This window comes from Crinia signifera, chromosome 19 (assembly GCF_055691185.1).
Source record: "Crinia signifera chromosome 19, ASM5569118v1, whole genome shotgun sequence".
Lineage (NCBI taxonomy): Eukaryota > Metazoa > Chordata > Amphibia > Anura > Myobatrachidae > Crinia > Crinia signifera.
Genome location: NC_139226.1, coordinates 28,853,449 through 28,997,627, shown reverse-complemented (window position 1 = coordinate 28,997,627; position 144,179 = coordinate 28,853,449). Strand labels below are relative to the sequence as shown.

At 47.2% G+C, this 144,179-nt stretch overlaps 2 protein-coding genes across 2 annotated transcripts; one reads left to right on the top strand and one right to left on the bottom strand.

Moving 5' to 3' along the window:
• Nucleotides 1-31,213: 31,213 nt before the first annotated feature.
• On the bottom strand, nucleotides 31,214-34,370 carry LOC146041764 (uncharacterized). Its single transcript, XM_083161665.1, has 3 exons — nucleotides 32,925-34,370; nucleotides 32,718-32,786; nucleotides 31,214-32,422 (listed from the first exon to the last, which is right to left on the bottom strand). The coding sequence occupies exons 1-3, from the start codon at nucleotides 33,085-33,087 to the stop codon at nucleotides 31,731-31,733; spliced, it is 924 nt and encodes a 307-aa protein (XP_083017791.1). The 5' UTR covers nucleotides 33,088-34,370; the 3' UTR covers nucleotides 31,214-31,730.
• A 1,769-nt stretch (nucleotides 34,371-36,139) lies between these two features.
• POLD1 (DNA polymerase delta 1, catalytic subunit) lies at nucleotides 36,140-107,777 on the top strand. The gene is made up of 27 exons (XM_083162254.1): nucleotides 36,140-36,293; nucleotides 38,062-38,265; nucleotides 39,186-39,296; nucleotides 49,208-49,348; nucleotides 50,240-50,365; nucleotides 52,655-52,823; nucleotides 55,423-55,537; nucleotides 55,615-55,744; nucleotides 57,344-57,510; nucleotides 59,663-59,767; nucleotides 63,658-63,798; nucleotides 64,512-64,622; nucleotides 68,443-68,634; nucleotides 69,709-69,797; nucleotides 70,135-70,251; nucleotides 70,878-70,991; nucleotides 72,573-72,720; nucleotides 78,108-78,203; nucleotides 78,290-78,427; nucleotides 79,639-79,814; nucleotides 80,363-80,515; nucleotides 87,876-87,978; nucleotides 90,773-90,905; nucleotides 92,281-92,394; nucleotides 101,908-101,960; nucleotides 102,551-102,648; nucleotides 107,373-107,777. The coding sequence occupies exons 2-27, from the start codon at nucleotides 38,073-38,075 to the stop codon at nucleotides 107,467-107,469; spliced, it is 3,330 nt and encodes a 1,109-aa protein (XP_083018380.1). The 5' UTR covers nucleotides 36,140-36,293; nucleotides 38,062-38,072; the 3' UTR covers nucleotides 107,470-107,777.
• The last annotated feature ends 36,402 nt before the right edge of the window (nucleotides 107,778-144,179 follow it).

The following is a 144,179-nucleotide window of genomic DNA, read 5'->3' as shown; positions in this document are numbered from 1 at the left end:
CCCTATGCATACGCCCCGCGTTTCATGGGCGTTCCCATGCAAACGCGGGGCGTATGCATGCTAATGAGGGTATGACGCCAGTGATGGGGGCGGAAAGCTGACGTCGCCGGATGTCAGCTCTCAGCCCCCATACAAGCTATCACACGGACGATTGTCCGTGTGGTCTCAGCTTGCGGGACCTGGTGGGGCGTGCGGCCCTGCCTTCGATGGTCGCCGACCATCGAATGCAGGGGGCAGCTCCCACCATGGTGGAGGCGTACGCCCCACCATTTTCTTGCGGATCGCCAGCCGTCCGTGTACGGACGGCCGTGGCGATCCGTATAGTAGGCGGGGATTGGTTGGTGCGGCCGGAGCCCCGTATGCGGCTCTGGCCGCACCGACCAGAATAAGGGCCATTGTGTGAAATAAAACAATGACACCAATATGATTGCAACATTTACTGTCTGACATACTCATACAGGTGATTCGCATATAGTAACGTACATGTAATCCAGCAGTACAGCAGCCACCATAGAAAGCTATTAGGGCTGCTTGTTGGTTGGAATTGGAGGGCCATGGCAGATTTTGCGTACACCCCTTGCCTTTGGCACGGGGGGCCTAATTCGGCAAGGATCGCTAATCAAAGAATTAGCAAATCAAGATTTTAACCAATGGGACCAAATTAGGGATCATCAACATTGCCTTTGCCATTGATGGTTGCCATCGATGGCAAAAGTGCAACTGACTATCGATGGTATATAACTGTTCAATGGACGACCAGTTTTTACATATCGATGGTCATCCATTTTCTTCGATTGATTGATCAATCAATCAAAATATGGGGGTGGGGCTTCGCAGGTGTCGGGCGTGGAGCTATGCTCCGTGCCCCGGGCCCTTGGGGAAAAAGCAAAAAACAAACTATTCATTTAAACTTGATATCGATGGTGTGAAACCATCTGGTTCTCCCCCATCGATGGCAAAACTATTCAACATCGGCCATAAACCAAATGGCCATACATAGACCAAATAGCACAAAAATATCCATATGCATAGATGTTGCAGACAGTGGCGTAACTATAAATGTTGCTCCCCCCTGCCAAAAAGTTTGTGGTGACCCCTTCTCCGGGTACTCTGATTTCCTCCCACAAACCAAAAATATACTGGTAGGCTAATTGGCTTCAAACAAAATTAACCCTAGAATGACTGTGTGTGCGTGTATAAGTGGTACGGAACATAGATTGTAAGCTTAACTGGGGCAGGGACTGATGTGAATGTTCTCTGTACAGCGCTGCGGAATATGTATGCGCTATATAAGAAACTGGTAATAAATAAATAATACATTATTTGCCTGGAATATTCTTAAAAACAACTCACAAAAATGGCCGCCACCTTGGGTGAGACAGATGCTAGAGGTGCTACTGGACCTCTAGTGTCTGTAGGCATAGCACACGCACATACAGCGCTACCTGGAAGTGTCCGGGAGCGCTGGCATGCTGTGACCACAGAACCTCCTTGCTATGACCAAGAAACCACCTGGCAATGAGAATATAACCCCTTGCAATGAGCATGTAGGTAAAAAAAGATTATAATTAAAATGATAATCACTGCCCCATCCATGATGTATTACTGCAATCCTCAATTTTGTGCCATTTCTGGCTTATCTGTGATGACGCAGTATATATCGGAACACATCATCGTGTCCCTTGCCCCGCCCACTTTAACCAAGAAGTAGTGGCAGTTGAGGTGTTGCGGGAAAGTTGTCCATTTTTCCAGGAGCTGGGAGACTCTCCAATTTGAAGAGTCTTCTGAAAGAGTGGGCAAGTGTATCCCTGAACTGGCAACCAGATTATACTATGAAGCCATGTGAATATGTGGAAGTCTACGAACCTTTGACGCTAATATTCAGAAAACACAACATACTATCACAGCTACAAATGCCACAATGCTCTAAAACAAATTATTCACAGGGGACAGAGCAGGAGGTGGCGGGGTACAAAGTTACTGGTTCCGTACCTTGCTTGGCTAGATATCAGGATCTGTAATCTAGAAAGATTCTGGGTGACAAGGTTTTCATTGGACCCAAAACCGATTGTTGGAAGATGAATCTAAGAGCAGTGGTGTAACTACTGTAAGTCAGACCCAGCTGCTGCTTGGGGGAGCGAGCGGCAGTGGGGTCTGTGTGGGCGCCAGCCACTCGCCCGGCGCACTGACATGCTGCTACTGCCTGCTGGCTGAGCACCGGAGGATGAGTCAGCCGCAGAACGGGCTGCTGTGACACAGAGCACAGACAAATCCCCACTCACATGAATTGTACAGAGTGGGGCTATTGGCTACTGTGTACAGGATTTGACTCTCCTGCAGATCACCACCACTGCCAAGGGCGCATAGTTAGCCTACGCAACTGTCACTGGGGACCATCGCTGCTTCCAGGTGCCTCTTCTCCCTCCACAGCTGCCAGAGATCTGCTGCCATCAGTTCAGGTACATGGGATCACTGGCTGCTGCGCACAGTGCAGGAGTCTCCTCTCAGCGCTGCTCCACCTCACCCGACACCTCAGGCTCAGCCTAACTCCTAACGGCCCTTGGGTTCTCCTATTTATCACCTCTCAAGAGGTCCCCATATGTAACCCGTCCAGCGCAGCACATATGTCTGTTGAAGGGGAAAATGAAGATCTCACTTATGGGGATAGCACAATGTGTGTGAGGGGTATATCATGGGGGTGGGGGGTGTATACTGTGTGTGCAGAAGTTAGATATTGAGGGTGTTGTATACTGTGTGCGTGGTGTATATAATGACATCATCAGGAACTGAAAATGTACTTTTTATAAGATAAGTTTTATTTTAAAGTCACCTGTGAGTGCCTTTGTTTCTAAATACAATATATACATCTATCTCTCTCTTCCTCTCTCTATTATATATGTTTTTTTTTATTTAATTGATCCACCCCCATACCTGGAGTTCCTGAACCTATTTTTCCAGAAAAATAGTACTGGTGTGAGGGGTATATGGCATTACAGTTTGGGGCGTATAATGTAAGTGCCATTATAGTGTGTGGTATATAGAGTGAGTGGCATTATAGTGTGGGGCATACTGTGTAAGGGGCTTTACAGTGTGTGTCATATTACAGAAGGGGCAATTTTTGTTGGTGGGGCAGAGCAAAATTTATAGTTACGCCACTGTCTAAGACATGGGTCCTCAAACTGCGGGCCTCCAGATGTTGTGAAACTACAATTCCCAGCATGCCTTGCCACAGTTTTAACACTCCCTTATAGGAAAACTGTGGCAAGGCATGCTGGGATTTGTAGTTTCACCACATCTGGAGGGCCGCAGTTTGAGGACCCATGGTCTAAGAGCACCTAGACCCAGAACATATTTAAGCATATATTGGCTGTGAATTGAGTCTCTGTCATTGTATAATCCCTCTATTCCCGTTTAGAATTTATTGCAATGACAAATGGAGGGGGAGACTGTTATCTGCTCTGACACCTGTGCAAACCTAATAAATTTTCGACACCATTCATTGCACGTTTGCAAACAGAGCTGATTTAGTGTGTAAGTGTGTGCGAGCCCTCCCGCCTCGTTGCTATGTTACGCACATACGTGGCCCATAACTACCTGTTTATAACTTCTTCACACGTCAAAGAATTTATAGCAATATCACGCACATAACTCACGTGTGAGGAGAAATATCAGAACGTATCAATGCTTTCTATTTTTGATACAAGATAATGTTGGGTTACAACAATCTCAGTCAATGGCTCGAGGCTCCGCCTTTAGAAGAACAGTGAGCAGCCTCTTTTGAACATTTGGCGGTAGGGAGGTGGAGGTGGGGGGTGCAGCAATACTGTATCACTGTTCTGTGGCCCCTGTTCAGATCTTGGGAAAGAAGTAATGAGGAGACTCTACTAGTCATGTAGGGGTCCAGAGATGAGGGTCCCAGCAATACCGGGTCAACAATCTGAGGCTTCTGCTGAGTTCTCCGAAGAGCAGACTGAGGAACTGGACTCAAAACAGGGATGTACTGGCCCACAGGGAAAATCCCTGGTGGGCCCCACTGCATGAGGGCCCCTCACCTTTAATGTCAGGTTCCAGAGAGTGCATTTAAATTATTCTTTGTTACTCTGTTACAAGGTCAGTTCCTTGGTCTTTAATGGCAATACAAGCCTCTGTGTGGGCTGGTCTCACCCCATGGAAACTGGGTAATTCCCTGCGGGAAATGGGCCTGTGCCACTGTATTTCCCAGTCTGCCATTCATGCCCCAGTCCGAGACAGACTCAAAGGGTGACATTTAATAGGATGCCATTTTATAGCATTTTCCGAAATCACACCATATCGCACTTTTTTAAAATCGCTATTGTTTGCCTACATTTGCATATTTAATGAGATGTGAATTTGCGGCCAAAAAATGCTATATGGTGCGATAAGGTGCGATTTTTAGTCATGAAAATGTGCGATTTGGGAGACACGATAATGATTTTTTTTTTTTATTAAATGGCATTGGGGTCCCCCCTCCTGAGCATAACCAGCCCCGGGGTCATTGAGCCACCTGGTTCCAAAAAAAGGGGGATAAAAAGCATAAGGGTCCCCCTGTATTTCTGAAACCAGCCACGGACTCTTTGACCGGTCCTGGTTCCAAAAATATGGGGGACAAAAAAACTGGGGGTTCCCGGTGTTTTGGAACCAATTTTGGTTCACACCCCCAGGCTGCACCCATCCAGGACTGAAGCCCGGGGCTGTCCACTGCATCCGTAGGTTGTGGACGCTGTGCTAAAACACGTAAAAGTGTTAAAAAAAAACGACAAGTCCCCGCAGGCGAACCACAAGTCCGAGCATGTGGGGCATTAACATACCTCCCAACTTTCGTGCTGAAGAAATAGGGACACTCGCGCGGCGAGCGCCCGAAAAGGGGGCGGACGTATGCAAATGAGGGCACGGCTTATGCTAATTAGCCGCAACCTCGTTTTCATACGAGAATAGACGCTGTGCGCATGCGCACAGCGTCTATTCTATTAGATTGGGGGGTCTCCCAACTGCCACCCCCCGCAGCGGGACAATGCCTGCCGCGGGTGGGACAGCGGGACAGGACCCGAAAATCGGGACTGTCCCGCTGTAATCGTGACAGTTGGGAGGTATGCATTAATGGTTCCCCTTGGACTTGTAGTCCACCTGTAGAAAGCAAGTCATCACTCCATTAAATATAAAGAAGTTGGTTCGGAATGAATACTATGCCAGATTGTGTGGCGTAACTTACACAAAATGCCTGGCGTAAACCATATGCTACTGGCACACGCCACTTACATGTATGTGCAGCTTGTTTCTTAGCGAATGCATTTTACATCTGTGATTTGCACAATCCTTCGAGTTTCCATTTCAGAAAAATGTATATTTATTTTTCCCACTGGTGGAATGTTGAACCTCCTGATCTATGTCATTCATCAGCGTATGGATTTCCCCTCTGTAACGGTCACATTAGAGCCTCATTTGCATAGATAATGGCGGTACATTTGTAAAGATTGACCACAGCTTTATTTTTTGTATCAGTTGTACTTATGACACTGCTTAGATATATGACCCTGAATATCACATATTTGTACAGCCCACTCATTGTCATAGTAACAAAAAACAGGAACTTTCTTCAGTTTCCGAATTTCTTTACTGCTCTTTAAAAAAATGTGTCGACCATATCTGCCTGTAGTTCCCTGTCCGAGATCCTGTCTAGGTCAGTATAGTATAGTATTTATTACCATTGTGCGACATAATAAGACATAGCATACATATAATAGACTGCAGGGCTGGACTGGGACCAGAAATCGGCCCTGGCATTTTGAGCACACAGGCCCACCTGCAGCAGGCACCGCGAAAGGGGTGTGTGGCCTCATGGAAAGGAGGCGTGGCATCACAAAAAGGAGTTACACATGATGGAACACACCGTTATGAATATTATACATTATGTAACACACCGTTATGCCCATTACACATTATGGAACACACCGTTATGCCCATTACACATTATGGAACACACCGTTATGCCCATTACACATTATGGAACACACCGTTATGCCCATTACACATTATGGAACACACCGTTATGCCCATTACACATTATGGAACACACCGTTATGCCATTACACATTATGGAACACACCGTTATGCCCATTACACATTATGGAACACACCGTTATGCCCATTACACATTATGGAACACACCATAATTCCCATTACACATTATGGAACACACCATAATGCCCATTGCACATTATGGAACACACCGTTATGCCCATTACACATTATGGAACACAACATTATGCCCAGTACACATTATGGAACACACCGTTATGCCCATTACACATTATGGAACACACCGTTATGCCCAATACACATTATGGAACACACCGTTATGTCCATTACACATTATGGAACACACCGTTATGCCCATTACACATTATGGAACACACCGTTATGCCCATTACCCATTATAAAACAAACCGTTATGCCCATTACCCATTATGGAACACACCGTTATGCCCATTACACATTATGGAACACACCGTTATGCCCATTACACATTATGGAACACACCTTTATGACATTACACATTATGGAACACACCGTTATGCCCATTACACATTATGAAACACACCGTTATGCCCAGTACCCATTATGGAACACACCGTTATGCCCATTATCCATTATGGAACACACCGTTATGCCCATTACACATTATGGAACACACCGTTATGCCCAATACACATTATGGAACACACCGTTATGCCCATTACACATTATGGAACACACCGTTATGCCCATTACCCATTATGGAACACACCGTCATGCCCATTACCCATTATGGAACACACTGTCATGCCATTACACATTATGGAACACACCGTTATGCCCAATACACATTATGGAACACACCGTTATGCCATTACACATTGCCGCACGCTGTATTGCCCATTACACATTGCTGCACACTGTATTGCCCATTACATATTTCAGCATAAAAGGACCCCATATAAAGTATACAGTATAAAGGGTATCCTTATTACTTAAATTAGGACCTGAAACTTAAAATGGAGAAATAGAATGCTTAGCACAGCACCAGGCACTCTTGTCCTTGTCACCTCCCTCTGTTTCCAGGGCAGCAGGAGCAGTACTGTGTACTGTGCAAAGGCTGCTGTCTCTGCACCAACAGGCCAGCCAGACACAGACAGTGATCACAACACACTGACAGCTCTTCCCCCCTCCATGGTCTGTTAAGCCCCGCTCCCTTACAGAGCAGCCCACTGTGTCCAGCAGCAGCTGTACTACACAGGACAGGGCAGAGTGACTGACACTGACAGCCGACACTGACAGCAATGACCTGCGGGCACATGGCACCCTGCCCAGCCCGCCACTCTATGGAGGTGATGGGCGGAGGGGGGAAGGAGCTCATCGTGTGGCTGGGCAGAGGAGGGACAATGTTGTAGCTGCCACTGAGGGCGGAAGGAGGTGCCGGGCCAGCATCCGGCAAGTGTAGGGCAGGGGGCAACGGCATGTTATCAGGGGGTGCCTGTGCACCCCCGAGTGCACGCCTATGATGGCGTCAATATGCTAATGACGTGCATGCAGGGGGGGGCGTCATGCAGCGCAGCGCACAATGAAGCCCAGGAGGCTATTGTTTGGGTAGGTATGTTTGCCCAATCTTCATGTCGGCCTCCCAGTATCCGGCGCAAGTGATCTCCAGGCCGTTGCTAGCAACCAGTTGCAACTGCGTGGGGGGGCGGTGTGATCAGTGTTTCTCTTCCCCAGTATCTTTGAAGAGTGGTTAATTGTATTGTGGATACTTGCGACCCGGTATCTATCAGGGCCAGCATCTCTATTCCATTGATCAGCACTTTCATCTTCGGGCATTGTCCTACATATTGGGTCCGCTATTTCTCCGGGTCTGGATCTACTCCCGGTGTTCCCCCCCCCCTGCCCCCGAGGTTCGGGCCCTGACCTTGGGGTGTTGAAGTTTAAAGGCTCCGGACGGTAACAGTCGCTCTCTATGTGTCTCACCTCCTGACACTGCCGGCAGATGGGACGTCCCTGCCCATCAAACTGATCTGTCAGTCGCCCGTCTGACCACCTCGGGTGGTTCCATTGGCTTCCCGCTTCTCTATGCCGTTCGGTTCTCCAGTCCGACTCTCTATCATCGCCAGTCGGTAATCTGTTCTTCTGATGCATCTCCCTTTTCATGTCTGCCATTCCTGCCATCAGCTGTTCTATTTGTCTGCTCAGCGTCTGAAGTTTGTCTTCCTGGAGGTTCTGTCCGCCTTGTACAGCCATGTCTTTGCTTGTTCTGCTCCCGTCCTGGCTCGTGGCGGTGGGCCCATGCCGTTCCTTTAAACCCAATAACTCGGGTTATTCATCTTCTCACTTGACCTCGGTGCCAACTACTGTGATGGCGGCTTCTTTGAAGTCCCTGAACGATTTCCCAGGCATCTGTCGACGGAGGAACCTCAGGTGCGCACGCATACTTTCCTTCACCACCCCTTCTGTAAGTTGGACGGTCAGTGTCTCGTCTAAGTTTTTAGCTTCTTCTGGGTCAATAGCTTGTATTGCCCTCAAAGAGGAGTATTCAATATTTTTTGAGAGTCTGGCTCACCGCTCACTGTTCTGTGTCCCTGTGATCTCGCTGAAGCGCTCAGCACTTTTTCTCATCTCCTCATTTCTGACTTCCTCAGTATTCAACGTGTGGCCAGCTCGCCGGCCCCTTTTGTGAACTTAGCATAATTATGCAAGTTCAAATGGGAGTGCTGTAACTGGAGAGATCTGTTTTCTCCTGCTCTCCACATGAGCTGGTCAGACTGGGATATTCCTGACCAGGGTGTTCATCTCAGCAGCGTGTTCCTCGCATTTGTGGACTTGTATTTTTTTTACAAAGGTTTAGAAAGGTTAATGTTTTGTTCAGTATTTATTTTACAACAAATGGCTGTGTGACTATTTTAATTGGGTTTGTGCAGACGGGTGTATTTTGTTCTGTTTGGCCTTTATCCTTGTGTTGTGCTTTTGGCATTGTTTCTTTGCCCTGTGTTTTTATTTAATTTATTTTATAATTGTTAGCGTGTTTAAAAGCCTGTTTGGGGTTAGGTGAGGAAGAAAAGAGGAAGCATGGGAAATTACTAGGAGCATTCCAAAATGATTTCTTATTGGTTACCATTAAAATAACCTATTAAATTCCAAATCAATTAATAGAGTAGTACAGCATTATGGCACTTGCAATAAATACATTACAGTACATATTTTTAATTTTTTTAAAACAAACAAACAAAAAAAAAGGACAAATTTAACAAAGATAAGCATATAGTTCACCTAAAAAAGATGCCGAGGGAAAAACGGAGAACCTCTCCAAAAAAAAAAAACTTACAGGACTCGCTATTTGTGCATTGAATAGACTTTTTGAGAGACACACTGAAATCCCCATTGAACAAACACAGCGAACAACAGGGAGAAGCGCTGGGCGAACACAGTTTGCTTCGCAAGATATTTTCTGTGAAGTAACAGAGTTGTCACACGCAGCCGCGGCGGTGCGCGGCGGGCTTACTACTCACCCGTTCGCGCCCGCCGTCGGCTAGCGTGTAGTGGTCTCCAGGTCAGCGGCAGCAGGCAGCGGCAGTCTGGTGGGCAGCAGGCAGCGTGGGACGCCAGCAAGTGTAGCGGTATGTGCTGTAGGGGCGCCGGGAGGCCGGCGTCGCCATCTTGATTAAGGGCAAATAGCAGATTGGTCCTTGTCTGAGGTTTCCGCCCATACTGACCTGACAGCCAATGGCAGCCGCCCTCTAGGGATATAGGGGATCTGCCTAGGCCTGTTCAGTGTCAGTACAAAGAGTCTCCAGAGGCGTTCACAGCTCCCAGCTGACTCCGGCTCTCTGACTCACCTCTCCTGACTTGGTGCCTTGCTTCAGTGCTCTGTGTTGGTCTCGATTCAGCTTAACCCCATCGCTGCCAGATCTCTCCACAGCCTGGTCTCTGCCTGCATCCCTGAGCTTCCTGGCCTAAGCTCTTCAAGGTGTCTGCTTCCAAGCAACTTCCCATTCTTCTGTCATCATCCATCTTCTTTCAGTCTTCAAGGATCCCTCATTACCATCAAGTACATTCTCTTTCCGGATTTCTTCATTTCCCAAGACCCCAACCTGCAGTCCGCAGTGCTTGAACTGTCATTGTTTAAATGAACTTTTTCTTCTTTAACAAAGTGCCGTGCCGGCTCAATTCTTATTACTGCTAAACTGCCACTTAACAAAGTATTCAAGCGTGTATTGTTCTATTTATGAATTCTATTATTAAACCTGCACGATTTAATCCTTCCTCCTCTGGTCCGTCTCCGGTTGCTACACACCACACGACTTCATCCAGCCCTTCAGTTGTGACAGTTTGTACTGACCCGATGGAGTCGGGTGAAGAACAGGCTTCCATGGCGGACGCACTTCACAGCATCATGGCTCGTCTGGAGCAAGTGGAGGCTACCCAACGTCAAGTGGCTCAATTCCTTCAGGTCTTGGCCCCGCCCCAGGCGGCTCCCTCAGTTTCTGTGGCTCCAGCTCCAGAGGTTCCAGTCCCTGGTCCTACACCTGGACCAATAGTTCCTCATCACATGCAATTACCAACCCCCAGCAAATATGATGGTTCTCCGAAAGGATGCCGTGGGTTTCTGAACCAATGCGATGTGCATTTCACCTTACAGTCTTCTCACTTCCCTACTTCCAAGGCAAAGGTGGCTTATATTGTGTCTCTCCTAGCAGGGTCAGCTTTGGACTGGGTGTCCCCTCTCTGGGAACGTGCTGATCCCCTGCTCAATGACTATGAAGCTTTTATTACCTCTTTCCGTCACATCTTCGACGAACCTGGCAGAGTGTCGTCTGCCGCTACTGAGATCCTGAGAATTCGCCAGGGTAGTCGCTCAGTGGGACAATATGCTGTGCAGTTCCAGACTCTGGCTTCGGAACTAAAGTGGAACGAAGAGGCTTTCGTCTCCGCCTTCTGGAATGGGCTGGCAGGTCGTATCAAGGACGAATTAACTACCCATGACTCTCCTGCTACTTTGGCTGAACTCATCTCCTTGTGCAACAAAGTAGATCTACGGATGCAGGAGCGTCAACTAGAGAGAAATCGCTCCGACCGTCTCCGCCCTCGTTTCACCACCAACGCTGTTCCTGTCCCTAGACCTGGGCTCTCCACAACCACACCACCGAACGAACCCATGCAGATCAACCGCTCTCGGCTTTCCTTTGAAGAAAAATCCCGTAGACGTCGTGAGAATCTTTGCATGTACTGCGGTTCTTCCGCTCATCTGTTGTCTTCCTGCCCACTGCGTCCGGGAAACGACCGCTCCTAACCTCCCCGAGGGAGGCCAGGTTAGGAGTTCTGCTTTCATCTCCCTCTTCAACTGTGCCCACCATTCCTGTTACTCTTGTGTGCCCTCAGGGAAAAATCAAGGTCCAGGCTCTACTAGATTCCGGAGCAGCCGGGAACTTCCTTTCTTCCTCTTTCGTTCTTCAACATTCCTTGACGGTGCAACCTTTGGCCCATCCGTTGGCTCTCACTGCAGTAGATGGGAGTCGCATCAGCAGCGGGCAAATCACCCTTCAAACCGATCCAGTGACAGTTCTCGTCGGTGCCTTACATCAAGAGACTCTAGAATTTTTTGTCCTTCCTCAGTCCTCACACCAGGTAGTCCTGGGCCTACCATGGCTTACTAAGCACAACCCTCATATTGATTGGACCAGTATGGAGATCACAGCCTGGGGTACGAACTGCCTAACTACGTGCATGCCTCGTGTCATTCCACTCCATCAAACTAATCCTCAAGAAGTAGGAAGTTCCAGTCTTTCGTCTTCACCAGTTCCACCCTTGTCGTTACCCACACCATATCTTTCTTTTTCTGACGTCTTCAGCAAAGGAGGTGCCGATACCCTGCCGCCTCATCGTTCCTGGGACTGTCCGATAGAGTTGATACCTGGGAAGTTCCCACCGCTGGGCCGCATCTACCCCTTGTCTCTGCCAGAGACCAAAGTCATGTCTGACTACATTCGAGAGAACTTGGATAAGGGGTTCATTCGCCCGTCCACTTCGCCAGCCGGAGCGGGGTTTTTCTTTGTGAAAAAAAAGGATGGAACCCTCCGCCCGTGTATCGACTACAGGGGTCTGAACGATATCACGATCAAGAACCGCTATCCTTTGCCTCTGATCACCGAATTATTCGACAAAATCCGAGGGGCTTCCATCTTTACTAAACTGGATTTAAGAGGGGCGTACAACTTGATCCGTATACGATCTGGAGATGAGTGGAAGACGGCGTTCAACACCCGAGACGGCCACTATGAATACCTGGTGATGCCCTTTGGTCTTTGCAACGCTCCAGCCGTCTTCCAACAATTTGTAAATGACATATTTCGAGACTTATTGTATCATTCCATTGTGGTGTATCTCGATGACATTCTCATCTTCTCATCGAACCTCCATCTCCATCGGCAAACAGTAGCTGAGGTCTTGCGGCGCCTTCGCCAAAATAAATTGTTCTGCAAGTTAGACAAGTGCGTCTTTGAGGTCACCTCCATTCCATTCCTTGGCCACATCCTCTCCAGCACTGGGATAGAGATGGATCCAGAGAAAGTAAGAGCCATCTTAGACTGGACAGCGCCCACCACGCTCAAAGGCATCCAGAGGTTCCTGGGCTTTTCAAATTACTATCGTCGTTTCATCCGAAACTTCTCCACCCTTGCTGCACCTCTTACTGCTCTAACCCGTAAGGGTTCTGATCCGAGTCGGTGGTCACCTGAAGCCTCTCAAGCCTTCCAACAACTAAAGGATGCTTTTGTCTCCGCCCCAATCCTTCTCCAGCCAAACCTCGACAAACCCTTTATTCTTGAGGTGGACGCATCCTCAGAGGGGGTAGGGGCAATCTTGTCGCAGAGAGGGGAGGACCAGGTGCTTCATCCCTGTGCCTTCTTTTCCAAGAAGTTTCTTCCAGCGGAGAAGAATTACCCCATTGGAGAGCAGGAGTTACTGGCAGTCAAATCAGCGTTGGAGGAGTGGCGGTACCTCCTGGAGGGGGCACGACATAAAATTGCGGTGTACTCCGACCATAAGAACCTTTCATTCCTCAAGCAGGCCCAATGTCTTACAGCTCGTCAAGCCCGCTGGGCCATGTTCTTCGAACGCTTCGATTTTCAAATCAAATTCAGACCCGGGACGATGAATGCCAAGGCCGATGCCCTTTCACGCTCTTTTGAGACTTCCGCTGATCTTGAGACTCCTCCTCGACCCATCCTCGATCCTCTGGTCTTTGCTCAAGTAACAGTCCAGCCTTCACCTCCACCAGGCAAGACCTTCGTTCCTCTCAATCTCCGAAAGAGAGTGCTGTCCTGGGCACACGCTTCCCGTTTCGCAGGGCATACCGGGGCACAGAAGACCTTAATGTTCCTGTTGCGGTCATACTGGTGGCCTACCATCCGTCGCGATGTAAACTCCTTTGTCGCTTCCTGTGTAAAGTGCGCTCAGCATAAGTCCTCCAGAACAGCTCCTGTCGGTCCTCTTCTACCTCTAGCCATACCAACAGAACCATGGTCCCACCTGTCTATGGACTTTATTTGCGAACTTCCTCCCTCCAAAGGGCATACAGTAATTTGGGTGGTGGTCAACCGCTTTTCAAAGATGGTGCACTTCTTCCCATTGAAAGGTCTTCCATCTGCTCCAGTGTTGGCTCAGCTCTTCATCTCCACCATCTTCAAACTCCATGGGTTGCCCAAAGAGATTATTTCTGACCGTGGCGTGCAGTTCGTCGCAAAGTTTTGGAGGGCCCTCTGTTCTGCTGTTCAAGTCAAGCTCAAGTTCTCCACTGCGTTCCACCCACAAACCAACGGGCAGACAGAACGAGTCAACCAAGACTTGGAGGCCTTTATTCGTTTGTTCGTCTCTTCCTCTCAAGACGACTGGGTAGACCTTCTGCCTTGGGCGGAATTTGCGCACAACAATTCTTATCATTCTTCCTCCAGCACCACTCCCTTTTTCACTGTCTTTGGCAAGCATCCCCGATCTCCGGAGTTCTTAGATCTATCATTGTCCGAAGTCCCTGCAGCTGCTTCTTCCCTACAACGGTTTGCAAAGATCTGGTCAGACGTCCATACAGCTCTCCTTAAAGCATCTGCTCGATATAAAAGGATGGCGGACAGGAAAAGAAGAGCAGCCCCTAAGTTGAAGGTCGGAGATCGAGTATGGCTGTCTACCCGCCATATACGCCTTCGGTTACCGTCCATGAAGCTGGCTCCTCGGTTCATCGGGCCGTACCCGATCACTCAGGTGATTAATCCGGTGGCCTACAGACTACAGCTCCCTCCTTCCTTAAAAATATCAAATTCGTTCCATGTGTCTCTTCTGAAACCTTTGCGTTTGAACTTATATCAGAAGAAGGTGCCTAAATCGCCCAAGATTGGCTCGGAAAGAGAAACAGAGTTCGAGGTGAGGCGCATTATCGACTCACGTTGCCGCAATACCCATCTTCAGTATCTGGTAGAGTGGCTTGGATTCGGTCCTGAAGAGAATTCCTGGGTTGATGCTGCAGATCTTCATGCTCCTCGTCTGGTGAGACAGTTCTTTCAAAGAAATCCACACAAGGTGCGTAGGTGCCCTGGGGTCACCCAGAAAGGGGGGGGTACTGTCACACGCAGCCGCGGCGGTGCGCGGCGGGCTTACTACTCACCCGTTCGCGCCCGCCGTCGGCTAGCGTGTAGTGGTCTCCAGGTCAGCGGCAGCAGGCAGCGGCAGTCTGGTGGGCAGCAGGCAGCGTGGGACGCCAGCAAGTGTAGCGGTATGTGCTGTAGGGGCGCCGGGAGGCCGGCGTCGCCATCTTGATTAAGGGCAAATAGCAGATTGGTCCTTGTCTGAGGTTTCCGCCCATACTGACCTGACAGCCAATGGCAGCCGCCCTCTAGGGATATAGGGGATCTGCCTAGGCCTGTTCAGTGTCAGTACAAAGAGTCTCCAGAGGCGTTCACAGCTCCCAGCTGACTCCGGCTCTCTGACTCACCTCTCCTGACTTGGTGCCTTGCTTCAGTGCTCTGTGTTGGTCTCGATTCAGCTTAACCCCATCGCTGCCAGATCTCTCCACAGCCTGGTCTCTGCCTGCATCCCTGAGCTTCCTGGCCTAAGCTCTTCAAGGTGTCTGCTTCCAAGCAACTTCCCATTCTTCTGTCATCATCCATCTTCTTTCAGTCTTCAAGGATCCCTCATTACCATCAAGTACATTCTCTTTCCGGATTTCTTCATTTCCCAAGACCCCAACCTGCAGTCCGCAGTGCTTGAACTGTCATTGTTTAAATGAACTTTTTCTTCTTTAACAAAGTGCCGTGCCGGCTCAATTCTTATTACTGCTAAACTGCCACTTAACAAAGTATTCAAGCGTGTATTGTTCTATTTATGAATTCTATTATTAAACCTGCACGATTTAATCCTTCCTCCTCTGGTCCGTCTCCGGTTGCTACACACCACACGACTTCATCCAGCCCTTCAGTTGTGACAAGAGTTGAATACAGTGAGGTACAAAATATGTGAGAAAAGTTCTCTACTCTCAAAAAAACCTGCATACTCGCCATTATAAACGGCGAAATAGGAGCATTGAATACATGCCAAAGTCTCCTGCAGACTGAGGGCATAGTCCCGTAGTGTTTCTCCAGGTTGCTGTTTCCTCCCATATAGTTTCATTTTCAGTTCCGAGAGACTTCTTGTTTCAAACATGGTAGATAATCTCTTTAGGGTCTGTTCCACTGTCTGTTTATGTTCTGGAGGCCATGACATCACTTCACGTAGGGCGGACCCAGTCAGCTGTCCTATCAATATTTCTATTGTCTGTTGCTCTTGAAGGACGTAGAGTCGGGATATCGATCCTATTTTGTTTTTAAACTGAGCGAACGTCGCCCCTGATGATTTGTTTGCATCCCCGCTGTAGGTCGGCATCCACGGGGCTCCGAAGTAATATGGCAGCGTGATGGTTGTGACCCCCGGTGGTGCGGGCTGTTCTTGTCGGGGTTCCCCTCCTGACGTTGCATTTGCATTCGGTGGCGCTGGCACCACTGGTTCTTCCATCCTTTATTGCTTCCCAATTGTACCCTGGATCCTGTTCGTATGACGCCAAGTGTGGTACCCGCACTTTTTAGGGACTTTCCATCCAGGGGGTTGGACAGCAATAGTGGACACAGAGTCGAGGGAGCTGGTACACTTGAACAGGTTGAAATGTTATTGTTCGCCCTCAGACAAGAGGGCATGTCAAAGCTCTCAGCTGCTCCTATTCCCTGCGGTGCCATTTCTAAAGTCCGGCAGGGCTCCAGCTGGGTCCCGTCGCTGCTGACGTCACCTCCTCCTTGACGGCACTGGTCACTGCCCGACGCCTCCTCTGGATCGTTCGCCGGTCTCTGGTGCCGCCGCGGGTCCACTCCCGGTCACTGTGCACCGTTTCTCCGGACCATGCCAGACTTTCTCTCCCCAGCACGTGATGGAGGCCCCTTCTCCTTCCTCCCTTCTGTCTCTCCTCCTCTTTGCCTGCTGGGTAAGTCACGCCCCCGACCTTCTGCTTCATCATTGTGAGGGGGATTAACCCCTTCCCCGCTGGGGGGTTATTCCTCACCAGATCTCTTAGTGGCACCCGCTGCAGGGTGCCACATATACAGTATAGGTAAGATTGTGTCCTGAGGAAGGGGATTGTACCTCCGAAAGCTTGTCAATACACGTCCTTTATTAACCTGATGACTTTTTGCCTCCTGAGTGCCATTCTGAGTGGATCTGTTATATACAGTATATATATATATATATATATATATATATATCTATATAGATAGACAGTAGTTTGGAGGTGCGGCACTCCCCGCAAATTAACAGGACATGAAGCAGTTTAAAGGCCTTTAAACTGCTTCATGTCCTGTTAATTTGCGGGGAGTGCCGCACCTCCAAACTACTGTCTATTCCATTATCATAGTGGGGGCACCCAGCACAACAGAATTTTAGCGTCTGAGCCAGTGAGTGTGCCGGTCTACAGATCTTTCTATCTATATAGATATATATATTAACATACCTCCCAACTGCCCCCATTGTCTCAGTACCACCGCAGGCCACAGTGTGGCATGGTGGGGTGAGGTGTGCCCGCTGCTGGTTGCCAAAATACAGGGGACCCCTACTTCTTTTATCCACTATATTTTGGGAACCAGGCCTGGGCCAAGAGCCTGGTGCTGGTTCTAGAAATACTGGGGGACCCAATTATTTCGGCAACCAGGACCTATTCAATAAGCCTGGGTCTGGTTATATTCGGGAGGGGGGACCTTTTTCTATATTTCACACAGAGAAACATTGCACGGATCTGACTGATCTGTGCAGGCTTCATCCAAATACGCCTGGAAAATTAAGTCTATTTTTACAGATGATTGTAAATTAACCAATCAGCCATATACGGCCATATACGGCCATACGTTCTAACGATGGTGTATTCATTTGTACAGGCTGAAGTTGCCATTTGTTAAATGGAAAATCAGACGTATTTGGCTGTTTGCCAGGTTGCAGGATCCCAGCCGTATATTACATCAAAAGGGTATGAATGAGTGCATTTAATGTGATATACGGACTACAGCGTTTTCTTGTAGTGCTGCAGAAATGCTGGCGCTCCCCAGCCGTTGGGAGGGAGCGCTGGGTGAGTCTACACTTACTCAGTGCTGCGAACAGAGGAGAATCCATTCGATGTCTTGAGAAAGTCTCCAGTTTCCGTGGAGACGAAACGCGTTGACGACTTCCGTTTTCTACGTCACATCCGAGTACTGACTGTTTCCATGCAAGTCCTCCTGTAGCGTTACCGCACGCTAAACTCCCTGCTGGCTGGACTCTCGCCATAAACAACAGCGGCGAATAAGAAGCTCTTATCACCATCACAGAGCTTCTAGGGAGAGGAATTCCAACACCTCCAACAACGTGTATTACCCACGTTACCCACCCGCCGCAGCGGACCAGCATCTGACGCCGGCTTACAAGTGAGTGAAAACTTTCCAACATATCACTCTCACGGTGAGGAGCCCTTTACCTTCCAACAGCGCTATCATCTACGCCAGCTACCTGCAGCTGTGGACTCCCACCCGAAGCCGGCTCACAAGTGAGGTGATTATTACATCATATTCCCTCAGCCTGCTTACTAACAAATCCACGCTTACATAGCTTGCTGCTTTTCTACCACATGAGCTGTCCTGCTTACTAATCGAATTTTCCAACTAATAAAGCGGATACACAGGATTATCACCCTGTTTGTGTTCTAAGTGGTGAACTAACAAAACCATAAGTGCTTATTAACCCCTTGTCTACTGGCTAACTGAACTGTGGTTCGTGCGTGTATGCTTACATGCTAATACAGCGGAGAAAGGGATGTTTACTGACTCACTTCTTTTTGCTCTAACAAGCTAATAATATTAGTATTGGAGGCAATACACATTATTGGAAACGTTGTACCGGATGTAATCTTTTATTGTCATTTTATTACATTTATTTCTTAATTGATTGCAATTTGTATACATATGTTTTTTTAAATTAAAGTGTTCTATCATATATCCATATCTTTTTGCATATATAAAATTTATTAGTAAAATCTGAACAGTGTGTCCGATCTCTTTGTGCACAGCAAATCGATACTATTACTTTGCAGCGCAACGTAACATCTTTAATTGAGAATCCATTCAATGGTGAGTGATTCCAAACGTTTTTCCCCCTCATGTGCAAGGCTGTGAACACATTCACAGTCCTGCGCATGGGCGGGAGTTTATCTCTTTGAGCCTCCAGGATGCTCCAAGCGCTGACATTACTGACAATACCATGAGAAGAGGGGTTGTGTGGTAGGAAAAAGTGGGCAGGAGAGGGTGCGAGAGGAAAAAGCTGGTGGGCAGCAGGGGGTGTGGGAGGAAAGGGCTGGTGGACAGAAAGGGGTGAGGGAGGAAACAGCTGGTGGGCAGCAGGGGGTGAGGGAGGGAACAGCTGTTGGGCAGCAGGGGGTGAGGGAGGGAACAGCTGTGGGGCAGCAGGGGGTGTGAGAAGAAACAGCTGGTGGGCAGCAGAGGGTGAGGGAGGGAAGAGCTGGTGGGCAGCAGGGGGTGTGGGAGGAAAGGGCTGGTGGACAGAAGGGGGTGAGGGAGGAAACAGCTGGTGGGCAGCAGAGGGTGAGGGAGAGAACAGCTGTTGGGCAGCAGGGGGTGTGAGAGGAAACAGCTGGTGGGCAGCAGGGGGTGTGGGAGGAAACAGCTGGTAGGCAGCAGGGGGTGTGGGAGGAAAGGGCTGGTGGGCAGGAGATGTGAAGTATGCAGGAATAGGTGATAAAAAAACATGGTGGACAGGGGAAATTAGCTAAAATATTAAACAAAAATGAAAGAGGTACGCACATGGCGCACCAAGGAACATCCTGCAGCCACCACTCCCCCTTCCCAAAGGAGGACAGTTTCCCCACCACCCAGCTACAGCTGGCATTCCAGACCTCCACTCGGGGCTGGCCCGACCATGACGGCAGGTACGCAGCTGCGTAGAGCGCATCACTGTTGGGGGTGTCATGGCTGCTGTATCCCAGGACCCTGCCAGGTGCCGGCAACCTGGCTCGCAGGATGCAGCTCCCAGGACACCGTTGGGTAGGCGCAACCCCACTTCTAGAACTCCGTCAAGTGTTGACAACCCTGCTCCCAGGGTGCCACATATACAGTATAGGTAAGATTGTGTCCTGAGGAAGGGGATTGTACCTCCGAAAGCTTGTCAATACACGTCCTTTATTAACCTGATGACTTTTTGCCTCCTGAGTGCCATTCTGAGTGGATCTGTTATATACAGTATATATATATATAGATCTATATAGATATATATATATTAACATACCTCCCAACTGCCCCCATTGTCTCAGTACCACCGCAGGCCACAGTGTGGCATGGTGGGGTGAGGTGTGCCCGCTGCTGGTTGCCAAAATACAGGGGACCCCTACTTATTTTATCCACCATATTTTGGGAACCAGGCCTGGGCCAAGAGCCTGGTGCTGGTTCTAGAAATACCGGGGGACCCAATTATTTCGGCAACCAGGACCTATTCAATAAGCCTGGGTCTGGTTATATTCGGGAGGGGGGACCTTTTTCTATATTTTACAAAGAGAAACATTGCACGGATCTGACTGATCTGTGCAGGCTTCATCCAAATACGCCTGGAAAATTAAGTCTATTTTTACAGATGATTGTAAATTAACCAATCAGCCATATACGGCCATAAGTTCTAACGATGGTATATTCATTTGTACAGGCTGAAGTTGCCATTTGTTAAATGGAAAATCAGACGTATTTGGCTGTTTGCCAGGTTGCAGGATCCCAGCCGTATATTACATTAAAAGGGTACGAATGAGTGCATTTAATGTGATATACGGACTACAGCGTTTTCTTGTAGTGCTGCAGAAATGCTGGAGCTCCCCAGCCGTTGGGAGGGAGCGCTGGGTGAGTCTACACTTACTCAGTGCTGCGAACAGAGGAGAATCCATTAGATGGTGAGTGATTCCAAACGTTTTTCCCCCTCATGTGCAAGGCTGTGAACACATTCACAGTCCTGCGCATGGGCGGGAGTTTATCTCTTTGAGCCTCCAGGATGCTCCAAGCGCTGAAATTACTGACAATACCATGAGAAGAGGGGTTGTGTGGTAGGAAAAAGTGGGCAGGAGAGGGTGCGAGAGGAAAAAGCCGGTGGGCAACAGGGGGTGTGGGAGGAAAGGGCTGGTGGACAGAAAGGGGTGAGGGAGGAAACAGCTGGTGGGCAGCAGGGGGTGAGGGAGGGAACAGCTGTTGGGCAACAGGGGGTGAGGGAGGGAACAGCTGTGGGGCAGCAGGGGGTGTGAGAAGAAACAGCTGGTGGGCAGCAGAGGGTGAGGGAGGGAAGAGCTAGTGGGCAGCAGGGGGTGTGGGAGGAAAGGGCTGGTGGACAGAAGGGGGTGAGGGAGGAAACAGCTGGTGGGCAGCAGAGGGTGAGGGAGAGAACAGCTGTTGGGCAGCAGGGGGTGTGAGAGGAAACAGATGGTAGGCAGCAGGGGGTGTGGGAGGAAAGGGCTGGTGGGCAGGAGATGTGAAGTATGCAGGAATAGGTGATAAAAAAACATGGTGGACAGGGGAAATTAGCTAAAATATTAAACAAAAATGAAAGAGGTACGCACATGGCGCACCAAGGAACATCCTGCAGCCACCACTCCCACCTTCCCAAGGGAGGACAGTTTCCCCACCGCCCAGCTACAGCTGGCATTCCAGACCTCCACTCGGGGCTGGCCCGACCATGACGGCAGGTACGCAGCTGCGTAGAGCGCATCGCTGTTGGGGGTGTCATGGCTGCTGTATCCCAGGACCCTGCCAGGTGCCGGCAACCCGGCTCGCAAGATGCAGCTCCCAGGACACCGTTGGGTAGGCGCAACCCCACTTCTAGAACTCCGTCAAGTGTTGACAACCCTGCTCCCAGGACACCGTCGGACACTGGTCACCTCCTGCATCCAGGGCTAAAGTGCACTGTAGGAGGAGCCATCTCAGTGCAGCATGAGGGCCGAAGGTTCCCCATCTCTGATATAAAGGGTCCATATATAAGTTCATTTCATTGGTACCCAAAAATGAATAAAAATGGGTATTAAAAAAACACACACACATATATATATATATATATATATATATATATATATATATATAAATAGAAGGAGCTGGTGCGGCACTCAGTAAAGCAATAATAAAGCAAACTCACGGAGCCATAAAGTTAGGACAACGTTTCAGTTGTATTCAACAACTTTTGTCAAGTCTTACATACATAGAATAGTGCAAAAACATACCTTTATAGTGACATGCATATACTGAGTGAGCAGTGATGGACGGCGCCGGGCAGGACACCGCGTCTATCCGGAAGCCGCCACTAGTGATGACGTCGTGGCGCATCAGCGTCACGCACGTCCATTCTGTATACCCCATCACCATGGCAACTAAGGAAGAAAGCAGAGCGCAGCGTGAGGACCAGTATACTATGAACAAAGCCTAATAGAGGCTAACTCATGAAAGGCAATAATGACAAAACATGCTATGCAAGTGAATAAACGCACAATACATGAGAACAATGCTGACAAAAAGCAATAAACAATACAGGATTACATGGCTGCAGTGACTGGTCAGCTGGCGGGGATAAGGTGTTTAACGGAAGCTCGCATAGGAGATCATTTCATTTAGGCCCTTGGGGGCCACAACATCAAGGTCATGAATCCATCTAGCTTCACATTGAATCAATTTTAAAGAGCGGTTACCGCCTCTAATGGACCATGGAATCGTATCAATAATGCGATAGCGCAATGATGACAGGGGATGTTTGGCATTAATAAAATGGCGAGCCACTGGTTGCTCGCTAGAGCCAGAGGATAACGCTTTGCGGATGGCAGAGCGATGGGCTGCCATCCGTTCTTTGAATTTGCACTCGGTTTTCCCGATGTAGGACAAACCGCACGGGCATAAAATTTGGTACACTACGAAAGACGTGTCACAATTGACCTGGTGTTTGATGGGGATGCTTTTCCCGGTGTGGGGATGTGGGAAAGATTTGCCAGCCAGCATGAACTGGCAGGTAACACAACCACAGCGGGTGCAACCCAGGGAAGTAGAATTCAAAAAAGAAGAGGAATCGGTACCTCGTTTAGATTTAATTTTGGATAAATCAGTTTTCACTAGCCAATCCTTTAGATTCCTGCCACGGGAATAACATGGCATAAGGGATGTAGTAGCAAATGGCAATTGCGGGTCTGTAGTGATAACTGGCCAATGTTTTTTGGCAATGGTGTTAATGACGGGTGACGCTGAATTAAATTTGTTAACCCATGGGAGTTTGGCTGTTTTACTGGGCCCTGGACTATTTTTTTGAAGTAGAGTGGACTGCTCAAATTTGAGAGCTTTGTCTTTGGCTCTCATCAAATCAGAATGACTGTAGCCATGGGTTTTAAATTTGTCAATAAGATCATTGATCTGGGTAATGGCAGTATCACGGTTGCTGTTGATACGCAGAATTCGAATCATCTGCGAATACGGTAACCCGCGTTTGAGGCCCGATGGATGGCAGCTGGACGAAAGTAAAGGCAGATTTCTATCTGTGGGTTTTCTAAAAAGTGTGGTGTGCAAACCGTTGTTGTTAAGGTCAACAGTGACGTCCAAAAAATTCATGGTGATTTGGCTTGAGGAAAAGGTAAATTTGATGGGACAAGAAGAGGCGTTATGTTGGGCTATCACGGAGGCAAAAGCATCCTGGCTGGAGGACCAAATAATAAACACGTCGTCTATATAGCGACCTAGAAAAAAGATGTTAGACATGACACTGGCATGATTATAGAAAACATCCTCCTCAATGGCATACATGACAATGTTGGCGTAGCTCGGAGCTGCGCTAGAACCCATCGCGCAGCCCCGAGCTTGCCTGTAAAACTGACCATCATACAGGAAAAAATTATTCGTGAGCACCAGTTCAAGTAAATCAATAATCACATTAATCTGGTCGGAGTCAAAGGTACTTTTGCATGTCAAAAAGCGTTTAGTCGCCTGAAGGCCGAAAGCATGGGGGATGGAAGTGTATAAACTTACGACATCAAGTCCAATCAACCAGCTATTGTCAGGGATACGTTGTAGTTCTTTAAGCCTGGATAAAAAGGAGCCAGTGTCCAGAAGAAAGCTTTTCTCTTTTTGGACCAGTGGTTGCAGGAGTGAGTCCAGAAAGATGGCTGTGGGCTGGAACAGGGAATCACGGGCGGCGATGATGGGGCGCCCGGGGGGATTAACCAAACTTTTGTGAATTTTGGGGAGTGTATAAAACAAAGGAACCAAAGGAAAAGCTGGGATTAAAATGTCACTGGTGGCTTGGGACATGAGATTAACTTGTACAGCAGTTTTCAGAGCAGTAGCCAAAGTTCGCTTAAATAGCGGTGTGGGGTCTTTGGAAAGAGGGGAGTAAACATCACGATCTGCCAGTTGGGCTTCGGCTTCTTTGCGGTAATCAGTGATATCTTGCAACACAATGCCTCCCCCTTTATCAGCACAGCGAATGATCAAGTTGTCATTTTCAGACAAAGATTTCAGGGCATAGCGTTCAGCCGGAGTGAGGTTGGGGTGCATAGGCAGGGGATTCCGTACCTGCACAGATACCTCTTGCTCCACCATGCGTACAAACGTTTTGATGCTGGGATTATACGAAATCGGATCGAAGGTAGAGGGTGCCTTGAACTGCTGTAGCTGTGTAGGGAGGTGTATGGGAGGGGGGGCATTGGATTGGTCCTGCAGAGAAAAGAATTCCTTGAGTTTGAGACTCCGATGCAAATTTGTGCGTTCCAGATTCCACTGAAATTGGTCGAAATGAACAGTGGGCACAAAAGACAGTCCCTTATTTAATAAGCTGGTTTCACTTGTAGATAGAGTGTGAGAGGATAAATTGAAAATTAACGACTTGTCCCCGGTGGGGGTTTGGAGGTGCGTGGGTTTCCTCCGGTTCTGGCGGCCACGGCGGGTATACCTCCTCGTCCGCGGTTGCGGCGAGAGGTCCCTAAAGGGAGCTGCGTAGATTGCTCATGATCTGTGTTGGAGCTTGCAGAATCTTGTGAAGATCCGGTGTCAAAGCGATCCTGTTGTTTGCGGTTGCGGCGAAAGAGAGGTCGGCGGTCCTGGGGATCTTGTTGATTGGTGACCCACCGATACACTGTATGACGTTCGTAATCGGTCTCGACCTTTTGCAGTTTTTCTCGCTTAAAGGCAATGAGTTGTCTTTTATACTGGGTGATCTGAGTCTGCAATTTCTCAATCCAATTATGTTCTTTATCTGCAACCAAGGATGGCATATGGGCAGCTTCAAAAATAGTAATTTTCTCCTGTATCGATGCAAGCTCTTTAGCTGAATGATCAATAACCAATAAAATTAAATCAAATGAACATTTGTTAAGTATGGCCACCCAGCGACGGCAAAACTGGGGGTCATACCTGCCAATGGTCGGGCAGTTGCGGATGCGAAACCCACGGGGGATTTTTTTCGCTTTATAATAGTCACTCAATGACAAACGGTGTAGGTGATAGTCAGTTTCTTTTTTCTTTAGACGGATGAGGTCATGAAATAATGCTTCTGGGGCACAAGCCTCATTCTCGTCATTGATGCCAGCATTGCATACAATAGCACCTGCTTCTGTTTCAGAATAAGAGAACATTTCACTTGCTGGGAAGCTGGACATGGAGAACAGGTCCTCAGGTTCTGCGGCCATAGTTGCAGATCGTTTAAAGTGCAAAGTGCAGAAAGTGCTGTGGTGATCCAAAGTGCTGGTGCAAGATAAGGTGACAGTGAAGGTAACAGCGGGTGGGCTTACTGCTACTACAGTAAGGCTGGAGACTGGAAACAGGGCATGGGTGCCATGGACAGGATTCCTCACCAAAAGGTGTCTGGTCCAATATAACAGTGTGCTGGTCCGGCACTCCCAATGAAAACGGCAATAGAGTCCTGGTGCCTTCACAATGGGGTATACAAATAGAAGGAGCTGGTGCGGCACTCAGTAAAGCAATAATAAAGCAAACTCACGGAGCCATAAAGTTAGGACAACGTTTCAGTTGTATTCAACAACTTTTGTCAAGTCTTACATACATAGAATAGTGCAAAAACATACCTTTATAGTGACATGCATATACTGAGTGAGCAGTGATGGACGGCGCCGGGCAGGACACCGCGTCTATCCGGAAGCCGCCACTAGTGATGACGTCGTGGCGCATCAGCGTCACGCACGTCCATTCTGTATACCCCATCACCATGGCAACTAAGGAAGAAAGCAGAGCGCAGCGTGAGGACCAGTATACTATGAACAAAGCCTAATAGAGGCTAACTCATGAAAGGCAATAATGACAAAACATGCTATGCAAGTGAATAAACGCACAATACATGAGAACAATGCTGACAAAAAGCAATAAACAATACAGGATTACATGGCTGCAGTGACTGGTCAGCTGGCGGGGATAAGGTGTTTAACGGAAGCTCGCATAGGAGATCATTTCATTTAGGCCCTTGGGGGCCACAACATCAAGGTCATGAATCCATCTAGCTTCACATTGAATCAATTTTAAAGAGCGGTTACCGCCTCTAATGGACCATGGAATCGTATCAATTCTATTCAAAGAACGGATGGCAGCCCATCGCTCTGCCATCCGCAAAGCGTTATCCTCTGGCTCTAGCGAGCAACCAGTGGCTCGCCATTTTATTAATGCCAAACATCCCCTGTCATCATTGCGCTATCGCATTATTGATACGATTCCATGGTCCATTAGAGGCGGTAACCGCTCTTTAAAATTGATTCAATGTGAAGCTAGATGGATTCATGACCTTGATGTTGTGGCCCCCAAGGGCCTAAATGAAATGATCTCCTATGCGAGCTTCCGTTAAACACCTTATCCCCGCCAGCTGACCAGTCACTGCAGCCATGTAATCCTGTATTGTTTATTGCTTTTTGTCAGCATTGTTCTCATGTATTGTGCGTTTATTCACTTGCATAGCATGTTTTGTGATTATTGCCTTTCATGAGTTAGCCTCTATTAGGCTTTGTTCATAGTATACTGGTCCTCACGCTGCGCTCTGCTTTCTTCCTTAGTTGCCATGGTGATGGGGTATACAGAATGGACGTGCGTGACGCTGATGCGCCACGACGTCATCACTAGTGGCGGCTTCCGGATAGACGCGGTGTCCTGCCCGGCGCCGTCCATCACTGCTCACTCAGTATATGCATGTCACTATAAAGGTATGTTTTTGCACTATTCTATGTATGTAAGACTTGACAAAAGTTGTTGAATACAACTGAAACGTTGTCCTAACTTTATGGCTCCGTGAGTTTGCTTTATTATTGCTTTACTGAGTGCCGCACCAGCTCCTTCTATTTGTATACCCCATTGTGAAGGCACCAGGACTCTATTGCCGTTTTCATTGGGAGTGCCGGACCAGCACACTGTTATATTGGACCAGACACCTTTTGGTGAGGAATCCTGTCCATGGCACCCATGCCCTGTTTCCAGTCTCCAGCCTTACTGTAGTAGCAGTAAGCCCACCCGCTGTTACCTTCACTGTCACCTTATCTTGCACCAGCACTTTGGATCACCACAGCACTTTCTGCACTTTGCACTTTAAACGATCTGCAACTATGGCCGCAGAACCTGAGGACCTGTTCTCCATGTCCAGCTTCCCAGCAAGTGAAATGTTCTCTTATTCTGAAACAGAAGCAGGTGCTATTGTATGCAATGCTGGCATCAATGACGAGAATGAGGCTTGTGCCCCAGAAGCATTATTTCATGACCTCATCCGTCTAAAGAAAAAAGAAACTGACTATCACCTACACCGTTTGTCATTGAGTGACTATTATAAAGCGAAAAAAATCCCCCGTGGGTTTCGCATCCGCAACTGCCCGACCATTGGCAGGTATGACCCCCAGTTTTGCCGTCGCTGGGTGGCCATACTTAACAAATGTTCATTTGATTTAATTTTATTGGTTATTGATCATTCAGCTAAAGAGCTTGCATCGATACAGGAGAAAATTACTATTTTTGAAGCTGCCCATATGCCATCCTTGGTTGCAGATAAAGAACATAATTGGATTGAGAAATTGCAGACTCAGATCACCCAGTATAAAAGACAACTCATTGCCTTTAAGCGAGAAAAACTGCAAAAGGTCGAGACCGATTACGAACGTCATACAGTGTATCGGTGGGTCACCAATCAACAAGATCCCCAGGACCGCCGACCTCTCTTTCGCCGCAACCGCAAACAACAGGATCGCTTTGACACCGGATCTTCACAAGATTCTGCAAGCTCCAACACAGATCATGAGCAATCTACGCAGCTCCCTTTAGGGACCTCTCGCCGCAACCGCGGACGAGGAGGTATACCCGCCGTGGCCGCCAGAACCGGAGAAAACCCACGCACCTCCAAACCCCCACCGGGGACAAGTCGTTAATTTTCAATTTATCCTCTCACACTCTATCTACAAGTGAAACCAGCTTATTAAATAAGGGACTGTCTTTTGTGCCCACTGTTCATTTCGACCAATTTCAGTGGAATCTGGAACGCACAAATTTGCATCGGAGTCTCAAACTCAAGGAATTCTTTTCTCTGCAGGACCAATCCAATGCCCCCCCTCCCATACACCTCCCTACACAGCTACAGCAGTTCAAGGCACCCTCTACCTTCGATCCGATTTCGTATAATCCCAGCATCAAAACGTTTGTACGCATGGTGGAGCAAGAGGTATCTGTGCAGGTACGGAATCCCCTGCCTATGCACCCTAACCTCACTCCGGCTGAACGCTATGCCCTGAAATCTTTGTCTGAAAATGACAACTTGATCATTCGCTGTGCTGATAAAGGGGGAGGCATTGTGTTGCAAGATATCACTGATTACCGCAAAGAAGCCGAAGCCCAACTGGCAGATCGTGATGTTTACTCCCCTCTTTCCAAAGACCCCACACCGCTATTTAAGCGAACTTTGGCTACTGCTCTGAAAACTGCTGTACAAGTTAATCTCATGTCCCAAGCCACCAGTGACATTTTAATCCCAGCTTTTCCTTTGGTTCCTTTGTTTTATACACTCCCCAAAATTCACAAAAGTTTGGTTAATCCCCCCGGGCGCCCCATCATCGCCGCCCGTGATTCCCTGTTCCAGCCCACAGCCATCTTTCTGGACTCACTCCTGCAACCACTGGTCCAAAAAGAGAAAAGCTTTCTTCTGGACACTGGCTCCTTTTTATCCAGGCTTAAAGAACTACAACGTATCCCTGACAATAGCTGGTTGATTGGACTTGATGTCGTAAGTTTATACACTTCCATCCCCCATGCTTTCGGCCTTCAGGCGACTAAACGCTTTTTGACATGCAAAAGTACCTTTGACTCCGACCAGATTAATGTGATTATTGATTTACTTGAACTGGTGCTCACGAATAATTTTTTCCTGTATGATGGTCAGTTTTACAGGCAAGCTCGGGGCTGCGCGATGGGTTCTAGCGCAGCTCCGAGCTACGCCAACATTGTCATGTATGCCATTGAGGAGGATGTTTTCTATAATCATGCCAGTGTCATGTCTAACATCTTTTTTCTAGGTCGCTATATAGACGACGTGTTTATTATTTGGTCCTCCAGCCAGGATGCTTTTGCCTCCGTGATAGCCCAACATAACGCCTCTTCTTGTCCCATCAAATTTACCTTTTCCTCAAGCCAAATCACCATGAATTTTTTGGACGTCACTGTTGACCTTAACAACAACGGTTTGCACACCACACTTTTTAGAAAACCCACAGATAGAAATCTGCCTTTACTTTCGTCCAGCTGCCATCCATCGGGCCTCAAACGCGGGTTACCGTATTCGCAGATGATTCGAATTCTGCGTATCAACAGCAACCGTGATACTGCCATTACCCAGATCAATGATCTTATTGACAAATTTAAAACCCGTGGCTACAGTCATTCTGATTTGATGAGAGCCAAAGACAAAGCTCTCAAATTTGAGCAGTCCACTCTACTTCAAAAAAATAGTCCAGGGCCCAGTAAAACAGCCAAACTCCCATGGGTTAACAAATTTAATTCAGCGTCACCCGTCATTAACACCATTGCCAAAAAACATTGGCCAGTTATCACTACAGACCCGCAATTGCCATTTGCTACTACATCCCTTATGCCATGTTATTCCCGTGGCAGGAATCTAAAGGATTGGCTAGTGAAAACTGATTTATCCAAAATTAAATCTAAACGAGGTACCGATTCCTCTTCTTTTTTGAATTCTACTTCCCTGGGTTGCACCCGCTGTGGTTGTGTTACCTGCCAGTTCATGCTGGCTGGCAAATCTTTCCCACATCCCCACACCGGGAAAAGCATCCCCATCAAACACCAGGTCAATTGTGACACGTCTTTCGTAGTGTACCAAATTTTATGCCCGTGCGGTTTGTCCTACATCGGGAAAACCGAGTGCAAATTCAAAGAACGGATGGCAGCCCATCGCTCTGCCATCCGCAAAGCGTTATCCTCTGGCTCTAGCGAGCAACCAGTGGCTCGCCATTTTATTAATGCCAAACATCCCCTGTCATCATTGCGCTATCGCATTATTGATACGATTCCATGGTCCATTAGAGGCGGTAACCGCTCTTTAAAATTGATTCAATGTGAAGCTAGATGGATTCATGACCTTGATGTTGTGGCCCCCAAGGGCCTAAATGAAATGATCTCCTATGCGAGCTTCCGTTAAACACCTTATCCCCGCCAGCTGACCAGTCACTGCAGCCATGTAATCCTGTATTGTTTATTGCTTTTTGTCAGCATTGTTCTCATGTATTGTGCGTTTATTCACTTGCATAGCATGTTTTGTCATTATTGCCTTTCATGAGTTAGCCTCTATTAGGCTTTGTTCATAGTATACTGGTCCTCACGCTGCGCTCTGCTTTCTTCCTTAGTTGCCATGGTGATGGGGTATACAGAATGGACGTGCGTGACGCTGATGCGCCACGACGTCATCACTAGTGGCGGCTTCCGGATAGACGCGGTGTCCTGCCCGGCGCCGTCCATCACTGCTCACTCAGTATATGCATGTCACTATAAAGGTATGTTTTTGCACTATTCTATGTATGTAAGACTTGACAAAAGTTGTTGAATACAACTGAAACGTTGTCCTAACTTTATGGCTCCGTGAGTTTGCTTTATTATTGCTTTACTGAGTGCCGCACCAGCTCCTTCTATTTGTATACCCCATTGTGAAGGCACCAGGACTCTATTGCCGTTTTCATTGGGAGTGCCGGACCAGCACACTGTTATATATATATATATATATATAAATAAATAAATAAAAGGTTAAAAAACATTTTGAAAAAACAATAAGCGGGAAAAAGAGGAGATAAAGGATAAATATCTAAAGAAACCTTTTTAATTCAAAATCACTGCTCAAACCCATGGGCAAAAGTGTCTTATTTTAGATATCCACTGCATTTCATTTTTTGCCAGATGTGACACTACGGGTGACATTCTATGGGATGAGAATTGCATTTTTTTGCAATTTTGTGACCTAAAGCTGGCGAATTCACATTATTCCACAAAATCGCCTATTGTATGGAATGCGCTAAAGAGCTGAAATCGCATATTATTAGCGATTTCGATAGCGAATATAAAGCGCAAGTTCAATTCACATTTTTTTCGCATCCACATGTTTTCCTTAAGAAAAATATACAACTCGCTTATTTAATGAGATGTGATTTGTGAATTCGCACTTTTCAGGTGTCTATAATTCGCATGTTTTTCAGACCAGGTTCTGTTGGGCGATTTGGGCCAAATCTCACTTTGGACAAGTGCACAAATAGTTCATTTCAACACAGGTGGCCTCCATTTGTCTCTGGCCCACCCCTATATATACCCAAACTGCATTAAGGACATGTTAATGTAAACAGGAGTGCCAGAGCTTGCTGCAATCTGTTGTTTCACAACTTTTGTGTGGCCAGATTTGCACGAAACCTAATTAACAACAATACCATGGCCATCGTCCGTTATGCTATGGGTTATTTTACACATCAAATATAACAGTAATTATACACAGACAAAATGATATGTGTTTACTCATTTTTACTACAGTATATAATGTCCACACATAAACAAAGCCAATGTGGTGAAATGTAACAACTACCATAGTAAATCCTATCAACAATTATGTAGTTAAATAAACTATTTTCGGACAGCATCAGTATGGCCACTGCCATGTTTTGACCCTGCCACCAGGCCACCCCGGGTCCTAACACTCCGTCGGGGTGGGGAAGTGGATGAGCCACTTGCTGGTGTGCTAGACACACTACTCAGTGTCGAAGTAGGAGCACCTAGGACATGTGAGGCCTCCAGTTGCTGTATTTGGGCCTGCATGGCCATCACCGCATTGCTCTGCACAGTACTGGCATGGGTAATGGCTACTAAACTTTGTGCAAGAGTGCCAATATGGCTGTTCTGCTCCCTTAAAGCCACAGCAATTTCAGACACCCGGGTGTCTAGGTTATTTGCTATGCGCACCTGAGTGCCTACACCAACCCGCACATGTCTAGCCATTTTGCGTAATTGCAGAAAGGTGTCACGCATGTACCCCTTTATGTTAGACATTTCCAAGCTTTGGGAGGCCATAAATTCCAGCTGCTTGTCCTTGAAATGGACCAAGGAGGCAGCTACCTGGGCAGAAGAAGGTACTGTAGGGGGGGTATTTGTGTGTGGTGGGGGGTTGGGAGCCACGCCACTTGGTGGTGCATCTCTCGGTGATGAGGCCTGTGTTTCCTCCTCAGCCACAAACGTGTCCACGGGTTCAAGAATGATGTGGATGTCATCCTGCATAATATCCACGGATTCTGTGGCTTGTGGTCCACCTTCAACATTACCTGTGTATACAGATGAAGAAGTAAGTCCTGATGCATATATAGGCCAGTCTCTCAGCAGTACTATTTTTGCAAGGGATTGAGATGCTGGTTGCACATCACTAGGGGTACTATTTACTAACATATGTACCCTGAAACTACATGTAGCCTTCACATGAGGAGTTTTTGTCATGTGTAGGTCACATTACAATCATGTACATTGTAATGTTGCATCAGCAGATGAATGTAATGTGAGAGATAGTGGATGTGACATGGGTGTGTGTACTTTATGTGTAATGGGATTTTTATTTTTATTTACCTGCTTCAACAGTGTCGGGTTCAACTGGCCTTCTTGTATGCGATGCTGTTGCACCTCGGGAAGGACATTCTGTTAAAGAAAACATGGCAAAGCATTATCTACCTTGCAATGATGAAATTCTTTTAAAAAATATGGCTACATATTTATCCACTGCAGTACTTTACTTAGTATATCAATACAACATAACATTACAGAAATTAAACTTACCAGCTGTGGGTGTCGTAGGAGGCGCATCCGTATCTGCAATGTGGCTGCCTGGTAGGACCTCAGGGGGTATAATTCTTTGCAAATTTATCTCATACGAAGTGTATGAAATCGGGGTTGCCACTCCTCCACCAGTCTTGTTGGCCTCCTCCAACTCAAGTGCCATTTTTTTTTCAGCTGGCGCTTTATGTCATTGAAACGTTTTTTCACGTTTTTTAACCAGCCGCTTGCGGTGACTTACTGCGTTGACGGCCTGGGTTATCTCCAACCACATAGACCTTTTACGTTGGTTAGTGGTTCGGTGGTGGCTTTTCCCCAGCAAGCGGTCATATACTGGTATGATGGCCCTGACAAGGGCAACATTTTCTTCATAGCTGAAGCGGATCTTTCGGCCACTTGGCGTACGGTCATCTTCAGGCTCATCCTCCTCCTCTGCAAAATCTTCACCTCCCATTTCAAAGTCCGCACCCATGCCAGTGTCCTCCTCCTCCTCAAAATATTCCTCCACCTCCGACATGTGGGCCTCCTGCAGCTGCTGTGGGGTATGGGAAATGTCCTGGGAATCAGATGTGGATGGCTGCAGATCATCCACCTCCTCCTGCTGTTGCTGGTCCGCCAGGGCCTGTTGTGGGGCAGGCCTTGCTGTGGCCATGCTGTATGGCACACTGCTGCCACTCCCTGTAATGGAGGACGCCCTCACCAGTCCTCTGCTGCCTCTCCCTCTGGCTCCTCTTGGCTGCCTGCTGACACTGCTCCCTCTTCCTCTGCTCCCTCTTCCTCTGCTCCCTCTGTCACTGCTCCCTCTGCCACTCATGACTCTGCCACCAACACCTCTTCCTCTGCTCACACTAACACTGCTCCTGACACTGCTCTCCATGCTCCTTACTTCCTATCAAAGAATCAAATGGCGCCAGTGGCCCTTTATATAGGGGGTGTGGTGCCTAATGGAGGGGACAGAGGTGGTCCAATAGGTTAGGGTGTTATTTGTAATGTGGAGACAGTCTTGAAAATCGCACTCTGGTTGGTTAAAAATGCGCACATGACCGGCGGAAAAATCGCACCTTTTAGTGACACAAATTCGCAACACTTCGCCGCAAATCGCACTTTTTCAACTCCGATTCGCAAACCATTCAATAAGCGATTTTTGGCTAAAAAATGCGATTTTAAAATGTGCGAATTTTGGCGATTTGTAGTGCGGAAATAAAATGTGCATTTCTCTCATCCCATAGAATGTCACCCTAAGTCACTGCAGTGCCAGTTGGAGGTCATTCGTTGAATTCCCCAAAATTATTTCATAAAACACGGGTTTGATTTGTGAATTTTTTTTAAATGTTCAGACAATCTTATTTTTAGACATAAAGAGGTCTTGAAAACATAGACAAGACCACAAATGCATGCCATGCCATTTTATAGGGTGTGCAATGCCATGACATTAGGTATACAATAATATGATTGTATGTCCCAAAAATAGATGTAACTCACCCCCCCCCCCCCCCCACTAGCCACGCCACCCCGAAGTGGTGGAACGCGTTCTCTGACTTTTTCATTACACCACTATCCATGTCGGCATGGAGTTGATTGTCTATAGTGTGGCGAGCACAGTGAGCCACCGAGCCCGAAGCGTGGCGAGTGCAGCGAGGGGACGCGGATTACTTTACATGTATTCCGCGTCCAATCGCCACGCTTCGGGTTCGGTGGCTCGCCACACTATATGAAATCAACTCCGCGCCGACGTGGATAGTGGGGAAATGAAAAAGTCGGAGGACGCCCTCCGCCGCCCCTCTCGGGTCTGGCTGCGCTCTCCATGCTTCGGGTTGGCGGTTTAATAGGTTAAACCTATTTTTTGGGACATACTATCATATGATTGTATACCTAATGTCATGGCATCAAACACCCTATAAAATGACATGCAATCGCATGCGATTTTGTGGCAGATGCGAGGGGCTGAGAGAGCAGTGAATAAATTACATAGGAAAATCGCATTGCATCGCACATCGCATGGCCCATACGATGCAATTTCACTACGCAGAATAGCTCACTAAGCAAATTGCTTAGTGGGCGCCGTGCTAGGAAACAAGTACCAAGATGAGTTTTGGGGAGAGAGGGTCCCAAAACTGAGACATTCTTAAGAATCTTCCATTTTTTTTTTTGAAGATCTGTTCAACTTCTCTAAATTGACAATGGTATTGACTGATAAAGGACCATTGTAAGTTATCATTCTTTTCCTTTTCCCTGTTTTTCTTGAGATAAAAGTTCCGACCTGGGGATCCTATCCACCCTTTTTTGGGCCGTCTCTAACATCTTTTTGGGGTAACCCTTATCAAGGAACCTTGTTTCCATTTTTTTTAGTTGTTCTTGACATACGGGTAATTCCATAGTTTCTCTTTACCCTTAAAAACTGGCTGAACGGAATTCCATCCAACCATTTTTTTATGGTGTTGGCTCGTCTTATCAATCAGGCTGTTTGAGTCTTTTGTTTTCCGATATATTTTTGTATTAAGGGTCCCTTCTTTGGTATATAAACACAAATCAAGAAAAAAATACTCTGTGAAAAGGTTAAATTTATATTGCAGTCATTTGTATTAAGGGAACTACAGAAGAATTCCAATTCAATGGGATCCCCTCCCACAGGATCAAAATGTTGGCAATGTAATAACAACGCCATAGCACCAGGCATGCCCCTAGCTCCTCCCCATACCATACGGTTTGAGATTTCCAATATGCCATGAAGAGGTTTGCAAAGCTGGGGGCAAACCTGGTGCCCATTGCAGTCCCTGCCTCTGCCCACCAGCCTCTAGCTTTATATACCCTGTGCCCACCAGTTTCTAGCCTCATATAACCTGTGCCCACAAGCCTCTAGCCTCATATACCCTGTGCCCACCAGTTTCTAGCCTCATATAGCCTTTGCCCACCAGCCTCTAGCCTCATATACCCTGTGTGCCCACTAGCTTCTAGCCTTATATACCCCTGAGGGTTGCTTTAACCTGGTATGTTCCTGTTTACATCCCCATCCCATCAGCTTCTCCAGCGTCACATGCTCTGAGATCAACGGGTTCTATCCTTACATGCCCGGTGCCTCCTGACATGTGCCTCGGCCTCCGGCCCACACTAGCTTCCATCCTCTTGTCCCTGCGCTATTTCTCCGCAATTCTCTGTCTATCTCTAACATTATTACAGCTACACAGAGAAGCGCAAGACAGCTGTCACGTGATAGCGGCGGTCACATGACTCCGGCAGGCGCTGCCGCTGCGCCGGAAGTGGCCTGTGATCGGCGTCCTGTCTCCATGACAGCAGCGAGGGCGCGGGATAGCCGTATGCAGGAAGTAGCGGCCTTGGCGGGAGACTGGAACGCTGCTGTCACACGGGCTGGATGTAAGTGGTGCTTAGCCGTGTATGAGAGGGTCCGGTAGGAGAGACCCTTCCGGCCGGGCTGGGTGCACGGTTCCCCTATGTGTCGCACTCTTCCCACCATTACAGCGACTTCTAGGGGTATATATATATATATATATATATATATATATATATATATATATATTCCATCACTCACTCCAGGAGGCTATGCTTGTTACCAGGGGTTACTGTCACTCATAGGCAGCACAGGATGAGCCTTGCTGCCTCCTATGATCCTAGCACCATAGGCACAATGGACCATGCAGGCACTGTATTAGTAATGGTACTATGCATATTGGCAACCTAATGGTGTTGGGGAGCATGCATGCTCATCTGTTGCTGTACCCCAAAAGCTGTGAGAATTCCTGGTACTCATGGGGATCTCCCTGACTCTCCTTGAGCGTAGACCTGGATCTCTGGGGAAGTGGATGGTACAGGTTTCTTGCGACCACATTGGTGACTGGTTCCCTCGCTGCACAGTGCCAAGTGGCTTTGTACGGGGTGGTTTGGGCCTGTTGCACATCACGGACCTGTTCGCATACAGAGATCCCCCCCTTCACACCCTTTGTTTACATCAAGGATCAAGTAAGTGCAGTCCCTCACTGATAACCGTGATCACTATGAATCCAAGGGTATGGTTTGTGGGGCAGTGCGACCACTTAGATGTGTAAAACTCCTGTTTCACGGCGAATTTGTGCTATTTTTTTGCACAAGGTGATTTTTTGGATCAGAAAGCGAATCACCCTATTCAACGTGCACTTCTCGCCGTCTTTCTAAGGCCTGGTACACACCAGAACGATCCTGATTGTTAGTAGATCGTTAGCAGATTGTGTGATGCTCGCACGATCTGTTGGAGCCACACAATCTGCTAACGATCTGCATCCAATCTTATCCCAATCCGATCTGAGTCTGTATCCAGTTGAATGGATCTTTTACAGATCCTCACTGCAGCAGGTAGGATCTGTAAAACGACCAAACGACAGCGGGGACGCGCATCGGATTGGAATCGGATCGGAATTGGACCTAAACATGCCCAATCTACATACAATCTGCATCCAATCGGTCGGAATTGGATCCAGATTGATGGAATTGAGCCCTAATCTTTCTGGTGTGTACCCCCCCTTAGCCTGTTAGTGATTGCCAACATTTAGTACCATGCACACAGTGCAATTGCGTGTGACTTGCAAATTACTCTGAATTGCTCCCATATGTGTGAATGACCATTGCCATACTGCAGCTAGTTAATCAGTAAATACATCATGTTCTATATGGTAGGCAGTGAGTGTGTCAGCAAGGACTCTTTAGACAGCCTTTATTTCACATTTTACCAGGAAAACCTGGTTAAAATGTCTACAATACAAACATTGGGGACAATGTTGAAAATAGGTGTTGACATTGTCAGTTTGTCAGCTCTGTGTCAAAGCCTTCATGTTTCAAGTTGGAACAGTGCTATCCCTGCTGCTGGCTGTGCTGGAGATCTCGCGCATGCCCAAAAAGGCCAGCTGTGGCGAAGTCACGGCGCTGTCTGCTCCAGGGGACATCGCCGAAGGAGGAAGTTTGCGCTACCTTGCTTCGGCGGACAAGATATATCTTGTTGATGTCCCTTCCTGCATCGCCTTGTTAATGAGGCAGAGCAGAAAGTGTTATAACGGCACGATAAACACTGCTATAATACATCTGCCCATTGCCCACTGTTTTGACCTGCTGTTTTTGTTTACCACTGGATTTACTTGCCATTCATTCCACTTAGAGGCCCTGAGAATGGAGTTCAAGCGTAAGCAGGCAGTGTCCACAGGAGGACTCTCCTCTTCCCAGGCCAAGAAGAAAAAATCAGACTGGGACGATGATGGCCCCTCTAATTTTGAAGAGGAGCTGGCATTCCTCGATGAGGTTGAAGCTGACATGGCCATGGAGATGAGTGAAGGCTATTCCAATGCAGGTGTTTTACCGGTTGGTAAGTGACAATAGATTATTCCATTGTTTTCTATTGGTTTAAAAAATGTAAATAATCAACGATCTCTCTGTGACCGATGTATCAGAAATTAGGCAGATAATGGGATCTATTTTCTAAACGTTGGGAAGAGGTTAACTACAGACCAATCAGCTACTGTCCTTTATAAAAAAACAGCCTGTAAAATGGCAGTTAGGAGAAAACATGCTGTAAATGGACAGTGAGGAGCTTATTGGTTATTTTGGGCCTGATTCAGAATTGCTCCCTGGGCTGCAAATTCGCAGTCCGAGTGATGACTGTGCACGGTATGTTGTGTGCATGTGCGAGCCATCTGTGCAACGGACTAGCCTTCACTGTCCATATGCAAGGTGATTGACAGCCGGTGGCCATTTGTGGGTGGCACGCTGTCGTTTTCTGGGAGTGAACCAGAAACCGCAGGTGGTGCCCAGCCATTGGAGGGAGGGCCGCTAACATCAGCGGTCTTCTCCCCACGGTGCTGAGTAAGTCTAGACTAAAGGGTGGACACGCTGCGATTCCCTTTCTATCGAATCACATTGGGCTGTGTGCACATTCGATTTAGACTATATATTACAGGTCAGTACTATATAGTCTTGTCTGCACAGTATATTTTTCTGTACGATTTCGATGCTGCGGGGCCACACATCCGAATCAAATCAAATGAGTTTGAATTCGGTCCGATGTCGATTATACTTATATTGGCAAAATCAAACAGAAAAATAGATGAAATCTAACCATATGTATACCCTATAACTCGGCAGCTGCAAACGGGGAATCCATTCAATCAGGTGTGAATCGGACCCTTTATCTCTGCAACATTGATAAATATCTCCCCATAACTAAAAAAAGTGATGTGAAAATATAAAAAAATATAATCTTTGAATTTTATTTTTTAAATCCTCCAGATAAACTCTCGGACAGCATTTCCCCGAAATGGCTGAGGCCCCCATTACCCCAGATTGATCCCCAGAAGGATGCTTTGTGCTTTCATCAGATTGAGCTGGATCATTATGTGGGTGAGTTCTGTACAGAAAATAGCCCGGATGCTCTTTGCCATAGTTAAACTAAATACAAAAAGCCTGTTGATATGGATGTGTTTATACTTTTCCCTTTACAGGGAGCTAATGGAGGTTATTCAATGTTAACCCCTTCCCGACAATTGACGTACATTTACGTCATGGTCGGGAAGTACTTCCCGACACATGGCGTAAATGTACGTCATGGCTTCTAACTGTCACTGCGTCTATAGACGCAGTGACAGTTAGGTGATGTCTGCTGTCCCTGACAGCAGACATCCCCCCTCGCCGCCCAGGGGGGGCAGGGGTGCCCCCCCCCGGTCGGCGATCGCTGTGATTGGCTGTTCAAATCTGAACAGCCATTCACAGCGTTTCCTGTGTTACCGGCGGCTAAGCCGCTCGGTAACACAGGGATCGGTGGTGATCGGTGCTGTCAAGTACAGCACCGATCACCACCGATGTGCAGCCCCCCCCTCGCACCCGCCGGGCACTCACCTGGCAGCAGCAGCGGCTCCCCCGGCAGCAGGCAGCTCAGCGCAGCAGCGCTGCCCTCCTCCCCCCTCCCCCCCGCAGCAGCAGCAGCATCAAGCTGCACAGTAAAAATAAATACTGTATATGTACTGAATATATATATATATATATATATATATATAACGAGAGAGTAGAGAGCGCTATATATTCTCCACCAACTATAAGTGAGTCACCACTATGATTAATGGTGTGAATAACCAATTGCAATGTGAAAGAAATTTGATAATAAAACAATTTTATTAAAACATAGTTTTCATGGTTCACATCTGGATTTCATCTTTAGGATAAGAATTCAACAGCCCAACGCGTTTCGTCTTAAAAAAGACTTCATCAGGGGTTTGATTACACAACAGTTGCACACCAACACTTGTGCAGAAAAATTATATATCCTTTGAATAGATAGTTGATCCAAAATTTTATAATCTATGATATGGTATCTTATCGTGACCCTTGCACGTAGACAAAAATTGAGCTGTGAGGTAAGTCCACAGCAATCTTTAGGTGATGGATGTTGTAAAACCGGATATTGGCACGAGCAGGCTAACCAGATGGTCAGTAAATAAGGGTTCACAACCCAATAACGATCGCGTCGATTAGACAACCCAAAGTGGTATAATATCTAAAAAAATCTGTAGGGTGGTAGCACGCAGGGAATCCCGACAGCCAGATTACATTTTTTTACACAAAAATGCAGATCTGGCTCAAAATTTTTCATTTTCACAAGGAATGAAGGAGACAAAGCACCCCAAAATCTGTGCCCCAATTTCTCCCGAGTACGGCAATGCCTCACATGTGACCAAAAAATACCATTTGGGTGCATGGCAGGACTCAGAAGGGAAGGAGTGATTTTTGGATTTTGCAGCACAGATTCTGGTTGAATGACCCCTGAAGCACCCATACAGTGGAACCCCCCCACAAGTGACCCCATTTTGCAAACTACACCCTTCAGGGAATTCATCAGGGGGTATAGTGTACATTTCAAACCCCCAGGGGTTTCACCAATTTTGATACAACTGAGCTGTGAAAATGAAAAATTAAATTTTTTCATTTTCACAGCCCAGTTGTATCAAAATTGGTGAAACCCCTGGGGGTTTGAAATGTACACTATACCCCTAAATGAATTCCCTGAAGGGTGTAGTTTGCAAAATGGGGTGACTTGTGGGGGAGGTTCCTAACTTTTAGCACTTATGGTGCCTAGAAACCTACATGGTGCCTAAAAAAAAAATCTCATAAAAAGGAGGCTCCAAAATCAAGTAGGTGCTCCTTCTATTATGAAGCCTGTGGTTTGGTCACCGTGCACACTAGGGCCACATATAGGATATTTATGAAAACAAAAGAATTGGGGGGATCAATTTTTAGTCACATTTGTCTAGTAAAATCTACTGTATTCGTTAGAAAAATGTATTAAAATTTAAACTCTGCAAAAAAAAAAAGAAATTTTGAAATTTCACCGACACTTTGTTTTAATTCCTGTGAAACACCTAAAGGGTTAACAAACTTCCAAAATGCTGTTTTGAATACTGTGAGGGGTGCAGTTTTTGAAATGGCATCATTTATGGGGGTGTCTCACATACAAGTCCCTCAAAGTCACATCAGAACTGAACTGGTCCCTAAAAAAATCAGTGTTTGAAATTTTCTTGAAAATTTGAGAATTTGCTATTCATATTTGAAGCCTCCTAGTGTCCAAAAAAATGAAAAGGAGGTTGAAATAATGATTGCAACATAAAGTAGACATATGGTCTTTGTTAGTTATTAACTATTTTGAGTGGTATGTTTATTTGTCTCACAAGCAGAAAATGTGACATTTTGCAAATTGCAAAATTTTCCATTTTTTCACGACATTTTGGTATTTTTCACAAAAAAACACAGACTGTATAGACCCAAATTTACCACTAATTTGAAGTACAATGTGTCACGAGAAAACAATCTCAAAATCACTGGGATAAGTAAAAGCAAAAAAAAGTTATCCCCACTTAAGTGAAACATGTCAGATTTGAAAAAAATGGCTCTGTCAGGAACGCAAAAACTGGCTCTGTCAGGAAGGGGTTAAAAGGACATTTCCACTTTAGGGAATGTTCCTTATCAGTTCCGATGCTTTGCACCCTTATAATGGGCTTCACAAAGGGTGCAGGTTGATGACTGAATCCTCTGCCGTACTTTGGGTCTGATAAACGGTTGTACACTAAAGCATTCACAGCTGTGATCCCGTGTCTAGCTACAGTGCGAAACCATTAACCCCTTCACTGGCATACCCGGAAAATTTCCTGGATTGCCACTGTCTTTCCCTCTTGGCGCCCCGGCTCCTTCCTCCTGGCTGTGTGCGGCGTGATCTTGCTGCACATTGCCGGGGGCCAGACAGCGCAGCAGCACTGCCCGGACACTGCAATTGAGTAGCCCTATGGACACACAGAATGGCTGCGTGCATTGAGACACAGGTGCCGTGTTTTTTCTTATGTACGGGATCACAGTTGGTGGGTGAGACATGCCTGCATTTTGCCACAACTCCTCATTACCTCCCCACAAATGCTTTGAATGCCAATCACTTTGCGTATTAATCCTCACTGCAAGTGACATTGTGTCATCACATTGATGTGTGTGACACATGCCCAACTCCCATAGTATTGACATAGTGTCCCAGTCTGTATCAGGCCTTTTGCCCCGGGCATTATGTTCTAATTTTTAGATCTTTAGATCCCATTATAAAGGTCAAATTTGTGAAGGACGTTTTCTAGTTGTATTCCAAGTACCATGGCCCTTATTCTGGCTCATTCGCCGTGGGTGTGAATTTGCACGGGGACCGTTGTTTTGCACGTGCAGCATTACTGTGCATGTGTATACGCTGGGAGCGTGCAAACTGACTGTCCGCCGAGTGCACACACCCAGCCTTGCGAGTGGGGGTGGAGAGGGGCGTCTGGTGCCAGGCAGGGCAATTAGCCTATGTGAATGCCCAGCGTTTCATGGGCGTTCCCATGAAAACAGTAGGCGTACACGTGCTAATGCGTTCGTGACACACGTGCGGGGGGGGCCGGTCAGCTGACATAACCGTATGTCAGCTGCCTGCCCAATTCCCTGCAATTCTACACGCATACTGTATGTAAGGGTGGTGTCGACCACCCTTACATATGTGTGCGCCTTCACTGGTTGGCGACCATCGAAAGATGGGGGAGGTTCCCACTGGCATGGGGATGGAAGCGTTCATGTAAAACATCCATTCGCAAGCCTTGCAAACGAATCCCGCTTGTGAAAGTGTGGTGCCGGCTAACCATTCACAAGGCGGGGTTAGGGTGACTCACAAGGATGAAAATTCGCATCGAGCAAGTCAACCTGAATAAGGACCCGTGTGTGTTTCAGTAGGGGCTATTTGGTATTAGTGGATCATGACTATAATGTTATTGGCTTGCTGAGTTGTGGCTCCTTGGTTTATTTTGGCTTTTTGATTCCTATATCGACCATTACTGGCTTTCAAAATTGATGGTAACAGATGGTGTGTTTGTGTCTAAAACATCGATATTTACTATGCATCTGCTTTCGTTGTCAGTTGGAAACTGAGTAAGATGTCGTTGATTTGGTCAGTTTTATCGTCTGTTTTGTCATTTTCGATGAAAGAATACAAAATCGGTCAGACACTAGACCTGGCTATGGAACCCCTGCTCAGATCACTATGCACAGGTGTTTCATTCGGTGTAAAAACAAGTGTATCACAAATGTTGCCATTGATTTTTGTGTAATTTTTTGGTTGTTGGTTGTGACTCACCAAAACCCGCCTGCCACACACATGTCTACTGTTTGGGTGTTTTTGGTCAGTTTTAAAACAGACCGTTAGAAAATGGTTGGTTTTGAACTGGCTGCGGTTCTGGTACTTGTTTCCTAGCACGGTATGCAATGCAATGTTACGCGATGGCACCCGATGTTATACAATTTAAAATCGTATACCATCGCATTGTATGCCATATACAATGGTATACGATTTGGTACTTATGTAGTATCTGGGCTGCCGATTTTTTGATTGTATGCCTTAAGTTAAGGCATACAATCAGATGCGATGCGATGCGATATCGCATCGCATACGACCATGCGATGCGATGCGATGACCCGATTTTTCCATAGGATTCAATGTTAAAATGGACTGAGTCCATTTTAACATGGAATTCAATGGGAAAAAGGGGTCCTTTTCATACCCCTACTATCCAAGTGGGCATGGAGTTGGATATAAACCTGTGGCGAGCGTAGCGAGCCACCGAGCCCGAAGCGTGGCGAGCGAACGGTATTCTGTGTCCCCTCGCGGGGCTCGCTACGCTCGCCACGCTTCGGGCTCGGTGGCTCGCTACGCTCGCCACAGGTTTATATCCAACTCCATGCCCACTTGGATAGTAGGGGTATGAAAAGGACCCCTTTTCCCATTGAATTCTATGTTAAAATGGACAGAGTCCATTTTAACATTGAATCCTATGGAAAAATCGGGTCCATCGCATCGCATCGCATCGCATGCGATATGGTCGGGTGCGATGCGATGGACCCGATTTCAAAATCGGCAGCCCAGTTACTACATAAGTACCTACGATTTTAAATTGTATAAGCACCCTAATGGGTGTTTTCAATGTTAAATGGCCCCCCTATATGATTATTAATTGTATAAGCACCATAATGGGTGCTTACAATGTTAAAAGCACCCCCACTATCAACGCCAACCCGAGGCGTGGCGAGCGCACGCAGAATACATGTAAAGTAATATGTGTCCCCTCGCGGGGCTCGCCACGCTTCAGGCTTGGTGGCACGCTGCGCTCGCCACACTATGTAAAATCAACTCCACGCTGACGTGGATAGTGGGGGTATGAAAAGGTTGGAGGACGCGTTCCGCCGCCCCTCGCTGCGCTCGCCGCGCTTCGGGTTGGTGTCCATAGTGGGGGTGCATTTAACATTGTACAATAAAAAATTGTATAGGGGGGCCAAAATCACATCATATGGCATGCGATGCGATACAATGCATAAGATGCCATACGATTGAAAATTGTGGGCACCGTGCTAGGAAACAAGTACCGCGGTTCTTACCCTTCTCTATTTAAAAATAGCTGTTTGGTCCAATGTCCTAAAGTCTGGTTTTAGCTCCTTTTGATTCCTATTTTCACTTGAGTAAAGTTGCTGCAGATTGTCAGAGCTTGAGAGTTGCCAGGTTTTGTGCCCACTCCTGTAGCCGTGTGGAGATCAAGGGTCCCATTTACTATAGGATTTGCCATCCAGGATCACATTGCAGTATGCGGTCCTATCGGAGGGATATATCGTCCTGCAGACGCAGGGAAGGGGCTCAGAAAGGAGTCTGCTGTCCTGGCTCCCCGGGCACTCTACGCATGCACGGCCAGTGGTGACCGCCGGCTGACCGCACAATCATTGTTGCCCGGCCAGATCTGCAGTACATACCCCACAGGCTACATCTCAGAATAGCGGCAGCTACACAATTACATTTCTGGAGTGCTTTCAAGCAGCTTCGCACCCCTCCTAGAAACTGTGGGGGATGGCGGGACAGGAGGGTTTGCAGCAAGTTCCCGAGAATCCTGCTGTTGCCCCTCCTACACACATTACAGCGGTACTTCATATTTTAATCAGTGTTTTCTAGGAGCCACAAATATTAAATGAAAATTGGACCCCTTAATGCTTAAACCAGGCATGCTCAAACTATGGCCCTCCAGCTGTTGTGAAACTACAAGTCCCATCATGCCTTGCCTCCGTTTTGCTATTCGGGAATGCTAAAAATATGGCAAGGCCTGCTGGGATGTGTAGGCCACAGTTTGGACATGCCTGGTTTAAACGGTCCCCAGTGATCACGGTGCAGTTGGAGACAGGGAAGGGACAGCTCAGTGTGACGTGGTGAGGCTTGGGTGCAGGGTAAGTCTGAGCAGGGTAGCGGCCGGGGTAAGTGTTGGGCGTAGGAAGGAGAGGACAGAACCATCATCTCAGTATAAGCCAGGATAACATTATGGGAAACCAATCATAATCTACAGTACTTATTTATTTAGCGCCTTCTAGAAGATAATAGATAGGATCTCTGTGGTTGCCCATAGCAACATCCCACCTGAAATAGAAATTGGTAAATTTCACCTGGTGCATCATGGGTATGGGTCATTGGGTTGACTCCATTTAGGTCGACATGCATTGGGTCAACAACTGAAGGCCAACAGTCGTTAGGTCGACGTCTGAAATAGGTGGACATGGCTAGGGTCGGAAGCTCAAAACCAGCTTTAGGTTGACAAGGGAAGGTTGACAGTGAATAGGTTGACCTGAGTTAGTAACTTTTTTTTTTTGTCCCCAATATCAACGTAGTCGACATGGACACCGTCTGAGTGTACCACGTCCCCTCGCTGTACTCGGTGCACTATTTTATTCTCCCACCATGCCGAAGTGGATGGCGGAGCATGATGTACCGCCTGTCCGCTCAAAAAAAAAACATGAAAAATTCATGTCAACCTATTTCGGATGTCGACCTGTGAACACTCAGTGGTCGACCTAATGACCATATCCCATGTGTCATAGAGGCAGTTAGTGCTCGATTTGCTCTTTATTGGTCTCTCTTATTTTCCCATTGTTTATTATGAATCCCAGTTCAGCCTGATGAAATGGTATCCAGACTATTTGTCTACAACAAGAAGATAGACAGCCATTAGGTCGACATGGTTTTTTCCCACTGTTTTTTTGAGCCGACATGTGCCGACAGGCGGTATTTCATGCCCCACCATCCACTAGGGCGTGGAGTTAGATTATAATAGTCTGCCGAGCGCAGCGAGGCACCGTGCCAGAAGCATAGCGAGCGGCTGCGGTTCACTGCAAACTGTGTCCATGTCGACTGTGTCGACATTTGGGTAAAACAAAAGAACAGTGAAAAAAACATGTTGACCTTTTGACTGTCGACCTAATGGCAGTGTCGACCTATTGAGTTGTCGAACTAATGTGTCGACCTTATGGCTGTCTATCTTCTTGTTGTTGTAGACAAATGGTCCCGCATCCGATGAAATACCTTTACACCAGCCTGGTAATGGGCTGATAGCATGTGATGGAAGTTCTGTACACCGCTCACTGCCGGATCATTGTATGCAGCGGCTGCGCCTTGGTGGCAAATTGTGTTTATGGCCCGTGTAGGAGTTAATCTCTCAATCCAAATAAAATGAGCCGCGGGTATTTGCTTTGTCCTCTGTAAACAAGGAAGTTCCACATTGGAAACAATTAGATCAGATGTTATTGGTGCTATAGGGAAGCAATTTTACTTTATTTATCCTCGCCAACGGATTTTCGGTTATCCCTCTGCCCCCTCCGTTTTTTAGTTTTAGTTCCGAGGAGAGTAACGAATGATGTCACTGGGGTGAGGAAATCCCCTGGGGATAATTCGGACAGTTTTGGGTGGGTGGATCAGATGTCACTGCTGTGTTAGTAGATTGCTGTCATTAATTCTGGCTGGCATCCTGTGATAAATCACTGCTATCTGCGCTGATTATGGGCACCACCGCTAGCCGCCTGCTTTTCCTAATTAGCTGAAGTTATTAAATAGATCAGCGTCCTTTAAAATTCCTGTATGGAACTAATCTTCCTTCTCTGCCATAGTGATAACTGTACCAATCAGTAGCATTTATGTCCAGCAATACTTCCTCGATTTATGTGGAAGCCGTAGTGTTCCCTCCAAGCTGCTTTCGCAGGGTGCAGCTCCCTGCCCATTTTTTTAAAACCTCAAATTGCACCCTGCCCTTTTTGTGTGTGGCACTGTACGCCATTAAGCTGCCCCCCCACCGAGCTGACATGCCGCTGAGAACTTTCGTGTGTGCCATCATGTGTAATGGGCATTATGGTGTATTGCCATCATGTGTAATGGGCATTATGGTGTGTGGTATAATGTGCAAGAGGCATTACAGTGTGTGCCATCATGTGTTATGGGCATTATGGTGTGTGGTATAATGTGTAATTGTCATTACAAATTTTTTTTTTTTTTAATATATGTTCTTGTTTCTAATGTAAATTTCTAATCTAAAATGTGTATATCACACATGTAGTAAAAGAAGACTCTTTTTTGGGGGCACACTTTAAACAAATAGCATATGTGTCAAAAATATACTGTATATTCAATGGATAATTAGTGGTTTAAAACTTAACTTTTAATTAGGTTCAAATTGTAAGATAAAGTGATCTCAGAACATGAGACACAATGAAAGACACACAGCACGTACAAACATAGATTTAAAAGGCAAAATCTCCCGTCTGAAAAACGGGGATACTACACTATACCCCTGAATATAACCACAATTTAGTGGTTATATTCAGGGGTGTAGTGTAGTATCCCCATTTTTCAGACACGTTCTGAGATCACTTTATCTTACAATTTTAACCTAATTAAAAGTTAAGTTTTAAACCACTAATTATCCATTGAATCTACAGTATATTTTTGACACATATGCTATTTGTTTAAAGTGTGCCCCCAAAAAAGTCTTCTTTTTCTACATGTGTGATATATGCTATTCCTGACTCAGGGGAGCACCTCCAACCCCCGTTAAATGTAACACTGATTAACTATTCAGGTTATTAAAATTGGTATTTGGATAACTATATAATTATCATCTGCCACCTATCTTGACCTTAATCACCTTTGAGGCCATAGCGGAAAATCCTGTGCGGGTACCACCAAAAAAACGCCTAATCTAAAATGTGTCCTGTCCGGTGGTAATGCAATTGCTGGTGCGGGGTAAACACTGTATCCGACATCGTACACACTCGGGATCGCCCAGTGTGTAAGCACCTGTCGACTTGGGTGGCTGATCTAGAAGATGTCCCATTAATCCTCAAATTACTGACCTTGTTCTACCTACTTGTGTGCAGAATGGTACAGGGTACTACTGGGTGGGTGCGTATCTTCCGCTATGATACTTTACCACAGGTGGACACCACCTGTAAAAGTGTTACATTCATTTATTATGTAATCACATTTACTTGTACGGCGCCAGCTTATATCATTGCACTTTATAGTTCATAAGCCTGGAGATATGCGGTTCTACGTTGTAATCAGACTGTACGTGGCATACATTTTTAGTTGCGCTTCTGGGGGCCACTGCTATGTTAGGGTGTAGACGGGCATTATCCATAGTAGCTGTGTTTCTCAGGTAGATTCAGAGCCACTTTATACAGGTTGAAGCTATGCCCTGAAACGTTATTGATCTATTTGGCTAATCCATAGGAACTCATTGGGTTTTTTCTGTACACACCGCTTTTCGTTTGCTCATCCTGGTTATTTGTTACCATTGTGTATTCATTAACACTTCATTGTAGACAGCAGCTGACAAAGGGTTCCTAAGTGACGTTTAATGGTGAGCTCTGCTGCCTAGCATGTACTGATTAGTGTGTCTTTGCAGGCTCGCATGTGTCCGGGATGCTGGGTGCTACACAAGGACCCGTCCCCATCATACGGATGTTTGGGATCACCGCCGATGGGAACAGCGTTTGCTGCCACATTCACGGATTTGCCCCATACTTCTATGTACCCTGCCAGAACGGTACGTGCCTGGGAGAGAACCATCCGGATAAACGACTCGTGAAGGCGCTTATGTTGCACAAACCCAACGATGCTGATGCGTAGACCATTTACACAGCGTTTGCATGTTCTCGTTCCGCGCATGCGTCTTAACCAGGCGTTCACAAATATGGATGATCTGTATGTCTGCTTGTAACTGGTAGGGTGTAAGTAGGCTGTAAAGGACATTCTTACCCTGGCAGAGGTCAGTGAGGGCATGTTGGCATAGCTGTGGTCTATGCAGGCTAGCGTGTACATGTGGTTACGCCAGTTCTCTTACACATGGAATAGGGGTGCTGCATGTCGGTGACGGCTGTGACACCACCGGGATAGTACGGCGGGCAGGGAGGTATTTAAAAGGTGCTGAAATGCAATAACAAAATATTAATGTTGTTTATAAAACTATGCCAGGCGCACAGTATTGCTAATTTATAAATAATATAAAAATGCCCAGAATAGTGCCAAAACTAGCCCCAAAATCCTGCTGAACCCATAGCCTGCAGACCACTGCTCTAGGTAAGACTGTATCCATTTCCCTAGCCGTTAAAGGGTAGTTTCAATCAGCCGTGAGGTTCCGTTGGTATCTTGTGTGCTACTACTATGGCCTTGAATGTTCAGACTATGCCGGTTTTCTAGGTAGCAAGATCTTCCTGTTTATATATGTTATATAAAACAATGCCAGGCCCATAGATGCAAGTATCGTTGTTTGGCTAAGTTTGCCAGCTCTTTGCCAGCGCTTGGTAGTGGAGCAATCATGATTTATCATTAGTCCCTTTTTCAAGAAAACTTTTCCAGCAAATAATGAGTCACTTGTTTCACCTTGCAATGTATCTTCTTGTATCTTCAATGTATCTTCTTGTCACGGATTCTTCAGGGTTCAAGCAGGAACACCTTAGTGACTTCAAGAAGGAGCTGAACAATGCTGTGATCAAGGACATGCGTTCTAACAGGGACAACCTCTCGCAGGCGGTTCTGGCTGTGGATATCTGCATGAAGGAGAGTGAGTGATTGCTTCCTGTAGCCAGATCTCTGAGCTCTCCTCACAAGTCAGCCGGCGTCTCTGTAGCCCCGTTTGGTGTCTCCACTGTGAATTTGGATCTCCGCTTTCTAGCAAATGAGTTCGGTACTTGTGAATTTTGGCGGCGCCCATCGCATACGATGCGACGTGATTTCGTGCCATAGTGTGCCATGGCATACAATTTTCAAATTGTATGCCATTGTACATGGCATACGATGCCATACGATGCGATGCGATTAAACATTGTATAAGCACCCTAATGGGTGCTTACAATGTTAAATGCACCCCCACGCCACCCCCCCACTATAAACGTGAACCCGAAGCGTGGCGAGCGCAGCGAGCCCGCGAGTGGCGGCGGTATGCGTCCTACAACCTTTTCATACCCCCACTATCCACGTCGGCGTGGAGTTGAGAATAGAAAGTGTGGCGAGCACAGCGAGCCACTGAGCCCGAAGCGTGGCGAGGGGACGCGGATACCTTCACAGGTATCCGCGTCCCCAGGCGGGCTTCACAGGTGTCCGCGTGGTGAGCCACGCGGACACCTGTGAAGCCCGCCAGGGGACGCAGATACCTGTGAAGGTATCCGCGTCCCCTCGCTGGGCTCACTGCGCTCGCCACACTTTCTATTCTCAACTCCACGCCGACGTGGATAGTGGGGGTATGAAAAGGTAGTAGGACGCGTACCGCCGCCCCTCGCGGGCTCGCTGCGCTCGCCACGCTTCGGGTTCACGTTTATAGTGGGGGGGGGGGGTGGCGTGGGGGTGCATTTAACATTGTAAGCACCCATTAGGGAGCTTATACGATTTTTCATCGCATAGGGGGTCAAAATCGCATCGCATGCCATCGGGTACATGGCATGCGATGCGTTCATCGCACGATGCTGAAATCGTGCGCCGCCAAAATACACAAGTACCATGAGTTCTACCACTTTACAGGACACAACTAGGGCTCACTTCAATTACACCCATCAAGTCGCCCCCAATCTCAGTCCCTCTGGGACTGTGAACAAAAGTCTCTGAATACCTCGTCATACACGAACGCTTAAATATGAGCCGAGCCAGTTTGCGGCTAATTAAAAAGACGCAATGCAGCTTTAGTTGCACCCATTGAGCATATGTTCACCACAGATCTGCGGCCAAATTATTTTATATAGAGCTCTGGGGAGAATGGTCCCTGGCTGTATTACACGCTTATCAGTTCCTAATAATATAATCAGTCAATTCAAACATATTATGTGATCATGCAATTAGAGGTAGCATGATGAGTACGGGTTATATCAGGGCCTCTCACCCATTAACTCAATAATAATCTGTCCGGTATACCCCCTACTGCCAATGAAGTGTTTCAGTGCTGATGCCCAGTATCAGGTGGTAATGCATAGGCCGCAAAGAGGTGAATCTGTGATCATCCTGGCGCATGGTAGGCCGGCAGTCAGAATACCGCTGCTGTGTTACCGATTCTTAGCCACATAAAATGGAGACTGGATCCCGACATTGATGAGGATGCCGAGGCCAAAATCCTGATTACTGGCATCCCAATTGTAAGTATGAGGGGTGGGTTAGCGCTAGACCGGGTGAGGGGGAAGGGGTTGGGTTTCGGAACAAGTGGGGGTATTGGTGTTTGGCTGCAGGGCGGTTAGGTTAGCGTTGGGTGGAGCCAGGGCGGAATGTAAGTATACTAGACCCCTATTGTGATACCGGTGTCTGCCGGTGATCTGTATGTATTCCGCACAGAAACTGGAGGCAACACCAATCCAATTATCTGACCTGGGAAGGGTATTGTGACAGACAGGGAAGGGTAAGGGACCTGTGACAGAAGGGGCCAACTGTGTGGCAACGAAGCAGGAACCCACCACCGCCACCGATAAAATGGCTGCTTTGTAGGTGTAAAACTGTTGGAGAACATAATAGTACCTGTGTTTTTTTTTTTTCTTTATACAGCTTCACACTCGCTCGCACACACACACACATTGCAGTCTGCCATTTTGTAACCACTTCGTGACCATGCCAAATATCCATTCACCAGGCACCAGTGACATCACTGACCCATGATATATACGGCACGGATTCTTAGTCTGTTCTCTCAGATATCGGTTCAGCCCCCAGTGTAGATAGTGGACCAGTCCACTTTTATTACAAGACCTGTATTAAATAACTTCCCCCTCACAGTTAATGAAATGATGTATTAATATATTTTTTAGATCTGAGCAGTATGGAAATGTGTTCTAAAGCAATGTACTAAGCATTGGAGCCATTTCTTTCCCCCCTGTAGATATGTACGGGTACCATGGGAAGAAAATTATGCCTTTTATGAAGATCACAATGGCTCTTCCACGTCTTATTGCACCTGCCAAGCGGCTTCTAGAGCAAGGCTTACGGTTTGGGAGCTTTCCAATACATTGCTATCAGGCCTATGAAGCCAACATCGACTTTGAAATCAGGTATTAATCAACCTTCTCTCTCTCTCTCTCTCTCTCCCCCCCTCTCTCTCCCCCCCTCTCTCTCCCCCCCTCTCTCTCCCCCCCCCCCCTCTCTCTCCCCCCCTCTCTCTCCCCCCCTCTCTCTCCCCCCCTCTCTCTCCCCCTCTCTCTCTCCCCCTCTCTCTCTCCCCCTCTCTCTCTCCCCCTCTCTCTCTCCCCCTCTCTCTCTCCCCCTCTCTCTCTCCCCCTCTCTCTCTCCCCCTCTCTCTCTCTCCCCTCTCTCTCTCTCCCCTCTCTCTCCCCTCTCTCTCCCCTCTCTCTCCCCTCTCTCTCCCCTCTCTCCCCCCTCTCTCCCCCACCCCCCTTCCCCCTCTTCTCTCCCCTTCCCCCTCTTCTCTCCCCTTCCCCCTCTTCTCTCCCCTTCCCCCTCTTCTCTCCCCTTCCCCCTCTTCTCTCCCCTTCCCCCTCTTCTCTCCCCTTCCCCCTCTCTCTCTCTCCCCCCTCTCTTTCTTTTTTTTTTTACAGAGCACGGTTGACCAAACTGGTCCTCAAGATCAACCAGCAGTTCATGTTTTCCAGAACACCTGTATTAAAAATGAAAGCAGCACATTTCTCCTACCACCCTATGTCCATCCAATATCTTTCTTTTCCAAATGTACCCCTGCTCCCTGACACCCCCCCCCCCTCTCTCTCCTAATCTGTTCATATGTTCTCCCCTCACCATATGTACCTCTGACCACCGTCTCAATGTAAAAAAAAGAAATACCAACACTGTCCTCTAGGCGCTGTACCTAAGGCAGCGACCAAGCGTACAGTTAGTCCAAAAAAAACCCTCTTTTTTGCCATTTCTGCTTACTAGTCACCAATTTTTGGATAAACTCGTGCAGCTACAATAGAACAGCGCCTAGAGGACAGTGTTGGTATTTCTCTTTTTTGTATCTATGCTTTGTATGTAAGGTGATTCATACTATCCAACATTACCTAAGGCAGCGACCAAGCGCACAGTTAGTCCAAAAAAAAACTCTTTTTCACCATCTCAATGTGTTCCTCTGAAAACCCCCTTCATCTCCCTATCTTTAACTGCCTTTTCCCCCCCTCCCCAATGCTGGTGGCTGCTGATCAGAAGTTTCATGGAGATTAATCTATGACATAAGGGAGACCGTTTTATTAAAAGAAAAAACGTAGCGACAATTGAATGTGAATTTGAACGGCTGGCCGGTGTTCCTGTACCAAAGGGCTTTTCCATAGTAAATATGTCTGTCGTCGCGTCTCTTTGAGGAGCTGTTTAATTAAACTGTAAATGTTGTATTCCCATTATGCAGAGGCGGAACCTGAATAGAAGTTATAGTACATGCAAATTAGAACTTGCTCCTGTGCGAAGCTGGAGCGAGCCTCTAAGTATATCCTCTGAAACATGAGTGTTGTTTTATCTAGTTCCTCCTAATTAGTGAGGAGTGCAGTCTAAAATCTGCACGTCCACTGGTTTCAATGTTCTTTTATTGCTGCTTTGAGAATTTCTTTCTGTATCTCGCATATCTTATTTACAGAAACCATTTCTGATTCAGTCGTATACTAACTTACCCGCGCTTGCTTTGTGTCCCCAAATAAGTTATTAGTTCCCTTTTTGTTTTAACTCTTATGAAACATTAATTGGCTCCTCCCAGATAGACACGGACAAAGGCCCTTTAAGCTGCTGAAATAGGGCCCTTAGGGTACTCAGGATGGCCGATGTTTTCACACCCCCAAGGCCAGGGAAGGTACGTTTGAGGATGTGGTCACTGGCCTTAGCATATGATCCCCTTCCTACCTGTGTGTGTGATTTAAAGGGCCCTTTTTTTTCTCCTTCAGTGTCTCTTAAGGTGCCCATACCCTTGTCTGATTTGGGACAATTTTGCCAGATCCAGACGGATCCGGCCGGGAAGTCAGCCCAAATCGGGTGTGTTTGACACCTCATCGGACCCGATGCGTGGTCCTGTGTGCATCGGGTCGGATACTACAGATTGAATCTGCTGCAGGTTCATTCTGTCAGATCTGACCCATCAGTGGCACATCGCAGGTGCTTTTTAGCACCTACGATGTGTTGGTCTGATCCGTAGGTGTGTGACCGGTGACACCCGGCAAATAGCACTACTTAGCTCCCAGCCGCCGCATGGACACCGCTGACTTAATGCCCAGTGCCGCAGGGACCCCCCTGCCGCTGCCAGCCCCCCTGGGATATGCATGCAATTTCTTGCATGTATAATTTGTCACATCAAGTGCCAAACCATAAGCCTCCTCCCGGGGAGCTGCCGGGGGCTCTTAAGGGCATACTGGTCCGACTTGTCCGTAGGACAAGTCGAATTAGTGTATGGGGGACTTTAGGGCACTGATTCTGGTTGACTCTTTAAGTTGCGAAGATCGCAGCTTACAGTGTGCCAGAGAGCCCCGTATCCAATAATTTCTCCTGACTTTGCAAATAAAAGCCAGCGGAAACTGACCCGTTCCGTCCGAATGAATTAGTGATCCCCTTAGTTTGAACAAAGCTTTGATTGTTGCCAGGAATATCTATTAAGCATACAGAATTTTTTTCACGGTTTTCAGTTTAAACCAGATTTTTTTCCCCCCTTTGTTCTATTTTTAGGTTTATGGTAGACCATGATATTGTGGGGTGCAATTGGATTGAGCTCCCTCCTGCTAAATACCATATTCGTAAAGAGTATCAAGGAGGGGAGCACAGTAAAGATGATCCCAGCAAGGTGAGTGGTGGTCGGTGACTGTGCCATCCGTTCCTGTGGCTTTCTGATCATGTGACCTCCGCTTGCTCTTCCTGCAGGTGTCCCTTGTTCAGCTGGAGGTGGATATAAGCTGGTCCGATCTCATCAGTCACCCTGCGGAAGGGGAGTGGCAGAAGATAGCGCCTCTTCGGGTCCTCAGTTTTGATATTGAATGTGCTGGTAGAAAAGGTAATAGGACTTTGTACTATTTTATGCTGTACTTTTTCATTTGTAAGGTACAACACTCGATCACACGTGTTAGGAGTAGAATGGTTAGCATTACTGCCTCACAGCACTGAGGTCATGGGTTAGATTCCCACCATGGCCCTAACTGTGCGGAGTTTGTATGTTCTCCCAGTGCTTGCGTGGGTTTCCTCCGGGTACTCCGGTTTCTTCCCACCATCCGAAAATATACTGGTAGGTTAATTGGCTTCCAACACAATTAACCCTAGCATTTCTGTGTGTGCGTGTATATGTGGTAGGGAATATAGATTGTAAGTTCCACTGGGGCAGAGACTGATGTGAATGTTCAAATATTCTCTGTAAATCGCTGCGGAATATGTGTGCGCTATATACATAACAGATAACTAGTAAGCCTGCTTGAAGTTAATGGAAAGTTCGTCTGCTACCTTGTGATTGCCTCTGTGTTTGTGCATGTGTGAGAAAGATGTAGTTTCACTCGCTGCCATCAGATGGTAGTGTTTCGGAGACACAAATGGACACTAGACATATATATATATTAGATAGCCTCAATACACTATACAGCCTTAATGGGCCGCGCCAAACGATGTTGTGTTCAGTTCGCTTAGTTGTGCGTCTTGGCAATCAGATGCATCAGCAGTTTGAAAGTGCACACTGGGGTAGATATATTAAGCTTGGTGAAGTGATAGTTTCTGGTTTTTAGCACCAGCCAATCAGCTCCTAACTGTGAAGTTACAGGCTTGGTTTGAAAAATGACAGGTAGGAGCTGATTAGCCGGTGATAAAAACCAGACACTTTATCACTTCACTGAGCTTAATAAATCTACCCCTGATTACATAAATGTGCAACACTTGTGTAGTTGTGTAAAGAAGCCCAACGAAACTTGTTATGCGAAATAGCTGCTGTACATTGTAGCGCTTTGTGTACAGGCTCGAACTCTGTCACACATATATGTCGGAGTGTTGCATATTACATGAACTCTCAGGAAGCGGTTTTGGCAAAGCTTTTTGTTGTATTTTTATTTTTTTAAATCTACTTTCACCACCCACTTTCATTCCATTGTCCCATCAGAGAAATGACAGCTCTGTCTGTGACATTTGCTTGGTTGTAATGAAGCAGTTACCCTTCTGATTAACACAACCATTTGTGAAAAATGAGTTTGAACATTGAAATATAATCCTATATGACAATGTCACTCCTGTCTCTCTGCCCCTCCTCTTTAGTATGTAAGCTTTCACAAGCAGGGCCCTCTTCACTCATGTGGCCTTCCTGCTTTTATTCTAAACCATTTCCATTCTTCCTCCAGCGGAATCTAATCCCTCTATTTTCTGCCTCCCTAATACATATTTCAGTATCATCTGCTGATGCAGATAGGTTTATATACCCTGCACTTGTCCTATACTGTCTTTAACTGTAATGTTTATTATCGGTGTAACTGCATGCTGTGTATCCCTTGCGGCGCTATAAAGGATAATGATGATGATGTTGCATGTGGTGCCCAGACTGCCCTTTGACATCCCCGTCCCCTTCTTTAAATACTAAAGTTAAAGGAAAGTCTTTTTTTTTTGGTTTGTTTTGTCTTTGTAGGTGTGTTCCCTGAGGCCGACAAAGATCCCGTAATCCAGATCTCCAATATGGTGCTGCGGCAGGGGGAGAAGGACCCGTTTATTCGCAACGTTTTTACTCTGGGCACCTGTTCTAGCATTGTGGGCTCGAAGGTGCTTTGCTTTGAGAAGGAAGATGCCCTTCTAAAGGTAGAAGATCTTTATTGCCTCTTCATAATCACTTAGGCTGGGGCCACACACAGCGTTTTAGTGGGTCCTTTTCAGACAAAGGACCATCCACCGTGGGGGCTATGTTATTGCCATGCCATGTCTGATCTAGAGCCAATCCATTATAATGCTGGTTACCTAAAATCCCTCAAGTACCTCTGTTTGTCTATGCCAATAGATAATGACTATGAAAAACTCGTTAAACTTTGCCCAATAGTGGTGGATCTACCTACCGGGTGCGTGCCTATCTGTGGGCAATGGTGGCATGGGCGACATTGATGGTGGGGGAGCATTTGCGTTTGACAATGGTGGTGGGGGCACATGGCTCTCTGTTGGAAATGGCGGCGGGGGCGCATTCCTCTCTGTTGGAAATGGCGGCGGGGGCGCATTCCTCTCTGTTGGGAATGGCGGCGGGGGCGCATTCCTCTTTGCGCAGGTGAAACAAAATCCCAGATAGTGTTGGTTATCAGGGAATAATTGAATTACCCCAATGGATCAATTAGAAACAATAATTGATTTTCCCCAGTGTCAGGCAAACGTAGGAAACATTGGAAGATTGAGAATGCAATCAGGAAATTAAGGCTGATATTTTTGGCCTTCTGTTGACCCAGGGGGGTCAAACCAGCCCTCAAGATCTACCAACAGTTCATGTTTTCCATACCACCTGTGGACCTGTACAATGGATGGCTTTGGATTGAATGCAGCACATGTTTGAAAAAGTGAAAGTCCGTAATGACTGCACCTGTGCCCCAGCAAAGGAGTCTGAAGAACATGGACTGTTGGTAGATCTCGAGGTTGACCGTCCCTGGTCTAGACTAACCGATTGGATAATTGAAGGAATACATTTGTTGGATGTTTCATTGGTGAAACGCTCATGTGTACACACAATACAATAAATCAGGCCAATCACCTGATTGTTGGTAAATTGGCACAAATATTATAGTGTATAGTGTGTACCAAGCTTAACCGCCAGCTACACAATCCGCTGAGTAGGGGGAAATCCAAAATAATACCGGTAAAATGTTTTATTACAGTATATATCCCAAGGGGGAAGTTCTTCTCCAATCTCTTGCTCAATTGATCACTGTTAATCCGTTTTATTGTTTGTTTTGTTTTCCTCTGCTTGTCTTTGTTTAATGTTGTCAGAACGTGCGTTCGCCTTTCACCCCTTGATACCTTGCCAATGATTGTTCTTGGTGTTTGTAGAAGGCAGATAATTCGACCAATTACAGTGAGCTGTGTAATAGGAGACGAAGCTGAAATGGATGATTATATTTGCATTTCCTGGGGGGGGTTTTCTTTTTGGGGTGGTTTTGACCACCTGAAGCAAAGTATAGTCTGCATTGTTTGTAGGAAACAATATTGCCATTCAGTTTTGGCTTATGATGCGAATCTCACCCAACTCTCTGTCCTAGGCAGAGCTGCCGATAGGGGGTGCTGTGGGTACAGCTGACCCGGGCCCCGGCCTCTGGAACAGCCCGGTTAGCTCATTTTGCCCAACGCAACCCGTTACTCTGTGCTTGGTGCACTGAACGAAGCACAAGCTTCTGCAATGCAGGACTCAGGCGACCAATTAAAATGCTGCACCGGCTTTTGTGCCAATTAGAGCTTGTGTACCGTTTGTATCACCAGTCGGTGCTGCATTTTAATTTGGCCAACTGCGTCCTGCATTAGAGAAGCCTGTACTTTGAGACCTGCTGCATTCAGCGGTAGGGGATGAGGGAGCAGGAGATGGGGGGGCCCCAAATTTCCTAGTGACAGCCCTAGTCCTAGGCACATTTAATATGTATGTTTAAAATTCCAGCACTTTTCTCTCTCTGTGGGACATTTTGGCAATCTAGGACTGGAAAGCCAACAATAATCTGTGATGCGACATGTATGATTATCTACTTGCTTGTATTATGACTGTTAATATGCAGATGTAACATTTTGAGGTTCTAAATTGGAAGATTAGATCGCAATCATTCAGTTGCCTCCTAGGAAATGGTAGATTTCATTGGTTGCTCTGGGCCGCGCCAAATTTGAATTTAAGCAGCTGTAGTAAATCTTTCCCCTGAAAGTGGCTTCCCATAATGACAGGCGCTACCTGTTCCCATAGCACGCAGTGTGATGACCTGTTTTCCTCCCCACTCAGGCCTGGTCGGAGTTTGTGCGTATCATAGATCCAGATATTATAACCGGCTACAACATTCAGAATTTTGACCTGCCGTATCTGATCAACCGAGCGCAGACACTGAAGGTAACGGGATTGTGTACGACGTGATCTGTGCTTGCTTACATAGAGATCGAAGTAGTCTTTATTTATAGGTGGCTCTGCATGCTTAGTATGAGCCTGTCCTGGTCATGTAATTATTGCTTGTTCCTGTAGTAGGCAGGAAACTGCTTGGCGGGGACCATATAAAATGTTTCTAGCACAACGGTTCTCAAACTCGGTCTTTAGTTCCCCACAAAGGTCACTTTTTTCCCAGGTCACTTTTTTCCCAGGTCACTTTTTTCCCCAGGTCACTTTTTTCCCCAGGTCACTTTTTTCCCCAGGTCACTTTTTTCCCCAGGTCACTTTTTTCCCCAGGTCACTTTTTTCCCCAGGTCACTTTTTTCCCCAGGTCACTTTTTTCCCCAGGTCACTTTTTTCCCCAGGTCACTTTTTTCCCCAGGTCACTTTTTTCCCCAGGTCACTTTTTTCCCCAGGTCACTTTTTTTCCCAGGTCACTTTTTTTCCAGGTCACTTTTTCAAGATCCACAGGTGACCTGGGAAACATGGTCAGTTTGGGATCCTACAGCACAGAGTTTGAGAAACATTGTTGTAGAGCATTGATTGGCCCACAGTTTCCCAGACTCCGCCATTACAGTCTAGGTTTTATGGATATTCATTCGCGAGTACAGGTGACTTGGAGGTCTATGTAAAAAGCTTTGGAGGGAGATAAAGTGGTTGGTACTTTATCTCTCCACTTTATCTCCCTCCAAGGCTTAGTACATAGACACCTTAATTAGTGACTTGGGGCCTAATGTATCAAGCTTTAAAAAGTGATAAAGTGCAGAGAGACAAACAACCAATCAGCTCCTACCTGTCATTTTTCAAACGCAGCATGTAACATGGCAGGTAGGAGCTGATTGGCTGGGGGGGGGGGTTAATCACTCTCCATTTGATCACTTGTTGAAGCTTGATACAGCTGGCTTTTTGTATTTGATTTCATCATACGGACTCAAGCTTGGATATACTTAGAACCGTAACTGTAATGGAGATGGAGCATTTCAAGTGTCACTCCGTTTGGACACCCACAGTCACCACTGTCACTGCTGGTTCGATGATCTGTCATTTTGACGGACTGGTAAATAGTGTTTAATAAATGTTTTGTGCAGAAATGTTTATTCTTTCTTTGTCTAAGGTTTCTGAATTGGGTTATTATAGTTTGTGCAGTTCCCCATTCTAAATCCACTGACCACTTACCATTATATTGATAGAACAACGTGTTTTTGTTTTTCAGTGAATTTGCATATTCTTTTGGATAAATCTTAACATGTCATTTTAAAAGTTTTTGCGGGAACTATTTTGGCATAGGAAGCCCCTGGAATTTCTGTAAATGGACCTGCTTGTACCTTTTTTATAATGTTAAATCTTCCCTCATCCCACCCTCGCTTAGCTTCTAATGTGCAATCCGATTTTAATTGACCCGCGGTGGCGAAGAACGGTTGTTGTTTTTTTTTTTTTTTTTTTTTTTTTTTTTTGTGAAACTCATATGGGGAAAAGGGTACAGAATAGAAAAAAGGGTGGGACGGTGGGGAATAGGGATACAATTGCATAGTTACAGTTAAGGTGCCCATACACGCACTGATTTTGCTGTGCGTTTTGTGCTGCATTGCATGCGATGTGCGTGCGATGCGATCAAAAGACAGTACAAAAAGTATGTGCAGTGCATTCTTTTTGTACTGTGCGATGAGGTGCCGTGAAATCGGTGCGTGTATGGGCACCTAATACAAAGTATTGTCGTGCGACATAAAGGCAATGTTATAAAGCACCAAGACATTATATTAGGAAGTGTCTACAAGGTCATTTACATAAGGATACTGGGTGCAGTAAAAGTTGGTCTGTTGTACTATTAAAGGTTAACTTGTGCGGTTAACTAGGCACTCACTTTGGGCAGTGTGTATTAATATACATCGCCGCCCTTCGCCTGGCAGCCGCCGCGATGCTACCGCATATGTACTAACATATGCGGCTAGCATCGTGTTGCGGTGACGGAGACCCCCGCGATACCTGTGATGTGGTCTGCGGGGGTCTCCGTCACATCCCGGCGGCTGCCAGTGTCCCCCTGCGTCTCCTCCTCCCCCCTGCAGCTTGATTGTCCTCCCGGCTGGGACACCTGCTGGGTGAGGAGGAGATCAGGAGGGGGGCGCGCGGACGTCGGGCAGCGATAGAAGCCCATAGGCTTCTATAGGGTATCGCCACCCAGCGAAAACGGGGCGAACGGTAATGGTAAATAGGAAAATGCGGTAAAACCCACGTTTTACCGCATTTTCCCTTTAGTACATCCCACCATTGTGAGGAATCAGGATGGCTGTTCAGGGGGCTCATTTTAACGGGTGGAGGGATCCATAAGCGCACCAGGTAGACCAGTGGAGAGCCTGGTTGGGAGGGCTACCAGAGAAGAGTAGACCCGCAGTTTCATATTTGTAGTGGGATTGGACCACGTGTTCGAATTCTGATAAAGTGGAGACTTGGGGGGTGTGCGCCAGTATTGAGGGATCAGTGACCTGGTCGCTACTAATATATGACCTATCACGTACCTATCGGACGGGGGCAGAGCCCCAAAATAAATACGTAGAAGTGCGAGTTTGGGCAGGGGGTGGAGATAGTAACCTAGGACATCCGATATGAGGGTGAAAACCGCCGTCCATAGAAGGGCGAGGGTAGGGTAGGACCAGAAGACATGAATTAGGGAGCCAACGCCACCATAATTATGCCAGCACATATTTGAGTGAGCTGGCCAGATTGAGTGAAGCCTGGCAGGAGTGAGGTACAACTGATGAAGCAGTTTATAGTAATGTTCCATATGGGGTATGCAATTATAGACTGCTCCCTGCCACTCAGATTCCCATTCATTTATTGGCCTCATTTATTGGCCTCATTTATTGGCCTCAAGAACGCTATGCAAATCAGAGTGGATGCTGGGAACAGTCTCATTCAGTTCCCTTTTCCCTGATTCTTGCTCAGTGTTCAATGCCTAATAATGCTCCTCAGTTTCTGTACAATAGAAATTCCGTGACGTCACTGCACTGGCTGCAGCACGAACAGTCCACAACAGAAAACTCAGTACTTTCACGGCTCCCACGATGTGCATCATACAGGGAAAAATCGCATCGCATGAGATCGCATGCGATCTGATGCGATGTAATTTTTCACTGAAATTATGGACATGAGTTGACATCATGTAAAATGCACCCCAAATGTCATTTTTCACACTGTACCACCCCCACTATCAACGCCAACCCGAAGTGTGGCGAGCGGCGGCGGTACGCGTCCTACGACCTTTTCATACCCCCACTATCCACGTCGGCGTGGAGTTGAGAATAGAAAGTGTGACGAGCGCAGCGAGCCACCGAGCCCGAAGCGTGGCAGGTGGACACGGATACCTGTGAAGCCCGCGAGGGGACACGGATACCTGTGAAGGTATCCGCGGGGCTCGCTGCGCTCGCCACGCTTCGGGCTCGGTGGCTCGCTGCTCTCGCCACACTTTCTATTCTCAACTCCACACCGACGTGGATAGTGGGGGTATGAAAAGGTCGTAGGACGCGTACCGCCGCCCCTCGCGGCCTCGCTGCGCTCGCCGGGCTTCGGGTTGGCGTTGATAGTGGGGGTGGTAGTGTGAAAAATGACATTTGGGGTGCATTTTACATGATGTCAACTCATGTCCATAATTTCTGTGAAAAATGACATTGCATCGCATCAGATCGCATGCAATTTGATCAAAATGCAAAAAACCACGGGAAAATCGCATCGCATGCCACTACATATGGCATGCGATGGGAGCCGTGAAAGTACACAAGTACCGAAAACTCCTACCTACTGAAATGTACAGTACACAAATCTATATTAAATAAGTCTAATGAAAATGATTGTGTGGTGTGTAGGTTAGCACGTTCCCCTTCCTTGGGAGAATTCGGAGCATGAAGTCCGTTATCCGGGATTCTTCCTTCCAGTCGAAACAGATGGGCAGACGGGAAAACAAAGTCATCAACATTGAGGGCCGGATTCAGTTTGATCTGCTACAGGTACTTGTTTCACTTTGTTGGACTTTGTAATAGCGATTCTATATGGTGGAACTTATTTGTTGAATATATTGCAGTACCTTGTTTCCAGCAGTAGATGGCAGACTCAAGACTTTCACCAGATCACATTTTTAACAGTGTTCTGTGGCACAACAATTTATTTCCCCCTTCCCAAAAAAAAAAAAAATTTTCATTTTTGGCACCCCTAAATTTGGAATTTTTCCCCGTTGGGGGCTGGACTTACTTGCTACACCACTTGTCTTATGACCGAGAGAGGTAAATATCCATCTATGTAGAACCGAGCGGAGAAGGGCGACTGGAAAGGGGACTATCTCCATCATAACACAAGACTCTCAATAATTTCACGCCTCTATGGTTTCCCTTATTGTGCGCTTGTTACCTGCACCATCAGGAGGTTGTTACAGGACATGTTGGAGTCTCCTGTACATTGGGTAAGACCACAAGTTAATGAACCGGCAGCGTGACCGAAGGACAGAGTTAAGAAGGATTAGATCATGGTCATTTCTGAACGTTATGGACCCGATGATAAATATTCTTGATTTTCTCCATCCTATATACTGCAGGGGTGGGAATAAAGGTTTCATACACACCCATACTAGATCTCAATCAGAAAAGGGGTCACACTAATAACATTGTAGGACACCATGTGACCAGTTTCCTATACGTGCTTACTATTGTGTTTCTCTCTTATGTAGGTTCTCCTGAGAGATTACAAGCTGCGTTCCTATACCCTGAATGCTGTTAGTTTCCACTTCCTGCAGGAACAGAAGGAGGACGTTCAGCACTCCATCATTACAGACCTGCAGGTAAAGCCTCACTTGCTGTGTGTGCTGGAGCAGAGACCCTGTAGTGTGCTGCAGTCCCTGTTCATACACACACCCTACTCCAACCGCAGAACCCAGTCTGTCTGTAATCGCTCTGCGTTATTTAGACAGCTTTGAAAAAAACTCTCAGCTATGTCACAGGTTTTAATGGCCTGTGCTGGTCTTGTTGCAGTGACGGTCTGTTGACGCTTACCGTGGTCTAGAGTGGATCTGGAGCAGGGATTTGTTTTTCCTTCTACTCTGCAGCGCTGTGGAGCACTGATACAAAACAGAAACTAATCAATGAAACAGCTAGGTGACCGCTCTGCGTGTGTGTGTATTATACATACATACATACATACATACATACATACATACATACATAAATAAATGGATTCAGTATTAAATCCCGGCGGTCGGGATCCCGGCGTTCAGAATCCCGACAGGGGGGGACGTGGATCGCAGCCCCCCCCCCCCCCCCCTGCGGGCTCGCCACGCAGCAGGCCCGGTGCCTCGCTACGCTCGGCACGCTAATTTATTCTCCCTCCAGGGGTGTCATGGACACCCACGGAGGGAGAAAGTGTCCGGATTTCGGCGATCGGGATTCTGAACGCCGGGATCCCGACCGCCACATACATACATACATACATACATACATACATACATACATACATACACAGTTTGCTTGTGTGTACGTGGCATTCAGTTACTTGAGTATTGTAGGAGTGGATGAAATTAGAGGAGGTAGGGCCCTGCCTGTGAGATCTTGTATTCTAAATTGGGAGGGGATAGGAGGAGTGGGGGTATGGGAAAGATAAGAGGGGGTTTAATGAGGTTGTAGTGAGTAAAGCGCTCAGGCCAAGTCTGGTAGGCTGGAGCGGATAGGTGCATTTGTAAATACAACATTGAAGCAACATTATCAGCCCTTTAACCTTCAAAAGGGCCAAACCTGGCACTCAATCAGATTTAAAAAATCTCCTTACTTTGAGAAGAGGCATCTACTAGATGGATATTCGCAACATCTGCTACTGAACGACGTTGCAATATACAGACGCCTCTAAGAGCTCAGTCCAAATAGGCACAAGTTTGCAAAAGCAAGGTCGCATTTTTAACCTTGCGCCCTGCAGATTGACGCAATCCAATCGAAAATGTTAATTCGCCGTTCTCAGGGCATGGGTGCACACATTTTATTCAAAATGCCAACTGCGGGAAGGGCATAAAAAAGTGGGAACTTCCCATAAAATGGCTATTGGGATAATTTTAGGCCATTTTCTTTTACCCTAAAAAATTACATGTATAGGTCTCCCTTATCTGTGTTTCCCAAAAGTCAAAATATTTCGAAAACTGTGGTGTTTCAGAATATTTCAGTTTTTTTTTTTTTTGGTTTCCCACCCCCCCCCTACCACCCCTTTTTTTTTCATTCTTGCTGCATCCCCCAATGTCCACGGGATCCTCTTCAGCGGCATCTCCTGCCCCAGGGGTGCATTGTGTGCGTGCACAGTCGCACCAGTGACGTCACCGCCGCGCACTCGCACAATACACCCCTGGGACCGGAGATGCCGCTGAAGAGGATCCTGAAGGATGGGGGACACCATAGACGTCGGTGGACCAGGGATACCACCACTTCGTATAATGGATACTCAACCTGTACTTATTGGCTCATTTATCCTAATGGAACAATAATTTGTATTATTAGTAATTAGGGGAGCTGTTCAAAGCAAGCCCTGACATTTTTACCTGTGACTGAAGATTTTACCTATGTTTTCACCTGCCCAGGGGGGGTGCAAACGTGAAAATGTGAGCGAATGGAATAGGACTTTGCAATTGGATTGGATCTTGCATTTCGCAGCGAGTTTGCTGTTAAATGTGCTCAAAGAGCCAACTCACACCTAATTAAGGCCGCCATCCACTATGATGAGGTATCGCATACCTCACAACTTTTGCAGCTCAGTTCGGCGCGCCGCAATTTTGGGGGTGTGGCCTAATTTTTTGCCGCTAAGGGGGCATGACCCAGAGGCTCTGTGAGCCTCTAGCAATGCCCCCTGGCTGCGGGAATAGGCGCATGCGCACAGCGTTTATTCCCCGCTGCTTAGCAGCTGACAGGGGGGACTCCCAACAGCCCCCCCACACCGCAGGACACTGCCGCCCGAGGGTGGGATAGCGGGACAGGCCCTGACCATCGGGACTGTCCCGATTAAAATCGGGACTGTTGGGAGGTCTGGTATCGCATTCGGTACCCCGCCAACTCTCCCGGCGGCTCCTGAGCAGATGGATCGCATATGATACATCGTATGCAAAAGGACCACATACGATGTATCGCATGTGATCCCAGTAAGTGTTTAACGCAGGGGTGTCCCAACTTTTTGCGACGAGGGCCAGATTTGGTGAAGTGTAAATGTGTGAGGGCCGACCATTCAGCCTGACATTCTTTGAATCATTAATCACATCAGAATGGTCCCCCACTCTGCCCCCATTCACTGTATGTCCCCCAGCCTGCCCCTCCTTCACTGTTTGTCCCGCATTCACTGTATGTTCCCCACTTTGCACGCATTCACTCTGTCCTGCAGCCTGCCCCCTTCTCTTTATGTCCATCAGTGCCTCCATTCATTGGATGTCACCAAGCCTGACCCTCCTTCACTGTATGACTCCCATTCACTATGTACCCCACTCTGCCCCCATTCACTGTATGTCCCCCAGCCTGCCCCTGCTCCCCCTTCTCTGAATGGCCATCACTGCCTCCATTCACTGTATGTCCTCCAGCCTGACCCTCCTTCACTGTATGTCCCCCACTCTCCCCCCTCCCTTCTCTGTATGTTTCCCAGCCCCTTGTGTGAGCCAGAGGACGGAGAGGCAAAGCAGGCACTGCAAAGACAGGAGATGCTTGGGCTCCCGCTGCCGCCCTCCTCCGCTCTGCATGTTACGGGAGCAAGCTCGCTGCCCGCCTACCCAAACACTGCTGTCACTGTGATTGTGGAGAAGGGTGATATACGATTGCAGCAGCAGGGGTAGGACGCCAAACACATCTGACTGTGGCGGCCGGCACCTCCTCCCTGCAGCAGACAGCAAGGTAAAGGTGCGCTCGCCGGGGCCCCACCTTTAGTGTCCTGTGCTTCCCACATCTGATGCTCTGCCTGCTTCCTGCTGGAGGCTGCGGGACACTTGAAATAACAGCAGGGGCCGCAATTGGCCCCCGTGCCTGACTTTGGACATGCCTGGTTTAACTGCTGCTGCAAATATTCATCACAGCCCGTCTGATGTGCAATTGCAAAGCACATGGGAACATGCTTCGCAATCGCAGGAAAAGCACATGCGTTATGACGCTCATGTGATCCGTCGCTACAGTGCGTCAGAATCGCCTAGAAAGTGGCCATATTGCACTAGTGGATGGCGGCCTAGTCCGTTATCCCTTGCTAAATTGCGAGAGAATTGCGTATGGATTGCTAATCACTATCCTCTCACAAGTCCATACGCAATTCCTGAACCATTGAACAGTTTTTGCCATGTGTGCGAAGCAGAGTATCTCTGAGACAGGGTGGAAGTGGTCATCGCTGACATCACAGACCCTACTCCTAAACCCCTGACACTCCCGCGTGTTTCCAGCTCCTCCCAGAGACCGTCAGGTTTCCAGCCCCCTGAACCCCGGCTTCCTGCAGTCATAAGTCTGTCCACTTTGTGTTTACGATCCATACGCACGTTCTCTCTGTGTTCACTCTCGCGCACACGCGCTGCACAGTCATCCGATAATCGCTTGATTGGCGTATAATAATTAGTTGCCAGGTCTGGACCAGGCCCATATTCACTAATCCACTCTGTGATTTGATAGAACGGCAATGAACAGACTCGCCGGCGGCTGGCGGTGTACTGCCTGAAGGATGCCTACCTGCCACTGCGTCTTTTGGAAAAGCTCATGTGTGTTATCAATTACATGGAGATGGCACGTGTGACTGGCGTGCCGCTGAATTACCTGTTATCCCGCGGGCAGCAAATCAAGGTGGTCTCGCAGCTTCTCAGACAGGTATGTGCTAACTAAGCATAGGTCAGGGGGAGTGATGGGCAGTATAAGGCTGCAGAATGGAGCGCGGGGTGTACAGCGAGCGAGCTACTGCCTTCTATATATATATCCTGCAATTGCCCTAAATATACTTCCCCTCTAATGAAGGTTCTGTTTTTTTTTTTTATTATTCTATTAAAAGGCCATTTATGTTGTGTTTTAATTTAGAAGTTGGACATGTTTAAATTTTTCTCTTTGTCGGACTCATGTACAATAGTCATACATACATACACACACACACACACACACTTTGATAGTCTACACAGCACTGGTTCTCAACCTTGGTCCTCAAGCACCCCCAACGGTTCACATTCTCCAGATCTCCACACAGAATCCCAAGTGTAATAATAAGCTCCACCTGTGGACCATTTGAAATGTGTTAGTGAGTAATGAGTGCACCTGCCGAATTACCTGGAAAACTGTTGGGGGTACTGGAGGACCGAGGTTGAGTACCACTACTCTACAGAACTATTATGAGAATGTTGTTATTGGTGACTTATGTTCTTACTGTAAGTCACAGTGTAGATATGGCTGGTTTAGGGGGTATCCTCACAAGCCGGAATTTATTTGGGATTATGGTTTTTCATGACTCAGTCATGCAAAGCAAAATCCCCGAAAACCGCCTCAAGCTGAATACACCTATTAGATTATCTTTCCAATCTGGCTGATTGGAATGAAAATCTGGTAATGTCTGGGAACAAATAACATGTGACAGTATCGTTCCAACCAGTCAGATTGGAAAGATAATCCGATAGTGTGTGTCCAGCTTTAGAGATCCGGTTTTCCGTGATAACACATGGGTCACAGACGTTATCCCATTGGTGAAAAATTTGCCCTTTTTTTTCTGTGTGGTAGATTACCACAGGGGGGTAGGATTTCCCCCTTTATCCGTTTTCAATCTCCCGTGACCAGTTCTCGTCATCCCGCCGGTGCCTTACCCACTGTATATATTTACTATATAATATAAAGATTATCGAGCAGCTAACCTAATGTCTGTTTATATAGATATCTGATTTCAGCTTTCCCTTGATCCATTAGGCCATGAAGCAAGATCTGGTAATGCCGGTGGTAAAATCGGAAGGCGGTGAGGATTACACTGGAGCCACGGTTATTGAGCCTGTGAAAGGGTGAGGAAGTGCTGGGTAACTACTGTAGCTGCTTCATCTTGTAGACCTGGAGGTTGCCAAACCGGTCCTCGATCTACCAACAGCTCCTGTTTTCTAGACCACCCGTGGATCTGTCGAATGTGTATGGTAGGAATGAATGCAGCACATGTTTGAAAATGTGACAGTTGGTAATGACTACACCTGTGCCCCTGCTAGGTGGTCTGGAAAACGTGGACTGGTGGTAGGTCTTGAGGACTGCTTTGGCCACCCCTGTTATAGATCATACTACTCAAGTGGCGATCGCACCCTTTTGTACTCTATTCAGACATCATGTTGCTTTTCCGTCCTGCTCATTCAGGTATTACGACGTCCCTATTGCAACTCTAGATTTTTCCTCGCTGTATCCTTCTATTATGATGGCGCACAATCTCTGCTACACCACCCTGCTGCAGTCTGGATCTGTCGACCGATATGGGTGAGGATAGGTGGCATTCACAGCAAATTTTAAATTTAACCTGTAAGAAAATGTTATTTTTAGGGTGTTTTCTGCCTATCCTAGTGCCCCGTCTAGTGGGACATTCTGGGATTTGTACGCAGTGTCCTAGGAGGGCACCCTATCACCCTGGGACTTATTTCTAAGTGATGGTTCTGGCCTCAGGAGTTAAAGGGGCAGTTTTATTAAATGCTAAATAATCTCGGATGTTACATATAACTATATTGTCCTTTTTTTAAAATCCATCCATCTACGCCTTTCTGGATTCTGCATCGGAGCCAATTAATCTTGCACGTTTTTGGCGCGGTAAGCCTCCTGCTAATTGCATCCGACCCGAAGTGAGAATACGCTTGGTTCCAGATGGATCTCCTGCCCCTAGGTGTAGGATGGAGCATGTGTACACTGGTCATGGCTAGTGGCGAACCAATCAGGCGTCCCCGTAGTACAGAGCGAGCGTGCAGTGCAGATTTGATCTTGATTCGATGCAGTGCACCAATGAGGGCTGTGTTTAGAGATGGTGCCAGTGCAGGTCTTTGCTCACACTGTATCGTTCTAGTTTGTAGACTTTCATGTGACTTACGCTTGGTCTATCCTTGTTACATGCCCAGACTCAATCCTGAAGATTTTATCAAGACCCCAACAGGTGATCAATTTGTAAAGGCAAACGTGCGGAAGGGGCTGCTTCCGGAGATTTTGGAGAACCTGTTGTCTGCCCGAAAACGGTGAGGAGCAAATTATCACAACAAAAATTGTGTGTGTGTGTGTGTGTGTGTGTGTGTGTGTGTGTTTATAGATTTTATTTGTGAATTAATATCATTAATAGCCAACGTTTTTTTTTTTTTTTTTGGTTTAATATATATATATAAAAAAATATCGCCTTTCTCCCAATAAAATTCAAAGCCCATTTAGAGTTTAATGTCAGAATCCAATGAACTTTATCATGGTGTACTGGGAGATGAGGAGAGCAAATATAAACTCAACACAGTTGGGGCCTTGGTGGGAATCAGATCCAAAACCCAAGTACTGTGAAGATGAGATGCAACTACTGCTACCACTAGTTCAGATTTTCCCGGATCTCAAAACTGGATCTTATTGGCTATCCGGCTGTCACATGTTTTTGAGCCAAAACATGTGATGGCCAATAAGATCCCGTTTTAAGTTTGTGGTAAAATCGGACCTGCGCATCTCTACTGCATATAATGTATTTGTATTCTATTCGTGCAGTGATGTAAATGGGTTACCTACATTTGGACACCCGTTTCTCCTAATATCACACTCCTATTGCAAATAGGATTAGGATTGGCTAAGAGCTGGAAGCGCTTATAACATAATGGGTGGAGTATAGATCAATGCATCTTGATGTAACAGGGAATTTGTGTGGCAATGGGACATTTCCTCGCCTGATGAGCTGACGGATTCTTTATTAGAATTCAGTGTAAGGACTGTGTCCAATTAGCCACAATAAATTGTCGTGGCTATGGATTCACCTGGGGCTAGCCAATTAACCCCTGAGAAGCCAGTGCGAGCTGCTGCTTATACTGTAGATTTTGTTCCACCTGCTGCAGGCAGACTAAACAAAATCCATGAAAGCAGACAGACCGTTTCACTGTGTGTTTGCAATAAAAAAAATTTTGGGCGGTTATTTTAATAGACACATTGGGTGTAAAATCGAGACACCTTCCATTTTTTTGCTCCCGATCATGTTTGCCACAAATTGTATAACCCCCCCCCCCCCTAGCATGTCGACCCGGTAATTGCCTTTTAACACAGGGTGTTGTGTGAACGGGTCAACCAGTGTCAAAATTCCCAGGTCTCCAACCCTGCTTTTTACCCGTGTTTGAGATCCGGGTATGCAGATACGGGTTGACCTGTTCACACTGCAAAAAAAAACCTGTGTTAAAAGGCAAATTACCGGGTAGAACTGCTTCACCCGGGAATTTGCCTTAGCAGTGAGAACGGGGTCTGGCGCCGCAGTCCCTGGCATTACAATGTTGGGTAAAGGGTAAAAGACATTTTATTCACACTCACAGTGTGAACACGGCATTACTTTATAGTCTTCGGATTGCAGGTTATGTGTTCACTAGGATGCAGTGATGCCGTAATGGCTCATTCTCAGTGGTGACATTTTAAAGATGTTTATTTACTTTGTATTAGTAATAAATAAAAACTGGTCCTTTCATAACTTGCAGTTCATTAAAGAATTTAAAATCTCGATTAAGATGGCGGTGTATGTACATTTCATATGACCGGGTTAGTGTAGTGTTGATCCAGACATCTCACTTTGTGTATTGGAATCTATACAGGGCGAAAACGGAACTGAAGAACGAGACTGATCCGTTCAAGCAGAAGGTGTTGGACGGTCGCCAGTTGGCGCTGAAAGTGAGCGCCAACTCTGTATATGGCTTCACGGGAGCCCAAGTCGGCAAGTTGCCTTGTCTGGAAATCTCACAGGTGAGACCCTGATCTCAAGGCCTAACCTTTCTATTACTATTTAAAGTTCCCGGATCCATGTGCTTTTGTGATAGGTGCGATAAGGCAGGAGAAGTGGCCCATGGCAACCAATCCGCACTGAAGTAACATCTATAATTTGCATAATATCAAATTCTACAGAGCAGCTGATTGGTTGCCATGGGCCACTTCTCCTCTGGCTCACTTCTCTTCCCTTATTACTGCTTCATACATCTACCCGACCGTTTGAGAACCACAGTTGTAGGCTGCAATGGCCAAAGGATCTTCACCTTCATCTGCTCATAGGTCTGACAATGAGGCGGATATAGGCTATTTAAACTGCAGAGAAGAAATGCCCTGATGTAAATCCCTCTGTGTCTAGTATAGCACAATGGATCTTCATCTGTTCACGGTTCTAGTATGGGGCAGGAAAGCGATGATTTGATTTTCCACTCTGGACAGAATCCATTCAACCATAACACTAATGATATTCTTATTGGCTTCCATACCACGGATGTTTGCGCCGTCTGGCCTCCGGTCATGGGATGTGGCGATTCCAAGCATGTCCATGTTTGTGGAAAAGAACCATTTTGTTACAGTCCTCATTGTCTCTAATCCATGTGAGACATGTAGAGCTGAGGGTCAAGGGGCGCCAGCTCTGCGATGGACATCTTCTTTCCCAGCATCTGTGTATAGAATGGGTGAGAATCCTTTGGCGATGTGGGAAAATGCCAACACAATATAGCCTCCATAATCCGGCACTTCTCCTTTGTACACCACATGGAGGCGTCTACTTTAACTTATACAGCCTCAACGCCGTAATCTGAAGGAGTCCAACTGTTGTCCTTGCAAATTGGCTCTTATTCAGTTCAAGCTGCCCTTCTTCTCTGCATTTGTAGGCCCTGGTGTCCTTTGAGAGTTTTCTACTGCATGGGTTTTGAGGAATGGTTGGAAACCTCTCTTCTTTCCCAATCTGGGGGAAATGCTCCGGTCAGATCTGCTTCTAATGACCATGAACCCAAAGAGCGGTCCTGCTGGTGGAGCTGCACAGACTCCATGGGAGGCCTTGGCCATGTTGTGGATATGGTGTTGTGAACCACATACAAAGTCCTTCCAGAGTCTGCAAATTGTTTTTTTCCCAGCCAGGGGGGTTATTCTGCTTCACCCGCAAAGGCAAGTTCCTTCTCAAATGGACAAAACCATGTGCACTGCAGGTGGGGCAGATGTATTTTATGCAGAGAGAATTAGATTTGGGTGGGGTTTTACTTCAAAGTGAGATCTATATTGCAGTGTAAAAATAAAGCAGACAGTATTTTCCCTGCACAGAAACAAAAGAACTGTGTACATGGTTTTGTCCATCTAAGAAGGATTTTGCCTCTGAGAGTGACCCAGAATATGGGCCCAGGTGTAAAGGTGTTGTGGTCAATGTAGAAGGTTCTACCACAAGAATCCTTTCTCTGCTCCCATCCAGGTGGCAGATACTGATCCAAAAATGCTATGGGGCGTATTCAATCTTGGCCGAGTTTTTAACCAGGTGAAAAAAACGGCAAAGATTCACCTTTCAGTATTCAATCACGGGCCCGCTTTTGAGTACATTTTTGCCCATGCCTTTTCACTTTTTTGGGTGGTGAATTGGCATGGGCAAAAATGCGAAGAACCACGTGAATTCGCATCATTTTCACAGATACACGCCCAGGCGAAAAATCAGCACTGCGATTGAATAGGGGAATCGAATTTGCCCAAAAATCTGTACAATTTTGGATTTTTCTTTTCGCCTGGCAAATAGTTCGGCCAGGATTGAACAGGGACCTTAATTTCTTGTGCATTATAACCGTATTTCTGTGCCATCTTATAACTATGAATGCATATGAAAACTAAATAAAAAAAGAAATAAAATAAATGTGAACGTATAATTTTTGGATCTGATAAGCGTTGGTCTTGGTAATATAAAGGTTTACTGAAAAACACTAAAAGGAGCTATAAAAACCAGTGTTACTCCTCCGAAGGTGGAAAGCCCCCTTTTACATCGTTTATGTGAAATAAACATGACTGCTCGCCCAGGTTATCTTTGATCTGAAATACGGTTACCAAATGAATTATATTGGCATCAGCTGCCCTATTGATGCTGGTACCTTCCTTCTGAACCTTTTATATCGGTGATCTAGACAATTCTGGCATACAGTCACTGTTTGTCCCCTGGAAACTCCCTCTCTTCCCCAGTGTATCCATGTCAAAGGCCTCATTCATATACAATATTATACACCCCACACCCCCCTTACTATGATGGTACATATACTAATAAGTATGCAAATTCCTTGGTATTGTTAAACCTGATGGAGAATTAGATTTTGCATCTGTCTATAAAGACTGGAATAAAGCAGAGATGAAATGTCACATTTTGTCTGCGCAGTGGTCAGCATTGCAGTCTTGCAGCGGATAGGTCTTTGGTTTGTTCTTGAACAGGGAACGATCTGTGTGGTGTCTTTATGACCTTCTTTTGCTTGAGTGCCTTTCGTCCAGCGGTGCGAAGGATTAAACCTGTCTAAGGCCAGGACTACATTTTTGGGGGGGCGAATTCGATTCGCTCCATTCAAACCCAGTGCTGATTTTTTTTTTTTCCCGCCTAGGCAAAAACCGCGCATATCAGCAAAATTGCTGCAAATTCGTGTGGTTTTGCAAATTTGCAGCTGTTTTCGTCCATGCCGATTCGTTGCTGACTATTAGTGACTAGATTAGAAAAATGTTTGCTTGTTTTGCTGTGGTTACTCTTTCCTATGCGCAGTTGTTGTCGTTGTTTGTAGCGTGTTCAAGCTCTAAAATCACACACTAATGCGCAGCCCCGTCATATAATCTTCTTTTCCAACCTTTTCTAACTTTTTAAACGTTGTTTTTGATTGGCTGCGGCCTCTTCCATTCTGATTGTGTGATGTTCGAGCGATTCTAAGATGCTGACCACAAGATTCTATGGTCGCTGAGTCCATGTGTGTTAGTCATTGCAACTGAACATGGCTGCACTGCTTCTGCCTTCGGTTCCTTGCGCCTGCTTATATGTTCCAGTTCCACTGTTTGTAGTAAAACGAAGGCTTTTACGGCTTTTCACACCTTTTTAAGACCCCATTTCATGCAGCACCTGACCAGATTTTAAATCTCCCACTAGAAAGCCCTGGGATAGCGGTAATGAAGCCCCCCTACTTTGTGGTCGGCAGACACATTGCTGACAGCAGATGGCTGTGTTTTGCGGAGAGGGTAAAACCACGGTTTCAAAATGTGGAGAGGAAAACCAGACAGTGAACACACAGGCTTCCGGGGGGGGGAGGTTGCAACAGAGGAGATTGAGCGTCTTTCCACATTTAGGCCCCTGCTGTGTGGGCTGTGCTGAAGTCTGCTTATCTGCCGCAAGCTCTTGTGTTACAGTACTGTGGGCCGCTAAAACAGGAACTCACCCGCCGGCTGGCTCTTGCTACATTGCGGACAGTAGATCTTGCATGCAAACTGGTTGCTGCAGCATATAGATTACTTTCCAGCCTCTCACTGGTCTCCTCATCTTCTCCACTGGTGTGTTGACCAGTTCTTGTGAATTACGCTCATTAGTGCCTGCGTTACTTAATTACCATGCTGCGTGTATGGTTTTCCCCTTACCTGACTGTACCAGACTAGCTTGTGGAATACCGCTTTTCCTGTTCAGCCGGCGGCTTCCTGTTGTCTGAAGTTTGTCCAGTTCTGCAAAGTTTTGTGGTGGGGATCCCAATATTAGGCAGGGACTGCAAAGTATGCTGGGAGACTGAGGTGTCACTGGTGGCAGCTAGTTACCAGTCCGGGGACCCCTACATTACATTATTCCTGCCACCTTATTTCCCCATGCCAGAGTGCTCGCTAACCCAAATATGCCGCTCGCTTTGTATCCTAGAGACGAGAACACTCACATGTCGGTATGGAGAAGTTCTGCGGCTTATCAGGGCAAGTCAGATTTACTAAGGTCCTGCTAATGCTGGGACTTGATCCTATGGACATGCCACATCTGGGGCAATCCCTACATAAGGGCATTGCTGTATTGCCCTAGCATTGATTAAACGGCTGCTTTTAGAGGATTGCGGCATTCATATAGTGTAGTGGCCGAGGTTATTTAAAATGTTAAATCGCACCAACTTATTCTGTGACGCTGTAATAAAACATAACTGGGTGGTTTAGAGACAGAGGTGAGGTGCCTGCTTACAGTGTATAGGGCAATAGCTAGTATAGAGCTTCATGTATTACTTTCCCACCCTCCATTACCTTGTGGGTGCCAGTGCTCCTCTCAGTGACTGTAAAAGTTAGGCTGGGGCCACACATAGCGGCGCAGCGGGTACCATTCAGCGGGACGTGCTGTGCTGCAAGGAGCCTATGCGGCGCTCACACATTAGCAGCGAGGTTGGAAAGAACGGCAGGACTGCCTCTGTGTGTGAACCCTCCTTTCGACCAAGCGGGAACTGCTTGGGTGCTATGTGTGCCCCAAGCCTTAGTACATGGTTGTATTTGTGCATTATGTTCCCATCCTCCATTACCTTGTGTATCAGTGTTCCTCACAGTGACTGTAGAAGTTAGCACTTGGTTGTCATGTTAGTGTATGACGTTCCCATCCCACATTAACTTGTGAGTGTGTGTGAGTGCTTCTCGCAGTGACTGTAGAAGTTAGTACTTGGTTGTCCTGTTAGCGTATTACGTTCCCATCTGCCATTACTTTGTGTCGGTGCTCCTCACAGTGATTGTAGAAGTTAGTACTTGGTTGTCCTGTTGGTGTATTACGTTCCCATCCGCCATTACTTTGTGTGTGTGTGTGTGTCAGTGCTCCTCACAGTGATTGTAGAAGTTAGTACTTGGTTGTCCTGTTGGTGTATTACGTTCCCATCCCCCATTACTTTGTGTGTGTGTGTTGGTGCTCCTCACAGTGCTCCTCACAGTGATTGTAGAAGTTAGTACTTGGTTGTCCTGTTGGTGTATTACGTTCCCATCCCCCATTACTTTGTGTACCAGTTTTTCTTACACTAGCTTAATTGGGAGGTTATATCTGTGCTGGACATTATACCATGTCCTTTTGCAGTCCTTGCTTGAAAAATGTAAGTTGGGAACCAATTGGTTTATCCGTTCTCTCAACAAGGTTTGATACATCTCCCCCTTACCCTTCGTTCTCTCTGGTTATGGGAACCATTGGGATAACTGGTTTCTGGAATAAGCATACCATTGCTGTATAATGCTCCTTGCTTGTTGATCAGGCACCTAAAACAGCTGTCCATTGTGGTTGTATAATTCTGCTGAATCCTGCTTCTCACTGGCCAGTACAATGGATAACGTGTGATCTTACAATGAACCTGCTGGTAACGTGTGATAACATCTCCCCTCTGCCCGTTCTGTAGAGTGTGACCGGCTTCGGCAGGCAGATGATAGAGAAAACCAAGCAGCTGGTGGAATCTAAATATACACTAGCCAATGGCTACAAGGCAGACGCCAAGGTAAGAACTGTGCCCATTCTGCCTGTGCCAGGCTGGTGAAGAGTGGGACCCCCTTTCTCTAACAGGTTCTTGTGGTTTCCCCAAAGGTCATCTATGGTGATACGGACTCTGTGATGTGCAAACTTGGGGTACCGACCGTGGCAGAAAGCATGGAGATAGGACGAGAGGCTGCCGAATGGGTCTCCAGTCACTTCACCCCTCCCATAAAGTTGGAGTTTGAGAAGGTCTGTATCTGCCACAATGCCAGGGGGGTTATGTGCCGGACAGTACGGCTTGGAGAACAGAGATGATGGGTTCACTTTGTTTTCACTCACCGGTACCATCAGCCTACGGTGCTCCGTCTGCTGTGGAACTACACATCCCAGCATGTCCGGTCACAATTTTAGCAATCCTTAACAGCAAAACAGTGGCAATGCATGCTGGGATGTGTAGTTCCACAGCAGCTGAAAGGCTGCAGGTTGCCTACACCTAATTGTAGGGTGTACCACGATAAATGTAACACAAATCTGTAGATCTTTAAATGCTCCGCTATTGGACAACACTCTGAGACCCCACTTGTGGGTCCGAGAATCGCCGTTATTTGGACGTATGTAAAGAGCGAATTAGTCATTTAGAATATTAAAAAATCTCCAATTAACTTATCATTTAGTCTACGTTCCATGCAAGGCTGACGTCGTATGTGCATGAAACATGCTTACATCCAAACCAAGAACAGGGGCAGATGTACTTAGCCTTGAGAAGTGATAAAATGGAGAGTGATAAAGTTCCAGTCAATCTGCTCCTAAAGGCGGCCACACACTACAGTGACTTCTCCCTTTTGGTGATCCCCCATGAGCTTCCAAAGACCTTCCCAGATGGCAGAATCACATGCGATATATATTGCATGCAATCCCAGCCAAGCCTGCTTGGCTCAGAAGCGATCCAAGAGATTGCTTGTACAGCTGGTGCGCCTTGCAGTCTCCTGTGCGATGTGCACTGGACTGCGCGTCATATCGGACCTGCTGTCATTCACCTGCACCGTGGGCTATTCTGCGATGGATCGCCGCGATGGCAGGAAAAGAGCCCAAGGTGCAGGTGAATTGCGGTAACTGCCATGCTGCAGGCTGTGTTTGAAAAATGACAGGAGCTGGTTGGTTGGGACTGTATTACGCCACATTTCCTGGCCCTCCAACCCCATTACAGTGTGCTGCTTAGTAACGTATGAAGTTGTATATGGTCTTTGCCATTACTGTATGGGCCAGTGGTGAAAGTTCCACTTCAGTAGAAAATGCAACGGTCAGTGTTCTCATTTGAGACTTGCAGAACAATGTAGACTGACAGGGTCTTTAAATGTTTTTTTTTTCTGCTATTTAGCAGTTTTTCTGTTTTGCTTTGGGCTTTTTGTTTAAGATCTCCTATAACTATAACTGAGTCTTTACTGTGATTCATTGTGCAGGTGTATTTTCCGTACCTTCTGATCAATAAGAAGAGATATGCCGGCCTGTACTTCTCAGCCAACGCGGACACCCATGATAAAATGGACTGTAAGGGAATAGAGACTGTAAGGAGGGATAACTGCCCTCTAGTGGCCAATCTTATAAACACTTGCCTGCAGAAGATCCTAATTGACAGGTAAGTTTATTGCTCGGGCAAATGTCTGCCTTTAAAACAGTTCTTCATGGTAATTGTGATATGAATCAACATGGATATTTACTTTAATGTATACATCGAGCTTCACACCTGAATGGTTTGTGTCTTTAGGTGGCCATACACAACTGTGATGTATTGCAGCAGTGTATGGCCATACAACCACCCCCCAAAACCGCATGCGGTCCTTTCACATTAGATGAGAAATGCGCCGCCTGTTCCTTGCTGCCCGGAGCGGGGTCGGAGGTGCATGCTGGTCCAACCTTTGACTCTGATTCAATGTGCACGGGACCATGCATTGGACCCTAGGGGACATCGAAGGCATCAGATTTGGTCCGTATGGGGCTCTTGGTGACCCTTGCATGGGTACAGCTATTTAAATGTTGTTGCATCCCATTCAGAATAAAGCTGGTGCTCTCACACGTTCGGGCTTTCCATTACTGTTACACTAACCACAGCCCTTATCACCAGTGCAGGTGGAAGTGCTGAATGTGGATATGTAATATGTTTTCTCTCTGTGCATTTGTGTTTAGAGACCCACTGGGAGCCGTAGAACACGCCAAAGACGTGATATCGGATTTGCTCTGTAATCGGATCGACATCTCCCAGCTGGTGATCACGAAGGAGCTGACCCGCACTGCGGACGAGTATGCAGGGAAACAGGCGCACGTGGAGCTGGCAGAGAGGTAGGGTCACCTCTACTGGATGTGGCATATGCACTGTTACTAGTTGGATGGTGTAGGGAGATTCCTCTGTGTGCCCATGTGTAGGCCCAGCTGCTGAATGCAGAGCAAATCTCTTTAGAATGGAGGCAGCAGCAGGTGGCTCTCCGTACAGCCTGTGATTGGTGCCTACCCTTCTAGAAGGCCGTCTGACAGCCATCTCCGTACTGACTACAGCCCTCAGCATCTGCTCTGCCTGCGCGTACTGATCCGTGACTGAGGGGAAACGCAGAAATAACTCGTCCCACCCAGGGCAGCAGCTGTGTCTGTAACTGTCTGTTGTTGTGGAAGAAGGAGGGGGGGGAGAAGTGTGTGGAAAGAAACATTACAGAGCATGAGATAAAAATTACATGGACTTCCTGTAACCCGTTACGTGCTGGCCGGTCATTGCCCAATTCCTGGCTCCTGTGCTCAGCAGTTTTCCCTGTAAGGGAGCCGCTTTTCTTAGAATGTCAGCCGCTTGCTACATTAGGAAATGCAAACTTCACTTACCGGTATGGCTCACAGGTTCGACATACATTAAGCTGACCTCTAAAGGTCGTCAGGGCAGAGGTCCACTCATGAAATAGGTCAACATTGCGAAGGTTGACACTATGTAGATCGACATTGGAAATGTCGACATTCAAAGAGACGACATGAGGTTCCATGTTTTTTTTTTTTTTTGTCAAGTCTACATGGTATCCACTTGGCTTTATTTTTATTATTATTATTATATTTTTTCTACCCAAATAGTCCCGTTAGTGGGACCATAAGATGGTTGGGGTGGAGTTTTTTTGTGGGGGGAAGGTGCTGGAATATGACCTTTAGGAGCATACCCCTTGTCAAGGAACAAAAATACAAATAAAAGACAATTTATTAAAATGTTATCATCGATATCGTTATAAAGAGAAACTATACGTTATTGTCCACTTTTTTCATGAGCAACATACAGAAATCGGTGAATTGACATCGTTATTATTACAGAGATACCGCACAGGAGTACAGATGTTTCCAAAGACTGTCCACCTTATGCGATCTTGTTCTCTATGTAAAGAAAAAATGTGTGTAAAACACATATGATTTGTAGTATTCCCTCCTGCGAGCCAGTAATAATACAAAGCGGAAAGGGACGTTCCTTCCTTACTAGGGACGATCCTCTTCTCCGCTATATAGGGTAGTGCAAATCACGTCCAAATGGATACGTCTAACACCTTCCCCTCACCAGAATTCTTCATATAAGAAAAAAGGTACCATACGCCCCTTATAGGGAGTGGCGTCTCCTCTTCTCCGAATATGTAAATTTCTCAAACAACATCAAAGGCACCAATACGCTCCTTTCCTCCAAAAAACTTCGACGGATCTCAGAGGTATATATGGAGACACAATGGAACCACATATGGTGTAACACCGTTTTATTCATAGAACAGCATATGGGTATAAATGGGTGGGGAGATATAAAACATACATAAAATATAAAAGATGATCTGCCGCATAGGGGTAAAAATCAGAACAATTACCAGAGCCGATGGAGAACTAGGTGGACTAAGTTCTCAAAAGCGCTTATGGGAATACAGTCCCGGAAACCATTCCCCAAAGGGCTTCAAACAAAGGTCCCCGGCAAGTGCTCCAATTCCTGCGGGTATCTGCAAAGGTCCAACGCGTTTCGACCGTCACTTACGGTCTTTTTCAAGGACCCTATGTACCCTACGCGTTTCATCCTAAAAATACTTCATCAGGGGTTCTGTAAGCCGCTGCTAGTTTGGAAAACACTCCGATCTTTTTTTCATATATATATATATATATATATATATACACACACACACACACACACACACACACACACACACACACACACAATTGGTCCCGTCTATCATTCAGGGCATGCTCCTAGATACAGGTATAGATGGTATACCTCAAAGGTGTTCTTACAAATATAGTCAGTGTGCAGCCAAATGTTTGGTAGATATTTATATAGCCAGCTGTTTCCTATACCTGGTAACAGTAGCAGTGCATGTTTGAAGATCTCAGTATCGCGGATAAAATAATCTGCAATGCCTTTGGGTCACTCGGCATCAGCCAAGAAATCTGGAAAACATGCGCTGTCCCAGAGGACTGAGTTTGGAAGTCTGGTGTAGTCTATTACACTCCCTCGGATGCTGGGACATTGCTGATGCCAAAAGACTATATTTATTCATCAGTAAGCTAATGTACTAATACCCCGTTCATACCAGCCTAAATTCCCAGGTTTCTAGGCCAAAATTCCCGTGATTTCAGCCCTGCTATGGAGCAGAGATATTCCCAAATTCAACCCGGGGTCCTGGCCGGTGTGAAAGGGGTAGGGGTACTCACTCGGGATGCCGGTCCTCTGTGCGTGCTGTGAGATGGGGGTCCACACCAGCCGAGGAAGCAGATGACCGGCAGTGTCATCTGCTCCCTGGGTGAGTCCTTGCATTTTCTGGTGTGAAAGAGTCATTGGATTATTGGCTTTGATCACAAAAGGTTTTCTGTAAGAAACTGATGCTAATTACATCCAGTAGGAACTATAATCAAAATTCTATATATATTTATTTTCTGTATCCGTACTTCTTGCATATAGACTCTGCTGCCAGGCAGGGTCTTAGTGGTACACCTGGATTAGGTGGTCTCAGTGTAGCAGATGCTGACAGACTGACACTTGGACCTCTATGGTTTCTCTCTGTTTTTCTGCTAGGAGCGATGGAAGATTAAGGGGGTATTTAATCTTCCTAGTGGAAATATCATCCTGCCACTATTCAATCGCATCTGGGATGCAGATTCAGCTCTTTGAAAAACCAAGTCTCCATTCGCAGGAAACGGCTTCAAAATTTTCAAATGAGCAGCCGTTTTTCCGTGGTTCCATGGTTCCATGTCTTTTCCAACTTTCGCATTGTTGGTGAAAGCCGGGAAAAAAGATCGAATGCTAATTCGATCTATTTTGCGCAAGATTAGATGATATTGCCAAGGATCGTAAAAGTGAGATTGTGTCTCTTGGTTCATACTCTTGTTTTGCTTCCTGCACTGGAATGATGGATGGCATCACCATCTTGAACTGATCATGTTTAAAATATAAACATGTATGTGGGAGAGTAACGGTAAAATGGCACTCAACATCGAGAATACCTCAGTGTCAACATTATGAACATGTCCACAAATACTATCCGGAAGAAAAGGTGGTGGATAACATGGCCGCTCCTGGCTGAATTCAGTAAACAGGCAGTAGACCATGTCCCGGGCATGCAATATAGTCTTGTTGGTATACGTTCCCGTCCATGTAAGCACAACAAATGTTGCTTATAAATAAAATTTCCCTTTTGAGTAAAAAAATGATTTCAAGATGAGTGTGTGCTGGAGACCGCCGTGTGTGAAAGTTATGGAGGCTGGTGTACGTCCTCCTGCCGCCTCAGATGTGGTGGTGTCCTGCTAATCTACAGCTAGTGTTGCGCCTTGTCAAGTGCTCCGCTTCTTCCGTGTGTTTTGTGAGCTGGCGGCCACAAGTTGGCACCTGAGTAATTCAAGCCTTGCTCCATTCGGGGATCACACAGCAATCGGTGCTGACGTTACTGTTCTCATGATTCGTCGTTTTGACATAATTACAGTTACATATGATAACTTTTTTTTTTGCGCCTAAACACTATGGGGTGTATTCAATGCGTGAGACTCGCAGCTAATGCAGGGAGCCTGCTGCATTTAACCGCAAGTCTTTCTGTTTTAGCGTCCGCAACGCCGTTTCCACCTCACTTCAAAAACTTAGCGAGGGTGAAATGGCGTGTGCAGGGGGTCAGTTGAATACTGACCCTGCGAGCTGTGACAGCGAGCTGGCAGCACTGCTCGCGGTCACAGCTCGCAGAAAGCATTGAATACACCCCTATGTCACTGTACCCAAAGACTTCTTTTTGTGTGTGTTTTTTTGTTTGTTTTTTGTTGGGAAGGGGGGGCGGGGTTGGGCTGCAGGAAGGGGGGCGGCGGGGTTGGGCTGCAGGAAGGGGGGGCGGCGGGGTTGGGCTGCAGGAAGGGGGGGCGGGGTTGGGCTGCAGGAAGGGGGGGTGGGGTTGGGCTGCAGGAAGGGGGGGTGGGTATGGGCTGCAGGAAGGGGGGGCGGGGTTAGGGTTAGTCTGTCTGGTTTCTGTCGGGATTAGGGCAGTTTGGATACCTGTATTGGCATTCTGCCAGCCGACATCCTATGCTGGTTTCCCATACCCAACCCAAGATTGTGGGAACATAAGGTATATTTCTACCCGTAGACTCTGTGGTAGATATATGAAGCAGTGATAAGGGAGAAGTGGCCCATGGCAACCAATCGGCTGCTCTGTATAATTTTATATTATGCAAATTATAGATGTTACTTCAGTGCTGATTGGTTGCCATGGGCCCATTCTCCTCTGACTCACTTCTCCTCCCTTATCACTGCTTATTATCACTAATAATTGCTGCAGCCTTCTCTTCTTTACGTCACTTGCAGAAAGTGCCTAATAATAACAGAACATTTTTATTATCCGTGCTCCTGAAACCACGTACTGTTCTACAATTCTGCTGCTTGGTAATATACCTGGGAGATGGAGAAAATAGATTTATTCATTAAAAAGAGGGGGAAAGCAAATTGATTACCAACGGTTTTACAGAGGTTCCCCAGTATGAAGTGCAAAAATGGCCGATAGTGCAACCGTCAGAGAAGCGGGTGGGAGCGAACGCCCGATAACAGAGCCTAAAATACATTGTATTGCAGCGATTTCCATTCGGCCTGAAGTTTGGCTGAATAGTGGTCAGTTGGGCGGATTGGGCAGGAACCGAACAGACTGTATTTCAGCTGCTGTGAATGTTCATTATTTGATCTTTCATTCGGTTCGCACCGTTTCTGTGTAGTGTGCGGCCAGCCCCATAATCCAGGATGCAGCAGATGAGGCCTGACGCTGGGCAGATGTGTAGTTAGTGATGATTACCCAATGGGGGCAGTACGGTGCGGCGTACTGCCAGATGTCACTGTGCGGTCTGCCTGCCCACCTATTACCTCCGAGTTCTTTCTTCCATCCTACGACCGCTTGTGATACACTACATTGCATTATGTGGTCTTGATGGTGGTTCAACGCACTATAATGTATGTGACCGATTGTATGAATGTTCAGCTCCTACGGGTACACGGTGCCTCCCCTCTGTCTTCCTGTAAGTTATACTGTTTACACATTGGTGAACACAAGCTCAGACTGACCAGGTGTCTCTACCCCACCCCCTCCTTTTGTGGTATGGCAAGTACCTTGAGTACCTTTCCTCCCACACCCACCTCGCTTGTTTCTGTGTGGGTGCGGCCACCATGTAAGCTACGATGCTTCGCTGACTGCTGATAACATTGAGGGTCTCCCTTGGGTATCCGGCTGCATCTCTGCAGATCTAGAAGTGTAAGCAAGTAATAAGGGGCTGAGTTTTTCCAGTTCTTGCATCTGTTCCACTCTCCCACTAGCGCAAGTCATACCGGGAGTGACTTGTCGCACAGAGGCCTTCACTGGCTGTGTGTGCGTAACGTTCTATCCCACTGTCCGCGACGACTGAGTGCTGATGTCACACAACGTTACTGCTATTTGGTTACTCTTGTTAGAAGTTACGGTACTTGTTTCCTAGCACGGCCACAATCGCGGGCATCAAGTGTCATTTTTAGTGGTCTGCGACGCGACCGACGCGATGCCCCCGATTTTCCCATTGAAAAAAGTCAATATCGCGTCGGTTGCGTCGTATGCGGCTAAAAAAGGCTTAAATGGTCCAGACGCGATGCCCCTGATTTCCCCATAGGGAACAATGTTAAATGCCTCAATTTACCCGCGATGCCCCCGATTTCCCATAGGAATCAATGTTAAATGGCTCAATTTACCCAAATCATCATAGGGAACAATGGTAAATGGGCCAGAAAACCCAAAAAACACCCCTGAACAGTGAAATGTCCCCCCAAAAGTAGTTGAGGCCACCCCACGATCAACGCGAACCCGAAGCGTGGCGAGCGCAGCGGTACGCGTCCTCCGACCTTTTCATACCCCCACTATCCACGTCGGCGTGGAGTTGAGAATAGAATAGTGTGTCGAGCCACCGAGCCCGAAGCGTGGCGAGTGCAGCGAGCCACCGAGCCCGAAGCTAGGCGAGCGGACGCGGATACCTTCACAGGTATCCGCGGGGCTCGCTGCGCTCGCCACGCTTCGGGCTCGCTGCGCTCGCCACACTATTCTATTCTCAACTCCACGCCGACGTGGATAGTGGGGGTATGAAAAGGTCGGAGGATGCGTACCGCCGCCGCTCGCCACGCTTCGGGTTCGCGTTGATCGTGGGGTGGCGTAAACTACTTTTGGGGGGACATTTCACTTTTCAGCTGTGTTTTTGGGGTTTTCTGGCCCATTTACCATTGTTCCCTATGATGATTTGGGTAAATTGAGCCATTTAACATTGATTCCTATGGGAAATCGGGGGCATCGCGGGTAAATTGAGGCATTTAACATTGTTCCCTATGGGGGCATCGCGTCGGTACCATCGCACCCGATTTTTTAGTGCATGCGATGCCCCCGGATAATTTGATTAGCCCCAAGGGATCAATTAGCCCGTGGTAATGTACCACAAATAATTGAATTGTTTTGTGGATTAGTCCTGCACAGAAACATCTGCCCACTGTCCTGTGCTAGGGAAATATTTCATTATGGACAGAGAGTTCCCCAATAAAACATTTTAGGGCGGTATTCAATCCCGGCGGAAATAGCGACACTCTCCTATTAAATATTGCTGATCATATTAGGGACCCCCACACAACCTCCAGTAGCATCATATCTAATTTCATCCCATCAGAACTGTCTAGTAATCTGCTGGGACTGCCATGCTATGGACTCCTATCCTTCTGTATCCCTCCTATTATCCCGATAGCATGTAAGCTTGCGAGCAGGGCCCTCCTACCTCTATGTCCGTTTGTTTAATCACTGTTGTTTCCAATTGTACAGCGCAACGGAATATGCTGCGCTATATAAGACACTGTAAATAAATGAATGCTGCTACCGTTACTGACAAATAGATCCGACTTTAAAATAAAGTGGGATCTGTTTTGTGGGAATGGCCACGGACTGATGAAATCACTGCCTTTTTCTCAACAATTTCCGGACTTTGACATTCAACAGTGGGTACATTAAATACTGTCGGAAGGGACGAAAAACAGAAAGCCCCCCCCCTTGAGATCCATTTTAAGTGTCCAGCTATTTGTTAGTGAGCGTAAGAATAGGCACCCATTGTGGGCTCCTGATTAGCTGCCAGAGGCTGTGTTTATATTGTCTGACCATGTTTTCTTGTTGTTGTTGTTTTTTTTTAACAGAATGCGAAAGAGAGACGCAGGTAGTGCTCCCAATTTAGGCGACAGAGTGCCTTATGTGATCATCGGGGCTGCCAAGGGGGCCGCGGCATACATGAAGTCTGAGGTGAGTCTTCTAGGCCTGGCCTGTGCTTCTGCAGCTATTGTGAAACTACAAGTCCCAGCATGCCCTGACAGTTTTTCTATTAATATTATGAAAACTGTGGCAGAGCATCAGCAGGGTCCTTACCTGCGGTGCTACCCGGTGCTGGAACATATATAGTGCACAAAAGTGGAGGTAGGGGCGCAGCCTCGTGGCCCGAAATGCCAGCTTTCGTCACTTTGGGGTCCGGAAACCAGTTTTTGTGCTCGCTCCTACATGGTGACAGGAGTCGGGTGCTGCGTGTAATGTTTAGGTGCAGCATCTGGCTCCTGTTACTGAGCACTTTGGCGAGTGCACTTTGCACACGCGTTGTTATGCTGCTGCAGAGCATGCTGGTACTTGGAGAGCCACAGGCTTGCCAGGCCTGCTTTAGTATACTGTACATCAGGTATGTCCAACCTGCGGCTCTCCAGCTGTTGTGAAACTACACATCCCAGAAGGCCTTGCCACAGTTTTGATATTAGGGAATGCTTAAACTATGGCAAGGCATGCTGGGATGTGTAGTTTCACAACAGCTGGAGGGCTACAGGTTGGACATGCCTGCTGTACATCTACGTATCATTGAGGCCCTTAAAGGCTGATTGAATGACCAACTGAGACCTACACTTAGCAGACCGTGGATAATATCTAAACGTTTCCTCCAAAGGTATAGCTGTGCTGTGTGCTGCCCATGGGTATTACACACACCAACTGCCCGTACTTTCTGGGACCTGCATGTCGGTGCGATGTACAACTGTGTCTGTGTTTAATTACGGCCTGTCATTCTATTGTATGCATGTAATACTTCATGCCTGTACCAAGCTTCAATAAAAAGGGAGTGTGATAAACAACCAGCCAATCAGATCCTACCTGTCATGTTAGTCTGGGATTGAAAAATAGCAATTAAGAGCTGATTGGCTGTTTATCACTCTCCACCTTATCACTTTTTGAAGCTTGATACATCTGGCCCAATGTGTCTTATTCTAGCACACTTTTCTAAATATAAGCAGGCATTATATTTGGCATAACTTTTTTTTTTTTAAATAACCAAACTTAATGGTAACCCTGCAGAACCCCCACCTCCTCCCACACAGAACTGACCCAAATATCGCAGAGGAACATGGTGCGAGCGACTATCACACATTCATAGCTTGTGCCCCCCCACCCCACTTTCACCGCTACCACAACAGCAACCACTCTCCAGATGCTAGCTGGTATTTGCATGTGTTTCCCCCTGGGTGCCCTGTACAAGCCATTGTGCAGCGGGCTCATCACCTATAAGCGACCAGCAAATGGACTGCTATTCTACTTGATGGAAAAAGTTGTGTGCAGTTGAACTGTGTCCTTGTGTAGATGTGACACACACTTGTGTTTGAGTTAGAGGTGAAAGGATTTGGTAGGGATCGGGGAAGTGGGGGGGGGGCGGGCTCAGGTGCGGCGAGGAGAGAGTGACTTAGGTGCAGGTTGCACTTCTGGTTTGTCAGTCTCCTCTCTACAGAACCTGGTTTGGCAGAGAAAGTGCTTCCCCCTCACCAGGGAGAACTTCTGTAATCTATTTAATAAGCTTAGTCAGTGATCGCTACAAGCCCCATTGTGTGCGCTGTTCCCCTATTGTTTTCTTATAGGGGAACTATTCTAACGTGAATTAAGAATTCATTATACCTCCTGTGAACTAGATGACAGATTATTCCGGGGTTTTTTTGTGTGTGTTTTTGATGAATGTCAGGACAAAGGGAATATACAGCAGTTGGTTTCTAGTATTTAGAACGGCTTTCCCTTTGATTGTTGTGTTAAAGATAAGTACCTAGTCAACAACCAGGCTTTTGTGACAGGGCCAGCGAAGGGTCTTGAAATTCCTCTTGAAATTTAAATATGGCACCTAAAGTGCACCTGTCAAACACACACACACACACACAGCAGTGATGGTCTTTCTTTGGCTTGTGCCAAGCAGATCTGTATGAGAAAGAAGCCTATAGATGTTAACTAAGTAACCTATACCTTGTGAGTGTTTCGGCTATTAAGACCTCCATAATGTCACAGGATTCCAGTCACCAGGTTGGCTGCATAGGCAGAAATATTGGGACAACCACATGTTAAACTAAGGGTTTTTTTTTTGTTTGTTTTTCACGCCTTTTTCCTCCCGTATTGTTTTTATCCTCTATTGTGTGTGTGTGTGTGTATGTGTGTATATATGTGTGTGTATATGTATATATATATATGTATGTATGTATATATATATATATATATATATATATATATATATATATATATATATATATATATATATATATATATATATATATATATATATATATATATATATATATATATATATATATATATGCCAATGGTTCTCAAACTCGGTCCTCAGGACCCCACCCTTCGCGTTTTCCAGGTCACCCGACAGGTGCACTCATTACTCACTGACACATTTTAAAAGATCCACAGGCGGAGCTAATTATTTCACTTGTGATTCTATTAGGAGACCTGCAAAACAGGCGCTGTGTGGGGTCCTGAGGACTGAGTTTGAGATCCTGTGATATATGCTGTTGTTTTAACCCTTTGAGTGCCAACCTTGCTGTGAGAGATCCTCAAAATATCCGCTAAAAGTGCCAGAGACACTCAAAGGGTTAAAGCAAAGGATCGCGTTTCGGTCTAATCACATGATCATTTTATAATGCTGCAATTTCCGTTTAAAAATGTAAGGCGTGTTTCCAGTGTTAAAGGTGTATGTGTGGCTTAAAAAAATGGTGCATTTGTTTTTACCTTTTTTCTATAGGACCCTATCTATGTGCTAGAGAATAACATTCCCATTGACACGCAGTATTATTTGGAGCAGCAGCTTGCTAAACCACTCCTGAGAATCTTTGAGCCCATCTTGGGGGAGACCAAGGCTGAGAGCGTTCTACTGAGTAAGTGCTGGCGTTCTGCTGAAGTACGTAGCAACCAGGCAACTACCACAACCCTCAAATGAAATGTCAATCGTAAGCAAACCAGTGGGTTACATATCTGGGACTTGTACCCCTTTTACATCAAAATCCCGCATCCGACCCGGTATTCGGAACACAGTTGCAAGCCAGGTCGGATCCGGGATTTTCTTCGTTTACACTGCAGTGTAGTGTGCTTGGAGATTACAGTGTGCTTGGAGATTACATAATTTCCAAGCGCCGGGACGGATCGCTGTATCGGGGCCCCAGACCGCCATGCTGGGGGCAATCCCAGCACCAAGGTAAGCTAGAGTGGGGACACCAATATTTATCAGATTTTGTTATCTTAGCTTTATATGGATAAAATAATATTTTAGGTATGCAATTTTAATTTTTCTTAATTTAAAATTTTAGATTTTCTTTTTTTTTTTCTCTCCATTCCCCCAAAAACATTTTTTTTTATTCTAGGTTCTTACACATAAATGAGTTGCCTCCTTGGGTTAAGTAGTTACTGTGATCACACAAGTCAGTGGTTCCCAAAGCTCAGGGCACTTGCTGGGTTGCCCTGTGTTGGTGTCCTGGGATCTTTTTTAATTATTTATGGTCAAAAGGTGAAACCAGTGCTTGTGGCTTCCAATAATAAATATGTGGACAAAAGCAAATCCTGTCGCCCATCACATAACGGACCCTAAGCATGACCTATAAACACAAATCACTTTTTTTTTAATATTTTTGTTTCTGGATGACTTAATGAGTAACTGTAGTGTTCCTCAGGTGTCATACTCTGGGATCATTGGTGATCCTGAATAACATCCGAATGTAATCTCTCACGAGCAGGGCCCTCCTCCCTCGTGTACTTTACCTTCTCTTACTTAAACCATCTTTGATGTCACCGATTCCTTCGGCTTTCTGCCGCGATAATACGGATGTCAGTGCTGTCTGCTGATGCAGCTACGGTTATGTACCCTGTACTTGTCCTCAATTGCAGTGATTCTCAAACTCGGCCCTGAAGTACCCCCAACAGTTCACGTTTTGCCGGTCTCCTCACAGAATCACAGTTGACATAATTAGCTCCACCTGCGATCTTTTAACATGTGTCAGTGAATCTATGCACCTGGAAAACATGCACTGTTGGGGGTACTGGAGGACCGAGGTTGACAACCACTGCTCTTTCAACTGAAAGTGGGTAATTGGGTGCTACAGATCCCTTGTGGTGCCATAAGGAACATGGCTGTCAAACCAAGGGCCGTCAGCGTTAAAGACCTGAGAGAGGTGCTACAATAAATACATGGTAAGTTATACCGTTACCAGAAACAGAGGACGATGGTCTTTCATGACTGCTGTTTATTCTGCTTTGCAGAAGGAGAACACACCCGGTGTAAGACCGTCCTTACCTCCAAGGTTGGGGGTTTGATGGCCTTTGCCAAGAAGCGCAGCACCTGCATCGGATGCAAAGCCGCCCTGAACCATGACGGTAAGTGTCCCCCATCATTGCCCGATAAACGGTTTGCGCTGTTGATCTATTGTCGGTCTCTTCTGCTGCTTACTTAGTGCTTTGCAGTCCTCGTACCGGCATTATATTTTTGTCGAGTTTTTATTTAGCAGAATTATTTCAGGATTTTGCTTGCACAACAGTCTCTCGGATTTCCTCTTTCCGAAATATGTGGATTGAATGTCCTATTGTTAGTCGTGTTATTTTGGCTTGTGCGGTACCTGACTTTCACACACCGGCTAATCTGGGGCACAGAAGGTAACGTTCCCCCACCAGCCTCTGCTCAGCGAGCTGCACCGATGCACAGGCGTGGAGAATACCGTCGGTGCGTACGCTGGTTAATTAATGAAACGTAATTAGAGCACTTGGCCATCTCACACATTTTGCTTTAATTTGTTATGTTACTTCTCTTTTATAAGTTATTACTTAACGAGCGGTTTGAGGGCCTCGCAGAATTTTCAGTATCTCCTTGCTCTTTGTTCAGTTCTTTGCTTGTTGGCTGATTTTAGTTGAGTACACACTAAGCCAGGGATGGGGAACCTTTGGCCTTCCAGCTGTTGCTGAACTACACATCCCAGCATGCACTGCAACAGTTTTGTTATTTGGCCTTGCTAAATCTGTAGCAAAGCATCCTGGGATGTGTCCTTCAACAACAGCTGGAGGGTCGAAGGTTCCTCATCCCTGCACTAAGCAATGGATGTACCCAACATGATCGTCAGGGATGGGGTGCCCGCACTGGCAAGCACACACTTGCCGATGTTAGCCGTGACGAGCGGCAGCATCCGCCGTCATCCTGCATGTACACAGTGCGGAGAACGTGGCTGACGAAGCATTTTCAGCGCTCAACTGGATGAGGTTTTGTGTTTGATGTTCAAACCCATCGGAATCTGCTAAATCGTTGGGGATATCGTCCAGTGTGTTCCCCAGCTCTGAAGACTCTAGTACCCATACCTCGCCTCGGACCCGGGTAAATGCTGGGCTGCCGACATGTCAAGATGCAGTATGAAAGCACCAAAGCTTATAACCCGGGTAACCAACCCAGCAATCCGATTAGCATTGGGGCAGATGATACAACAGCTCCAGGCCACAACATACAAATAGGCCCATAGTGATAATGAGCAACCCCCCAGCATTCCAAGGTCAGATATCAATAATATAATAGTTTTACTATGTTCCTTATAGAATCAAGCTATGGGGACATTGGGGCTAATGATGGAAGAGGGTAGCATGGCCACACCCACATGACCACACCCACACGGTACTGGTCACATATTCTCTGCCTCTCACAATTGACCCAAGCCCCTGGGGCCGTCATTTAGGCCCTGCATTTGTACGTAGGGCCACGAGCTGAGGGAGCTATTTTTTATTTGATTTGTGCCTGTGCTAGGAAAATGCAGGAGTTTGCAGAATGCTAAATTAAATCTCATTGCCAAAAAGAAACCTAGCGACGTGTATGTGTCTTCCCAGAACGGCCCACCATTTCTTGCAGTGTGCAAAAGAAAGTTCCTCATTTGAAAAAAAAAAAAAAAAAAACATTTTTTTCTGCTTTTGCTCAACATCTTCTCTGACCAGAGGAAAAAAATAAGCAACAGCAGTGGTGTAATAATAGGAAATCCCGGGCTTCTATTTCTACCAGCTTATCACATGCTAGCAGCAGTGAGCACTGAGAAGCAGGAGTCTGTATGTCCCATCAGAAGGAACATTTACTCAGGAGCATATACACACAACCCTAGTATGCAGTCTGGGGTGTATGTACGGAGTCCAGGATCCCAGGGTTTATAATATGGTGTCGTTTGCTTTCCTGGATCTTATTTTATTCTCTATGATTTATTTTCCTTTTTTTTTTTTTAAGCTGTGCCTGTAGTCTCCACAAAGGGATGCGGTCATTCGTCAGACTGCATTTAGGTCTACAGTCATTAGGTCGACCCCACTAGGTCGACTGGCAGGAAGGTCGACCTGACTTAAGGTCGAATTTGCATAAAGGTCGACATGGGTTTTTCACTGTTTTTTGAGCCGACATGTGCCGACAGGCGGTATTTCATGCCCTACCATCCACTAGGGCGTGGAGGGAGAATAAAATAGTGTGCCGAGCGCAGCGAGGCACCGTGCCTGAAGCATAGCGAGCGATGCGAGGGTCCGATTCTCATTGCCAACTGTGTCCATGTGTCGACATTCGGATCAAAAAACAATGAAAAACCCATGTCGACCTTATGACCAGTCGACCTTCCTCATGTCGACCTTTATGCAAATTCGACCTTAAGTCATGTCAACCTTGGCCCATGTCGACCTTAAGTCAGGTCGACCTTCCTGCCAGTCGACCTAGTGGGGTCGACCTAATGACTGTAGACCTAAATGCAGTCTGACGAATGATCCCATTCCTCCACAAACTGCAAACGTGGGATTAACAAGTCACAAAATGGCTGCCGCCACCTTACCTCAAGACTGCCCACACTGTCTAGGTGACACATGTAAACATTTCAAACAGAGCAGAATAGGCTTCAAGGGAACAGAAGGGAAACTAGTTTGCTGTATGTTATTACGTGGAGGGATATTCCATTGTTAGCAGTACAGAGTATTAAAATGCCAAATACTATGGCTTGTAGATCACTCGGATATGCATCATCTTCAGTTATTAGCAACAAGGGTACTCTTTACCTAGAAGGGCGCCCACGATTTTGATCTTGGGCATCGCAAGGTAAAAAATTGCGGCGGTCGCATGCGACCAAAAAATCGCATGCGATGCTACCGACGCGATTTCCCATAGGGAACAATGTTAAATGTCCCAATTGACCCGATTTGACATAGGGAACAATGTTAAATGGCCCACAGAGGCCAAATAGGCACCCTGAAGTGTGAAATGGCCCCCCCAATTGTTAACGCCACCCCACGATCAACGTGAACCCGAAGCGTGGCGAGCTCAGCGGTACGCGTCCTACGACCTTTTGATACCCCCACTATCCACGTCGGCGTGGAGTTGAGAATAGAAAGTGTGGCGAGCGCAGCGGACACCTGTGAAGCCCGCGAGGGGACGTGGATACCTGTGAAGGTATCCGCGCCCCCTCGCGGGGCTCGGTGGCTCGCTGCGCTCGCCACACTTTCTATTCTCAACTCCACGCCGACGTGGATAGTGGGGGTATGAAAAGGTCGTAGGACGCGTACCGCCGCCCCTCGCGGGCTTGCTGCGACCGATGCGACTTACATTTTAACATGGATTTCTATGTAAAATCGCGGGCATCGGTCGCATCGCATGCCATTATAATGGCATGCGATGCCCGCGATGGGCGCCCTTCTAAGTAAAGAGTACCGCAACAAGGGAGATTTGTGTCGAAGTCTCTCCTTATTTTCTCAGTCCTTCCCAGTAATCTGAATATAGCGAGGTAATTCTGGTTCACTCGCAAAGCACATTTGTTTTTCTAATGGACAAAACCATGTGCACTGCAGGTGGGGCAGATGTAACATGTGCAGAGAGTTAGATTTGGGTGGGCTTTTTACTTCAAAGTGAGATCTATATTGCAGTGTAAATATAAAGCAGCCAGTATTTACCCTGCACAGAAACAAAATAACTCACCCAAATCTAACTCTCTCTGCGTATCTCTTTGGTTGCTGTGGGCAACTTCCCATCTCAAATAGAACTCCCATCTTAGTAAATTTAGATTTATCAACCGGATCCACCCTTGTGTGCATCCGCGTGGTCCTCACATGTTCGAAGGCATAAAACGGGTAGAGGTGAATTGATTAGATTATTTGCTAACAAAATGGCTGCCGGAAGGTGCTAGCAGAGTTTGAAAATGGTGTTCATCGGATGCTGTTCGCCCGAAGGTATGAGTGTGAGATGCGTTGCAGATGTCAGGATGGTCCCTAAATCTGTTGTTTTCTATCATTAATGCGTGTAAGAAGAATGGTCATTGCAGGAATACACCTCACCCTGGAAGAACCCGGGGGAGCTGCGGAAGAACAGGGCTTGTCCCATACAAACCATTGCACACATATTCCAAATGGCCACTAATGTGTTAGGGAGGCCCATTCACCTGGTTGTTAGGGGCGAGCAGCTGCACCTGTAATCACAATAAGATTGCGGCCCAGCATGTGAGGACCATAAAACCTGGTGAGGGTTCCACGATTTACACTCTTCAGATGAGGTGGACGTGTCTCGGCGCGGCGGTTGCCATGAGAACGTCTGATGCCAGAGTGTACAGTAGCTACAGTAAGGCATAGACGTGGTGTCTCAAAGCATGGCGGGTAGGGATGCCAATCCCGGGGCATTTTTTCAATTTCAGGATTGAATCCCAGCTTTGACCTTATTTGAGCAAATCAATATCGTTGTAGTTAGTAGATGTTATACAGTATGTAGTTATCTACTTACCTGTAAGTGTCTGTCCCTGGCCAGGTAATTAATTATATTAAATATTAATGGTTAATACATCTTAAAGAGTGAAATCTTAGTCCTTTTGAGGCTTAGAAGTTGAGGCAGGGTAGTCGTCCCGTCCCATCCCCGCTCCCCGGCTGCTGTCCTATGTTGCAGCATTCTCCTGAGGATGCCGGTTACAATCTCCGCACACCACATAAATGCAGGTAGGGTGGGTGAAGATGTACACGCGTTTCTCCACCTGTAGAAAAGGTCAGCGGCTTCTCAGAAGCTGAATGTTAATGGTCCGGCTATGCTGTTTCCGTTTACACATGTGCGTTGTGATTTTACACCAAGCCCAGATTCCATACGGGATGTGCAGTTGGTGCACATTCCATTCCACAGCGAAACGCGTACATATATGTGATTCCTCCACCCTGCGATCCTCGGTTCTTCCTTTCTCGTAGCTTAATGTAAAAGATTAGATGGTAAATACAGTAACTGCTTTATATGATCACTTTGAGTGTAATTTATTATCTGACTGTTTACATACTCTGCTAAAATATTTAGACATTTATGATCGTTATTATCAATAAACATGCAACACTTTGCAAGTGCTTAATATTGCCACACATTCAAGACCTCTGTTCATGGTAGTCATAAAATTGACAAAAACTTTCCAATAAACAAAAAAAAATACTACAGGAAAAATGCATAAATTTTATATAAAGAGATCTATATCATAGATACACAGAGCGAGAGAGACATGAACTGTACAACCCTATGACCACTCTTCCTATAGCCTGACCCCCCCCCCCCCCTAGTGCCTTACCCCAATATACTCCTCCTGTAGCCTTACGCCAGCCCCCCTTATTGCCTAATCCTAACCTTCCCCATAGCTTAATCATAACCCTCCGACTAGTGCCTAAGCCTCTTCTTACTGCCTAACCTTAATCACAGAATTAACGCCAAGTATGTACAAACTGTGGCCGTCCAGCTGTTGTGAAACTACACATCCCAGCATGCCTTGCCATAGTTTACGCATTCCCTAATAGCAAAACTGTGGCAAGGCATGATGGGACTTGTAGTTTCACAACAGCTGGAGGGCCATAGTTTGGCCATGCCTGCTGTAACCTAACCCTTCCCCCAGTTCCTAACCCTAATGGTCCTGCTCCCCCTAATGCCTAATCTGAAACTGGGTACGGTGTGAAAGAATCGGTGTAAAGAGGAGTATTCAGATCGCAAAGCCAAGTCACACCCATTATACCCAGGTTTAACCGTTATTATAAACGGGTCGATTTGCCAGGGTAGACGACCCGGGTCAACACGTCAGCAACCCAGCAATAGCTGAGGTGCGATGTGAAAGGGGTATGAGCGATCTATTCGTCTTTAAGTTGAGCGGCTGACATATCACAAGACTAGTGTGTGTGTGTGTGTGTGTGTATACCCTTGAAATGTCTGTGAACGACACCGATATATCGCATCGCTCAGCTGCGGGGGCGATATATATAAAGATGTATACGCATCTGTATGTATGTGGTCAGTACGTTTGCTACTGGGTGCACCGATTGGCAAGTGTGTGCGCTCTTACCAATCGTCCGTTGATCGGCCATATTGTCTTACCCTAACTTTCCTATTACTGCAATTTAGCACTAACCCTCCACCTAGTGCCTACCCCTAACCCACTGGTACCTATACAATGTCAACATTTCATATGTCTGCATCTGCAGGATGTCAACATGTTCACAATGTTGACAGTTCAACAACGTCTTCATCGTAACGTTCTGAGTTTCTGATGTTGACAGGTTCACAAGAACTAAACAAATATAATCTTCTATTTTACTATGTCCTGTGCAGGGATGAAAAGGGCGGTATTGTTTCATATAAGATTCCTTTGTTTTCCAATCCAAAGGACAATATGAAAATTAATTTCTGTTTTGCATGAAGGTAACTAGGTAGGAGATACTGGCTGCAATTGTTTGGTCTATAGTAAGGTCACTTAGGGAAAAACTGTTGCAAATCAGCAGGTGCCTCTGATTAAAACCGTATGACCCCGGATACTTTCTACAGATAATACTACGTGCAATATTGGATGCGTTCTGTCCTGCGTAGAATACGCAGTAGCTGAGTGTATGGCGGGATATGTTCTGTCCCGCGGAGAATACGCAGTAGCTGATTGTGTCATAGGATCTGTTCTGTCCTGCAGAGAATACGCAGTAGCTGAGTGTATGGCAGGATCTGTTCTGTCCTGCAGAGAATACGCAGTAGCTGAGTGTATGGCGGGATATGTTCTTTCCCGCAGAGAATACGCAGTAGCTGAGTGTATGGCGGGATATGTTCTGTCCTGCAGAGAATACGCAGTAGCTGAGTGTGTGGCAGGATCTGTTCTGTCCTGCAGAGAATACGCAGTAGCTGAGTGTGTGGCAGGATCTGTTCTGTCCTGCAGAGAATACGCAGTAGCTGAGTGTATGGCGGGATATGTTCTGTCCTGCAGACAATACGCGGTAGCTGAGTGTATGGCGGGATATTTTCTGTCCTGCAGAGAATACGCGGTAGCTGAGTGTATGGCGGGATATGTTCTGTCCTGCAGAGAATACGCGGTAGCTGAGTGTATGGCGGGATATGTTCTGTCCTGCAGAGAATACGCGGTAGCTGAGTGTATGGCGGGATATGTTCTGTCCTGCAGAGAATACGCAGTAGCTGAGTGTATGCATGGCGGGATATGTTCTGTCCTGCAGAGAATACGCGGTAGCTGAGTGCATGGCGGGATATGTTCTGTCCTGCAGAGAATACGCGGTAGCTGAGTGCATGGCGGGATATGTTCTGTCCTGCAGAGAATACGCGGTAGCTGAGTGTATGGCGGGATATGTTCTGTCCCGCAGAGAATACGCGGTAGCTGAGTGTATGGCGGGATATGTTCTGTCCCGCAGAGAACACGCAGTAGCTGAGTGTATGGTGGGATATGTTATGTCCTGCAGAGAATACGCAGTAGCTGAGTGTATGCATGGCGGGATATGTTCTGTCCTGCAGAGAATACGCGGTAGATGAGTGCATGGCGGGATATGTTCTGTCCTGCAGAGAATACGCGGTAGCTGAGTGCATGGCGGGATATGTTCTGTCCTGCAGAGAATACGCGGTAGCTGAGTGTATGGCGGGATATGTTCTGTCCCGCAGAGAATACGCGGTAGCTGAGTGTATGGCGGGATATGTTCTGTCCCGCAGAGAACACGCGGTAGCTGAGTGTATGGTGGGATATGTTCTGTCCTGCAGAGAATACGCGGTAGCTGAGTGCATGGCGGGATATGTTCTGTCCTGCAGAGAATACGCGGTAGCTGAGTGCATGGCGGGATATGTTCTGTCCTGCAGAGAATACGCGGTAGCTGAGTGTATGGCGGGATATGTTCTGTCCCGCAGAGAATACGCGGTAGCTGAGTGTATGGCGGGATATGTTCTGTCCCGCAGAGAACACGCAGTAGCTGAGTGTATGGTGGGATATGTTATGTCCTGCAGAGAATACGCAGTAGCTGAGTGCATGGCGGGATATGTTCTGTCCTGCAGAGAATACGCGGTAGCTGAGTGTATGGCGGGATATGTTATGTCCTGCAGAGAATACGCAGTAGCTGAGTGTACGGATTATATGGCAGGATATGGGCATCCAGCAAAACTGCTGACTCTCCTCTTGGGTAACTTAACCCCAAGGTTTCTGATGTGCTGCAGAGCAGAACTGTGCGACCGCTGATTGTAAGAAGAGCAGAAAATCTACTGAGCCGTGGGGTCTATGTTCTAAGTTTAGAGGGGTATATTCAAACCGTGATTCCGAATGTCGGAACGTCCCTACAGTTGGAATCCCAGCCCGGCAGCACATCGACAGTCAGAATTCACTGTTCCGGCTGTCTGCAGACTGTCGAAAACCGTCCATGAATTCACCAATTTGCTTCCGTTTCCGACAAAGCTGGCCAACCTTATTAAAAACGTGTGATCGTCTTGCGATTCACTTGGGATTGGATTGCATTGCATACAAAACGCTTTTGATTTTGTCTATATAGTACAGGTCTGTACTATACAATGTCCACTAAACGGGATCAAATCTGCATTGAATGCGGTTGAAAACAGTTCAATTTCAAATCGATTTTTCTATTCGACTTAGACTATATAGTCAAAATGGAATAGAAGGTTAGTCGGGATTGCACTGTGTGTACACTACATTAGAGAGAGAAAAACTTTATGGACATAAGGTCCCAGTCAGTCAGCTCCTAACTGTCATTGTACAGGCTGTGTTTGAAAAGTGATGGTTACAGATGTGTCCTTGCTGCAATGTGCCTGCATTGCAATAAGGATGTCTCTGCATGACTGGGTGCGTGCAATCCCTCGCTCCCGCTATGCCATTAAAGTGGATGGTAGCAGGCGAGTGCTTTCACCCACCTCCCATTGAACGGGCCTGGCAGCACTTCGAAGGTGCGATGCATGCCGCACTTCATTCAATCCTGCTATGTAAAGCTGCTATACGCATCAACTACGTAGCTTGGTGCAACTCTAGGAGCTGGCTGGTTGCTTTTTTTTATCTCCGTCCGCTTTATCTCTCTATGGCTAAGTACATAAACCCCAGTTTCTGCTCTTAGTAAACCGGTAATTCTCTACAATTGGGGGTTTTATGTAGGGCTCAACGCCCCTTTAGATTCAGCACCTGTTACCATCCTCCATGATGTATTAAAGTACAAGATAGCTGATTGGATGCGAGCCCATGCCACAACACAGTTTTGCATATATACTCTATTGAACAAAACCCTGCTGCACTGGAGATGGGGCAGATGTAACGTGCAGAGAGAGTTAGATTTGGGTGGGGTTCAAACACATCGAAATTGCAGTGTAAGAATAAAGCAGCCAGTATTTACCCTGCACAGAAACAAAATCACTCCCCCAAATCTAACTCTCTCTGCACATGTTACATCTGCCCCACCTGCAGTGCATCATGATTTTGCCCATCTGCAAAAATTGCAGCGTTGCTTAACTGATCTGAATCGGCCCAATATCAGATTACTAGGATTTTATGCCATGTATGCATTGTATAAAGAGTCAGTATAATGTCCCTCAGACCTATCGGCATTTATGTTAACATGAAGTATATATTACTGTTCTGTTTTTGGCGTCAGGTGCTGTTTGTAACTACTGCAAGAAGAGGGAATCCGAGCTGCACCAGAAAGAGGTGAGATCTCCTGGCTTGCTGCATCCTTGTGTTGGTGTTTCTATAAAGTAGGTAGATGTATATCTATAGAGACACACAGTGAGGAAGATCTCTCTACTCTACCACACACACATACGCACATGGGGCCAAAAGTAATAGGGTGTGAGTATCAGAAAGTGAGATGTTTTAGGAGAGTCCGTCTGTTTCCTCCCCCCCCCCCCCCCCCATTTGTTTTTGTTGGTTATTTTTTTAAAGCAGCAATCATTTTCTTGGCAAAATCAACCTGGTTTTTCATTGTAAATGATTGCTGCTTTAAATGAATGGGAAAACTCCACCAAAATCACTCACGTTCTGATTCTCACACCCTATTACATTGGATAATGGTGTGAAAGTAGATCCGGCTCATTAGGTTTGCAGAGTTTCTCTTACAGACATAAAGCATTCTGTACGCACTCGCACTATTCCATATACATGAATCTGCTCTGGGCCCTACGTGTGTTCTGTCACGTTATTTAGCCTTCTGGGTACCATCCGCGCTTACACGGTGGTTCAATCCCGGTGCTCAGAGCCTGCAGGACGCTAACACTTCCCCCTTATATATTCTCTTGCAGATCTCTCACCTGGGTTCCCTGGAAGAGAAGTTCTCTCGCCTGTGGACTCAGTGCCAGCGCTGTCAGGGAAGTCTACATGAGGATGTTCTGTGTACTAGGTGAGGATTGTCGGGTAGCGTTCTCAGACTGTAACAGGACACAATGCGGAAGGATGATATTTATAGCGGCTGGATGACCTATGCTATTGAGGGCCACGTTACAATTTGTCTGCCGTCACTTTTATGTCCAGTGCTTAAATGAAAGAACTTGTTGCTGAAACATAGATCATTTTTATTACATTTAGTTTATGGTGATGCTTTTATTTTTGTTAGGCTTTTTTTTATTCTGCTTTTTGTTGTATTATTCCTCTTTAAAGTGGCATGCACATGGGACTATTTTAGCGATCTGTCTAGATCACTTAGAAATGAAGCACTGAATGCTCCGTGTGTATACCCCATAGCAGTGGTGATGCGTGGTCCTGCTCAGCGATCTGACTAGCCTAGATCGCTCAGCGATCTGACTAGCCTAGATCGCTCAGCCCACCAAAGGCATATACACGCGCGGCAACTTGGTGTGCTGAACAATCTAGGCTAGTCAGATTGCCCAGCACACAGGGCTTGCTGGATCTCCCATACAAACATAGCGATGTGTGTGTGTGGGCGATCTGTGCTAACCAGTGTTCTCTTGTAGAACACTAGACTACATGTTGGCAAGATCTGTGCCAGTGATGGTGGCGCGTTGCACCGTTCAACACCATCGATATGGGGCATACACACGGACCAATCAGTGCTTGATTTCTAAACGATCTAGACAGATGTCTTGAAAAACAGGCTATTAACATGTGTATGAGCCTTAAATGTTTAATGTTTTTGGTATTGTCCTGCAAATAGCTGTCCGCATGCAAAAGAGGAGACTTCGCCAGTGACTCTCGCTAAATAGAGTCCGGTGCAAGTAAGGTGCCCATACACTTATGGCCCCTTATTACATGTGTTCGACCCATCGGGCTGATAAATCGTGTGAAAAGTGTAATATCATGTTTTACCTCCAAATCCGGTCCGATGCGCGGTCCCATAGGATACACTGCATATGATACATGGTATAAAAAGGACGGCATATAATCCTAGCCGACAGGAAGCCCTGCAGCTCCCAGCCAGGATATCTTATGCGAGGCTGCATGCGATACATTGGCAGAGTGTGTTGCAGGGCTTAGTGTATATCTGTAATTGTGTTTTTGTTTTGTAATTGAAATCGAGTAATGTTTTCATAACCAGCAAAATTAAGAACATAATATATAAGCATATGTGTTCTTAAAGTGCGCAGGTCAGGTCAGCTGTTAAAACAACACCTGAATGGGCACAATACTGGTATACCGCTTCCGCCAGTGTCTGGTCCAGATTTTCGCACGGTTCCAACCAGTTTCACAGCCGGGTTTTCCTTCTGCACCTGGGCACGGTCTGCCTGTTCGGCCAGAGCTTGCAGATGACCTCCAAGCATCATTGATTCGGATTTCTGGATACTTTTAGCATGTCTTGAGTCAGCTAACCCAGTTTGCGCCAGTTTGTAGGATCATGACTGAACCTTTCTATTCCCTGTTATCGAACTTCATTATTACAAGAAATGTACAGGTATTATTCATGGGAAACTGGAATTCATGGGGAATGGCCAGAACTTATGCTGGCCACACATCAGACCAACTTTTATCCAACTAGTTGGTTGGATGGAATAAAAATCTGGTACTAGATGGGAGCAAACGACAATGAGCAATTTGCTGACAAACCCAGGAAAATGGACAAAAACATTCAGTGAAATTATTTAAATCAAACAGATACAACTACATTACTTTGTCTGAGCGACAGGTTTTGTCCGTTTCCAGCTTTTTGGAGCAAATTACTAAATTACATTTGCTCCCATCCAGTACCAGATTTGGTACTTGTTTCCTAGCACGGCCACACCGATTTACATCGGGGTGGTCGTGTCGGAAAAATCGCGTCGATCGCATCGCATGCGATGCGATCGACGCGACCGACCCGATTTTTTGATTGAATGAAATGTAAATCGGGTCCCTGGGACCCGATTTTACATTGGATTCAATGCAAAATATTCCCAACCCCCCCAAATTTAACGGCGTAAACCACACCCCACGATAGACGCCAACCCGACGCCAAAATCGGGGGCATCGCGTCGGGACCAATGTTAATGGTCCCGACCGACGCGATGCCTCCGATATTTTACCTTTCCCGACACGATTTCAATGTTAAAATATTTTTTAACATTGAAGCCTATGGAAAAATCGGGGGCATCGCGTCGGTCGCGTCGGGACCAATGTTAATGGTCCCGACCGACGCGATGCCCCCGATATTGTGTCTTAGCCGGCAAAATGGACCTGATTTCAAAGGAAATCGGGTCCATCGTGTGGATCGTGTACCTTAACTTAAAGGTACACGATCCACAAGATTGTGGCCGTGCTAGGAAACAAGTACCCCAGATTTTTATTCCATCCAACCAACTAGTTGGATGAAAGTTTGGTCTGATGCGTGGCCAGCATAAGTCGGGGACCGAGGTGAACAACCAGGATCGGGCCTAGAACCACCTTGGCCAAGGAGCAGAGACAGACGTCCCGGCTACTGTCATTGGGCTTTGTTTTTTAGTAAAACAAAAACCATTTAAACACGCACCAATACAGTGGGGTCGATGATTCGCGAATGGGATTCATCACGGCAGCTGGTGCACTTTGCGGCAGGCTGAATTCACCTAATAGTGACCTATTCGCACCTCCATAGGGAAACGGCACCACACTACCAGCATTGGTATATAGGAGGAAACTTGGCGTACAATAACCCAACCCAGTCAGCTGCGTGCAGATATGTTCTCGTCTAGCATAGTGTGATGCGCTGATTACAGGCCCGCAAATCACTGTGACCGCACTGATAAACTACCGGCCTTGTAACTGAACATACCTATATCACACCTGTTGCATTAATAGCTGAACAGCCAGGACAGCTTTGTGCGACTTTGATTTGACCTGCCCAGGATCAGACTCTATTCTCTCTTTTATATGGTATTGCCACCAATAATGTCTGCTCTTATGACACCACTCCAAATTCCCAAGGGAAAAGCAAACTGGAGCCCATCCAGCTGCAGATTCCTTGAGCCCGCTCGCCAGCTGCCAGGGGTGGGGTGGAATATGTCCCTCTGCACATGTGTGCTTTAGGATATGGCTTGCAGAGATCTCTTATCACCGCAGCCGGAGTTGATTGCGAGATGAGGTGCAGTAGACGGAGAGAAAGTTCTGTCTCACGGTCCCTGGGCACCGACGGCAGGTGCTGGCCGCAGGCAGCCGTTGTAGAGAGATACTCCAGCTTCAGGTGCAAAGGTCTCTGGGAAATGGCAGAGAGACTGACAGCCGTAGTGCTTTATGGCAGCTCTTGTTTTCTTTCTGCACCACTTGTAAATTTACAACGTTCATAAACTTCGGAGGGCAGGAGTGTGCGTGGGGGGTTGTGGACGGTGGTATTGGGGTTTTAATTCTGTTTACTGTGGCTGGTGCAGGAATTTCAGTTGTCGCTGTATTTGTGCTCATCTTCATACCCTGAGATTTGTCACCGGTGTTATGTCCCTGAGTTATATATACAGTATGTGATGCATTCCGCTAGGTGTGTTTGTGCAGATGTACGGGGTTACGCTGTGTGTACACACACCTCCCTTTTTTTTTTTTTTTTTTGATTGAGGGAAAAATAAATAAAAAAGTTCTGGGATAATGCGGCTATTGCACATTACTGGGACTTGATTTATTACATTTATTGGTTTGATACTTGCAGTCAGTGACTCTATGCTGTTGCTGCCAGCTGTATCAAAGAGCGTTGCCTTCAGCGGGTGACGCCTCAGCCGTTATCGATCCGCAGTTCCCACCATGTTCTGATCACGTGTTTGATGACTGACACCTGTTGCTGTGCTGGGCGCTGTAGTTGCAACAGATACTAGGGACTGTAGACCACACTTGCCGGCCCATGTAATAAGGGTCCGGTTCATGTGTGTAAGCAGAGCACATAACTCTGTGTCCGGAACATGGCATGTGAAGGGGAGGAAACACAATTAGATGTTTTCTGTGCAGGGTGAATACTGGCTGCTTCTGCATGTAGCCAACAAATGTTTAAAGACAGGTTGTTTTCATACACTGCTGAAATCGAGCACTCTGCGCTTGTTACATCTGCCCCATCTGCAGCGCAGCATGGTTTTGCCCTGTTGCTTCCCTTTTCCCTTGCTTACAAACCTGAATCAGGCCCAAAAATTTAGTGGATAACTGCCTATAATGCAGAAATGTAGCCTTCCCCCAGAGAGTATGGTCATAAGGTTGACCCAATTAAGGTTGACCGTCCATAGGTTAACCACTATTGGGCGAAAGGCCATAGGTTGACACGTGAAAAGTGTCAACATGGCTAAGGTCAAAAGGTCAACACAAGCAATAGGCTGTCATGAAACCGGTAGACATGAATTTTTCGCGTTTTTTTTCTATGTTGACTTACGTCCGCATGGACACTGTATAAGTGTACCGCGTCCCCTCACATACAACAGCACCGTCTCCTGGAGTGTCCTAGTCACACCGCATTGCAACTGGAAAAAAAAGCCACCTGCACAGTTGTGCTGGACCTGGCAGCTCACTCGCACCAAGCGCCTCACACTGCACGGCGTACTGAGACTAGGTGCATGAGGACTGTATTAACATATGAGAGCGCCAAAAGGAACGACGACCAATCATCCTTCATGTAGCTCGCAAGTGTGTGTGTTTGTCACTTGTGGGCAACTGATCTCTAATACGTTGTTTAACTTGTGTTCCGCTTCCCAGCCGTGACTGTCCCATATTCTACATGAGAAAGAAGGTGCAGAAAGACCTGGATGACCAGGAGAAGCTGGTCCTACGCTTTGGGCCCCCTGCCTGGTAATACGCGCACCACATCCCTGAGGAGCAAGAACGCGGCTGCACATACACTAGTCAGAAGATGTTACCACCACATGAGGAGAAATCCCTGGTGCTCCTACAGGCTGGAACCAGAACCTATTCATTGTCAATTCAGTTTGGGGTGTTTTACCTACATTGGAGTAAGTAGCCCCCCCATCCTTGTCGGCCAATGAGCTGCCACTGTTGACTGTTGTTATGACAGTGAATATAATATGTGGAGATTACCTCACATTATTTTCAGACTATTTTTATGTTTTTGTACCAAATTAAATAAAATAAATGTAAATATTTGTTTTTTGTGAGTCACGTGTAGAAATGACTGCCTAATGTCCACAATGTCCTGTCAGAGACCCCCTGGTATGCCACCCATCTGTGCTGGGCTGGTGGGAATACCCTGGTGAGATTAAGGCCAGAGAGAATGATCTTTAGGGCCGGATGTGTCAAGCTTCAAGAAGTGGAGAGTGATTAACAACCAGCCAATCAGCTCCTAGATACCATTTTTTCAAACCCAGCCTGTAACATGGCAGCAAGGAGATGATTGGCTTTTTGTTAGACAGTTCAGCGCCCATATTCGACAATGCAGATCCGACTTTGAAACAAGTTGGATCTGCAGCAGCGTCTCCTGGACCAAAACGTCTGGGACTGAAAAGGTCCTGGCCAAAATTTCCGGCTATCGGAAATATCGGCCAGCATTGAATACCCCCTATATGGAGTTGTGGGTTGACTACTAGGCAAGTATCCTGGCGAAATTCCGCTGCCTCTGGGAGGAAATATGATTTAAAATGTCAAAACCGGAGCCTGAGCGGATGCCGGGGTTCTGCACAAATTACATACGGAGTAATTGTGAGAAAATTGCTGGGCCTGGTCTGCTCAGTGAGAAGGGGGTTGGACCAGCGCTAAGTGCCCCCTATTCATAATATACCGTACCTTGTACACCGACATGGAAGATATGGATTCCCAAAGTGGGCCTTAGCACTGACGCAAAATAGCCGAAAGATAAGGCACTACCTGGTGCATGAGGAGTCAATTTACTAAAGGTTCGAAAAGTGGGGATGTTGCCCTTAACAACCAATTAGATTCTAGATATTTCCCACTTTTCACTTTCTGAAGGTTTTACCCCCTCAGATCTGTCAGAGGGAACTCTGTTTCGCACGACAATACACAGTCCATAACTCCGCCCACACACCCCCTCGAAGGTCCAGGTGCGAATACTCTCACTCTCTACCCAGTTACTCTCATTCATCCGCAGGCAGAGATGCCACGGAGATGTGTATTCCTGCTTATACTGCAAATCAGAGTTCATTTTGAAAAACTATTTTGTCGACAGGTTTTTTTTTTGTGTGACTAATGGAACGATAACAAAAATAGGAATTTCTTAACGAAAATGTTGACTCGATATTAGTCTGTGTTGTCATGATGAAAGTAGACTAGGCTACATTGCTGTATCATCTCTGTCTGGACACCTCCAGTTTGTATTTTTTGAGTAAAAACAAACGGGTGGATCATATGGCGCTGACACAGCTGCTGTCCACGAGGGGTGTGTGACGTCACTCAATAAGTACAATTGGAAAAAGAGTAAGTTGTGGACAGCGCCCAGTTTCGCTGATGATGCAATACCATAAAATTAATAAAGTTATTTTTTTTTTGTTTTATTCAAAACCTCAATAATATATATAAATATATAAAATATCTGAAAATAAAATATAATAGTGATGGGAGTTTCTCAAAGACCACATAGAACAGGTGGCTCAGATCTAATAAAATATTCCTAGTTCACTTTAAAACCCTAGATCTAAAAAGCTTCAGAAGGGTTGTCAACTGCACTCCAATGATTTTACTCGGAGTATTAGCAATACGGTGTAGAGGTCCATACACCGGGCTTTTTGCCCAGCGTGTATGCATAATGATGGGGAAAGTTGCTTGGCTGAAAAACGCTCAGTGCGCATACACATCGGGTGATTTTCGCCCATTTCAGCAATTTTTTTTTTCACTTCCCTTTATTTGAGTCGCTAATACCATACAAGACCAGACCGGTGTGGACATTTCTAGCTCTGATGGCGCACTTGAGAACAGCTGGTTTCACGGTGGTTGAAAAATGCTGCTGTAGTGGCATGCCAGTGTCTGTCCTCTATCATCAATCAACTGGTCCCAGGCATGGGTGCAGGTATGGGATGGTAAAACATATTCCGCCGGTACCCCGCACCGCCATAACAAAGCTCTTAATGTGCATAGAAACATAGAATGTGACAGCAGATAAGAACCACTTGGCCCATCTAGTCTGCCCCTTTTTTAAACATGTTACCTCAAACCATATTTGATCCTTATTTTTTTGTAAGGATATCAATATGCCTATCCCAAGCATGTTTAAATTGTACTACTGTATTTGCCTCTACCACCTCTGTTGGGAGGCTATTCCACTTATCCACTACCCTTTCTGTGAAGTAATTCTTCCTCACATTTCCCCATAATCTTCCTCCCTCTAGTGTCAGTGCATGTCCTCGTGTTCTGCTGCTCCTCTTCGTGTGGAGAATGTCTCCCACCTGTACCTTGCATGCGCAGGAGGTCATGACCACGCTCACTAGAGGCGGCCCGGCGGGAGTCGATCAGCGCAATGGGGTCGGGGCAGCAGGGGCACTAGTGCTACTGGTGCCCGGGGAGCAGCCTGGCACAACCACACGCTTAGCCTAATTACACCGGTAGAGCGCAGGATTCTGGGATTACACAATGTCTCCAGTTTACCTTAAGTGCCGCCATTTTTTCGTAGCTGGCAGAGCATTGTATAGAATGCATTTGGCCACCAAAAAATGTCCCCTGTCCTGGAGACATGAGAGGTGACTACTGCTGGGCTCCACGTGCTTTAACTATCTGTGCATCCCAGGGACATGCTTTCACTATCTGTGCCTCCCAGGGACTATTTTGTGTATGCAGCTTGTGGCACCAGATGCTGTGGAACTTATGCAACCCCATGGCCCTGGCAGAGCATGCAGCCCCTGGCAGAGAGCATGAAACCCATAGTAACGAGCATGTAGGTAAGCGGCACTTGTGGCATAATATGTAATGATCATTATGGTATGTGGTATATGTAATGGGCAATATGGCATTGGTAATATGTATTGGGTGTGTGATATGTAACAGGCTGTGTAGATTTTTGCCGCGCGCCTTCGGCGTGCAATATCCCTATTTATGGTTTGTCTGGCTCCTACATTTTGTGTGCAGGATGCAATGCACAAGCCCAAACAGAAATGTCATCCTGTTCTAAAGTTTTGTCATGTAGCCACTCCCCCTCATGTCATGACCACGCCCATTTTTTGCCCACAGTACCACTAACAAAAAAAAACAACAGTTGTACTTGCACCACTGGTCCCAGGTTTGGCCTTCCTAGACTATAGTATTGACTATGCTGTATTTGAGCGGACAGGATGTGCATCTGAATGAGACATGATAGTGGAAATAGCTGAGAGTAGCCGTCACAGAGTATACACCGCTGGCTGCTCACCCCCAATGATGTGTAGTCCCTGCTTTGGGAATAATAAATCCTTCTCAGGATCCCAGCTCCGAAACACAGGTTGAGACAACTTGCGTACAGAGTCTGGGAAAACGTCTGCCTGGTCCACGAGGAAGGTCTTCATTAGAAAGGGTGACCACGAGTCTTTCTCTCTAAAGCAGGGCTGGGCAATTGCGGCCCTCCAGATGTTGATGAACTACACATCCCAGGATGCTTTGCATTAGTTTTACTATGTTGTCATGCTGAAACTGATGCAAGGCATCCTGGGATGTGTAGTTCATCAACATCTGGATGGCTGCAATTGCCCTGCTCTAGAGGGAGGTGAGTTTATGGAGGACAAGACTCTACTCCTTTTATCTGTAACTAGTAACCCGTCTATGCTTTGCATGGGTAAACTGTGTATAGTAAGAGTCATTTCTTTGTAGACAACATTTATTGTTTTTCCTTAAGATGTGATGACAAAATATAAACCCCCAAAGGCTGGTGCCAGATGTGTGGCTCCATCTAGCCCCATACATAGGTGTATGTCCCCTTTACTCCACTCACATGTGGTTGTGCTGTGGTCCCAAGCAGCGATCACAGCTAGGGATGGCATTCGACCATCGATGATTAGAAATCATTAACGATTTATGGCTGATGTCAAAAATAGTTTTGCCATCGATGTCAAGCTTAACTGAATAGTTTAGTTTTTGCTTTTTTTTCCCCCAAGGTGCTGGAACATGGAGCATAGCTCCGCCCAGACATCTGCGAAGCCCCGCCCCTGTATTTTGATTGGAATCGCAGAACAACTAATCAAAGAAAATGGATGATCATCAATATGTAAAAACATTGATGGTCATCCATTGAATAGTACTACACTATCGATGGCCACCATCAATGGTATAGCCAATGATGGCCCTCCCTAGTCGGAGCGCATGGCGGTGCTCCCTTCCCTCCGGGCACATCCGCAAGTGGTAAAGCACTGTTTGGGCCTGTGGTGGGAGGAGTGTAGCGACCTCGGAACCTGTATAATGAAACGGTATATGCCGACGTGGCCTGGAGGCCGTATACCAATGCGAGTTACAGGGCAGATGAAAAGGGAAGGTGTGGGAAACCTGAGTGCAGTGATAGCGTGCATTGCAATGGACACTAAGGTATAATTTATACAGGCTGCAGGGCCCGACAAGATGGTGTTCGGCGTCGTTGTAGGCTGCTGCAGCTTAGTTGGCGCTCATCCCAGATACGGCACCTGTGACTAGATAAACCTTCAGGGGACACAGTGGCCCTAATTCAGAGAAATGGAGATCAATTCGTTCAGACAGACGACTGTGCTTTATACTATGGGCCTTATTCTAGTTCACTCTTTCTGACGAAATTCTTCTTAGATGGACAAAATCATGTGCACTGCAGGGGGGCAGATGTAAAATGTGCAGAGAGAATTAGATTTGGGTGAGTTATTTTGTTTCTGTGCAGGGAAAATACTGGCTGCTTTATTTTTACACTGCAATATAAATCTCAGTTTGAAGTAAAACCCCACCCAAATCGAACTCTCTCTGCACAAGTAACATCTGCCCCACCTGCAGTGCACATGGTTTTGTCCATCTAAGAAGGAGTTTGTCAGAAAGAGTGAACTAGAATAAGGCCCTATGTGATCGTACAAGAGCGGAGAATACTGATTTAGTATTATCTGTGTGAGATCTAGGATGAGACGGAGTGTCCATATATGTGTTTGTTAAATAGGAAATCTATACAGCGCATTCACTTTCTGTTCCTCAATTGGGAGAGTTACTCAACAAAGCCTCTCTCAGACCGGACCGTGACTTTCTGCACAGCCTACAAGTTCTGTAGCCTTTGCCTAGTAATGATAATATATAGTAATTCTGATTTATACATTTTAACTGATTTAAAGTGCAGTTTTCAATCGGCACCATACAATAATAATAATAGTCTGGGTGCCGGCAATCCGAGTGGTGCCTCAGTCAGGGTCTGCCTCCCTCTACCCATCTCCTGGAAGACTTCTCCCTGATTATATTTTTGCACCTGGGCCCACAAACCGCAAGTTCCGCCATTGCTATAATCCCTAGGGTGAATGACAGACCATGTCTAGGTCAATAGGTGCACACTATGTGGTCAACATGGTTATGTCAACACAAGTAATGTGTCGACATGGCAGTGGTCTACACAAGTAAAGGTCAACATGTTTTTTTCTCATGGGAGGACTTTATCATACTTATTATCCATGTGGACTTCAGTTGGGAAACGATTGGGCAGAAGCCTATCAAACAATCCATTGCACTAAATTTGTGTTCCCATTTGCAGGTGACATCGCTAGAGAACCTCCCTCTCTTTCACCCTCCACATTCGTGCTCTCTCACAGTCTTGCACCTCCGCAACATCTCGCGCATCAGACCATTCCTCTCCACTGATGCGACCAAAATTCTCATTCACTCTCTTGTCATCTCCTGCCTTGACTACTGCAACATCCTTCTCTCTGGGCTACCTCTCACCCACCTCGCACCTCTCCAATCCATTCTTAACGCTGCTGCTAGGCTCATCTTCCTCTCCCGCCGCTCTACCTCCGCCTCCCCCCTCTGTCTATCTCTTCACTGGCTCCCCATTCCTTTCCGAGTTCTCTTTAAACTCCTCACCACCACCTACAAGGCTCTCTCCTCCTCCACAGCTCCCTACCTCTCTTCACTGATCTCTATCCACGCTCCCTCCCGTCCTCTTCACTCCACCGCCGCCTGACCTCTCACCTATTCACCTCCTCCCACCCCTGTGTCCAAGACTTCTCTCGCGCTGCCCCCCTGCACTGGAACAACCTCCCGCCACCCATCAGGCTTTCTGGTTCCCTTACCTCCTTCAAGCGCTCCCTCAAAACCCACTTCTTCTGACTAGCCTATCCCTCCTCCTAACCTCTTCCGCTCCTCCTATCCTGCCTACCCTACCCCTCCATCCGTTCCTACTTATCCTATTGTTTTTCGTTCGTCCACCCTCCTCCTCTTAGTCTGTTATCTCTTATGAGCAGGGCCCTCCTTCCTCACGTACTCAGCCAACCTCTTTACCTCACCAGCGCTCCTGTCCTGTTCTTCCCTTCCTCTACTTCATCTTCAGTCTCCTCGACAATTTCCACGCCTACTTTAGAACTGATGCTGATTTTGTTCTACCAGCTATACCCCTATTTATGCTGTATTTTATCAACACACCCTGTACGTTACCTTGTCATTTGTTTTTGTTTGCTATGTACGGCGCTGCGGACACTTTGTGGCACCTTATAAATAAACAAACTACTATTACCTTGTGTCACATGTGTGGCATGTAAACTGACGTCCCACATTCAGTAGATGAGACCATTACTCCTCCAATCAAAGACCATCACTAAACAACATTGTCACTAGTCCCTACTAAATCAGTCTTCTGCGTTTTAAGGATTATTGCTCCTCCAGGACCTTGGACTTCTTGGATTGTACAGGATCTGGGTGTCTAGATGAGTAACAGAGACTGTAAATCCACCTTACCCATCAGCGGACACTGTATACTCTGGGCCTGAATCTACACAAAGATATTTAGATCAGGCATGTCCAACATTGGCCCTCCAGATGTTTTGAAACTACACATCCCAGCATGCTTTGCCACAGTTTTGCTATTAGAGAATGCTAAAACTATTGCAAAGCATGCTGAGATGTGTAGTTTCAAAACATCTGGAGGGCCAACGTTGGACATGCCTGATTTAGATCAGTAAATCAAGGACCCCTAGCACCCTGACCCCTAACCCAGGCATGTCCAAACGCTGGCCCTCCAGCTGTTGTGAAACTACACATCCCAGCATGCTCTGCATCAGATTTAGCATGGCCAAGTAGCAAAACTGAAGCAGAGCATGCTGGGATGTGTAGTTCAACAACAGCTGTAGTGTCAAGGTTAGCCATCGAGGCCCTACACCAACCCTTAGTTCCTATCCCTAATTTCCTCACCTAACCCCAGAATATCTTTATGGGGCCCGTCTGATACCCACTGGGCCCTAGGCGGTCACCTAGGTTGCCTTGTGGGAAATCCGCCTCTGCTCATTGGCCTGTTCTTCATATAACAGGCAGTAAAATATAAATGGTCATTTTCTTTATTAGAGAACGCTGCTATTCTGTTTGTTATCCTGCATCTATTATTATCCTACTGTCTGGGGTTATTTTACAGAAAAATAATTGTGCTGCGATAAGACGGACAAATAACATAATATGGCAATTGAGGGTTTGTAATCAGTGTATGTGATTAAGCTGTTGAGGCATCAATAAAGTTTTACCACGCTGATAAAATAACAAATCCTTCGATGAGTCTGTAATTAACCCTTTACCGCCCATTGCATGTTTCCGGTGTATCCCAGCGATAGACGAAACCAGGTCCTAAGCTATTATTGCTATGATTGGCTGGAGCGCCATTTACCATGCACAATGACTGAGAACAGCAATTGTTAAATCTGCCCCACAGTCGGGATCTTGCATCCCATTTATATTCCTTGCCACGCTGTATTTGTGTCGTCATGATTCCAGGTACAGGATAAGATATAAAATAAGGTAAAATAATAACTTGTGCAACCAGTTGTTCTAAATGGGATAAGGCCCCTTGTTCGATCCTATGAAGGTCGACATGGCTACGGTCGACTACGACAGGAAGTCAACAATGGGAATATTAACAGTCAAATGGTCGACGTACATTTTTTTTTTTACAGATGACTTGTGCCGACAGGCCGTCTATCACACCCTACTGCCTGATGGGAGTATGTAATAGTGGGCTGAGCGCAGTGAGGCACCGTGCCCGAAGCATGACAAGCGCAGCAAATCATGTACGCGGTACACTTAGACGTGTCCATGTCGACACTCGTCGACCTAATGCCTTTCGACCCTGTTGACCTTAGCCATGTCAGGTGTCGACATAAGCCCTGTCGGCCATCAGTGGTCATCCTAAAGCATGTAGACCTTCATGGATTTGACCCTATGACCCACACCCCTTCTACCTTGTGTTTAATAAGGCTCACAGCAGAACTTGTGTCAGTCTGTTTTGTGCTAGCAAATGAAAAGCTTTGACGGAAGATCTGGCTGCATGTAACAGCGGCAGAGCGCCGGCCCGGAGAGGGTGGAGCCCGTCCTTCCGTAAGAAGTACCCGATAAAGTTAATCTGTTTCCTTGCAGATGTAATCTGCTGCGTTGGAAGGGACGTGTCTCTAATGTTGCAGAATCCTTGTATTTTGTAATAGTGGTGACCAAATGTTCTAAGCTCACAACAAACAGCCTGTGCTAATTCATTGCAATCAGACATTCCATTCCCAGCAGCACAGCACTGTATTATATTACAGGGGCACCTTGCATCTGCTACACTGTACAATATACATAATAGAAGTGCGCAATCTATGCATCAGCTGGGAACTGGAACAGAGTAGGCAGCCGCAACAAGCAACACATTGCAGTCCGCTACCGTCACACTTATCTTCACCTGATTTGCATGTTGCTGCTGAGGACTGTAAGGCTGGAAGAGGAGGCAGGTGCTGAGTCTCCCAGGAAGTCAGAGAAGACAGTATATGGGGCCCATTTACTATGGATCGCATATGTCATGCGATATGGGCGGGATCTTACCACCCAGGATCGTATTGTATGAGTTTGAAAAAAAACTCAGAGCCCGAGGTGTGCTCCCTACCACCAGTGCTGTGCCTAAACACGTGCAAAGGGGGCCGTGCGTTCGAAGTGGGCTTATCTCCCGAAGGAGACGGGCCCCGTTTCTCCCCTAACCCCTCTCAACCATAAGGCCGAAGAGGGGAAAATAGGGAACGGTGGGTCCTCTTCGCCGAAGCTTAGAGAGACCCTCATTCCTCAACCCCCGGAAGGGTTAGGACGGTGGGCTACTCCGCACCCGAAGGTTTGGAGAGACCCTCAGTGGACTTCCCTCCGCCTTGCGGCTCGGGGTCGTCCCCGGGGCGACCGCAGCTCTCCCCAAAAGGCGAGAGCTTTGGCACGTTGGGGAAATGGAAGGCCCGTAAGGGTCGACCACACTACCCAAAAAAAGTGACACACTACAAAAAACGTGAAAAAGTGCACGAACGTGGAGAGGAAGAGAAATAAATAATAAAGAGGACCCCAGCTAGAAGGCCGGGGTGGGGGTGTGAAAAATTGTCCTACCCCATCCAAAAGGACGAGGTAAGGACGTGCAGCCTATCCTAGAGGGGAAGTGCGCAGTGCAAGTGCTTACTTGTGCCAGGTGATTTGGGGATCACCCGTGCAGGTTCAGCACCCCCGAGTTTCCCCGGGGGCACAGTTGCAGCCTCGGACTCCAGGCAGCCGGCCAGTCAGCGTCCGACCAAGTGTTTCTCCGCGATCGTATTGTAATATGCAATCCTGTATGACAGTGCAGGGACAGGAGCTCCGAAACTACTCAGCCGGGACCCGATATCCATGTTCTTTACCATTTGTCTAGTCCTCAATCGTTTGTTTTACACCTTTCAGTGTGTCAGTGTGTATGGTTCATAGGTTCGACACTAGGAACATCGACATACATTAGGTCAAATACTTTTGGCATACCTGCCTACTGCCTATCACTCTTCTCCGGGAGAAGGAGAGTGAAAGGGTGGCAGGATGAGGCTACGTGTCGGGGGCGGGACGAGGCTGATGTCACCAAGCCCTGCCCCCATGACAGTCAGTCCTGTTAATTTGCAGCTCCGCCGATTGGAGGAGGGGCTAAAATGATGTGAAATGTTGCGATTAGTGTTATTGGTACTTGTGAGTTATCCGGGCGTCCGATTTTTTGATTGTATGCCTTTAATTGTATGCCTACAATCAGATGCGATGCGATGCGATATCGCATCGCATTGCATGCGACCATCGGATGCGATGACCCGATTTTTCCATAGGAATCAATGTTAAAATGATTCCTATGGAAAAAGGGGTCCTTTTCATACCCCTACTATCCAAGTGGGCATGGAGCTGGATATAAACCTGTGGCGAGCGTAGCGAGCCACCGAGCCCGAAGCGTGGCGAGCGAACGGTATTCTGTGTCCCCTCGCGGGGCTCGCTACGCTCGCCACGCTTCGGGCTCGGTGGCTCGCTACGCTCGCCACAGGTTTATATCCAACTCCATGCCCACTTGGATAGTAGGGGTATGAAAAGGACCCTTTTTCCCATTGAATTCCATGTTAAAATGGACTCAGTCCATTTTAACATTGATTCCTATGGAAAAATCGGGTCATCGCATCGCATCGCATCGCATCCGATGGTCGCATGCGATGCGATGCGATGTCCCGATCCGACCCGATTTAAAAATCGGACGCCCGGATAACTCACAAGTACCGTGTTATTTTAGCCCCTCCCCATGGACCCGTGAAATTCGTGATTTTATACAGCGGAGCAGGCACTTCGGAGGTGATGCGGGAGAGGTGCCCTCCTTCTCGGGGGGGGGGGGGGGCGGGAGGGTGACCCTATTTGTGGGACCATTCCGGGAGTGTAGGCAAGTATGACTTTTGGTTAGTTACCGAAAGTGTTGGAATGTGTGGCAGTGTTATGGCATAGTGTAACCATACACAAGAGAACAGAGCCCACACACAGCCCTGTACTTAACACCGATTGTGGGGCCCCTGTGGCCCTGCTGCTGGTATCATGACACCACCAGCAGCTGGTTACGCTGTCAGCCATAAATCATAAGTATTACATTGTATTTCTATTTTACACATAAAATGGTGCAATTTTTGTACTTTTACATATGTTGGAAGACAATGGTGCTCTGTATGTGTGTGGGGTCTACATGCCACTAGCTCCGCCCACACAGCAATGGCCACACCCCCTCTGCTTCTCATAATAGGCCCTTGTATATATTTAGTCTCAGGCCCATGAAACTCTTAATCTAGCCCTGCTGCTGGGAAATAGTCCAATACAACAAGAGAAGAAAATCCAGAGTTTGGGTGCAGTGCTGGAAAACCCTTACGCAAAAGTAGGAGTAGATGATATGGGAGGAGGAGAGCCAGTCACTGCCAGGGTGTATTTGGTGGGAAGCAGGGGGCATGGAGATGAGGCTGGAGATATGTAGGGGGATGAGTGGTTGAGGGCTGTGTTGGTGTGTGGCAGGGGCATGGAGACGAGGCTGAAGATGTCTAAGGGGATGAGTGGTTGAGGGCTGTGTTGGTGCATGGCAGGGTGCATGGAGACGAGGCTGAAGATGTGTAGGGGGATGAGTGGTTGAGGGCTGTGTTGGTGTGTGGCAGGGTGCATGGAGACGAGGCTGAAGATGTGTAGGGGGATGAGTGGTTGAGGGATGTGTTGGAGCATGGCAGGGGCATGGAGACGAGGCTGGAGATATGTAGGGGGATGAGTGGTTGAGGGCTGTGTTGGAGCATGGCAGGGTGCATGGAGACGAGGCTGAAGATATGTAGGGGGATGAGTGGTTGAGGGATGTGTTGGTGGGTGGCAGGGTGCTTGGAGACCAGGCTAAAGATGTGTAGGGGGATAAGTGGTTGAGGGCTGTGTTGGAGCATGGCAGGGTGCATGGAGACGAGGCTGAAGATGTGTAGGGGGATGAGTGGTTGAGGGATGTGTTGGAGCATGGCAGGGGCATGGAGATGAGGCTGAAGATGTGTAGGGGGATGAGTGGTTGAGGGATGTGTTGGAGCATGGCAGGGTGCATGGAGACGAGGCTGAAGATGTGTAGGGGTATGAGTGGTTGAGGGCTGTGTTGGTACGTGGCAGGGTGCATGGAGACGAGGCTGAAGATGTGTAGGGGGATGAGTGGTTGAGGGATGTGTTGGAGCATGGCAGGGTGCATGGAGACGAGGTTGAAGATGTGTAGGGGTATGAGTGGTTGAGGGCTGAGTTGGTACGTGGCAGGGTGCATGGAGACGAGGCTGAAGATGTGTAGGGGGATGAGTGGTTGAGGGCTGAGTTGGTACGTGGCAGGGTGCATGGAGACGAGGCTGAAGATGTGTAGGGGGATGAGTGGTTGAGGGATGTGTTGGAGCATGGCAGGGGCATGGAGATGAGGCTGAAGATGTGTAGGGGGATGAGTGGTTGAGGGATGTGTTGGAGCATGGCAGGGGCATGGAGACGAGGCTGGAGATATGTAGGGGGATGAGTGGTTGAGGGCTGTGTTGGAGCATGGCAGGGTGCATGGAGACGAGGCTGAAGATATGTAGGGGGATGAGTGGTTGAGGGATGTGTTGGTGGGTGGCAGGGTGCTTGGAGACCAGGCTAAAGATGTGTAGGGGGATGAGTGGTTGAGGGCTGTGTTGGAGCATGGCAGGGTGCATGGAGACGAGGCTGAAGATGTGTAGGGGGATGAGTGGTTGAGGGATGTGTTGGAGCATGGCAGGGGCATGGAGATGAGGCTGAAGATGTGTAGGGGGATGAGTGGTTGAGGGATGTGTTGGAGCATGGCAGGGTGCATGGAGACGAGGCTGAAGATGTGTAGGGGTATGAGTGGTTAAGGGCTGTGTTGGTACGTGGCAGGGTGCATGGAGACGAGGCTGAAGATGTGTAGGGGGATGAGTGGTTGAGGGATGTGTTGGAGCATGGCAGGGTGCATGGAGACGAGGTTGAAGATGTGTAGGGGTATGAGTGGTTGAGGGCTGAGTTGGTACGTGGCAGGGTGCATGGAGACGAGGCTGAAGATGTGTAGGGGGATGAGTGGTTGAGGGCTGAGTTGGTACGTGGCAGGGTGCATGGAGACGAGGCTGAAGATGTGTAGGGGGATGAGTGGTTGAGGGATGTGTTGGAGCATGGCAGGGGCATGGAGACGAGGCTGGAGATATGTAGGGGGATGAGTGGTTGAGGGCTGTGTTGGAGCATGGCAGGGTGCATGGAGACGAGGCTGAAGATGTGTAGGGGGATGAGTGGTTGAGGGATGTGTTGGTGTGTGGCAGGGTGCTTGGAGACCAGGCTAAAGATGTGTAGGGGGATGAGTGGTTGAGGGATGTGTTGGAGCATGGCAGGGTGCATGGAGACGAGGCTGAAGATGTGTAGGGGTATGAGTGGTTGAGGGCTGTGTTGGTACGTGGCAGGGTGCATGGAGACGAGGCTGAAGATGTGTAGGGGGATGAGTGGTTGAGGGATGTGTTGGAGCATGGCAGGGTGCATGGAGACGAGGTTGAAGATGTGTAGGGGTATGAGTGGTTGAGGGCTGAGTTGGTACGTGGCAGGGTGCATGGAGACGAGGCTGAAGATGTGTAGGGGGATGAGTGGTTGAGGGCTGAGTTGGTACGTGGCAGGGTGCATGGAGACGAGGCTGAAGATGTGTAGGGGGATGAGTGGTTGAGGGATGTGTTGGAGCATGGCAGGGGCATGGAGACGAGGCTGGAGATATGTAGGGGGATGAGTGGTTGAGGGCTGTGTTGGAGCATGGCAGGGTGCATGGAGACGAGGCTGAAGATGTGTAGGGGGATGAGTGGTTGAGGGATGTGTTGGTGTGTGGCAGGGTGCTTGGAGACCAGGCTAAAGATGTGTAGGGGGATGAGTGGTTGAGGGCTGTGTTGGAGCATGGCAGGGTGCATGGAGACGAGGCTGAAGATGTGTAGGGGGATGAGTGGTTGAGGGCTGTGTTGGTACGTGGCAGGGTGCATGGAGACGAGGCTGAAGATGAATAGGGGGATGAGTGGTTGAGGGCTGAGTTGGTACGTGGCAGGGTGCATGGAGACGAGGCTGAAGATGTGTAGGGGGATGAGTGGTTGAGGGCTGAGTTGGTACGTGGCAGGGTGCATGGAGACGAGGCTGAAGATGTGTGGGGGGATGAGTGGTTGAGGGATGTGTTGGAGCATGGCAGGGGCATGGAGACGAGGCTGGAGATATGTAGGGGGATGAGTGGTTGAGGGCTGTGTTTGAGCATGGCAGGGTGCATGGAGACGAGGTTGAAGATGTGTAGGGGGATGAGTGGTTGAGGGCTGAGTTGGTACGTGACAGGGTGCATGGAGACCAGGCTGGAGATATGTTGGGGTATGAGTGGTTGAGGGCTGTGTTGGAGCATGGCAGGGTGCATGGAGACGAGGCTGAAGATGTGTAGGGGGATGAGTGGTTGAGGGATGTGTTGGTGTGTGGCAGGGTGCTTGGAGACCAGGCTAAAGATGTGTAGGGGGATGAGTGGTTGAGGGATGTGTTGGAGCATGGCAGGGGCATGGAGACGAGGCTGAAGATGTGTAGGGGGATGAGTGGTTGAGGGATGTGTTGGAGCATGGCAGGGTGCATTGAGACGAGGCTGAAGATGTGTAGGGGTATGAGTGGTTGAGGGCTGTGTTGGAGAATGGCAGGGTGCATGGAGACGAGGCTGAAGATGTGTAGGGGTATGAGTGGTTGAGGGCTGTGTTGGTACGTGGCAGGGTGCATGGAGACGAGGCTGAAGATGTGTAGGGGTATGAGTGGTTGAGGGATGTGTTGGAGCATGGCAGGGGCATGGAGACGAGGCTGAAGATGTGTAGGGGGATGAGTGGTTGAGGGATGTGTTGGAGCATGGCAGGGTGCATTGAGACGAGGCTGAAGATGTGTAGGGGTATGAGTGGTTGAGGGCTGTGTTGGAGAATGGCAGGGTGCATGGAGACGAGGCTGAAGATGTGTAGGGGTATGAGTGGTTGAGGGCTGTGTTGGTACGTGGCAGGGTGCATGGAGACGAGGCTGAAGATGTGTAGGGGTATGAGTGGTTGAGGGATGTGTTGGAGCATGGCAGGGTGCATGGAGACGAGGTTGAAGATGTGTAGGGGTATGAGTGGTTGAGGGCTGAGTTGGTACGTGGCAGGGTGCATGGAGACGAGGCTGAAGATGTGTAGGGGGATGAGTGGTTGAGGGCTGAGTTGGTACGTGGCAGGGTGCATGGAGACGAGGCTGAAGATGTGTAGGGGGATGAGTGGTTGAGGGATGTGTTGGAGCATGGCAGGGTGCATGGAGACGAGGTTGAAGATGTGTAGGGGGGTGAGTGGTTGAGGGATGTGTTGGAGCATGGCAGGGTGCATGGAGACGAGGCTGAAGATGTGTAGGGGGATGAGTGGTTGAGGGATGTGTTGGAGCATGGCAGGGTGCATGGAGACCAGGCTAAAGATGTGTAGGGGTATGAGTGGTTGAGGGCTGAGTTGGTACGTGGCAGGGTGCATGGAGACGAGGCTGAAGATGTGTAGGGGGATGAGTGGTTGAGGGATGTGTTGGTGCGTGGGAACGTGGTCAATATTGGGCCATCTTTTGCTCACCACTTAAAGTAGCATGACCATGTCACCTTGTGGGGCTGTCTTTACTTCCCTGGAAAGTCTAGTACCACAGACAGGAGTGGACTCAGCTACTTTTTACCCATGATGAAGCCCCCTCTCTGTGTCACTATCATTGATGGTGGATTCAAGGTTCTATCATTCTTGCCACTAGAACTTCCTGTACACTGGGATTCAGGACCTAGAAGAGATGTACAAATTGAGGATCAATGTTAGTCCTGAGATGTTTCAGCGAGATTCTGCTTTGGCCAACAGAATCTGGATCTGTAATTTAGGCCTCTCCCCTGCTTATTGTTTATATGCAAATAACGATTCAGTATTCAACCACAACAGGAATGAAGGATTTACTGCATATTGAAGCAAACGGTTACATCCCTTCCTGTCAACACCAGGTACAAAAGTTCAATGGATTATAGGGTTTTTAATCATTTTGACTAACCGCTGACCAAGATGCTGCAAGAACTCTTGAGGTGCAATATTCGCCCAGCATTCATATTGACTGTGGTGGCCATCAAGTATGGCGCATAGCCCTATGGAACATTCTGGTAGTACATCTGTAATTTGCTCTGACCTTCTGGCTATGTAAAACATTTGGGCAGTTTATTATGTATTTACTTTTTTATGGAGAAAAGATCGAAATTCAGTTCCCAAAGTCTATTGGAGGTCATTATGTCATATGGTTCTAACACCTCTGATCTTTCTTATACAGGTTGAGTATCCCTTATCCAAAATGCTCGGGACCAGGAGAATTTTGGATAACGGATTATTCCGTATTTCGGAATATTTTAATATTTCAATGATGTATTTTGAAGTATCTTGCATTTATGCTGTATAAACACATAATATACACACAAATATATTTTATTACCACATAAAATACACACAAATATATTTTATTTGTTCAAAAAACAAGGTTTCAAAACATGAAACAAAATGTGTGTACTATCTCAGCACTGAATTTGAATGCCAAGCAATCATTGTCTTGCACATATATAGTGCCAATTACATATCATGTCCCCAGTGATGCTGTTACAAATGTCCCCAGTGAGTTTTTAGCAAAAAAGAAAAAAAAATTTCACTTTCTGGAATGTCCGTATTTCGGAATAATTCGGATAACGGATATTCGGATACGGGATACTCGACCTGTAGTGGGTACACACGGTTAGATGTGGAATTCGATTCAATATCGTTTCAATATGCCATTTGAGTTGATCGGGCATTCAATTCGATTTCGATTCGATTTCTACTATATAATCTTGCCTATTTTTCTTCTCGATTTCCACTAAACATGAACGCGCATCGGGATCGAATCTGCATCAAATGTGGGAAACCCATTCGATGCCCATTCCATTCAAATTCGATTTTGCTTCTATAAGCAAAATCAAATAGGAAAAGTGTGGAAATCTCACCGTGTACACCCACTAATATGTAGGGTACACACCAGAACGACCGTGATCGTGCAACCATTTCCTTGCAATCGTACAATGGTCGCACAATCTGTTGGAGCACACGATCTGTACCCAATCTAATGTAGATGATGAATCTTTAAAGCAGCAGGTAAAATCTCCAAAGCGACCAGTGGGGACACATCAGAATTGCATTGAAAACATGCCCAATTGTTCTTTTTTTTTTACATACAATCGGTCGAAATTGGGGGAATTGATCCCAAATCTTTCAGGTGTGTACCCAGCATTAGACTTCCTCTTTTGTGGAGAGTCTGAAGATTCAGAAAAGGGGACCATCATGGACTCTTACACCCTGAAGGGTCTTATAATTCCGTTACTGGGTTTAAAGGGCCTTGAGGTGAAGGAGTCTAAGGACCCAGAACCCTTGAGGCATTATGGCTCAGCAGCTTAATGAGTAAAGCCACCCTTGCACTATGGAGGAGAGGTTAAAGGTTGACCTTAGGCTATCTATACAACAATATGCACTGAATTACAGCAGTAACCAATGAGATTTGGCGCTCTGTAGAACATAGTTATATTTCATGAAAGCACCAGGATGTTGGCCCTGTCTGTCTCCCTGAACAGCAGCTCCTGTGTCACGTTGTCACCAGTTGGTTTAGTGGTCAGTTGTGTACAGCGACTGCTTGTGTTGATCAACATTGTGGTCAAGCTGGAAGTGTCTCAAACAACTTCCGTGCTACCTCCCATTATCTGTACATTCTCTCTTAGTCAACATCTTGCATGTGTCATCAAAGGGTGTAATTAGTGTCACTGCATGCTGCTTGTCACTTGTCTGTCATTTGTTAACGGTAAAGTGCATAAGTTCACTATCTGCTCCGAAGTCCATGTTTGGTGGTCACTATAGTCCCCAGCGCTCCGTGGGAGGAATTCCACTCAGTGCCACTCAGCACCAATGTCTGGCTGCGCACTTTACTTTAGCCGTTATCCTGTGAGCCTCTGTAAGGCTATTAGTTGCTGAATTGGTTTAGAGTGATTTAAATTGAGCCCTGTAATATGATCATTTAAATGAATGCACATGGGAAGATGTAGTTCATGTTGTTGCACTCACCTTGCCAAAATGGTCCTAATGTTGACATGCTTGGCATGTTGACATTGACAGTGTCATCATTCAACATGTTGACATTGGTGAAATGTTAATAAAACAGCGGTGTGTGAGAATGGCCGCTGGGTCAGGGTCAGACTCGGCAATCACAGGTGGTGGGTCCCATCTCATCGACCAGAAGCAGCGGCAGGTGCACCGTCACTAGCAGCAGCACAGGTGGAGCGGTACCAGACGCTCATGCACCACTGTGGTTAAAATGGGGAGTGGCCTCGCAGGAGCAGCACAATTATAGGCCACGCCCCTTTCCCGGTGGACTCCTCACCCAAAATTTCCTCCTGCCACAGCAAAGTTGGGAGGTATGTATATATGCAGCAGCAGGTGCACTGTAGAGGTCCATTGGAAGAGCAGCGGTCACACCTGGATCCCGCTGGGACCCACACAGGTGCTGCTGTACATGCAGGCGCTCCTTCAGGGCTTGTAGCCAGGAGTCAGAGAACGCCATTGCCTCTGAGAGTTACCAGCATGATCCCAGTATCTGCTAAGCAGAGCAGCGGTGAGTTGGACTTCTCATCCCCCTACACCGCCATCATGGGACGATGCAGTCTGTGGGTAGGATAGAAGGACAGTGTCCGAACCTGAGGGTAGAACTTTCCCGCCAAAATCACCCTCTGGGCCAGGTGCACTAAGCTTCAAAAGTGATAAAATGGAGAGTGATAAACAGCCAGCCAATCAGCTTCTACCTGTCATGTCACGGACTGTGTTTGAAAAATGGCAGGCAGGAGCTGATTGGTTGGTTGTTTATCACTCTCCATTTTATCCCTTTTGAAGCTTAGTGCATCTCAGCTAGCCATTCTTAATACTAAACTGCAGAATGTCAGCATTATCCATTTTTTATGTTACTAGTGATTTATCACTGAGCACATTTCTCCTGCGTTTTATGACGGCGTCCGTCAGGATGCTGAGAAGGCGGCATACTGTGCACCTGGTGTAGCCATATGTAATAATCTGAGCAAACACTGCTGAGGGGGAGCTATCACCGTGTATTCCGCAGTAAATCACAGCACAGATTGCTATTGCAGAGAGTTCTGTGGAGCAATTTCAACAGTAATTTCGTTATTTGGTGATAAGGTTCTAATGATAACATCTGCCATAGTAAATATGAAGTACGGTAATGTTTTATTTAAAAGCACAGGGAACACTTCCTGATCCTCAGGTGTCTAGGTCGGTGAAATCAATGTCTTCCAATGACATTGCATTGAATATGGGAAAATATGAACTGAGCCGCACCCGCAACTCACTTCATTCATATTGGTGTTTATTGGGGCAGTACGGATGGTGTAATGGTTAGCATTACTGTCTCACAGCGCTGAGGTCATGGGTTCTATTCCCACCATGGCCCTAACTGTGTGGAGATTGTATATTCTCCCCGTACTTGCGTGGGTTTCCTCCGGTTTCGTCCCACAATCCAAAAATATACTGGTAAGTTAATTGGCTCCCAACAAATTAACCCTATAATGTGTGTGCCTGTGTACAAGTGGTAGGGAATATAGATTGTAAGCTCCATTGGGGCACGGACTGATGTGAATGTTCAAATATTCTCTGTACAGCGCTGCAGAATATGTGTGTGCTATATAATAATCTCTGATCCCTCTGCCCTGCCGCATCTCCCATAGGTGCAATGCTGCAGCTGTGAGTTTACAACATGGGGAGATAATCCATCAGTAATAAAAGAAAAGTCACACAAAGCAATTACATTCTCTATGATATGTGCTTGGCGATGTGCCCGCCCACCAAATAACAGTACAGCGCTGATTTTCCTGCACACGCGCCATTCTGACGTCACATCGCTCTGGCCTCGCACACCCCAAGTAACAGTCCTGCAAACCAAGTAAAATAAGGGAGGGTCAGACTTAACTATGCCTGGTGAAGTGATAAAGCCAATAGGCTCATAACAAGTTGCTGACTGGGTTAGGAGCTGGTTAAATGCTTCATTATCAACAGACAATTATTCACTTCCCCAGGGTTAATAAATCTGCCCCTGAATCCTAATGGAGACACAGGTGCTCCTATCCGTAGCAGTGTCACTGGTGGCTGCACGAGGACGGGTGCGCCATCGCTTTTTGTGGGCTTATTTCAGAAGTAACGATTTTGCTACTTAGATTTTTCTACCTGCATTGTTCTTGTGTTGGTGACCTACGGGGTAATTCCAGCCTAATCGCACAGACGGTACAGCTGCAAATCCACAGGTCGGATGATAATAGTCGTACGCCTGCTTTAGGTCATCCTGTGATAAAATCCTGCTACTTTTTCATTGCAAGTTGAGCAAACTTTTCACAGGCTCATCGTACACCATTAGGTTGTCTTGAAGAAGGCATTTGGGAAATAGTCATCTGCCATAGTCATTAATGTGTTACTTCATGCATGACCCATTCTGGGAGGGACCAAATGCTCTGTTCTTGGACTTCCCTCTTAATATATCAGTATCATGACGGAAGTGAATGCAGAGCCGCCTCTACCTTTAGGGTGTTTTACCGCATTTTCCCGTTAGTACATCCCACCCTTAGTCAGAGCCTCCCTTCCCTTGCGGGGTCTGCTGCGCTATTGTTACGCCACTGATTTTCACCATTAAGTCATAAATAGGGGCCCTTACAAGCTTTTGCTATGGGGCCTACATATATGTAGTTACGCCACTGCCTGAAATCCACTCTTTCTGGACAGATACATTACTTGATACCCCCTACTCTGTATCCTTATACCACTTTCTTCCTTCTACTTTCTCTTGTAATCTGGAACCACTGTGGCCTCGCGTAGTCAGACAAATTCCATGCGCCGTATTATACCATCCGCCATTTGTCAACTCTCAGGGACCGGAGGAAACCACTCGCTCCATCTCCACAGGCAGCTCCCCCCACAATCTGGCATGTTCTTAAAACTGACTTCCTATCCAGAATCCAGCGGAGTGGTCCAGAAGGTGCGTTTCATGGTAAAATATATTAACGTAAAAAAAAATGAGAAACAATGCAATGGAAAGCAGATCCCAACGTCAAGGAGCTTGGTAAATAAGCTCCATTATCACTGATTATTATACATGCAAAGAGTTTTCCACATGGTCGTTTGCATGCTACAGATAAGACCCGTTGAGAACAGTGGCTCTACTTCACCATGGAGTATTTGGAAATGTGCGCCAAATATGCAAATAAGCCCTCTCAGAACGGCCACCTACTATCTATTTCCATCAGCACATATGGGCCCTTATTCTGATTCGGTCGGTACGGCCCGCGTGCGGCCGTACCGCCGATGTTTGGACTCTGCACATGCGCAGAGGTCAATCTGCGCATGTGCAGCCCCCTTCGCCGCAGACGTATTTCGTCCGCCGCAAAGGGGGCGTATAGGGGCGTGAGAGGCTTCATGCCCTCATTTCCCTATGTGTACGCCCCGCGTTTCATGGGCGTTCCCATGCAAACGCGGGGCGTATGCATGGTAATGAGGGCATGACGCCCTCATTACCATGACATGGGGGCGGAAAGCTGACGTCGCCGGATGTCAGCTTTCAGCCCCCATACAAGCTACCACACGGACGATTGTCCGTGTGGTCTTAGCTTGCGGGAGCTGCCGCGGCGTGCGGGCCTGCCTTCGATGGTCGACGACCATCGAATGCAGGGGGCAGCTCCCACCATGGTGGAGGCGTAGCCTCCACCATTTTAATGCGGATCGCCAGCCGTCCGTGTACGGACGGCCGTGGCGATCCGTCTGGTGGGCGGCCCTTGGTTTGTGCGGTCGGAGCCCCGTGTGCGGCTCTGACCGCACCAACCAGAATAAGGGCCATAGTGACCTGGAACCCTCTCCAGTGCTGACCCCCGGGAGCCCCCCCGGCATCACTCTGCCTGGTGCCGCCAGTAGCCGGGACCTGCTAAATCTTCCTGTTTGCAGTCCCAATGCTCCTCTTGCTGCTTCGGAATTTCAAAAATCAATTGCAAAATGGCCGCTGCCTCACAGCAGACAGTTGTTTAGGATGCCTCTACCTCCTCTAGCATCCTAAATAACTGTCTGCTGTGAGCAGGCGGCCATTTTGTGAGGGGCATTTTTAATGACAACGCAACAGGCGCAGCGCGGAGCCACAAACAGGAAGATCTGCAGGTCTCCGGAACGGAGAAACAATAGTCTCGCAGGCCCCTGGCGCCCACGCTTACACAGCGCCTCCAAGCCACCGCCGGGTCTGCGGAGCTATTGTTACACCACTCCACAGTAGGATCACATATTGCAATGTGATGCTGGGCGGCACGGTCCCACCCAGATCACATTATATGTGCGATCCATAGTAAATGGGTCTCACATTGTGGTAATATGATTTTTGACTTCTCTTTGGCACATTCCAGTTCATGTAACTACATGGTAAATCTCACCGACACGTTCTTATCTGCGGACTTCCCTCTGCCATTGTTATGCATTATGTCTACCTGTGACAGGTGGTAACAATACCTAAGCCATTTTTAAAATAATAAAACAAAAGAGAGGTGTAAATGGCACTTGTACAGTGTGTGTGTCGGTCTGTGTGTTTGTGTGTCTCTACGTGTGTGCGTGTCCCTTTATCTGTGTGTGAATTATAATTTGTACATACTGTATGTGTACTTAGTGGGTCAGCTGGGGCCTGACCGTTGCAATAACACTTCCTCAAATGCACAAACCATTCATCGATTTCTATGACAGCAGAAACTTGTATAGAAATACAGTATGCTCATTCCTCTATTATATTGTCCAAAAAAAAAGTGAATAATGAAATAACGGCCCAAAATGGACAAACTCTTGTTAGGCTTCAACAACCCCCATGTCTGTAAAATTGTCTTTCAGTAAATATGCTGCAATACAGAATCCTACTCCTCTGGGGACTTATTCAGAGCTGTATTTTTTAAATGCACTGGGCCAGATGTATCAAGCCATAACTCCCAACTTTTGCAGCTGAGTAGCCGGGATGCTGCGCCGAAATTTTCGGGGGCGTGGCCTAATTTGGGGCGTGGCCTATACTCGCGGCTCTCCTGCGAGGCCACGCCCCCATTTTGCCGCTATGGGGGTATGACCCAGAGGCTCTGTGAGCCTCTAGCCATGCCCCCAGCTCCCTGGCTGCGGGAATAGACGCTGTGCGCATGCGCACAGCGTTTATTCCCTGCTGCTTAGCAGCTGACAGGGGGGACTCCCAACAGCCCCCTTACCGCGGAACACTGCCGCCCACGGGTGGGACAGCGGGACAGGCCCTGATAATCGGGACTGTCCCGTTAAAATCGGGACTGTTGGGAGGTATGATCAAGCTTCAAAAAGTTATACAGTGTGATAAACAGCCAGCCAATCAGCTCCTACCTGTAATTTTTCAAACCCAGCCTGTAACATGACAGATAGGAGCTGATTGGCTGGCTGTTTATTACTCTCCACTGTATAACTTTTTGAAGCTTAGTGCATCTGGCCCACAAAGAGGTAAATTTACAAAGATGGGAGATGTATTGAAGATGGGATGTTGCCCATAGCGACAAATCAGATTCTACTACTTATTTATTTAGCACCTTGTAGAAGATAATAGATAGAATCTGATTGGTTGCTATGGGCAACATCCTATCTTCAGTTGAACTCCCATCTTAGTAAATTTACCCCTATGGGACTAATTCAGCGGGGGAAGGTAGGGTGACTAACTCATCCCTTTAATCCGGGACACATATTAATTACACAGGTTCTGTGGCAGTTTAAAACCAGGTGAAATGGAGTCTTGAGTGTGTGGCAGTTTAAAACCAGGTGAAAGCCAGCCACAGAACCTGCGTAATTAATATGTGTCCCGGATTAAAGGGATGAGTTGGTCACCCTAGGGCAAGGACACCCTGTTTGCCGGACCCTCCCTTACAAAGAATTACGGAGCCTGAGAGAACCCGAAAGGAGAGGAGTGCTGTGAGGTGATTATTGAAAGGGGAGTTCCTCTGAGGTAACAGTTCAAGCTTCGGGTCCCATAAATGTAGGTCTGCCACTGTAGTTTGGGGTCTCTACATATCAGCCACAGTTATGGTGCGTACACACGGGTGCAATTTCAGCACATATCGCTGGGAATATGGTCGCTGAGCGACCATATTGCCAGTGATTTGTGTGTGCTGTCGGCGATGAATCGCCGGGTGCGTGCTCCCGTGTGCAGCCTCTGATGGTCGCTGATCGCAGGAGCTTGCTCCTGCGATCAGCTATTTCCCTGCCTCTTCCCCCGGCAGAGTCTCCTGATTATCAGCGACCATCTCTGGTCGCTGATGAACAGGAGAGACACTCAGCAATATATCTCCCCTGTGTGTACGGGGCATAAGGGACACCCACTCTGGAAGGCTGCAGGAGAAAGACGCACAGGGAACTGAGGGAACGGAGAAGGGGGAGAGGAAAGCCTCCCTGCATGGTCCGTGCAGGGCCGGTGCAAGCACCCCACCCCAGGCAAAAAAACCCGCGCCGTCCGCCACCCGCCGGGGGGGAGGGTGCGGACGATACTGCGGCGGGGGGGGTGTGATACTGCGATGTGGCACGGGGGGGGTGTGGGCGATACTGCCGCACTGAAATCCCCGCAGCGGGCGGCGCAGGGGGGGGGGGCAGTGTTAATTAACGGGCGCAGGGCCGGTGCTAGGGTGTTCGGCGCCTCCCTGCAAACTCTAAATTTGCGCCCTCCCATATCTTATAAAATAGCGCTTCTAGAGAGTGCCTGCCTCGCCACCCCGCCAAATCACTGCCACCGTATCCCCTAGCAACCATGCGAGGGGATGTGTCACAAAGACACATCCCCTCGCATGTGCCCGCAGCAGGAGAAATCATTTGAATGTTGGCGACCATCGAATGATTTCTCCTGCCTTCGCAAATATAAGTCAGTGGAGACTCACAGAGCCTCTGGGTCATGCCCCCATAGCGGCAAAATGGGGGCGTGGCCTCACGGAAGAGCCACAAGCATAGGCCACGCCCAAAATTAGGCCACACCCCCGCCCAGCGGCAGCGTCCCTCCTGCTGGACGGCAAAGGTTGGGAGGTATGTAGTCCCCCTATGCACAAACATAGTTCTTCAGGCAGTGCTTGCTTAAAAATGTTTTGTATATTTTTTTAAGTGAATCCAAAACTGTATGCATGGACCGGTATAAACATGTACATAAGATTATAACACCTCCAGCATAGCCATTTCTCTAAATGCTGGATAATCTTATGTACATGTTTATACTGGTCCATGCATACAGTTTTGGATTCACTTAAAAAAATATACAAAACACTTTTAAGCAAGCACTGCCTGAAACTATGTTTGTGCATAAGGAAATATATATATATATATATATATATATATATAAAACACAGAGGTGGCAGTGGCACTCACAGAATAAACATAGACACTTCTCTATCTCAATCAATTCTAATTAATCCTGTGAGTGCCATTGCCACCTCAGTATATAGATGGTGCCTCAGTCTCACCTAATGTACTTTAGGTACCTATAATTAGTAACCCTGAGCGCAACACGTATCTAATTATATCTGCTAAAATTCCCATACGGATTCCAGTCACGCCGTACAGAGTGTATGCAGCTTGTCCGCACTAGATAACTCAGTGCGCTGGTAGACCCCCATAAGACAGTACTTTAGGTACCTGTCAGTGTGGCCCGGTTCTGTCCCGGCTCCCGCATCCAGCGCTGAATCAAACTGCTGTAACTAAAACCCGGCCGCCTGACGGCATGGCTGGCTCTTCTCCATACATGCCATGTACGCGCCGGGCCAATGTAATGACGTCGGGCAGCGTCATTCAGCGGGAAGTTGTGAGTTGAGCGGCGGGCAGCGGGCGTCTAGGAGTGCCGCGGCCGCTGCCCAAATAAATGTCCTTCATGTCCAGCGCCTGGTGCTGCCCTGCTGCCAGCACCGCTGCCTGTCATATACTTTGACAGGCGCAGGCAGCGGCAGCTGGCAGCTACAGTATGGGAGGAGGATAGGTAGCGCCTTCAGGGGCCGGTGCCTACCTGCTTTGCAGGTTGTGCTGAGTGGGTAGCGCCGTCCCTGAAAGGGCGGGATGGGGGTCGGGGAGGGGAGAGGGTGGAGGATTACATACTCACCTGCTCTCCACTCCCTGCTTTCAGGTACCTCTCTATGGTACCTCGGCGGCTCAGTACCGCGGTGCCCTCCAGTGGCCGGCGCCCTAGGCAAATGCCTAGTCCTGCCTAGTGGTGGCGCCGGCCCTGGGTCCGGGGCATACTTGTCTACCTGACCCTCTCCATGAGGGAGAAAATGCTCTGTTCCTGGGCTTCCCTGGTAATGTATGATTGTCATCACCTGTGGGGAGCAAAGTCAGTGATAAGAAAGGTGTTTCACCACCGGTGATGTTGGCAATCCTACATTACCAGGGAAGTCCAGGAATGGAGAGGGTCAGGTAGGCAAGAATGGTCCGGGGGTGTAATAAAAACTGGAATGGCCTGGACCATACAAGGAGTCTTGGTACTTGTTTCCTAGCACGGCCACAATCTTGTGGATCGTGTACCTTTAAGTTAAGGTACACGATCCACACGATGGACCCGATTTCCTTTGAAATCAGGTCCATTTTGCCGGCTAAGGCACAATATCGGGGGCATCGCGTCGGTCGGGACCATTAACATTGGTCCCGACGCGACCGACGCGATGCCCCCGATTTTTCCATAGGCTTCAATGTTAAAAAATATTTTAACATTGAAATCGTGAGGATCGTGTCGGGAAAGGTAAAATATCGGGGGCATCGCGTCCCGTCGGGACCATTAACATTGGTCCCGACGCGACCGACGCAATGCCCCCGATTTTTCCATAGGCTTCAATGTTAAAATATTTTTTAACATTGAAATCGTGAGAAAATTTGAAAAATGTGAAATGGGCCAATATGACCCATTTCACATTATAGATGTCCCCGTCGTCACCCCACGATAGACGCCAACCCGAAGCGTGGCGAGCGGCGGCGGTGCGCGTCCTCCGACCTTTTCATTCCCCTACTATCCACGTCGGCGTGGAGTTGAGAATAGAATAGTGTGGCGAGCGCAGCGAGCCACCGAGCCCGAAGCGTGGCGAGCGCAGCGAGCCCCGCGAGGGGACGCGTATAACTTCACAGGTATATGCCTCCCCTCGCGGGGCTCGCTGCGCTCGCCACGCTTCGGGCTCGGTGGCTCGCTGCGCTCGCCACACTATTCTATTCTCAACTCCACGCCGACGTGGATAGTAGGGGAATGAAAAGGTCGGAGGACGCGCACCGCCGCCCCTCGCGGGGTAACTGCGCTCGCCACGCTTCCGGTTGGCGTCTATCGTGGGGTGGGGTTTACGCCGTTAAATTTGGGGGGGTTGGGAATATTTTACATTGAATCCAATGTAAAATCGGGTCCCAGGGACCCGATTTACATTTCATTCAATCAAAAAATCGGGTCGGTCTCGTCGATCGCATCGCATGCGACCAAATCGCATGCGATGCGATCGACGCGATTTTTCCGACACGACCACCCCGATGTAAATCGGTGTGGCCGTGCTAGGAAACAAGTACCGGAGTCTTTAATCTCCCCTTCCCCATGTCCCTGGTGAAGCTATCATAGACCCCCCTGTAGTGTTATGCTGCAGTGTTTGTGTGCTGCAGGCTGTGTGTGTGCTGCAGTGTGCTGCAGTGTGTGTTTGTGTGTGTGTGTGTGTGCTGCAGTGTGTGTGTGTGCTGCAGTGTGTGTATGCTGCTGCAGTGTGTGTGCTGTGGTGTGTGTGTGCTGCTGCTGTGTGTGTGCTGCAGTGTGTGTGCTGCAGTGTGTGTGCTGCTGCTGTGTTTGTGTGTGTGCTGCAGTGTGTGTGTGTGCTGCAGTGTGTGTGCTGCTGCGTGTGTGCTGCAGTGTGTGTATGCTGCTGTAGTGTGTGTGGGCTGCTACTGTGTGTGTGTGTGTGTGTGTGTGTGTGTGCTGCAGTGTGTGTATGCTGCTGTAGTGTGTGTGGGCTGCTACTGTGTGTGTGTGTGTGCTACAGTGTGTGTATGCTGCTGCAGTGTGCGTATGCTGTTGTATGTGCTGCAGTGTGTGTGTGTGTGTGTGCGTGTGTGTGTATGCTGCTGTGGTGTGTGTGCTGTTTAGTACATTTGAGGATACTTTCATTCTAAAGAAGAATGGACATTCATGTAGAACCTACAAAAAGCGCAATGCATTTAACAAACTACAACGTTGACAGAACATCAGGTTGCTAAAAAAAATGAATGAAAAGTTTTAAAATCGTTCTTCATGTGAGAAATGGCAACAATCACGATCAGCTAAATAAGAATCCTCGTGTGTGTCTATCGCTTATTACACGCTACACGATGTGTGTTCCCAGCGAGATCGTTAGCGGCGCGAGCTTGCGCTAAAACAAAGGGGTAATTCTTCAGATTTCTCCAAAGGAATGGAGAAACCGCGCCAATAAATATTATAGCACCATGGATGAAGTTCCGCACACACACATGCATACAGTTTTGTATAGAAATCGGTTATTTATTATAAAAAAATAGAAATAATAATGATATACAGGCGGCCACCTAAAATAGATACAACATCAAACAATAAATAAAAAATGAATAAAAAAGTTTTTCCCATTTTATATATATATATATATATATATATATATATATATATATATATATATATGTGCTGTGTGGAGCGGCACTCCCAGGCCAATCGGGATAGTCAAATAACACGGTGCCCGCCAATAGTAACCTGCAGCCGCAGGCTATGCATATCGGATATAGGAGACGGCGGCACTCAATGAACAAAAATGACACCAGGAAACTGGATAAATCACCTATCCAGTCTCCTGGTGTCATTTTTGTTCATTGAGTGCCGCCGTCTCCTATATCCTATATATATATATATATATTTTTTTTTTTTTATAATAAATAATTGATTTCTATACAAAACTGTATGCATGTGTGTGTGTGCGTAACTTCATCCATGGTGCTATAATATTTATTGGCGCGGTTTCTCCATTCCTTTGGATAAATTGTTAATATTATTCTATCCTTTTTCGGTACTTGTGTATTATCACGGCGCCCAAGATTTCCATGGTAGGGCATCGATTTGACCCGATTTTTAATTGTACAGGCACCCTGATGGGCTGCGGGATGGGGTCCCGACAGTCGGGATCCCGACAGTCATTAACCGGACATCGGGATCCCGACTGTGAAAACACAGACGGCCGGGTTCCCGACGGCCGTCGGCTATTTTCCCTCGTGGGGGTCCACGACCCCCATAGAGGGAGAATAGAATAGTTGGCGCAGCGAGCCCGCAAGGGGCTTTGTTGCGCTGGCCACGCTGTCTGAGACCAGGCAGTCGGGATCCCGACTGTCGGTGAATCATACCACACCCCCCTGATGGGTGATTACTATGTTAAATGCACCCCCATTGTTAACGCCACCCCCACTATCAACGGCAACCCAAAGCCTGGCGAGCGCAGCAAGCCCCACAAGGGGACGCGTATTACTTCACATGTATTCCGCATCCCCTCGCTACACTATCTAAAGTCAACTCCACGCCGACGTGGATAGTGGGGGTATGAAAAGGTTGGAGGACGCGTACCGCTGCGCTCGTACAATTAAAAATCGTATTTTATTGTACAGTGCGGGTCTTTGGACCCGAAAATCGGGTCCCATCGCATCCCATCGCATCCCTTAATTAGTGGTATGCGATGGGCGCCGTTATAATACACAAGTACCCCTTTTTCTTGGTTCACTAATTAGTGGAAGGAAGGAAACTTGGTGTGCACACACTTGCACGCCTTGAGATTTACAGCCTACTTTAAAATAAGAAATATCCAAGTGCAATTCATTAGAATATTTTCTTAATTATCAATTTAGCCACTAATTAGCACCCATTATTCCACTAGTTTCTAGTGGTTCCCCAACCCCTCCCCCCTCCCACATGTGTATGGTGCGTAGTACGCATGCGCAAGGTTAGTCCTGCAATAAAATCCTGCAGCTTTTTTTTTTTCATCTCTGGCCGTGCGCAAGTTGATTGACAGCAAGCCGGCGTTTGTGGGTGGTAGCCGGGCGTGTTCAAGGAGTGTCAGAGAAAACGCAGCTCCGCCCCCGATCAGCCTTTTTCTATCACAGCCGCTGAGTAAAGTTCTGGGCTACGCACAGACTGCGCACACTGGGAACTCGTTTGGAGGTGAGCGGCTTGAAAATGGATTTGTGGCTAATTGCATTAGCACATCGATTCACAGGCATGTAGAGGGTGGGATAACTGAATAACCTCCAAAGAACATTGCTCTAGCATTTAGCATGCTCCATAAACTACTGTACGTACATTATTTCCACCACATGTACAATCATACCAAAAGTGGTCACCATAGACTCCGCTGCATGGCCCTTATTCTGATCGGTGCGGCCGGAGCCGATTATGCGGCCAGGACCATGCGTGCGAAACCCCGCCTTCCATACGGATGGCCAACTCCGTCCGTACGCGGTAAGAAGCTGGCCGAACGGACCGCACGTGTATTTTTCATGGAATACGCCTCCTCCATCTCAGGGAACCTCCCCCATCATTCGATGGTTGCAGACCATCGAATGCAGGACAGAGTGCTCCACCAGCTCCCGCAACCTCAGACCACACGGACATTTTTCCGTGCAAAAGCAGGGATCTGGGCGGGCAGCTGACATCCGGCGATGTCATATGTCCGCCCCCTACACGTGCGTCACGGCCGCATTACCATACGTACGCCCAGCGTTTGCATGGGAACGCCCATGAAACGCGGGGCGTATGCATATGGTAATGTGCCCAAATAGCCCTTCACGCCCCTCTCCACCCCCTGTTCGGAGTGTTCACCATTCATGCAGGATTTGGCCGTACGCCCCGCTCGCACATGCGCAGAGACGCCTTGCACATGCGCAGACACAAAACATCGGCGGCACGAACGCACGCGGATATTACCGCACCGATCAGAATAAGGGCCCATGTGCTGTAGGGGACTTATTGTAATAAGGCATGTAATGTCAGTAGCCTATGTGTCACATCACCCCCTTATCTTCCATTAATGCAAATCGCAGATAAGAGACACTAAGCTTTGTCATCCTGATTGCTACAAATGAGGCAGGAAGTCAGGGGTCCTGCTGTCTGACCACCAATTACATTTCATAATTAACCGTCACGCAATATGCACAGCCCCTCGCCCTGTGGGGATCACTGATGGCTTCCCGCTGGGATATAATACATGGGCAAACAGAGGCAACCTGCTCTTAATGGACACAATTTGTTCCAGCTGTGATAACAATACAGTACATCATGTTACAGGTGCTTTATTTATTATCTCATTTGTCTTCACTTTGCAGCTGTAATAATTGGGGGTAATTTATCTAAAGCATTGATGCCCAACCCTGGTCTGCAAGTACCCCCAGCAGTGCCTGCTTTCCAGGTCTCCACACAGAATGGCAACTGAAATAATTAGCTCCACCTGTGCATCTTTTAAAATAAATGCACCTGCCGAAATAACTGGGTACTTGTCCATCGCATACCATGCCATAAGGTATGCGATGCGATATTCGGGAGAATGACCCGAAATGTACAATTAATTATCGCATAGCATCACATGCCAGCAAATCGCATGTGATGCGATGCGATTTTTAATTGTACAACCCTGATGGGTGCTTACAATGTTAAATGCACCCCCATTGTCCACACCACCCCCACTATCAACGCCAACCTGAAGCACGGCGAGCTCAGCGAGCCTGCGGGGGGCGGTGGTACGCGTCCTCCGACCTTTTCATACCCCCACTATCCACGTCGGCGTGGAGTTGATTTTAGATAGTGTGGCGAGCGCAGTGAGCCACCGAGCCCGAAGCGTGGCGAGCGCAGTGTGCCCCGCGAGGGGACGCGGAATACATGTTAAGTAATCCGCGTCCCCTCTCGGGGCACTCTGCGCTCGCCACGCTTCAGGCTCGGTGGCTCGCTGCACTCGCCACACTATCTAAGATCAACTCCACGCCGACGTGGATAGTGGGGGTATGAAAAGGTCGGAGGAGGCATACCGCCGCCCCTCGCAGGCTCGCTGTGCTTCAGGTTGGCGTTGATAATGGGGGTGGCGTGGACAATGGGGGTGCATTTAACATTGTAAGCACCCATCAGGGTTGTACAATTAATAATCGCATCGCATCACATGCGATTTGCTGGCATGTGATGCTATGCGATAATTAATTGTACATTCCGGGTCATTCTCCCGAATATCGCATCGCATACCATCGCATACCTTATGGCATGGTATGCGATGGGCGCCTGCTAGGAAACAAGTACCCAGTTATTTCGGCAGGTGCACAGGTGGAGCTAATTATTTCAGTTGCCCTTCTGTGTGGAAACCTGGAAAGCATGCACTGTCGGGGGTATTTGCAAACCAGGGTTGGGCATCAATGCTTTAGATAAATAACCCCCATATATTACAGCTGCAAAGTGAAGACAAATGAGATAATAAATAAAGCACCTGTAACATGAGGTACTGTATCGTTATCACAGCTGGAACAAATTGTGTCCATTAAGAGCAGGTTGCCTCTGTTTGCCCATGTATTATATCCCAGCGGGAAGCCATCAGTGATCCCCACAGGGCGAGGGGCTGTGCATATTGCATGACAGTTAATTACAGGTATGAAAAGGTCGGAGGAGGCATACCGCCGCCCCTCGCAGGCTCGCTGCGCTCGCCACGCTTCGGGTTGCTGTTGATAGTGGGGGTGGCGTTGACAATGGGGGTGCATTTAACATTGTTAGCACCCATCAGGGTGCTTGTACAATTCAAAATCGCATCGCATGCCGCTATATTGCATGCGATGCGCCATTCTGCGATGAAAATTGGGGGCGCCGTGCTAGGAAACAAGTACCAATGACTGTTACAGTTTCCAGAACACCCAGCAGGTCACATCTTCAGGTGCACAAGGGGATTGCCACTATTTGCGGTCCACCTAGACCCATGCACAGTGGCCGAAAATCTCTCTGCAGCGTACACCTCCCATTATCCTTCTTCTCTACTGCCATTTAGACCAGGGGTCCTCAAACTCAGTCCTCAGGACCCCACACAGCTCCAGGTCTCCCGGCAGGTGCACTCATTACTCATTGACACATTTTAAAAGATCCACAGGTGGAACTAATTGATTGTGATTCTGTGAGGAGACCTGCAAAACATGCACTGTGTGGGGTCCTGAGGACCGAGTTTGAAAACCTATGGTGGAGGCCGTGCATATAGCGAGGAGGCAGAGAGATCCAAAGTGATCCCATTTCGCACTCCTGACTTCTGTCCTATAGGAAGGGGCTTTATGACTAGAAGGCAGCCCATCGGGACATCAGTGGGGAATGGGACCTTTATGTATAACATGTGTATACTACTGCTGAGGGAATCATGCCCCTGGGTTTCGGATCCCGTTCAGTCCATGCAAGCGCTTACAAGTTTTCACATACTGGTGAAAATTTTGTGCCAGATTCTAGGTTGTACGAAGCGGCTCATTAAGCCATTTTTGCATCATTATAAAACTTTGAATGGTTCAGTCGTACACATCTTGGTCTTCTCTGCAGCTGCTGTCTGACAGTTCTGGGATGAGTGTCCTATTGTTCTAGAACCTCAAGTGTCAGTGCCTCATTGTTTAGGTCTCTCAAGTCACAGGGTTTCTAGGGTTCTGGAACCTCATGTATCAGTGTTACATTGCTTAAGTATTTCCTATACATTATGTGTCAGTGTTCCGTTGTTCTGGAACTTCAAGCGTCAATGTTTTTCTGGAACATTACGTGCCAATATTCCATTTTACTGGAACCTCAAGTGTCCGTGTTCCATTGTTCGGGTCCCTCAGGTGTCAGTGTGTCATTGTTCGGGTCCCTCAGGTGTCAGTGTGTCATTGTCCGGGTCCGTCGTGTGTCAGTGTGTCATTGTTCGGGTCCGTCGTGTGTCAGTGTGTCATTGTTCGGGTCCGTCGTGTGTCAGTGTGTCATTTTTCAGCGCCCTGAAGCATCCAGTGTTCCATTACTCCGATATCTGAACTATCAATATTTTGTTTCTATTGAGGCCTTAAAAAGGAATTTGCCATTAGAATGTGTTACACATTTAATAGATTATGAGATTCCACTTGATCCCTTGGTTGCGGCCCGCTGGTTAGAACAGACAGTTTCCCAGTTTCCCAGATTCAGGGCCTCAGTACAGAACACAGATGGGTGCCGGATAACTGCCCAACAATCAGTATACCGACATCAGAATCCTGACTGCTGGTGTTCCGACAGGGGGGATCCTGACTGACATGGGCTATGCTCCCTTGTGGGGATCCACGACCCCCATAGAGGGAGAATAGAACCTGTGGTGGGCAAATCGAGCCACCGAGCATGCAAGGGGCTTCTTTGCGCCCTCCCCCCTATAGGAGCACCAGCAGTCAGGATTCCGATGTCAGTATACTGACTGTCGGGATCCCGATTGTCGGGCAGTCATATCACACCCACATAGATTGTGGCCCCTTCACTGAGAACAGCAGGGTGCTGCTGCAGGACAATCTCACACGTGATTGGCTGCATCTCAGAGGGTGGTAATTATCTTTCTCATTTGTTGCCCGTGACATACCACCCGCAATACAGTCAGTATCATAGCTGTACTAAGTCCAGAAAGGGCATTAGCTATGGCAGTGGTTGTACATCCTCTCCTCCGATCTCCAGCCTCAGTACCACCTGTGTCATCATCATTGGGTTCCTTCCAAACGTATTATTACCAAACAGTAGTGATCATATAATAAGCAGAGTAGCCACATGTTAAATGCCGGTCCATCACGGACTGATTACATATCAGTTCAGCCCACATGATTATATTCCAGTTCCAGCACCATAAGGCATCATCCAGGATCACTTTGTAAACTGGTTGTGTGGTGCAGACTCGTGGCTTATTGGGTTGATCACTTGCGTGGTGCACAAGCGAGACTCGTGGCTTATTGGGTTGATCACTTGATTGGTGCACAAGTGAGATTCGTGGCTTATTGGGTTGATCACTTGTGTGGTGCACGAGTGAGACTCGTGGCTTATTGGGTTGATCACTTGTATGGTACGCAAGTGAGATTCGTGGCTTATTGGGTTGATCTCTTGTGTGGTGCACAAGTGAGACTCGTGGCTTATTGGGTTGATCACTTGTGTGGTACACAAGTGAGATTCGTGGCTTATTGGGTTGATCACTTGTGGAGATTCGTGGCTTATTGGGTAGAATGGAGACCTTGGCCAAGAACAGGTAACTGAGCACCAGTTCTGACCTGGCACTGATGGTGGGGTAGACGGGGCTCTGAGAAGCACTATTGCTTCCCCATCTCAGACCCCTGCCCATTGCTACACCTGGCCTGCTGACACAGCACAGCCTGCCATCAGGGTATTAATTAAAACTGTCCCGTGCTCATGCCAGTTAGCCAGTTCGCTTTTATCCTTTATTTATTAACCTTTATTAACGCAAAGCTAGTTAACTATAGGTTACAATATGGCATTTGCGCCCGTCTCAGAGGAGCGTGGCGGACAGGAGGGGTGAGCATTGCTGATTCATCCTTTTAGGGGGAAAGTACCTTTAAGGAATAGTTGCAAATGGAAAATTTGGATAAGACATAACAAAGAAAAGACAAAAATCAATGTGAAATTGATTGCGCCATATATTGCATTATAGGATTTGGGGGGTTATTCAGACCTGATCGCTGGGCTGCTAATTTGCACAGCCCTGTGGTCAGGTAAACGGCGCCCAGCCAAAGTGACATCCCGCCCTGTGCAAGTCCGTGATAAGCATGCGAAAATATCGCAGCCCTGCGATTAACTGCAAATTCATTCACAATCGCTCACCATCGAATACTTTTTCCATTGTGCGCAGTCTGTGCGCAGCCTGGGATCTACTCTACCCGTGCGAGAGAAACAGGCTGCTCGGGGCTGAAGCTGACGTCACACAACCTCTAAGTAAAAACAAGGCGGTAGATTTTACCTCAGGATGGCCTTGTGCGTGGCCGCTACGATCCATACGATTCCGTAGTCATTCGATAATTGCACAGACTGGCAGCTGTGCGATCAGGTCTTAACCCTTTGAGTGCCAACATCTCTGTGAGAAATTTTCAAAATATCTGCTAACAATGCCGACGTCGCTCACATTTGTTATATAAATTCAAATAAAGAAAATGTGTAAAAAGAAAAAAAAAGAGGATATTTCCTATACAAGGTTAATACAGGCCGTTGTAATGAATATAAAATGTTTGCTTGGGCGATTTTCACACCTATTTTGACAAATTAACTTGGCACTCAAAGGGTTAAGAACCCCCAATATTATCAGCATCTGTACAAAGGAATCTCTTTTGTTCATACAGTACCTCACTGAAAATCTGAGATATATTAAGTCTGACACGTTCTATAGCAAGATAAAACTGTTTAAACAACACAAGAATAGTCCAATATTCCTCTTCCAAATTTAAGGGTGACTGTTACAGCTAACACCATATTGTACTGGTAGTAATAATAATAATAGTAATTTATTTTAAACAAATCTCCAGTCAC

Excerpts from the sequence above, each read along its gene's own strand:
- LOC146041764 (XM_083161665.1), bottom strand. The coding sequence starts at position 33,087 with ATGGCACTTGAGTTGGAGGAGGCCAACAAGACTGGTGGAGGAGTGGCA. Across the intron at positions 32,787-32,924 it reads TCCTACGACACCCACAGCTG|AATGTCCTTCCCGAGGTGCA; the intron begins GTAAGTTTAATT and ends TTTCTTTAACAG. Across the intron at positions 32,423-32,717 it reads ACCCGACACTGTTGAAGCAG|GTAATGTTGAAGGTGGACCA; the intron begins GTAAATAAAAAT and ends CTGTATACACAG.
- POLD1 (XM_083162254.1), top strand. The coding sequence starts at position 38,073 with ATGGAGTTCAAGCGTAAGCAGGCAGTGTCCACAGGAGGACTCTCCTCT. Across the intron at positions 52,824-55,422 it reads AACATCGACTTTGAAATCAG|GTTTATGGTAGACCATGATA; the intron begins GTATTAATCAAC and ends TTCTATTTTTAG. Across the intron at positions 78,204-78,289 it reads GCTACAAGGCAGACGCCAAG|GTCATCTATGGTGATACGGA; the intron begins GTAAGAACTGTG and ends GTTTCCCCAAAG.